General features: G+C 46.6%; 2 protein-coding genes and 1 long non-coding RNA gene across 6 annotated transcripts; 2 read left to right on the top strand and 1 right to left on the bottom strand.

Annotated features, from left to right (window-relative positions):
• The first annotated feature begins 11,937 nt into the window (after positions 1 to 11,937).
• On the top strand, positions 11,938 to 20,600 carry LOC142311440 (uncharacterized). The gene is made up of 2 exons (XR_012754269.1): positions 11,938 to 12,083; positions 19,196 to 20,600. It is a non-coding gene; the product is annotated as an uncharacterized LOC142311440 (long non-coding RNA).
• A 17,674-nt stretch (positions 20,601 to 38,274) lies between these two features.
• Positions 38,275 to 47,225, top strand: LOC142311439 (claudin-12-like). The gene is made up of 2 exons (XM_075349874.1): positions 38,275 to 38,650; positions 45,711 to 47,225. The coding sequence occupies exon 2, from the start codon at positions 45,729 to 45,731 to the stop codon at positions 46,461 to 46,463; it is 735 nt and encodes a 244-aa protein (XP_075205989.1). The 5' UTR covers positions 38,275 to 38,650; positions 45,711 to 45,728; the 3' UTR covers positions 46,464 to 47,225.
• Positions 47,226 to 55,676: 8,451 nt separating this feature from the next.
• LOC142311438 (glycogenin-1-like) lies at positions 55,677 to 69,684 on the bottom strand. Of its 4 annotated transcripts, none has more exons than XM_075349870.1 (10): positions 69,444 to 69,684; positions 66,228 to 66,301; positions 65,139 to 65,280; positions 64,568 to 64,742; positions 63,702 to 63,864; positions 63,360 to 63,486; positions 59,969 to 60,176; positions 59,693 to 59,785; positions 57,781 to 57,891; positions 55,677 to 55,969 (listed from the first exon to the last, which is right to left on the bottom strand). In XM_075349870.1, exons 2-10 carry the CDS (start codon positions 66,232 to 66,234, stop codon positions 55,808 to 55,810), a joined length of 1,188 nt encoding a protein of 395 aa, XP_075205985.1. In that variant the 5' UTR covers positions 66,235 to 66,301; positions 69,444 to 69,684; the 3' UTR covers positions 55,677 to 55,807. The 4 variants fall into 4 exon arrangements, with proteins under 4 accessions (XP_075205985.1, XP_075205986.1, XP_075205987.1 ...); XM_075349871.1 differs by having other exon boundaries at positions 69,519 to 69,684; XM_075349872.1 differs by lacking the exon at positions 69,444 to 69,684 and adding an exon at positions 68,822 to 69,405.
• Positions 69,685 to 122,158: the final 52,474 nt, after the last annotated feature.

Here is a 122,158-nt window from a genome sequence, read left to right as displayed (position 1 = left end):
GGCTGAGTAGAATAACCAATAATCTTCCCTCTCACCTACTAGTCTGTAGATTAGGAATCCATATCCTTGGTTGTGTGGGTTACTGGAAAAAGAACCTGTCAGGATGATTTTTACCAGTTATAGTGGTATGGCTGCACAGGTCCTAAAAAAACAATAAAAATTATACAGTACCTGTTTTGTAGTAATCCGATGAGTTAGTAATGAGAAATGGTACTTTGAAGCATATGAAAATTTGTCTAAAAGTGCAATGGGGTGTGTCAGAGTGCATTGACACGCCCAAAATGCACTTCAATGCTAATTTACGCATAGCTTAAAAGCTGGATTCCAAAGAGGGCACATCCTTTAAGAGTTAGAATTTAAAGCCCTTATAGTCTAAGGTGGGTTAAGAATTGATAAAATTATGATCCTTTAAGGGGTTGTGAACTGAATATGAGCTAAGCTGCAATTCTTGGCAGCAGCCACTAAACAGGGACAAAGCCGTGCTGTTCTGTTTCATACATTGTTTAGATCTGACCATCGCCAAAACTCATAACAGCTTATAATAACTGATAATTATCAGTGAGGGAGTCGGTATCAAACCCTACTGATGTGATATTGATGACCTATCACAATGACAGGTCATCTATATCAAAGTAGTGCAAGACACTTTAATGCTTTCCAGGACCACCAAATTAATACATGTTATGCACCATTGATATTTAGTCAACTAGTGTTAATGTCTCTAGTGGCTCAGGTGTAATGATGAGCCGACCCGTGGATGTTGGGGTTCTCTGGGTTCGGCCAGACTTTTTTAAAAAAAACGTCAGTTGGTGACCTGAATTTTAACCCGGATACCGAACCACATATACAGTGCTGGCCAAAAGTATTGGCACCCCTGCAATTCTGTCAGATAATACTCAGTTTCTTCTTCAAAATGATTGCAATCACAATTCGCCATGTTTGACTGTAGGGACCATGTTCTTTTCTTTGAATGCCTCTTTTTTTCCCTCTAAACTCTATGTTGATGGCTTTTCCCAAAAAGCTCTACTTTTGTCTCATCGGACCAGAGAACATTCTTCCAAAACGTTTTAGGCTTTCTCAGGTAAGTTTAGGCAAACTCCAGCCTGGCTTTTTTGTGTCTTGGGGTAAGAAGTGGGGTCTTCCTGGGTATCCTACCATACAGTCCCTTTTCATTCAGACTCCGACAGATAGTACGGGACACTGTTGTACCCTCGGACTGCAGGTCAGCTTGAACTTGTTTGGATGTTAGTCGAGGTTCTTTATCCACCATCTGCACAATCTTGCGTTGAAATCTCTCGTCAATTTTTCTTTTCCTTCCACCCTTCCACATCTAGGGAGGTTAGCCACAGTGCCATGGGCTTTAAACTTCTTGATGACACTGCGCACCGTAGACACAGGAACTTTCAGGTCTTTGGAGATGAACTTGTAGCCTTGAGATTGCTCATGCTATCTCACAATTTGGATTCTCAAGTCCTCAGACAGTTCTTTGGTCTTCTTTCTTTTCTCCATGCTCAATGTGGTGGACACAAGGACACAGGACAGAGATTGAGTCAACTTTAATCCATGTCAACTGGCTACAAGTGTGATTTAGTTATTGCCAAAACCTGTTAGGTGCCACAGGTAAGTTACAGGTAATTACACAAATTAGAGAAGTATCACATGACTTTTCAAACAGTTCCAATACTTTTGTCCACCCCCTTTTTTATGTGTGGTGTGGAATTATATCCAATTTGGCTTTATGACAATTTTGTTTTTTTTTCATTGAAGACAAATTAAATGACGATAATAATACCAAAGAATTTGTGATTGCAATCATTTTCAAGAAGAAACTGAGTATTATCTGACAGAATTGCAGGGGTGCCAATACTTTTGGCCAGCACTGTAAGTCAATGGAGACCCGAACTTGTGTCCTGTAAAATGCTGGTAGTAAGGTCGGTTTCACACATCCGGCTTTTCGCCGGTTTCCCGGATCCGGCACACGCCAGTACAACTGTATACAGTACAATGGCAGCAAGACAAGTGCCGGTCACATGCTGTCATGTGACCGAAGCATGTGACACGGAAGTTGCAGCGCTGACATTGTACTGTATACAGTGTACTGGCGTGCGCCGGATCCAGCAAACCGGCGAAAAGACGGATGTGTGAAACCGGCCTAAGGACTAGGGGGCTGCAAAAGGAAGCAATTGCCCAGCAAACACATGCGGATAGGGAATTAATTAAAAAAATAACCAGCGAGGGTAAAGCAGCAGGACTGTAACCCTCAGCTATCAGCTTTACGTGGTGCACCGGTCAATCACAGCCATGCTAGTACTCAGCATGGCTGTGATGGCTCCAGAAGTGCCCACAGTTGAAAATCTTATTGGTTTGCTGCACTGTAGCTTTTCAATAAACTATATTAACATACAAACAGTACCCGAATTCCGACACAGACATTTTTTTAAAAGTCTGTGTTTGACTCCGAGACACGGACATCCGGTGTTCGGTGCGAACCTCAAACTTTACAGTTTGGGTTCACTCATCCCTGCTCAGGGGTTAATCTACTACACATTATCCCTGGTAGTTGCGGTGATTTGTAGATTCATATGGCCTATTATAATTTAGGAACAATACTGATGGTTTAAGGGAGCATTTTAATACTCCTGGTAGTGTAAGGTACTTTAGGTGACATTTTACTGTCTCACTGGAGGGGTGTGGGTGTTCATTTTTTACAGATTTCAGCTCTGGAGCACTGACATTAGGGGCTGATGTTGCTTTCCCTGGTTATCTTGGTGTTCATTTTTCATCTATTTCAGCTCTGAAACACTAATATTAGGAGTTGATGTTGCTTTCCATGGTGGTCTTGGCTCGTTTTATAGTCAAACTGTACGGGATTCAGCAACTGTAAGAAAACATGTACACTGGGGAAAAAAAGTATTTGATACACTGCCATTTTGCAAGTTTTCCCACCTACAAAGAATGGAGAGGTCTGTAATTTTTATCATAGATACACTTCAACTGTGACAGACAGAATCCAAGTCCTCTCCCTCGATAATCACATTGTATGGTTTTTAAAGAATTAATTAGTATTTTATTGCATGAAATAAGCATTTGATACAATAGAAAAACAAAAATTAATATTTGGTACAGGAACCTTTCTTTGTAATTAGAGGTCAGACGTTTCCTGTAGTTCTTGACCAAGTTTGCACACACTGCAGCAGGGATTTTGCCCACTCATCCATACAGTTCTTGTCCAGATCTTTCAGGTTTCAGGGCTGTCGCTGGCCAACATTTAGTTTCAGGTCCCTCCAATGACTTTCTATTGGGTTCAGGTTTGGAGACTGGCTAGACCATGCCAGGAACTTACAGAGCCACTACTATTCCCACTTCTACAGAGCCCTGGCTGTGTGTTTCAGGTAATTATCATGCTGGCAGACCCAGCCACCACGACCCATCGTTAATGCTTTTACTGAGGGAAGGAGGTTGTTTGCCAAAATCTCGCAATACATGACCCCATCATCCTTCCTTTAATAAGGTGCAGTCATCCTGTCCCCTTTGCAGAAAAACACCCCCAAAGTATGATGTTTCCACTCCCATGCTTCACGGTTTGGACGGTGTTCTTGGGAATGTACTCATCATTCTTCTTCCTTCAAACACAGTAAGTGGAGTTGATACCTAAAAGTTCTATTCTGGTCTCATCTGATCACATTACCTTCTACTATGCCTGGATCATCCAGATGGTTATTGGTGAATTTAAAACGGGCCTGGATATGTGCTGGTGTGAGCAAGGGGACCTTGCGTGCCCTGCAGGGTTTAATTCATGATGGCTATTACTAACGTAATCTTTGAGACTGTGGTCCAAGCTCTATTTAGGTCATTGACTAGGTCCTCCCGTGTAGTTCTGAGCTGATTCCTGACCTTTCTCAGAATCATTCTTACCCTCAAGGTGAGATCTTGCATGGAGCCCTGGACCAAGTAAGATGAGTCATCTTGTGTTATTTCCATTTTCTAATACTTGCACCAAAAGTTGTTACCTTCTCTCCAAGCTGCTTGCCTATTGTCCAGTAGCCCATCCCAGCCTTGTGCAGGTCTACAATTTTGTCTCTAGTGTTCTTATGTACTATATGTTTAAATTTAAAGTACAATAAAAAATTATTGAAACCCTAGTGTCCTTAAACAGCTCTTTGGTCTTAGCCATGGTGGACACGTTGGAGTGTGATTGATTGTGTGGACAGGTGTCTTTTATACAGGTAACAAGTTCAAACAGGAGCAATTAATACAAGTAATGAGTGTAGAGTAGGAGGGCTTCTTAAAGAAAAAATAACAGGTCTTTGAGAGCCAGAATTATTGCTGGTTCATAGGGTATCTGTCACGCTTCCCGGGTCCTCACCCCCGCTCCCCGGCTCACCTGCCACGCTCCCCGCTCTCCAGCCACCGGATCCCGTCCGTCCCAGGGTCCCTGGACCCCGATCCCGGCGCCCGACAGCTTCCCTGGACCTGGCCGGCTCCCCTGCGTCCTCCTCGCAGCCTCCTTCCCTGGCTTCTGGCACTCGGGCGGCGCGCATGCGCATTAGGGCGCGCGCGCGGTCACTGACCCTTTCTTAAAGGGCCAGCGTCCATTAACAGGAAATGAGGTTGCACAGGTACAGGGTATATAGGGGGTCATTGTCCAAGGGGGCGGGGCCTGATCTTCGTGTTCCCTGAGCTAGGAGTCAGGTCTCCTGGTGTTTATGTGCCTATACTCACCTATCTCTCTTTGTAGAGCCGTACCTGCCGCGCCATCCAGTCTGCCGTGTCCTGAACCCCGCACGCTGTCCGTCTGCCAACTGACAGTCCGTACCATCTCGGATCCCTGCGGTGACCCGTCATCCCGCTCCAGAGGTTCCGGACCCCGCCTACTATCATCTCGGCTTCCGAACCTGAGCTACGTCACCAGTACCACCATCTGTGACTCCGTGGTCCCAGGGACTCCTCCGCTGCCCTCACTTGCACGGACTGTTCTGCCGCCCTTCAGTGCTTCAGCTGCCGGACTCCTTACCACCATCTTAGAGTCCGGTCCAGTGGATCCACCTCCTGGGTCTACCCGACCGCCCGGCCGTGACAGTAAGATCAGGCCATGGATCCCGCTGCAGCACTATTGGCCCTGCAAGAGGAACTCCAACGCCAGCGTGAAGTCCAGACCCGCATGCTGCAATTTATGACCTCCGTGGACACCCGCCTGTACACGTTACAAGCTTCCATGACGCCTGCGGCACCCAGGTCCTCCAATGGACAATCCACGGCTCCCGCACCAGTGGCAGCCTCGTCGGGTGCTTCCCAACTCCGGTTGGCTTCACCACCTCGTTATGCTGGAGATCCCAAGACCTGCAGGGGCTTCATTAACCAGTGTTCCCTTCATTTCACGCAGCTGCCACATCTGTTCGCCTCTGACCAAGCCAAGGTCGCCTTTATAATGTCTCACCTGGAGGGCGAGGCGCTGGCGTGGATGAACCCCTTGTGGGAAAAGGAGGACCCTATGACCAAGGATCTTCAAGAGTTCCTGCAGGCCTTTCGCAGCACTTTTGACGAGCCGGGACGCGCCTCTGCGTCCGCTTCATCCCTTCTCCGCTTGCGTCAAGGAACACTGACGGTGGGCCAATACGCCATTCGTTTCCGCACGTTGGCTTCAGAACTCAGCTGGAATAATGAGGCCCTAACAGCCGCCTTCTGGGAGGGTCTCTCAAGCCGCATCAAAGACGAGTTGGCGGGCCGTGACGTGCCCTCCACCCTAGATGCCCTGATTGCCCTAGCAACTCGAGTAGACATCCGTTTTCAGGAGCGCTCCAAAGAGCTGTCTCGGGAGAGACGTCCAGTCCGGCATCCCTCTCCTCCACAGAAGACCTCCGTACCTCAGTCTTCTACCGCTGGGATTCCCGTCCACGAGCCCATGCAGATTGACCGGATACGGCAGTCCGAACAACGACGAGCAGAGCGGCTCGCTAAGGGCCTCTGCTTTTACTGTGGTGAGGACACACACCTCCTCCGTTCCTGTCCGGAAAGGCCGGGAAACTCCAAAGCCTAGGGTTGGTAGGAGAGGCCACCCTAGGTGCTGGGACTCTCTCTGATCCGGTCACATGGACCGTGCAAGTGACAACGGGAGAGACGCGGTTCACGGCTGAGGCCTACCTCGATTCCGGGGCAGCAGGCAATTTCATCCAGCAAGCCACCGTGGACAAATACCAAGTGCCTGTTATTCCACTCAACAAGCCCCTGGTGATTGCCTCTGTAGATGGGAGACCCCTTTCTGACACCATCTCCTGGACCACCAGGCCGGTTGAACTGCGGATCGGTGCTCTTCACACCGAGACCATCGCCTTCTACGTCCTCCCTCACATGTCCCATCAGATCCTGCTGGGTCTTCCATGGTTACGGGCCCACGAACCATCAGTCAGCTGGGGTACAGGCGACATCACCCGCTGGGGTTCTTCGTGTCATGAGAGATGTCTAAAATCCACACAACCCATCCGACAACCTCTGGTTCCTGAGAACCTACCGGGGCTGCCCTCGGCCTATTGGACCTTTGCGGATGTCTTTGATAAAAAGGAATCCGAGGTACTGCCGCCACATCGTCCATACGATTGTGCCATCGACCTGCTCCCTGGAACAACGCCACCACGAGGACGGATATATCCTTTATCTCCAGCCGAAACAAGGGCTATGTCTGCTTACATCTCAGAGAGCCTGGCAAGGGGATTCATTCGGAGGTCCTCCTCTCCTGCTGGAGCAGGTTTCTTCTTTGTCAAGAAAAAAGAGGGCGATTTACGCCCCTGCATCGACTACCGGGGTCTGAATCAGATCACAGTCAAAAACAAGTACCCTCTGCCGCTCATCCCCGAATTGTTTGACCGACTTAGGGGGGCTCGTGTGTTCACCAAGCTGGACCTTCGGGGTGCTTACAATCTGGTGCGCATCCGCTCTGGTGACGAATGGAAGACCGCGTTCAATACGCGCGATGGACATTATGAGTACTGCGTGATGCCCTTCGGCCTGTGTAATGCTCCTGCCGTCTTCCAAGAACTGGTGAACGACGTGTTCCGAGACCTCCTCTACACCTGTGTGGTAGTATATCTAGATGACATCCTTGTCTTCTCTCCGGACCTCTCAACCCACAGAGAGCACGTACAGCTGGTTCTACGAAGATTGAGAGAGAATCGCCTGTACGCAAAGTATGAGAAGTGTGTCTTTGAGCAGTCTACACTCCCCTTTTTGGGGTACGTCATCTCTGAGACTGGACTGCAGATGGATCCCAAGAAGGTCTCCGCCATTCTCAACTGGCCTCCCCCTTCTGGACTGAAAGCAATCCAACGCTTCCTGGGATTCGCCAACTACTACCGCCAATTCATCCCTCACTTCTCTGCTCTGACTGCTCCACTTTCCGCTTTGACTAAGAAAGAGGCAAATCCAAAGGACTGGTCGCCTGCGGCCGACGCCGCGTTTGGCTCATTGAAGCGAGCTTTTGCTTCCTCTCCTGTACTCCACCGTCCGGAGTTAAACCGCCAGTTCACCTTGGAGGTGGATGCCTCCTCCTCAGGAGCCGGAGCAGTGCTCATGCAGAAATCCTCCTCCGGGAAGATGGTGACTTGCGGATTCTTCTCCAAGGGCTTCTCAGCGTCTGAACGCAACTACACCATCGGGGACCGAGAGCTCTTGGCAGTCAAACTGGCACTGGAGGAATGGCGCTACCTCCTGGAAGGTGCAGTGTATCCCGTGATAATTTACACTGACCACAAGAACTTGGAATACCTGCGGTCCGCTCAGCGACTGAACCCACGGCAAGCCAGGTGGTCTTTATTCTTTGCCAGGTTTGACTTTCAGCTTCACTTCCGACCCGCGGACAAGAATGTACGCGCTGATGCCTTGTCCAGGTCTTTCATGCCCATGGAGCAGGAGGAAGCGACTACCCAACCCATCATCTGTCCTAGCAACATCGTTCCGGTGGCCCCTGTCACTCTAGCCCAGATACCGCCCGGGAAGACCTATGTCTCTGAGACCGACAGGCAAAAAGTGTTACACTGGGGTCATGCATCAAAAACAGCCGGCCATGCAGGCCAGAAGAGAACATGGGGTGCGATTGTACGCCATTACTGGTGGCCATCCCTTCGCACGGACGTCGCTGCTTTTGTCTCTGCCTGCTCCTCCTGTGCCAGGAACAAGACGCCCAACCACTTGCCCCATGGCCGTCTTCTGCCTCTGCCGATACCCTCAGTCCCGTGGCAACACATAGCTATGGACTTTATTACGGACTTGCCATTATCCTCCGGGCACACAGTCATATGGGTCGTGGTTGATCGATTCTCCAAAATGGCCCACTTCGTTCCTATGGCCGGACTGCCCTCAGCTCAGGAACTCGCGGAAGCCTATATACATCACATCTTTCGCTTGCATGGCTTTCCATCCCACATCGTGTCCGACAGAGGAACCCAGTTCACCTCCCGCTTCTGGAGGGCTCTATGCAAACATCTGGGAGTGACTCTGGACTTTTCCTCTGCTTACCATCCTCAGTCTAATGGCCAAGTGGAGAGGGTCAATCAAATCTTGACCTCATACCTACGTCACTATGTCAACGCCCATCACGACGACTGGTCCTCGCTTCTGCCTTGGGCTGAATTCGCCCATAACCACCACGTCAGTGAGTCATCCTCCAAATCACCCTTCCATGTTGTTTACGGACTTCAGCCCGCCGTCCCGCTGCCTATATCCCCTTCATCGGATGTCCCGGCTGCTGATACTGCTGTCCGTGACTTTGCTACCATTTGGGACTCTGTCAAGGCGTCCCTTGGGCGCGCTTCCCAGCGGATGAAGAAACACGCTGACAAGAGACGTCTGGATCCTCCGTGTTTCTCTCCTGGTGACCTGGTCTGGCTTGCTTCCCAGTACATCCGATTGAAGATACCGTCCTACAAGCTGGGTCCTCGCTACATCGGGCCGTTTAAGGTCCTCCGCAAGATCAATGAGGTATCCTACAAGCTACAGCTCCCGGCCACGATGAGGATACCCAACTCATTCCACGTCTCCCTGCTCAAGCCGGTTGTCCTTGGTCCTTTCTCCGCTGCTGCCAGTCCGGCTCCTCCACCTATTGCCGATGATGACATCTATGCGGTAAGGGATATCGTGGCCATGAAGACCGTACGAGGTCGGCAGTTCTTCCTGGTGGACTGGGAGGGGTATGGTCCTGAGGATAGGTCTTGGGAGCCCAGGGAGAACGTGGGCACTCCTCTTATCCGTGCCTTCATGTCCCGGTTGCGGGGAGGGGGGCGTGGGGGGGGGGGGTACTGTCACGCTTCCCGGGTCCTCACCCCCGCTCCCCGGCTCACCTGCCACGCTCCCCGCTCTCCAGCCACCGGATCCCGTCCGTCCCAGGGTCCCTGGACCCCGATCCCGGCGCCCGACAGCTTCCCTGGACCTGGCCGGCTCCCCTGCGTCCTCCTCGCAGCCTCCTTCCCTGGCTTCTGGCACTCGGGCGGCGCGCATGCGCATTAGGGCGCGCGCGCGGTCACTGACCCTTTCTTAAAGGGCCAGCGTCCATTAACAGGAAATGAGGTTGCACAGGTACAGGGTATATAGGGGGTCATTGTCCAAGGGGGCGGGGCCTGATCTTCGTGTTCCCTGAGCTAGGAGTCAGGTCTCCTGGTGTTTATGTGCCTATACTCACCTATCTCTCTTTGTAGAGCCGTACCTGCCGCGCCATCCAGTCTGCCGTGTCCTGAACCCCGCACGCTGTCCGTCTGCCAACTGACAGTCCGTACCATCTCGGATCCCTGCGGTGACCCGTCATCCCGCTCCAGAGGTTCCGGACCCCGCCTACTATCATCTCGGCTTCCGAACCTGAGCTACGTCACCAGTACCACCATCTGTGACTCCGTGGTCCCAGGGACTCCTCCGCTGCCCTCACTTGCACGGACTGTTCTGCCGCCCTTCAGTGCTTCAGCTGCCGGACTCCTTACCACCATCTTAGAGTCCGGTCCAGTGGATCCACCTCCTGGGTCTACCCGACCGCCCGGCCGTGACAGTATCAAATACTTATTTCATGCAATAAAATGCAAATTAAGTATTTAAAATCATACAATGTTATTTTCTTGATTTTGGGGAGGGATTCTATCTGTCAAAGTCTACCTATGATAAAAATGACAGACCTCTCCATTCTTTGTAGGTGGGAAAACTTGCAAAATCGTCAGTACATCAAATGCTTATTTTTTTCCCACTGTAAAAAGTATGTCTGAAATGACATGGCAGCTCTACCCGAGGTCTTTTATTTTGTCTAGAGTAAAGGGGGCTTTACACGCTACGACATCGCTAATGCGAACTCGTTGGGGTCACGGAATTGGTGACGCACATCCGGCCACATTAGCGATGCCGTTGCGTGTGACACCGATGAGCAATTTTGCATCGTTGCAAAAACGTGCAAAATCGCTCATCGGTGACATGGGGGTCCATTCTCAAAAATCGTTACTGCAGCAGTAACGAGGTTGTTCCTCGTTCCTGCGGCAGCACACATCGCTATGTGTGACACAGCAGGAACGAGGTAGCTTTCCTTACCTGCCTCCCGGCCACTATGCGGAAGGGAGGAGGTGGGCGGGATGTTACGTCCCGCTAAGCTCCACCCCTCCGCTGCTATTGGGCGGCCGTTCAGTGACGTCGTTGTGACGCCGCACGGACTGCCCCCTTAGAAAGGAGGCGGTTCGCCGGTCACAGCGATGTCGCCGGGCAGGTAAGTATGTGTGACGGGTCTGGGCGATGTTGTGCGGCACGAGCAGCGATTTGCCCGTGTCGCACAACAGATGGGGGCGGGTACCCACGCTGGCGATATGGGACCAATCTCGCAGCGTGTAAAGCCCGCTTTACTCTTTAACATGAATAATGCAAAAACTTATATTTCTTCCATCCCAATCCTATCCACTAACTGATAAGAAATCTTGCCAACACTACTTGTCCTTTCCTGAATAGATACATGGCCAACTAAACACCAACCAGGTTAGGAAAGGTAGAACTAAAAAGTGCATCATGTCACCTCTCCGATTCTTGAGACCCCCAGTGCTCAGACCCTCAGTGCTCAGACCCTCAGGCTCAGACCTTCAGTGCTCAGACCCCAGTGCTCAGACCCCAATGCTCAGACCCTTAGCGCTCAGACTCCCAGCGCTCAGACTCCCAGCGCTCAGACTCCCAGCGCTCAGACTCCCAGCGCTCAGACCCCCAGTGCTGAGACCCCAAGTGCTCAGACCCCAGTGCTCAGAACCTCAGTTCTAAAACTAACAGTGCTCAGACCCCCAATGCTCAGAACCCAATGCTGAGACCCTCAGTGCTCAGACCCCCCAGTGGTCAAACTCGCAGTGCTCAGACTCCCAGTGCTGAGACCCTCAGTGATCAGACTCCCAAGTGCTCAGCAAGATATCCCCGCCTATCCCATAGATATGGGGAAACTTATTGTTTCTGGAATATCCCTTTAAGCCTACTTCATACTTGTTTTTTTGAAGGTTTTTTCATGTGAAAAAACAATGCCTACTGTCATTTTTTTCCAAGTAAATATTTATTACTTTGCTTATGGAGAAGCCTATGGGAAGCGCACAATACAAATGCTACACCCAGAGCATGCTGTGTTTGGGAAAAACCAACAAGGACCCAAAAAAAACAAAAGGGTGAAAACGTGTCAAGGAAAATGCAGCTTGTGGAGTTACATTTTCCTATTGTCTTTCAGGTATCTGCAGCATTTTTTTCCATGCCGCAGCACAAAGTAAACCCCAGACTGCAAACACGGAGCCGCAGCTGCTCTATCCGCCTGCATAGCACTGACGAGCTTTCACCACTAGGCGGCAGCAGCGATTTTACTAGTCAGCACTAAGCGCCTCTTGTCATGAACGTAAAGGAGGCGGCGCTCGCTGATTGGCTGCTCCGTATCACTAACCTTTCTTTCATTTCCTCAGACGCTTGGTAGTTGTAGTTTTCACCTCTGGTTTTAAGGAACGAAAAGACTACGCCTCCCAGAATGCTTTGCGTGACCAGCCTTCTAATTGGCAGTTTCAGTGCTTCTGCTCTGTAAGCGCATACACAAAAGGCTGGCTGCTGAGCGGCAGGTAGGACTGTCATCCTGGAGGTGGCTGTGGGGTAGGAGATGCCGGTGTGTGCAGCTGTCTTGTGTGGCCATTGTTCTCGCTGCTTCCTCCATGTCATGTCTGTCAGGAGCTGCTGCTGTTCCTGCGCTGAGTATACAGGACTCGGGTAATGGTCAGTGTGTAATTAAAATGTGGGTGATGGGCACAATGGGAAGTGGGGTGATATACTGCTATGGGCACTAAAGGGGTCATCTGAGACAGTCAGGTTTAAGTTTTGGGGGTACAATACTATTGACTGCTCTACAGCTCCTCCGTTTTCCCCTCTGCGGTGACATCTCGTCTATAGTGATGATCAGCCGACACGAACGTGACATCATATGGAGGAAAAGCCCCATCCAGTCTCCAATATCCCCTTGATAAATATTATATCTTGGGGAGCGCAGCTCTGGGGACGTGGGCGCGCAGCTCTGGGGACGTGGGCGCGCAGCTCTGGGGACGTGGGCGCGCAGCTCTGGGGACGTGGGCGCGCAGCTCTGGGCACGTGGGCGCGCAGCTCTGGGGACGTGGGCGCGCAGCTCTGGGGAAGGGCTAGGCTCTGGGGACGTGGGCGCGCAGCTCTGGGGAAGGGCTAGGCTCTGGGGACGTGGGCGCGCAGCTCTGGGGAAGGGCTAGGCTCTGGGGACGTGGAAGGGCTAGGCTCTGGGGACGTGGAAGGGCTAGGCTCTGGGGAAGGGCTAGGCTCTGGGGACGTGGAAGGGCTAGGCTCTGGGGAAGGGCTAGGCTCTGGGGACGTGGAAGGGCTAGGCTCTGGGGAAGGGCTAGGCTCTGGGGACGTGGAAGGGCTAGGCTCTGGGAAAGGGCTAGGCTCTGGGGACGTGGAATGGCTAGGCTCTGGGGAAGGGCTAGGCTCTGGGGACGTGGAATGGCTAGGCTCTGGGGAAGGGCTAGGCTCTGGGGACGTGGAATGGCTAGGCTCTGGGGAAGGGCTAGGCTCTGGGGACGTGGAAGGGCTAGGCTCTGGGGAAGGGCTAGGCTCTGGGGACGTGGAAGGGCTAGGCTCTGGGGAAGGGCTAGGCTCTGGGGACGTGGAAGGGCTAGGCTCTGGGGAAGGGCTAGGCTCTGGGGACGTGGAAGGGCTAGGCTCTGGGGAAGGGCTAGGCTCTGGGGACGTGGAAGGGCTAGGCTCTGGGGAAGGGCTAGGCTCTGGGGACGTGGAAGGGCTAGGCTCTGGGGAAGGGCTAGGCTCTGGGGACGTGGAAGGGCTAGGCTCTGGGGAAGGGCTAGGCTCTGGGGACGTGGAAGGGCTAGGCTCTGGGGACGTGGAAGGGCTAGGCTCTGGGGACGTGGAAGGGCTAGGCTCTGGGGAAGGGCTAGGCTCTGGGGACGGGGAAGGGCTAGGCTCTGGGGAAGGGCTAGGCTCTGGGGACGTGGAAGGGCTAGGCTCTGGGGAAGGGCTAGGCTCTGGGGACGTGGAAGGGCTAGGCTCTGGGGAAGGGCTAGGCTCTGGGGACGTGGAAGGGCTAGGCTCTGGGGAAGGGCTAGGCTCTGGGGACTGGGGCGCGCAGCGCTCTGGGGACTGGGGCGCGCAGCTCTGGGGAAGGGCTAGGCTCTGAAGACGGGGGCTCGCAGCTCTGGGGAAGGGCTAGGCTCTGAAGACGGGGGCTCGCAGCTCTGGGGAAGGGCTAGGCTCTGAAGACGGGGGCTCGCAGCTCTGGGGAAGGGCTAGGCTCTGAAGACGGGGGCTCGCAGCTCTGGGGAAGGGCTAGGCTCTGAGGACGGGGGCGCGCAGCTCTGGGGAAGGGCTAGGCTCTGAGGACGGGGGCGCGCAGCTCTGGGGAAGGGCTAGGCTCTGGGGAAGGGCTAGGCTCTGGGGACGGGGGCGCTCTGGGGACTGGGGACGGGGTCGCTCTGGGGACTGGGGCGCACAGCGCTCTGGGGACTGGGGCGCGCAGATCTTTGAACTCAATCAGAGATATTGTAGGTTTCCTCTTACTTTTGCTTGTTCTTCTTCAGGATTTTCCTGGGGTCTTTCATGCATTACTTATTTGGGGTATGTTCAATGTTACTTTTCCCTACCCATTACACTTAATTTGCCACTTCAATTTTTTTCAGGGACTAAGGCCTTGTGCGCACTTGGCGGATTTTCCCGCGGATTTGCTGCATGTTTCGCTGTAGAAAATGTTCATAACATCTCTGCAGTGATTCACCAGCAAATCCTATGGGAAAAGAAAATGCTGTGCATACTAGGCGTATTTTGACAGCTGCAGGTTTCCCGCAGCAAAAACAATTGCATGTCACTTCTTTTCCGCAGATAGCTGCGGGATGTCACTCCATTGACTGTAATGTAATCGTGAAATCCCGCAGGGAATAACGCAGGTAGCAAATTCTGTGCGGTTCATTGCATTTTTTGCGTTATTCCCTGCAGTATTTCGCGTTTTCGGGACATAATGTCCATCACTGCCCTGCGGTTTGCAGGGAAATAAAAACATCTAAAAAACAGTCAACGAACACCCCAATACATAGTTCCATGTTAGGAACCCAGCACCATGATACTGAATGAAATTCCACTAGTTGTACAAATCAATAATATTCACAGGCATAAATGCAGGACCTTTGTGCAAATTTTCACTGCAAACCCTATGCCATATAATACTCTAGAGAATTGTACACCATCTGGCACCACCATCAATAAATACAATATAATAAGTACAAAATACTAGAAAAAGAAGGGGATGAAGATAACCTTATAATGAGGAAATCAATACACCCAGTTCAATAGTTAAACCAGGTAAGTCACAGACTATCCAGAAAGTCATCACCAAGATGTATTACCCCCAGGGAAGTGATGTCATTATGACAGGAAGCGGAGCAGAGAGTAAGCACATCACACTCACTCAGACATATAGAATACACATAGAAATCAAACGTACATATAAAAAAACAAAAAAAAAAATGCGGGCTCTGCCGTACTTTTACCGTCCAGCCGAGGTAAACACACAGCTGCGGCCCGGTATTCTCAGGCTGGGGAGGGCCAGGGTTAATGCCCCCCCCTCCCGCAGCCGAGAATATCAGCCCGCAGCTGCCCCGGGGCTGTCGCATCCATTATGCGACAGTCCCGGAGTGTCTCCGGCTCTTCCAGATTGCCGTGATGCGGTGGCAATCCAGGTAATAACGAGTTAATGGCAGCGGATCGCTGCCACTAAGTGCAGGCTTAATCATGGCAGTGTCTGAGACAGCTTTCATGATTAACCCTTAAGTAAAGTGAATAAACGCGCACACACCGAAAAATCCTTTATTTTAAATAAAACACAAAAAAGCCCCCTCTTTCACCACTTTATTAACCCCTCCCAACACACAACTCCGGCGTAATCCACCGAGGTCCCACGACGCTTGCAGACTGCTGCAGCCGCGTCTGACACACTGTACTTTATCCAGCCTCGTAACGAGACTACAGAGGTAATTACAGGTCATGTCTTACGGGCGGTAATGTGAACACACTACCGCTCATGAGAACTGTCCTCACAGGGACGCTATCTATTGATTATCTATCTATCCCTCGATCTGTCTATCTATCCCTCGATCTGTCTATCTATCCCTCGATCTGTCTATCTATCCCTCGATCTGTCTATCTATCCCTCGATCTGTCTATCTATCCCTCGATCTGTCTATCTATCCCTCGATCTGTCTATCTATCCCTCGATCTGTCTATCTATCCCTCTCAGAAGGAAATTACCTTTTTTTTTTTTTATTTTTTTTTCTCAATGTGCTTTATTGCATTGAATGCATTAAAACACACGTACCAACGTGCGGAAAAAACGCAGAAAAACGCAACAAAACGCATGCGGATTTCGGTGCGTTTTTTGCATTTTTTTTTTTTTTTTTTATGCGGGTGCGGAAATCTTACAGAGCCTGCGGAATTTTCTTAAGAAAATTCCATTTTCTAGTGCGCACAGGGCCTAACTGTCCTAAAAAAAAAAGTTCAGTTTTTATCCTTGTTGCAGATCAAACTCCCTAATGCAAGTCGATGATCTTGAGGAAGTCACCTGTATTGTTTAATACAAAGAAGCTGACCTGTTTTTGACCATATCAGGATGCACAAGTGAACAGACACCAAAAATTGTTTCAGCTCCCGGAAAAAACACTGATCAGTTTTCATATGTGAGGGAAAAAAATGATGCATCAAACCGGCCTTATGCCGGCGTCACACGGAACGATCTATCATGGCGATTGCACGAGCGATCGCACCCGCCCCCGTCGTTTGTGCGCTCACGGGCAATTAGTTGCCCGTGGCGCACAAAGTCGTTAACCCCCTGTCACACGCACTTACCTCACGGACGACCTCGCTGTGGGCGGCGAACATCCTCTTCCTGAAGGGGGTGGACGTTCGGCGTCACACAGCGGCCGGCCAATATAAGTGGAGGGGCGGAGATGAGCGGGACGTAAACATCCCGCCCACCTTCTTCCTTCTGCATTGCCGGCGGGACGCAGGTAAGCTGTGTTCATCGTTTCCGGGGTGTCACACGGAGCGATGTGTGCTGCTCCAGGAACGATGAACAAGCAGCGCACAGAAGAAGAAACGACTTTTTGAAAATGAGTGACGTGTCAACGAGCAACGATAAGGTGAGTATTTTTGCTCGTTCACCGTCGCTCGTAGCTGTCACTCTACGACATCTCTAACGATGCTGAATGTGCGTCACGACGTGACCCCGCCGACATATTGCCCGATATATCGTACCGTGTGACGCCGGCATTAGTTGTAGCTTCTGGTAAAGTTGGGTGCTAACACAGTCCCTCTGAGCGTTCCCCAAAACCTGAATAACACATATGTCCGGTAATGCATCGGAGGGATATTTTTATCATATTTCTGGTTTGACCTTCCCCCTAAAATAGGTGACATCTTGCCGATTGCTGCTGATTAGTGATGAGCGGGAATTTATTATGCTCGGGTGCTCAGTATTAGTGATGAGCAGTTGGACGCTTGGATGGACTCGACTTGAGCACCCAAGTATAATGGAAATCAATGGGGAATGCAAGCATTTTTCTGCAAGATATTCTAAAAATGAATCGAGCCCATCGTTTTGAGTACCGAGCATGGGAGTGCTCACTCTTCACTACTGCTGATCAGTCTGCTCAGAGTCCCACCGCTCCTGAGAATGCAGCCTTAAGCGATGACCACACCGGCGTGCCATCACTTCATTATTGTCAGGATCAGTGGGGGTCCCAGCAGTGGCCCCTCCAGCGATCAGAAAGTTATTGCCTGTCCTATGGCAAGGTGATACATTCCTAAGATGGGTATAACCTTCTACTGCAGAACTAGGCACATTGGCCATTCAGAATATGGAGAAAGCTGAGTGGGGGCTGGTATTGGGCACCGAGCTTTACAAATATCTGAATTTATGCAAACCTATATCAATGCTCATTGAGCTCAATGACCGTCGATGATCTTCCGGTGTTGGTTCTCAGCACTCAGTATATGTGACATGTATGTCACACCCCAGTAGAGACCCTTATACATTGCAGCACAAAGTAGTCAGTTACTAGTCAAATCAGTAAAAAAGACTGACATATGGAATGGGTTTTCAATCAGCAACATGTCAATTGTTTCTGCAGTTTTCAACCTTTGAAATGAATCGGGTGAATGCTGTGACAAAATTTGTGTGTGGAATTTGCCACAGATTTGCATATCCACTATGTGCAGACCTCAGTTTAGGATGTATCCACACACTGCAGATTTATTACAAAAATTCATCCATTTAAAAATTAAACCCTGTCCTGTTGATCTGTAAGTCCATTTCTTTTCTTTTTTTTGTGCGCACTCTGAATAGGTGAGTTTTATTTGATGGATGGAAGAGACTAGTGCATCCAAAGAAAGCTAAGTGCATTGAAGGGGAATTACCTATACACACCTATAAAGGCTCAACTCCATATTACATTTATAGGAACAACTTATAGAACTTTTTATTAAAAAGTATTGTTAAAAATTCACCTCTTTTAAAAAATACAAATTGTGCACACAAACTACAAAGTGATTTACTTTTACCTACAGTCAACGTACATAGAAAATATATATCACCAAACCAAAAGAGGCTGCCTGTGGTAAGTCCTTTGAGGTGACAAACTCACAGTGGTAAGTGTCACGATACTAATGTCCACATTTAATAGATATGACATAAATCCATTATTATAAAATGGATAAAGCAGAGCAGACTGACCCATCCAGTAGATCCCAAAGAGTCATCATGATGGCAGCAATGCTCTGATGTCTCCTTTTGCCATCTTACAATGATTAAGGGGGTTTACCCTAAAAGGCACTACATTTGCCTGACCCTAGTACCCCCATAAGCTCTTTCCCTGACAAGGTCAGTCCACAGCTAACCCTATTGACTTGGTGACCTGAACTGTCCCTTACCATGCCTCCCAAAGATAGCAGTCAGACCAAAAATATGATCGAGTGAACGAGCCCTAACAGTGAGTTTAGCAGCGGCAATTACTGCTCTACTAACAACCTTGATGCAAGACCCCCTTAAATTGGTATTCCCAACTCTCAACATTTATAGCCTATGCACAGGATAAGACATTAAATTTGTGATAGATGTAGGCTCATGCCTCTACACGGACAGAGTAATGAACCTATTATAGGAATAAAAAAGGAGGGCACGGTGAAGAAATCCTTAATAAAGTGGAGCTGGTAAAGGATGACAGGGCATATGGATATATGCTTACCTTGGAGATTTGACAAACATATTGAAAATTGTATACCGATCAAGAGTAAGAATTTGTTAGAAGAAACAACAAGTCAGAAGACCTCTTGTTAATTAGCTCATATAAAAGGGCTTATAGTCTTCTCCAACAAATTGTTACACAAAATTGATTTTACGTTATATTTGTAAAATCTTGGTTCTTTTATAGAATATATATTCCCTGTTTTACATGTAGGAGTAACACCTATAAGGCTGTGTTCACATATGCATTAAAGATCCCCCTCTTTTAAAATAGTGCTCCATGTTAAAAGACAGGTCTTCTTAAATCATAGCTGCAAATCCAACACCATTGTGTGCACATAAGATGAAGTTTATCAGGCTATTTGTACAGTTGGCTGTTTCTTATCACCTTTTCTGTCTCCTATTTTTCAGTTTAAGGAATCTTTGCTGGATGACATTAGACTTCCATCCTCAGTGGTCATAAAAAAAATGGAAGCATCTGATTATGAGACCAAAAAGAACTGGGGGAAGTCCAAATCAAAGAAGATAAGAAGTTCATATAAAGTAACAAAATCCAATGGAACCACAAATCTTAAGACTGACAGTAAAAAGACAAGGGATCAGAAGGTAACACAAAATATCTCAAGTAAAACAAAAGAAACACAAGGTCGTCCATTATTAAAAAGTCAAAGAAATGGTAGGACAAAGCAATCGTCGGGGAAATCCAAAGTGAAAAATGAAGTAGATAATTTTGATTGTGATCTTCAAGACCAAGCCATTGAAAAAAACAAGCCGTACTCGTGCGCTATGTGTCAGAAGAGTTTTGCCCAGAAATCCAATTTGGTAACTCACTTCCGAGTCCACACTGGGTCCAGACCCTACATGTGTATGGAATGTGGCAAGAGCTTCAGCACTAGCTCCAACGCTGTGACCCATCAGCGGGTGCACACCGGAGAAAGACCTTACAGCTGTGGAGAGTGTGGGAAAAAATTCAGCATAAGCTCCAACTTGGTGACCCATCAAAGGGTTCATACAGGGGAAAGACCCTATGCATGTACTGACTGTGGAAAAAGCTTCACTCACCGCTCAAATCTGGTCATTCATCAGCGGGCACATTCAGGGGAGAAGCCTTATGCTTGCGCAACATGTGGAAAAACATTTAATCACAGCTCCCACCTTGTTGCCCATCAGCGAGTCCACATTTAGAAAAAAAATGATAGAGCATTGCTCTAGTTGATCTTCATGGTGGCCAACCTTTGTATCTTCGTCTTGCTACTGGACCTGGGACGAAAACCAAATAAGATATTATCTCTGTATGATAAACGCTCAAATAATGTGCCATGTGGCTTCACAACCCAATTTATACTCCTGGATAGGTGGCCGTTAAACCCTTTACAAGGATCTTATGATAATGGTGGTTCCTACATCTTAAAAGTAAAGGCAATAGGACCTATCTAAATATACTCGAATAGTCGTTTACGACCTATATATGTCTAGCCATTAGTTAAAGCAGCCACTTGACTTCCACACTTACTAGCCATGTCAGAAGATGTGAACATACCATGTTGTGGAAGCAGAATGGAGTTATAGCTGAAAAAGTGTAAAAATACATGTAGAATTTTTGTGAAATGTAGACAAAAGAATGATATACAGCTGGATCGGAGGATGGTTTTGATTTTTCTCTATAGGCCAAGGACTTAAAACATTTTGTGAACTTGATTGTATAGATGACAGCCCTTATTTGTAATCTGAATCATTTTCTAGCCAAGAAATGTGACTGTCACACTTTTTGACTCAATCATCATAATTAAATCAAGGTGTTACATCATAAGTACAAGCTAATTAATATTGAGTAGTATTTTCTCCGTCTTCTAGTGGTTACAAACACATAGAGTGGAGATGCCATCAAACAGAAAAATTGAGATTGAGCACCTGAATCCTTCAACATAATGAAAATTCTTCTTCGTGATATTCTAGTTAGAGATCCAGGGAGAATTAAATGCTAATGTTAGGACACACGTCTTAATCATTGAATTTAGGGTTTTCATTCAGTGCCGTCGCTGCAGGTGTATAAAGTCCAGCCCCTCGCATTGCAGTCTGCTTTTACTAAGGTTAATAAAAAATGGCTCCCTTATAGAAGCTAAATGAGTTTGAGCATGCCTCTGTAAAAGGATACCATCATTGTGACAAGTCAGTTTGTGAACTTTCTAAATATTCCACAATCAGCTGTGATTAGTACTATTGAAAAATTGAAGCGTTTAGTACCCACAGCAACTCAGCCGCAAGTTGGCAGGCCACCTAAAGTTATATAGCTTGTTTTCCAAGTCTGAAATTTTCCACTAACAGAATGACTGTTTAACCCAAGTACAGGTGTTCGATGCACCCTTGGCGTGGCCAAACAGTTTAATGCACCTTCCTACCTACTTGTTTTCTCTCTATCAAAACCCAACCTCCCCTCCTCTTTGATTGACACCTCTGGCTTTATAGAGCCAGAGAAGGGAGAAGATAGATGGAACACAAGTAGGTGGAAAGGTGAACTTTAATGTTTGGCCACACTAAAGGTGTACCAAACACCTGTGCTTGGTTTGAACAATTATTCTGTGCTGACAGAATTCCTTGAACATCTACATGAAAACTGCGCCAGCAGCTTCAATCCATACTTTTCCATGGCTGAGCATGTGCATGAAAGCTCTACATCACAAAGGACAATGCCCAGTAGCCAATGGGCTGAAGAAAAGTATTCTACCAGTGGACTGGTGCTGTGATAACGTTCTGTGGAGTCATGCTTCTCTAAGTTTGGCAAATGCCAGTAGAACTCTACAGTTAGCACAATACAGTCGGGCAGGTAAAGTTTGGTGAATGAGATATAATGTTGTGGGATTGTTTTTCTGGAGCTGGCTTAGGCCCCTTTTTTCCAGAGAAGGGCAATCCTAATGCTTCTGTGATGCCCTGGCCTTTCAGGTCGTCACAGGGTATTGTGCAATCTGCCCTTTTGCACAGTATCCACCTCCCCCTTGGTTACGGGTCCCTGACCTTTGGTATTGCTAAGAACAAGCTAATCAAAATCCTAGGAACACTCTGCACCACACCCACCAGACACACCAGTGGCTGACCTGAAGGGAATAGGGTCGCCCAATGGGGGGGTTGGTTAAGGGGAGGTCAGGAGTGTTGGGAGCAGAACAGTGTAGTGTTGGAGGTGGAAGTGAGAGGAGGTCAGGAGCTGGGCTCCTTAGTTTACTACGTGGCAGACGTTGGTCTGGACCTGGTAGGAGCTGGACCCCGGTCACAGAGGAATCGTGACAAGGGGCACGGACTGTCGAGGACGACAGCCGGCAGCCTTGTGCCATCACCAGGCAGGGGCCAGGGCACAACTGGGTACGTGGACCCTAGGTCGAGAAGGAGCTTCAAGCGTCTTGACAATTTACCCGACGGGGACGGAGCTTTCAAGATCCGTTCTCCACCCGCTCCAAAATCGGACTACTAGCGCCGTGAGGGGGATATGACTTTCCCAATACATAGCCCAGAAGATCCCAAGCGTGAACCCTGAGACCAAGCTCACCCAGTTAGCCATACTGGTGAGCGGGACCCGATAGTTCTGTGCTAGAGAGACTAGTTAGAAGTGAGGTGCCACGGAAAAGGCCACAGGCTAACAAGCAACACCAACGGGCACGGGATCCAGGCGTGCTCCCTCCCTGCTGCAGCGGTACTAAGAACTTTGGTTTTCCACGGTTGTCGGTGTCAGCGTTATTGGACTGAGTACTAAAGTGGTCCCTGACCGTCTCAGCGGCACCTCCCTGTCACCTACACCGAGTCCCGGGGCATCCCCCTACCCGTGGAGGGGTTAAACATCTGGCTGCCCACGCTATCGCCACCGGGTTCTCCCCATTGCAGCGGTGGTACTACACCTTATCATGCACCACGGATGGTGTCACAAATTGTCCATACAATCCCCTGTAAATACCCCCCCTTTAATTCCGAGTGGCCACGCGGCCCCGACCCCTCGGGTCCAGAGACCCCCTCAAGCCACCGCGGATCCGAGCAGCGGCGGCACGCTGCTGACGCGGGGGCGGCACACCTTAGCATACCATAGCATTTTGGATAATTCTATGCTTCCAGCTTTATGGGAACATTTGGGAAACAGCCTTTTCTATTTCATAGATTTAAGATTGAAAGAAGACACAAAACCATTGAGTTCAACATATACTGTAACTCCTCTAGAACAACTGCGCACCAGTACACAAAGCAAGGTCCATAAAGGCAAGGTTGGGTGAGCTTGATGTGGAAGAATTTAATGTGGAATGTGGAAGTCTTCAACCCCATCCATCCCTTTGGGATGGACTAGAACAGAGACTGAGAACCAGATTCTCTCATCCAATATCAGTATCTGACCTTCACAAATTCTCTTCTGGATAAATAAGCAGAAATTCTCACTGACACACTCCAATATCTTGTAGGAATCTTAAGAAAAGAGTGGAGGACGTTATAGCATATGCACAGTCTTTTTACATTCAAGTGCTTAGTAACCTATCCTAAAATAAAGTGACCGCATGGTCTAAGAAGCTTCTGTCAGTGTAAAACTGACAGGTATCCATTTCAATGCATGTGTATTGCACTGGATTATACCATTGTTCAGAATAATAAAAGTTAAAGTCCCACAGAGAGACTAAGTGAAAAAGAAAAAAATTGTAAAAATATTGTTTTATAAAAAATAATCACAAAAATTGAAAAAATATGATACCAATAAATACGTATATTTATGTAAAAAAAAAATAAAAATACTCATATTTGGTTTCGCCACTTCCAGAACGACCCGATGTACAGAACTGTGACAGTATTTAACCCCTTGAATGAGCACCATAAAAAAAGGCAAAAAAACTCCTTTGCTTTTTCATCATACCGCCAAAAAATATCTACTAGAACACGAAAATGTCACATGTAAGTAAAGATGGTATCACTGAAAATGTCATCTTGTCCTGCAAAAAATAAACCAGTATACAGCTCCTTTAGCCGAGTAATAAAAAAAAAAAGCTATAGTTCTCAGAATACAGCAATGCAAAAACATTTTTTTTCTATAAAATTGTTTTTATGGTTTAAAAGTGGCAAAACATAAAGAACAATATACCGTATTTTTCAGACCATAAGACGCACTTTTTTCCCCCCAAATGTTGGGGAAAAGTTGGGGGTGCGTCTTATGGTCTGACTGTGGCTGCGGGGAATGAGGTGCTGCGGTGGAGTGGGTCATCGGGGGCACGAGCAGGCTGTAGCAGCCTGCTGTGACCACGTGGACCCGCTCATTACATATGCACGCCCATCCTCCCGCCCATTTCTCAGCGCTGAAGCCGGCGCTAACAGGTGGGCGGGGGGACGAGCGGGGACGCGCGCATAGTACAGAGCCGGTCCGCATGATCACCCCTGGCAATTACAGCCTGGAGTGATCATGTGCGGCTGTATTCACTGCTCCCCGCGCGGTCATCATCAGCGCGGGGTGCAGTGAATCAGTGTACTCACCCGTCCCCGTGTGTGGAGACGTCCCACTGCAGCACGCGATGTCTTCCTGTCTGTGCCGGTCAGCTGATCTGTGCTGATCAGCTGATCGGCACAGACAGGAAGACATCGCGTGCTGCACACTGCAGAGAGGAAGATGGTCGGCTGCTGGGAGTGAGGAAAAGGTGAGTATAAATGTTTTTTTTTTTCTCTGTGCTATAGGATACAGGCCATATACCAGGATGGTATATGAGCACGATGGGGGCATCTAGCAGGATGGGGGGTATATTAACAGGATGGATGGGGGGTATATGAACAGGATGGCAGTATATGAGCAGGATGGATGGGGGAAAATGAACAGGATGGGAGTATATGAGCAGGATGGGGTATATGAACAGGATGGGGGTATATGAACAGGATGGGAGTATATGAACAGGATGGGGGTATATGAACAGGATGGGGGTATATGAACAGGATGGGGGTATATGAACAGGATGGGGGTATATGAACAGGATGGGAGTATATGAGTAGGATGGATGGGGGGGTATATGAACAGGATGGGGGTATATGAACAGGATGGGGGTATATGAGCAGGATGGATGGGGGAATATGAGCAGGATGGGATGGGGGTATATGAACAGGATGGGGGAATATGAGCAGGATGCTGGTATATAAGCAGGATGGGGGAATATGAGCAGGATGGAGGTATATGAGCAGGATGGGGGTTTATAGCAGGATCATATACAAGGCAGGAGGATCATTACCAGGATGGGGTGCCTTAGTAGAGAATTTGGGGACATTACCCCCATAACAGTGTCAGCAGTAGATCCTCGCCCCATTACAGTGTGTCATGACCACATTTTTTTGCTTAAAGTTTTATTTTCCTATTTTCCTCCTCTAAAACCAGGGTGCGTCTTATGGTCAGGTGCGTCTTATAGTCCGAAAAATACGGTAAATGTATCATTGTAATCATACTGACCCGAAGAATAAAGCTGTTTTACAACACAATGAATGGCGTAAAGAAAAACACACAAAAAAAATCCTGAATAGTTTTTTCTTGATTCTACCTCACAAAAAGCAGAATAGAAAGCTATATGCGATCATTCTGAGATGCTCGTAGGTGTCACACGAAACAACGTCGTAATCGATGCCGGATGTGCATCACGAAAACCGTGACCCCAACGACATCGCACGATAAATCGTCTCGTGTGACGCCCGCATTAAGCTCTGCTCACTTTTATCCTTTGCTCTACACTGAGCGCTTACATCAACTATTACATGTAAATATCTGAAAAACATGATTCAGACAAAACTTCCAATGGAAAATTCACTGTAATGAGGCAGAGGGAGTTATTTCGAACTACTGTCAGGCGTGTGGTCTGGCGGTGTCAATCATTTATGTGTCTTTTTAGGCATGCTCCTCTGGGAAATTAAATATGTAAAGTGCTTCTTCAGAGAGGAAGAGGACTTGAACTCTAGTGCCACCTATACGAAATAGTACTCATAAAAGTCAATATCAACCCTTTAACGATCCTTGCCATATGACTTGGGATATAAGAAAAAACAGAATCTCAATTTGCAGACAGTATTTCAGGGTATTGCCCCTCATCAGTGCAAAGTATGAGATCTAATTTGGCTAGGCGAGAGACTAAGGCCAGTTTCACACATCCTTCTTTTTGCCGGTTTCGCGGATCCGGCACGCTCCCATACAGTGAATACAGTACAATGACAGTGCAACAAGCGCCGGTCACGTGCTGTCATGTGACCGGCGCATGTGACCCGGAAGTTACAGCGCTGTCATTGTACTGTATTCACTGTACGGGAGCGTGCCGGATCCGCGAAACCGGCAAAAAGAAGGATGTGTGAAACTGGCCTAAGACTGGGATTTCAGGGGTAAGGTCTCTCTTTATAGAGAGTGAAATGCAGGTCTGGAATGTCAGTATGAGGAGACTTAAATGCCTTGCATGCTGCTCTGGGAAAATAAATATGCAAATTGTGCCTCTTCAGAGAGGAAGAGGACTTGAACTCTAGTGCCACCTATTGGAAGTAGCAATCCTAAAAGTCAATATCGAACCTTTAACAAGCCTTGCCATATGACTTAGGATATAAGCCAAACCAGAATCTAAATTTGCAGACACATTGTTTCGAGGTGTTGCCCTCTGTCAGTGGGGATGCATATGGAAATACTCTAATCTAAGTGCTCATCACAGAGCACAGGATAAATGTGAACTGATCCAAAATGTTCTGTACCCCAAATTTCCACCAATAGTCAACTCAACCCACAAAAAAAAAACCCCACTCAGGTTCATCATCTGTTAATGTAAATATAGTAAGCTTCCCCATTACTGTTAGCAAAAAGGCTTTTTATATTTTTTTACACCAAAATTGTGCTCAAAAGTCAAATAACGCTCCTTCCCTTCTGAGCCCTGCCGTGCACCAAAACAGTCGTTTTTCAACAGATATGGGGTATTGGTGTACTCATAAGAAATTGTATGGTGCATTTTCTTGTGTTATCCTTGTGAAAATACAATATTTAGGGCTAAAATATTTTTTTTGGGTGGGGAAAATGTGATGTATTCTTCTTATGGCTCAACATTATAAAATTCTCTGAAGCCCCTGTGGGTTCAGGTGCTCACCACACCTCTAGGTAAATTCCTTAAGGTGTGCAGTTTTTAAAATGGGGTCACTTGTTGGAGATTTCCAGCATTTAGACACATCAGGGGCTTTCTAAATGCAGCATGGTGTCCGCTAACGATTCAAAACAATTTTGCATTTCAAAAGTCAAATGGTGCTCCTTCCCTTCCAAGCCCTGCCGTGTGCCCAAACTATAATTTTCCACCACATATGTGGTATTAGCGTACTCGGGAGAAATTGCACAACAAATTGTGTGGTGTATTTTCTCCTGTTATCTTTGTAAAAATGCAAAATTTGTGGCTAAAACCTTTTTCTGGGAAAAATCTATTTTTTTTTCTAGGCTCAACATTGTAAAATTTTGTGAATCACCTGGGGTTTCAAGGTGTTCACAACACATCTAAATAAATTCATTGAGAAGTGTAGTTTCCAAAATGGGGTCACTGCTGGGGGGTTTCCACTATTTAAGCACATCAGGTAATCTCGAAAGGCAACATAGCATTTGCTATTGATTCAAGTTAATTTTGTGTTCCAAATATCAAATGGCGCACTTTCCCTTTCGAGGCCTGCAACCAAACAGTAGTTATCCATTACATATAGGGTATCGGTGTACTCAGGAGATATTACATAACAAATTGTATGGTGCATTTTCTCCTGTTACCCTTTTGAAAATGCAAAAAGTAACATTTTTGTGGGAAAAAGTAAAATTTACATTTTTTTCATCCTACATTGCTTTTAGTACCTGTGAAGTACCTGAAGTGTTAATAAACTTCTTAGATGTCGTTTTGATCAGTTGGAGTGGTGAAGTTTTTAGAACGGTGTCACATTTGGGTATTTTCTGTCACCTAGGCCTCTCAACGTTACTTCAAATGGAATTTAGTCCCTAAAACAAATTGGTATTGTAAAATTTTGATGGAAAATTGAGAAATTGCTGATAAATGTTTAACCCTCCTAACAAAAAAATGGTTTCAAAAATTGTGCTGATGTAAAGTAGCTATTTGGTAAGTGTTATTTATTAACTATTTTTTGTAATATAACTTTCTGGTTTAAGGGCATAAAAATTTAAAGTTTGAAAATTGCGAAAGTTTCAATATTTTCACCACATTTCTGAAATTTTCACAAATAAACGCATAAAATATCATTTTAAATTTACCACTATCCTGAAGTACAATCTAATATATAAAGCTGTGTGTATGTGTATGCGTGTATGTCCGCTAAAGGAATTTGCACCGTCGCATTTACAATCACAAAATTTTGCATAGCTGCCTCATGTGACTCAGGGAACGTCATAGACTATGTTTTGAAGGGAAAATTTAACCCAGCACTTTACAGTTATTCACCAAAAAACCTGCCTCCATTAAAGTCAATGCAGCTGGAAGCTACAGGTCAATAATAGAAGCTCTGATTAGTTGCTATAGGCAACGAAGGACATTCTTAGTATAAGAAGCTTATGTGTGAGGTAATAGGATTTTTGTGGAGAGACGAATAGAGAAAAAGAGAGATAGATTGAGACAGAGTCAGACTGAGACTGAGACAGGTAGACTGAGACTGACAGAAGCAGACTGTAAAAGAGACAGACACAGGCAGACAGGGAAAAAGACAGAAGTCAGATGGAACGAAACAGAGAGACAGACATGGAAAGAGGCAGACAGAGAGAAGCAGACAGGGAATGAAACTAACAGAAAGAGGCAGACAGAAAGGGAAAGAGACATACAGAAAGGGAAAGAGACATACAGATAGGGAAAGAGAGAGGGAGACAGGGAAAGAGACAGACAAGGAAAACGACAGACAGAACAAAGGCAGACGGGGAAAGAGACAGAAAAGGAAAGAGACAGAAAAGGAAAGAGACAGGGAAAGAGGCAGACAGGAAAAGAGGCAGACAGGGAAATAAACAGAAAGGGAAAGTGAAAGAGGCAGACAGAGTCAGACAGGAAAAGAGACAGAAAAGGAAAGAGTCAGACAGGCAGACAGGTAATGAGACCGGTAGATAGGGAAAGAGGCAAAAAGACATAGACAGACAAAGAAAAAGGCAGACAGACAAGAAAAAAACAGGGAAATCAACACACAGGGAAAGAGACAGACAGGGAAAGGGAAAAAGACAGAGGCAGACAGGAAAAGAGACAGAAATGAAAGTGAAAGGCAGACAGAGTCAGACAGGGAAAGAGACAAAGATAGACTTGGAAAGAGATAGAAGCAGACAGAAGGGAAAAGAGACAGGTAATGAGACAGGCAGACAGGGAAAGAGACAGACAAGGAAACAGGGATAGACCGGGAAAAAGACAGAAACAGAATGAAGGCAGACAGGGAAAGAGACAGAGAAAGAGGCAGACAGCGAAAGATATAGAGGCAGACAGGGAAAGAGGCAGAGATAGAGAGACATGGAAAGAGACACAAGAGAGGCACACGGAAAGAGACAGAAGGGAAAGAGGCAGAAGCAGATAGGGAAAGAGACAGACAGAACAGAGGCAGACAGGGAAAGAGACAGACATAAAGTGAAAGACAGACAGGGAAAGAGAGACAGACATGGAAAGAGACAGGCAGACAGGGAAAGAGACATACAGGGAAACAGACAGAAAGAGAGATGCAGTCAGGTAATGAGATAGGCAGATAGGGAAAGAGACAGACAGAAAGTGAAAGAGACAGTCAGACAGGGAAAGAAACAGAGATAGACAGACATGGAAAGAGACAGGCAGACAGGGAAAAAGACAGACAGAAAGGGAAAAAGGCAAAGAGACAGACAAGGAAAGAGGCAGATAGACAAACTAGAAAAAGACAGACAGGGAAAGAGACAGACAGAACAAAGGCAGACAAAGAGACAGAGAAAGAGGCAGAACGGGAAATACAGACAAGGAAAGAGACAGACAGGCAGACAGGGAAAAAGACAGACAGGGAGAGTGGGAGAAAGACAGAGACGCTTAGTTGCTATCCCGGACAACGCTGGATACTACAGCTAGTATGTCATAAAAATCTCAATCACCGGGATCCGTTGAAGCGCTCCAGAATTATAACCTCATAAAGTGACACTGGTCAGAATTGCAAAAATTGGTCAGATCAGGAGGGTGAAAACAGGCTGGGGGTGAAGAGGTTAAAAACTGTAAAAGGAACCAATATGTTTTTTTGAATCAAGGCAGAAGGCTATGGAGCTCATAAATACCTTTGATGATATTCTCTATTAGATTCTCTAATTTAAATATGATGAAGAGTCAGAAGTCATCTACAGTGCTGGCCAAAAGTATTGGCACCCCTGCAATTCTGTCAGATAATACTCAGTTTCTTCTTGAAAATGATTGCAATCACAAATTCTTTGGTATTATTATCTTCATCTAATTTGCCTTCAATGAAGAAAGAAAAAAAATTTATCATAAAGCCAAATTGGATATAATTCCACACCAAACATAAAAAAGGGGGTGGCCAAAAGTATTGGCACTGTTTGAAAAATCATGTGATGCTTCTCTAATTTGTGTAATTACCTGTAACTTACCTGTGGCACCTAACAGGTGTTGGCAATAACTAAATCACACTTGTAGCCAATTGACATGGATTAAAGTTGAATCAACCTCTGTCCTGTGTCCTTGTGTGTACCACATTGAGCATGGAGAAAAGAAAGAAGACCAAAGAATTGTCTGAGGACTTGAGAATCCAAATTGTGAGGAAGCATGAGCAATCTCAAGGCTACAAGCCCATCTCCAAAGACCTGAAAGTTCCTGTGTCTATGGTGCGCAGTGTCATCAAGAAGTTTAAAGCCCATGGCACTGCGGCTAACCTCCCTAGATGTGGAAGAAAAAGAAAAATTGATGAGAGATTTCAACGCAAGATTGTGCGGATGGTGGATAAAGAACCTCGACTAACATCCAAACAAGTTCAAGCTGCCCTGCAGTCCGAGGGTACAACAGTGTCAACCCGTACTATTCGTCGGCGTCTGAATGAAAAGGGACTGTATGGTAAGATACCCAGGAAGACCACACTACTTACCCCGAGACATAAAAAAGCCAGGCTGGAGTTTGCCAAAACTTACCTGAGAAAGCCTAAAACATTTTTGAAGAATGTTCTCTGGTCAAATGAGACAAAAGTAAAGATTTTTGGGAAAAACCATCAACATAGAGCTTACAGGAAAAAAAGAGGCATTCAAAGAAAAGAACACGGTCCCTACAGTCAAACATGGCAGAGGTTCCCTGATGTTTTGGGGTTGCTTTGCTGCCTGTGGCACTGGACTGCTTGACTGTGTACATGGCATTATGACGTCTGAAGACTACCAACACATTTTGCAGCATAATGTAGTGTGAGAAAGCTAGGTCTTCCTCATAGGTCATGGGTCTTCCAGCAGGACAATGACCCAAACCACACTTCAAAAAGCAGTAGAAAATGGTTTGATAGAAAGCACTGGAGACTACTAAAGTGGCCAGCAATGAGTCCAGACCTGAATCCCATAGAACACCTGTGGAGTACTCTCAAAATGGCAGTTTGGAGAAGGCACCCTTCAAATCTCAGGGACCTGGAGCAGTTTGCCAAAGAAGAATGGTCTAAAATTCCAGCAGAGCATTGTAAGAAACTAATTGATGGTTACCGGAAGCGGTTGTTCGCAGTTATTTTGGCTAATGGTTGTGCAACCGAGTATTAGGTTAAGGGTGCCAATACTTTTGTCTGGCCCATTTTTGGAGTTTTGTGTGAAATGATCAATGATTTGAATTTGTTTCATTCTCTTTTGTGTTTTTTCATGGCAAGCAAAATAAAGGAAGATAATAATACCAAAGAATTTGTGATTGCAATCATTTTCAAGAAGAAACTGAGTATTATCTGAAAGAATTGCAGGGGTGCCAATACTTTTGGCCAGCACTGTAGGTGGTGCTGCATTTAGGGCTAGTCATGGTCTCTGTGCTGTTTTTTACCTGTATTACTGATGAAAAGGGCCAATACAGGTCTATGCATCTGTCTAAACCACTTCCAGCACATGGATGGCACTGTGTACAGTGCGTGTGCTGTCTGTAATTAACATGCAGTAAAGCAGAGAAGCTTTGTTATTCGTGTATCCATATGTGAAAAACACTGTTCACACTCATACTAACCACGTGTAAAACACTGACATCTGAATGAAACCTTACTGTATGATTTTTTTTTTCTTTATTTGACCCTTGTTGGCTAAGGTGAATAGCTTTAAGCAACTCAATTTATGTTATTTTAATAAATATAAAGTGAAAAAATGAACTTTTTGAAATGGTAGAAAGTCATGGCTCCTCATTACCTTAGAATAACTGATGTGTTCCTACAATCTCCTGTGTAATCTGATTTCGGCCTTGCAAAAGATGTTGATGCATGCTGGGTGGTAAAGTTGTAGAGATTTGGTTAATGCATGCTGGGGGGTAAAGTTGTAGAGATTTGGTTAATGCATGCTGGGGGGTAACGTTGTAGAGATTTGGTTAATGCATGCTGGGGGGTAAAGTTGCAGAGATTTGGTTAATGCATGCCGGGGGGTAAAGATACAGGGATTATGTTAATGCATGCTGGGGGGTAACGTTGCAGAGATTTGGTTAATGCATGCCGGGGGGTAAAGATACAGGGATTATGTTAATGCATGCTGGGGGGTAAAGTTGCATAGATTTAATTAATGCATGCTGGGGGGGGTAAAGTTACAGAGATGTGGTTAATGCATGCTGGGGGGGTAAAGTTACAGAGATTTGGTTAATGCATGCTGGGTGGGGGGTAACGTTGCAGAGATTTGGTTAATGCATGCCTGGGGTAAAGATGCAGGGATTTCGTTAATGCATGCTGGGGGGTAAAGTTGCATAGATTTAATTAATGCATGCTGGGGGGTAAAGTTGCAGAGATGTAGTTAATGCATGCTGGGTGTTTAAGTTGCAGAGATTTGGTTAATGCATCCTGGGGGGTAAAGTTGCAGAGATTTGGTTAATGCATGCTGGGGGGTAAAGTTGTAGAGATTTGGTTACTGCATGCTGGGGGGTAAAGTTGCAGAGATTTGGTTATTGCATCCTGGGGGGTAAAGTTGCAGAGATGTAGTTAATGCATGCTGGGTGTTTAAGTTGCAGAGATTTGGTTAATGCATGCTGGGGGGTAAAGTTGCAGAGATGTAGTTAATGCATGCTGGGTGTTTAAGTTGCAGAGATTTGGTTACTGCATGCTGGGGGGTAAAGTTGCAGAGATTTGGTTATTGCATCCTGGGGGGTAAAGTTGCAGAGATTTGGTTAATGCATGCTGGGGGGTAAAGTTGTAGAGATTTGGTTACTGCATGCTGGGGGGTAAAGTTGCAGAGATTTGGTTAATGCATCCTGGGGGGTAAAGTTTCAGAGATTTGGTTAATGCATGCTGGGGGGTAAAGTTGCAGAGATTTGGTTAATGCATGCTGGGGGATAAAGTTTCAGAGATTTGGCAGGAGAGTTCATGCCCAAGATTTAATAGAATTGGGCCTGTGCACATTGTACATGAATTATATGATCACCTTAGTCACTGTATTGGATTGCCATGCTGGCTACTGTCTGAAAAAGCCTTTGTATTAATAAGATAATGTGCTGCTCTGGGGATCTCTACATTTTGCTGTTCAGTGATCGGCTGCAGCGGTCACGTGCACTTGATATACTGCACCCTAGTGGCAGAGGCATATGGTAGGCAATGCTTAATTTATTATTTTCACACATTTTCAGGACTTAGCAGTTTCATAATCAATTTACAGCTGGAAACACAAGACATCTTGTATTATGGGCAATTAACGTGGAATATTTAGCAGTATATTATACTATGAACAGTCCACAGTTTCTCTCTCGCAGTTGCGGGTCCTGACAGAACTTGCGGCATTGGCCACAGCCTTCCTTGCTATCTTGGCCCATGGGACGCTACTGGTAGAGGCTACAGTTACCTACACTGTCTTAGGCCAAATTATTTTCACCTCAGGCAGTTGCAGGGCTGTAGAGCTGGCATGGTCATATACTGCGGGACACTATACAGCGTAACACCTCACTTTTACCAAAGTGTTACAGTTTTGGTCAAGACATTTCTTTTTATTCACCGTGGAGTGGATCGTAACTAGAGCTGCTCGAACTGGCCAAAAAAAAAAAAAAAACGGGACCGGTGGATCACTGCTCAATTAAAAAAAAGTCTGATCTGCTCCGGAATCTGGTACCCATATAAAACAATGGGGACCAGAATCCGGAGATTAAAAACGTTGGTGGAAGGGATAGGGGGGGTAGGAGCATGCACGGCATACTCACCCAGGCGGTATCATGGCAGCAAACTCCTTCCGGGTCACACTTTTCCCTTCCAGAGCCGACAATTCAATAATCATTGTTTTGCCCGCCCACTGGCGCGTGTAATTGGTTGCACCCACCCTAAGTGTCAGCGTGTTAGCTAACTGCAACCAATCACAGGCGGCAGGACGGCTGGTGGGCGGGGAAAGCAGTGCAAGTGTCTGCATGTCAGTATGGTGAGCGTTAGTGATGGGCAGTCCGGCTCTTTTTAGTGATCCGGTTCTTATGGCTCCGTTCACCAAAGAGAGCCGGATCTTTCAGCTCATTCTCGGCTCCTTATTAAATATGTGTTCACCTGAGGTGAACACATATTTAAGATTACAGTAACATCGCCAAAGCCCCGCCCACCCGCGACTAAGCCCCACCCACTTGCAAGCGGCCAAATTAGATTGCTGAGTAGGCGTGGTTTAGACGTGGGTGGGCAGGGTTTTGACGGCGAAAAGAGCCATTTAGATATTTTAGTGGCTCACACTAGTGATCCGGCTCCTGTCGTTCACAGCAGGGAGCCGGATCTTTGTGTCGGATCGTTCGCGACCGACACATCACTAGTGAGCGTGCATGTAGACAGAAACACATCCAGCCTGCTCCTGTCAGGAGAGTGTGCGGCTGGCTGTGCCAGTGATGCGATATCAGACTCGTACAAGTCTGGCATGACAGCACCCGGCACGGCCTGTCATTCTCTGAACATGAGCGTGCATGTACCTAGAAACACATGCATGCTCCTGTCAGAAGTGTGCGCGGCTGTGTACAGTCCGGATCTGCTCAGCCCTAATCGTAACCACTTTGCTCTCCAAGTTCAGCAGTCCAGAGCAAGTCTCTGTACATTTGCTGTGGTGCCCAACAAGTCTAGCAAATTTCAGGTACACTAGTTACTATCAGGCCTGCTTTAGGGCCTCTCACTACATAAACAAAAGGCCTTAAAGGAAATCTGTCAGCAGGTTTTTCCTACCTCATCTGAGAGCAGCATGATGGAGAGATAGAGACCCTGATCCCAGCAACGTATCACTTAGATTCCTGTGTGCAGCCATTCTGACACAATCAGACTTTTTAGATTTAGCCATCTAGCAGAGCTGAGAGAACTGTCTTGCTCACACCAGGCTCTCTATAGACATTGTACATTGACAGTGAGGTGTCAATCAGAGAAGGGGGCGTAGTAGACTGGCATGCGCATGACTTTGTAGTCGAGTAATGAGAAATCCTGCTGCTTAGGGCTCATTCACATGACCGTTCCGTTTGTCCTGGTCAGTTCCTGTTTTTAAACAAACAGCAAATAAACAACAGATTGGACCTTGACAAGACAGTACTCCCTGAATTTTCTGTGTTAGTCACTGCAGCATGCTAGCGTTAGCTTACATAGCAAAAACTTGCTGACAGATATTAATATCATAAAATACAAACTTGGAAAAGGAGGCATGTACTCTGATTACCATAACACTATTATGAATGTAGTCCCAATGGTAGGTGCACGAAGAAAGACCAGGGCGGCACTCGCGATATCAAATAGTGGAAATTGCAGAACATAAGTGAAAGGCTGCACCCTTATATTTTTAATGGACCTCTTGCCTTTTAACCTTTTCTTAATAAATAGTTTTAATACACTGTGTGCAGAATTATTAGGCAAGTTGTATTTTAGAGGATTGTTTTTATTATTGATCAACAACTATGTTCTCAATCAACCCAAAAGACTCATAAATATCAAAGCTTAATATTTTTGGCAGTTGGAGTGGTTTTTTTTAGATTTGGCTATCTTAGGGGGATATCTGGTTTTGCAGGTAACTATTACTGTGCAGAATTATTAGGCAACTCAATAAAAACCAAATATATTCCCATCTCACTTGTTTATTTTCATCAGGTAAACCAATATAACAGCACAAAAGTTAGAAATAAACATTTCTGACAGGCAAAAACAAAACCCCCAAAAATTAGTGACCAATATAGCCACCTTTCTTTATGATGACACTCAGCAGCTGACCAACCATAGATTCTGTCATTGCTTGATCTGTTTACGATCAACATTGCGTGCAGCAGCCACCACAGCCTCCCAGACACTGTTCCAAGAGGTGTACTGTTTTCCCTCCCTGTAGATCTCACATTTTATGAGGGACCACATGTTCTCTATGGGGTTCAGATCAGGTGAACAAGGGGGCCATGTCATTATTTTTTCATCTTTTAGACCTTTACTGGCCAGCCACGCTGTGGAGTAGTTGGATGCATGTGATGGAGCATTGTCCTGCATGAAAAACATGTTTTTCTTGAACGATACCGACTTCTTCCTGTACCACTGCTTGAAGAAGTTATTTTCCAGAAACTGGCAGGAGGTCTGGGAGTTAAGCTTCTCTCCATCCTCAACCCGAAAAGGTCCCACAAGTTCATCTTTGATGATACCAGCCCATACCAGTACCACACCTCCACCTTGCAGGTGTTTGAGTTGGAGTGGAGCTCTCTGCCCTTTCTTTACTGATCCAGTCTCTGGCCCATCCATCTGGCCCATTAAGAGTCACTCTCATTTAATCAGTCCATAAAATCTTTGAAAAATCAGTCTTATGGTATTTCTTGGCCCAGTCTTGACGTTTTATCTTATGTGTCTTGTTCAAAGGTGGTTGTTTTTCAGCCTTCCTTACCTTGGCCATGTCCCTGAGTATGGCACAGCTTGTGCTTTTTGATACTCCAGTAACATTGCAGCTCTGAAATATGGCCAAACTGGTGGCAAATGGCATCTTGGCAGCTTCACGCTTGATTTTCCTCAATTCATGGGCAGTTATTTTGCGCCTTTTTTGCCCAACACGCTTCTTGCGACCCTGTTAGCTATTTGCCATGAAACGCTTGATTGTTCGGTGATCACGCTTCAAAAGTTTGGCAATTTCAAGACTGCTTTATCCCTCTGCAAGACATCTCACAATTTTGGACTTTTCAGAGCCCGTCAAATCTCTCTTCTGACCCATTTTGCCAAAGGAAAGGAAGTTGCCTAATAATTAAGCACACCTTATATAGGGTGTTGATGCCATTGCACCATACTCCTCCTCATTACAGAGATGCACATCACCTGATTTACTTAATTGGTAGTTGGCTCTCAAGCCTATACAGCTTGGAGTAGGACAACGTGTATAAAAAGTATCATATGATCAAAATACCGTACTCATTTGCCTAATAATTCTGCACACAGTATATATTTCCTATTTTTTTGGTGCTGTATTTGTTTTTTTACCAATGCTCTGTACTAAAATAAAAACATTTCATATCTTACACCCGTACTAGCGCTGTTCCCGAGATGTCAGTGTAGCGATTTCTGGCGGCTACGTAACAACTGCAGCAAATCAGTGACCGGCCGCAGTCTTTCAGTATTCCGTCAGAGCAAAAGTCGTTTGTTTTTTTAATACAGATTTTTCAGGCAGGAAAATCTGACACGGCAAAAACTGTAAGAACAATGAAATCACTATTATTTTCCTCTGCTTTTGACAGATTTTCTGTACAGGGATTATTATTATTATTATTATTAATAATAATAATAATAATAATAATAATAAAGAGTAGAGATGAGTGAATCGATTTTCAGTACTTTGCTACAAGAACCAGGTCAGTATTTTGTGGCCGCAGGATGGGAGTCTTGTGAATCGTCTCCAACCTGCCGGCATCCCCGTCTCCTCTATTGATTAGCTGGACTGGCATAATGTCATTGTTGCAGGATGATGCTCCCATGACATCACGGCAGGAAGACTAATCCAAAGAGGACTTGCAGGTGACCGCAGGTGGCTTCCAGGGCTGCTGTCCAGTGGCCACAGAGCACTGACCTGACTATTGGACCAAAGACCTGCAAATTTATTTGTTCATCTCTAAAAAAAAAACAAAAAAAACAAACCTTAAAATGCTCATTAATAAGTAGTGTTGTGAACCTTTGGTTTCTGACACAATGGGTATAAAGATACTTAAATATTTGACAACGTTGAAAGGATGTTAATCCAAATTGCAGAAATAAGTGTCCCCCTTCTGCTCCTCAACACAGGTAGGAGCAAGCAAATATCTACAGACAACGCTCCCATCAGTTTGCTGTGACGTCAGCGTCCCTCACTATTTCACATCTCTGCCAATCGTCTATGCAGCTATAAGGACCATCTTGAGCAGATGCTACAGCAGAGAGCATGCTGGGATATGCAGTCTCTGAGAATGTGATTGCATCTTGCAGGTTTTAGAGAGACTATCATCCCATCATGCTCCTGTGAGATGCTGGGCATGTGCAGTGTGACCTAGCGGAGCAGCTCTCCAGCCTGGACTGTGTGGGTGGCAGGTGACAATATATGAAATGATGTAGCAGCGTACAACACGCGTTGTCACATCTGGGTCTTGCAGCACTGCAGAGCTATTATTACACCGCAGCCCCCCCCAGAAGGCCAGTAATTGCATACAGGCATTGTGAGTGCTGGAGCACAGGCTGAAACCTACAATGTGGGCAACCTTAATCCTTGTGTGATGGGAACGTGTGTTCAGAGATGTGCATTGCCTGAAGGAACTGTATCCTGAGAAGGTGAGTCCTACACGTTACCAATGGCTTTTATTCTATGTCTTATATGCTCGTCTTCTACCATCTAAATATTCTGAATCTTCAAGGTTAGGGTCACGTTATGTTTCATATATTATATCATTCAAAATATCATATTATATCATTATGTATTGGATATTCATCATTCACTTTAGGTTTCAGAAGGTATAACCAAAAGTAACGTAATACCAATTACAAGAGTGAAGGCGGGAGACTAGGCTACTTAATTCTGCTTTATAGTTTTGTTTTTCCTTATGATAATGGATCTTCTACTAATTTCACAAAGCTGAGGCACAACCCCAAAGTAAGCAAGAGGAATCCGACTCAGCACACGGATCCAGTTAAGCTGCAGTCTGGAGCACGGAGTCCTCTATGCCAAGATGTACAGTACAGACTAAAAGTTTGGACACACCTTCTCATTCAAAGAATTTTCTTTATTTTCATGACTGAAAATTGTAGATTCACATTGAAGGCATCAAACCTATGAATTAACACATGTGGAATGAAATACTTAAAGGGGTTATCCGGCTTCTTTGACATTTTTTTTTTATTTCCCTATGGGGCTACATTGGGGCAGGTAAGTAGATAGGGAGCACTTACCTGCCCTGCTGTCAGCCCCTCTCCCCCGGCTCAGAGCGGTCATGTGACCGCTCCTGCCGCGATTTTGCTGCTTCCGGTCATTTCATGTCAACATGGGCAGGGCCATGTTGACATGCAAATGTGGAACAGCATGTCGCCTCCCTGCTGGGCTGTACAGTGCAAGGAGTCACCGCCCCCTTCCCTGCACCCTCCCACACATTCCCCTGCACCTCCAGTAACCTCCCACTGCACTGCTGTGGGGTCCGTGACCTGGAGGAGGGGCCTGGCGGCAGCTGCCGTGGTGTCAGCTCCAGCACCGGGCCCCCTGCTTAGGATCACACATTCAAATGTACCGGCATCACAGATCCCAGATCACAGATCACCGATGCCGGTACATTTGAAAGTGCTGATGAGAAGCAGCGCAGCGCAGCTTCTCATCACTGTCCCTCCGGCTGTCTGAGCTCTCTTCAGCACAGTGGTGACGTCAGAGCACAGACAGCGCGCGAACGTGCAGGAGCGGCGGGGACCGAGGACGGGTGAGTATGTATTCCTTACATGTGTTCCCGATGGGGATGGGGGGCGGGCGGTGCAAAGCCATATGTGTGCAGAGCCATATGTGTGCGTGTGCAGAGCCATATGTGTGCAGAGCCATATGTGTGCGTGTGCAGAGCCATATGTGTGCGGTACAGAGCCATATGTGTGCGGTGCAGAGCCATATGTGTGCGTGTGCGGTGCAGAGCCATATGTGTGCGTGTGCAGAGCCATATGTGTGCAGAGCCATGTGTGCAGTGCAGAACCATATGTGTGCGTGTGCGGTACAGAGCAATATGTGTGCGTGTGCAGTGCAGAGCCATATGTGTGCGGTACAGAGCCATATGTGTGCGTGTGCGGTACAGAGCCATATGTGTGCGTGTGCAGAGCCATATGTGTGCGTGTGCGGTACAGAGCCATATGTGTGCGTGTGCAGAGCCATATGTGTGTGTCTTCAGAGCCATGTGTGTGGTGCAGTGCCATATGTGTGCGTGTGCGGTACATAGCCATATGTGTGCGTGTGCGGTGCAGAGCCATATGTGTGCGTGTGCGGTACAGAGCCATATGTGTGCGTGTGCGGTGCAGAGCCATATGTGTGCGGTACAGAGCCATATGTGTGCGTGTGCGGTACAGAGCCATATGTGTGCGTGTGCGGTACAGAGCCATATGTGTGCGTGTGCGGTACAGAGCCATATGTGTGCGTGTGCGGTGCAGAGCCATATGTGTGCGGTACAGAGCCATATGTGTGCGGTACAGAGCCATATGTGTGCGTGTGCGGTACAGAGCCATATGTGTGCGCGTGCGGTGCAGAGCCATATGTGTGCGGTACAGAGCCATATGTGTGCGTGTGCGGTACATAGCCATATGTGTGCGGTGCAGAGCATACGTGTGCGGTGCAGAGCCATATATGTGTGTGTGCGGTGCAGAGCCCGATGTGGGGCTGTTATTTGCAATGCTGTAGTGATAACAGGTCAGGTGCTGGGGCAGAATATACTGACAGGGACTGTGTGTGCAGGGGGCGAGGCTGGACACTGAGGCTGGGCAGAATATACTGACAGGGAATGTGTGTACAGGGGGCGGGCAGGGGGCGGGGCTGGACACTGAGGCTGGGTGGTGCCAGCTCTGACTGAGGTTCAGCACAGGAAGTTATCATGTTTGCTGGAGCTGAATGTAAACAAGAAGCTGCAGAGAATAAAGGGTGAATTCAAGAGGAACAAAAGTTAGAAAACAAAAAATAACAATGTAGGTGTGATTTATATGACAATACAGCACAGATTAGCTTAACAAAAATTTTTGAGTTTATGTCAGACAACTCCTTTAACAAACAGTGTGAAACAACTGAAAATATGTCTTATATTCTAGGTTCTTCAAAGTAGTCACCTTTTGCTTTGATTACTGCTTTGCACACTCTTGGCATTCTCTTGATGAGCTTCAAGAGGTAGTCACCGGAAATGGTCTTCCAACAGTCTTGAAGGAGTTCCCAGAGATGCTTAGCACTTGTTGGCCCTTTTACCTTCACTCTGTGGTCCAGCTCACCCCAAACCATCTCGATTGGGTTCAGGTCTGGTGACTGTAGAGGCCAGGTCATCTGACGTAGCATCCCACCACTCTCCTTCTTAGTCAAACAGCCCATACACAGCCTGGAGGTGTGTTTGGGATCATTGTCCTGTTGAAAAATAAAGGATGGTCCAACTAAACGCAAACCGGATGGAATAGCATGTCGCTGCAAGATGTTGTGGTAGCCATGCTGGTTCAGTATGCCTTCAATTTTTAATAAATCTCCAACAGTGTCACCAGCAAAGCACCCCCACACCATCACACCTCTTCCTCCATGCTTCACGGTGGGAACCAGGCATGTAGAGTGCATCCGTTCACCTTTTCTGCGTCACACAAAGACACGGTGGTTGGATCCAAATATCTCAAATTTGGACTCATCAGACCAAAGCACAGATTTCCACTGGTCTAATATCTATTCCTTGTGTTCTTTAGCCCAAACAAGTCTCTTCTGCTTGTTGCCTGTCCTTAGCAGTGGTTTCCTTGCAGCTATTTTACCATGAAGGCCTGCTGCACAAAGTCTCCTCTTTACCATTGTTCTAGAGATGTGTCTCCTGCTAGAACGCTGTGTGGTATTGACCTGGTCTCTAATTTGAGCTGCTGTTAACGTGCGATTTCTGAGGCTGGTGACTCGGATAAACGTATCCTCCGCAGCAGAGGTGACTTGGTCTGGTGGTTTTGGCCACTGCACTTGGGGACACTTTCAAAGTTTTCCCAATTTTTTGGACTGACTGACCTTCATTTCTTAAAGTAATGATGGCCACTCGTTTTTCTTTACTTAGTTGCTTTGTTCTTGCCATAATACAAATTCTAACAGTCTATTCAGTAAGACTATTAGCTGTGTATCCACCAGACTTCTGCACAACACAACTGATAGTCCCAACCCCATTTATAAGGCAAGAAATCGCACTTATTAAACCTGACAGGGCACACCTGTGAAGTGAAAACCATTTCCGGTGACTACCTCTTGAAGCTCATCAAGAGAATGCCAAGAGTGTGCAAAGCAGTAATCAAAGCAAAAGGTGGCTACTTTGAAGAACATAGAATATAAGACATATCTTAAGTTGTTTAACACTAGAACTACTGAGGTAGTAATTTTGACTACTTTGCACTATGTATTTCTATATAGTTGTCACGAGTCTAGTAGTTCTAGTGTTAACACTCTTTTGTTAAGTATTTCATTCCAAATTTGTTAATTCATAGTGTTGATGCCTTCAATGTGAATCTACAATTTTCAGTCATGAAAATAAAGAAAACTCTTTGAATGAGAAGGTGTGTCCAAACTTTTGGTCTGTACTGTATATAGTGTAAAATGAGGATAATCCAGCTTCACGGGTTTACAGTCTTCTTTATTAGATTAGATTAAAATTTGTGAGATACATAGCCACTGTCTGCAGTAAATAGCATTCCACGCGTTTCAGATGTCACAGCTTCCTCAGCCATGCTATGACATCTGAAACACGTAGAATGCTATTTACTGCAGACACTGGTTATGTATCTCACTAATTTTAATCTAATCTAACAAAGAAAACTGCAAACCCATAAAGCTGGATTATCCTCTTACAACCCCAAAGTATCCACAATCTAAGGGTATTCACACATAATACCTTTTTCAGGTGGTCTACTCTGAAAAGTGCCTGAAAAAACTCCATATGCATCATTATGTAAAAACGACTTGTTCTGCGTATGTTGCTTTCTGAGCATCTTTTGACCGCTTCAGATTTCCACAGACTCCAAGTGGTTAAAAGAAGTGAGCCAATTCTATCCATTTCCGCTCTATACTGTATTATAGAAGTCAGTGGGTAGGTTCAAAAGATGCCGGATGTCTTTTTGAGCATTTTGGCAGCATATTTGCTTAAAAATCTTCAATATTGAATTTAGTAAAAAAAAACAAAACATCTAAAACATCCATGCAAAAGATGCCCCAAAAATTATGGAAAAAAACTCGACAAAAAAACCTCCACCGGCAATCAAAAATGAAGAAAAAAAAAAGCTCATGAAACAATTGAAAACAAAAACCCAATTATTCTTCCTCTTGAAACACTGTGTGTTTAATGTGTCTAAACAAAAGAGATGTGCACATTCTCTTAGGCCATGTGCGCACAGTGCGGATTTGCCGCAGATTTGCTGCAGAAAATTTGTCTAACATTTCTGCAATCAATCCCCAGCAAAACCCATGGGTATAAAAAAATGCTGTAGGCACACTGCTTTTTTTATACCTGTGGATTTAGCCGCGGAATTTCCGCTGCGGAATTAATGTGCATGTCACTTCTTTTCTGCAGGTCCCTGCGGTTTTACCATTAATTATTGGTAAAAACCCGCAGGGCAAAACCTGCGGAAAAATCGCAGAACTTCTGCAGCAAATCCGCAACAGCCCGCGGTAAAACCGCATGCGGATTTCTGCTGCGTGTGCGGGATTCTTGCAGAGATTTGGAATTTTCTTAAGAACATGGCCTAGGTAGGTTTCATACATTCTGATGTACGGACAGACTCTGGGTCTCCTGTGTTTAATCAGCAGCAGCTGCTGATGTGTAAGTTCATTTTAGTGGTTGTTTCTCATCTCATCAGGTGAGCACCGCCTGCACCTGTATCACCTTATTTTCACAGGATAGGTGAGAGGCTGTGATACATCCCAACATTTGTTTTATATTACTTTTTTTTTTTTTAATTAATGAAAATGGCCTACAACATCCAAAGGACATCCTATATTAAAGAGGTTATACAAGATAAAACACAAAATGGTTGCTTCCTTACAGACACAAAATTGACCATGGTTTATATCTGGTTTTGCAGACACGCTTCATTGATATAAATAGGGCTAAGTTTAAAGGGAACCTGTCAGGTCCAATATGCACCCAGAACCTATCCGTTCCTGTATATACTAGCATAGATAAATGGATCTTTAGAAAAAGTAATTCTAAAGATCTTTTTATTGTATGCTAATGAGCTCGGGGACTAGTACCAAGGGCGTTGCTTCCCTTGCTAGTCAGCCCCATTAGCATGTTAGTATGCCCCTGTGGGTGTGCTAATGCTAATGATTGCGCAGTGTCAGAGGATGATCTCACTCACCTCTCCGTTGTCATAGCCGCCCGATGCTGGATTTCAGCTCGGTGCGCATGACCCCGGACTATCAGTCATGCATACTATGAAGCCAGGTATACGTGTCCCGGCTTCAAACTGAAGTAGTGTGCATGACCAAAAGTACGAGATCATGCGCACTGAGCTGAAATCCAGCATCAAGCGGCAATGGCAGCGGAGAGGTGAGTGAGATCATCCTCTGACGCTGTGCGTTCATTAGCATGTTAGTACGCCCACAGGGATGTGCTAACATGCTAATGGGGCCGACTAGCAAGGGAAGCAACGCCCTTGGAACTAGTCCCCGCGCTCATAAATAACAGAAATACTTTTTCTAAAGATCCTTTATTATACTTATTATCTATACCACCAGATGCTGGGACAGTTAGGCAGGAATTAGCAATATGCGCCCAGAACTGCTTGTGGTTCTGGGTGCATATTGGACCTGACAGGTTCCCTTTAAAGCACTGGTCTGAAGGCCAAAGAAATTCTAATCTAGATCCTTATCTACTTAGTGCTATAATCTAAACTCATTTGTAATATGCTTGCATTAAAAATTCCCTACTGTTCCCTAACTACACTAACTGTTATTTTATTTCTCTCCTCCACTATCTGTGTAATGACACTTTGTTTGAGAATGCCAGTGCATTCTGAGATACTCAAACAAAGCGCCATCAGAGGGCAGAGGCTGTGGTCACTGACACAACCTCTGCCCCCTCCCTGAAATGAAGCAGGGGCAGCGAATGCCATGTTCCTGACTCCGCGCAGTGCCAATGTGCTCTGCTCTGTTGCCAGCTTCACAGAACGCACTGTCATTGTGCACATCGCACTATGAAAGCATGCAGAGGCAGAGCAGGGGCCAGACCAGCCCCTGAACTGGGCGTCACTGATGATAATTTGTTTCTGGGAGGGGTCAGAGGATGTGTCAGTGACCGCAGACTCTGCCCCTGATGACGCTTTGAGTATCCCAGGATCCGCTGGGATTCTCAATTAAGAGTCATTACACAGGAAGTAGGGGAAAAAAATACAATAATAGTTAGTGGAGTTCGGTAATCGTAGAGTAATTTTAATACAAGCATATTAGAAGTTAGCTACATTACAGCACTAAATATACAGAAATCTAGATTAAAATTCCTTTGTTCTTCGGACCACCCCTTTAATACCACAGAGAAATCCATGGATTTTTTTTCCTCGCCTTTTTTTAATGTTATCTCTATCTATGAAGAAAACACGTCCAATTTTGATATATAAAATACATATATTCGTGTTACAAAAGTTAATCAGAATTCTTTGCATTGTTTTACAGTCTTCATCCCTGCTGACAATGGGCTGTCAGGAGGTGCACGCAGTGACGTTATTCGCTTTTGTTTGTGGGACGGCCTCCATTTCTGGTCTCTTTGCCGCCACTCTTCTACCCCAGTGGAGGCTGATGAAGCTGTACACTTTTAACAGGAATGAGAAGAACCTGACGGTCAGCATAGGGCTGTGGGTGAAGTGCACTCGGCTGGAGTGGAGCAGGGAATGTATGATCTATGATACACAGTGGTATGCCAGCGTGGACCAGCTGGATATCCGTGTCCTGCAGTTTGCTCTTCCCTTTAGCATCCTGACAGGAGCTGCCGCCCTTATCCTGTGTCTGACAGGGATATGCAATACCACATTCAGCTCTACAGTTCCAAGTCTGAAGCTTGTGAAGTGTCTTGTCAACAGTGCCGGTTGCCATCTTGTGGCTGGCATGCTGTTTTGTTTAGCAGGTACCATGAGTATGACGCCATCCGCATGGGTCATATTTTACAACAGTATCCTAAACAGCAAATATGGCCCATATTTCACCTATGACATTGCGGTCTTTGTGGCCATTGGAAGTGCTGGGGGGATGTTCTTCACTGCAGGGTTATTGTTTGTGTGGTACTGTAACTGTAAATCCCTGACCTCCGCTTACTGGCAGCCCCTCTACTCCCATATCCCAAATATGCAGAATTACATCCCTCCCTCATATTCCTCTCAGTCCCACCTGTCAGCCATTGACATAGACTTTCCTGTCACCTACACGGTTTAGTTGTATATTGTCATTTGCGATATGAAAGATCTATTGCAGTCATGGTGCGCTATTGAGCGGCATACACTCCATATTGTATATCTATACACTGCAACCAAATCTTGGCTTCCAACATAGCTATATTACAACAGATCGAACGCCTTCAAGATTTTCACTCTTAAAAAATCTTACATCTGAAGTATTAATAAGCTGAAATCTCTGAAGTTCACCTTTCATTAAAGGGTTATCCCATAGTCGGTCTCATTTATCAAATTCCCTTCTGACTACTAAAGACAGACTGCCCTCGGCTAAACCTGCTATAAAGTTTCCAGCTACTTTCTTATCACTTTAAGGCAGCGCTTACATCAGCGGTATTTTGCCCCAAAACCGGATCCGGCACAAATGCGCTTCAGCTCAATTCATCTCCTATGGAATCGCGGCAACATGCGGTCACATGCGACCGCGAATGATGCACGCAACTGCATGTGACCGCATCTTGCCGTGACTCCACTGGAAATGAACTGAACCTCATCTGTGCCGGATCCGGTTTTGCGGCAAAATACCGCTGATGTGAGCACAGCCTAACCCCTTTACCCCCAGGTAATTTTTGTGCTTTTGTTTTTTTCCTTCCCTTTTTCCAAGACCAATCACAATTTTATTTTTTTGTTGATATTTTCGTCAGTATGAGGACTTACTTTTTGCTACCGAGTTGGTTAAAGACACCATTCATTTTACCTTGAACTAGAAAAAGGGAAAAAAAATTCCAAGCGCGGTGAAATTGCAGGGGTTTTTTTTTACTCATCATGTTCACTATATGGTAAAACTGACCTGGCACTATGATTCTCCAGGTCATAACAATTACGTAGATGTCAAACATGTATAGGGTTTTCTTTTTTATTTAAGTGGTGAAAATAATTCACAAATTTGTAAAAAAGATAAAATAAAAAAATGTTGCATTTATCACCAGTTTTCAAGATCTGTAACGTTCTCATTTTTCGTGATCTGGGGCTTTCTTTTTGCACCCTTGTTTGACATTTTTACTGATAACATTTTGGGGTAGATATGCTATTTTGATCGACCTTATTGCATTTTAGTGCAATGTTGTGGCTGCCCAAAAAATGTAATTGAGTTTTTTTTGTTGTTTTTTTTCGTTACGCTGTTTACTGATTGGATTAATTTATTTTGTATTTTGATAGATCGGCCATTTATGAACACAGCAATACCAAATATGTGTTTTTTATAATTTTATAATTCTTTTATTTTCAGTGGAGTAATTTTAGCTTTGTGGGGGTTCTCATTTTTTTATACTTTTTATCGTATTTACTGATGCTGCGATCATACAATTGCTTCTGCTACACAAAGTGCATCATCACTACTCTGTGTAGCTGAGATCACAGGAAGATCGTCATGGCAAACACAGGGCTCATCAGCTGACCCCTGCCTGTAATGACAACCCATTGGCGTCCTGCGATGACGTCATGGGCACACCAATGGGAGCGAAGAGTGATGTACTCCCTGTCGGCGCATGTTAAAGAGCTATGCCCATCTCCAAGACCCTATTCCAATATGTAGTAGGTATAATAATATTAGCCAATACCTTCAATTAGAAATGTAGTAGAGTTCTCCTGATATAGCAATGTTACTTACTTCGTGTGCAGGGCATTGCAGATTACATATCCATGGTTACAGCCACGAGCAACTAACCATCAATATATGAGTGGATGTAACCATAGATACCTAAGCTGCAATGCCCTGCACATGAGGTAAGAGACATCTAAATAGGAAAGGGTTCTTTACATTTAGAGCAGTCAGACTGTGGAATGCCCTACAGTAAGTAGTAATGGCAGACACTAACAACTTTTTTAAAAGGGCTGGATGATTTCTTCAGTACATATAACATTGTGGGTTATAGATAGTGATAAAAATGTATAATCGGTTGAGAAAGGTTGAACTTGATGGGCCTAGGTCTTTTTTAAACCTATGTAACTATGTAAAAATGAAGCACAGTGCGCATGAGAGCCTAAGGCTGTGTGCCCACGATGAGTTTTAGGTGAGTTTTTGACCTTGTGTATTTTTGATGCATCAAAAACGCAGGGTCTTACATTTCAAGGAAAATAGATGGGATTTATAGAAATCTCCTGCCCTCTGTGCTTCTTTGTTACTCAGTGTAAACTGACCTGCAGAGCGTGTTTCAAATCCACAGCAGGTCATCTTCTCTTGCAGATACACTGAGTTTCTGATGCAATTTTTTCTCATAGAATTGCATTAGAGGCAGAAAGTCTGCAGTCAAAAAACCGCACATGCGTTTTCGCCACAGATACGCATCGAAAAGGCATGTAATCCGCACGACGGTATCAATATTTTTAGGTTAGTTCTACCGTAAATGCTACACATGACTGTTACCTTGGAGGAAACTTTTAGTAACCAAAATCGATAGTCTCGCCATACAAATGTCTAGGTATAATAATATCTGCTGCAAAGATCTATAATGGATTGTATATACTCATGAAGAATATACAGTAGTTGGGCTGTGTAACCATCCTGCTCCCACAATGCGCTGCACTCATAACAGGAAGCCAACAGTATTCTGAATTCCAGTGACTCAATCATTAGACAACAAAAATCTAAGTATTAAACACTTTCTGAAATTTCATGTCAAAGTGAAGTGTAATCGTTAAATGTGGCAATTAATTATAATTTGATAATTGTATATTTTTAGATTGTTTTAAATGTAACTCTTCACAGGAGAAGCATCATCTATTACACAATGGATGCGCCATCGTTGTAGATGTGTAGATATGATGATAAGTGGCTTGTGTTGTTTTCTTTGTTGTATGAGGTGTTACCTGTAATAATGTTCCTCTTCAAATAAAGTTCTTTATGATGTGGCAGAAGCTCAGAGTGCTCCTCTACTCTCTACAATTACCAATCTGACTGTGCTGTAATCAGGTGTGAAAAATAAACTATTATAAGTCAAGATGGATAGCTCACCACAGTCAGCACACAACAATCAGCACTGTAAACCGTAAGCCCAGAAGAGCTCAATAACCTAAGAAAATCTGATTACTGTATATGATGATTCCTATTTCATAGTTGCATAGTTTTTAAGATTGAAGGTAGACTTTGGGTCAGCACACACGGCGAGTAATACAGAGCAAATGGAATGCGATAAAAAAAAAAATCGCATTCCACTCGGACCAATATTACTCTATGGGGCAGCTCCCATGAGCGATTATTTTCTCAGCCCTAATCGGACCGAGAAAACAGTTGCAGCATGCTACGGGTGCAATGCGACTCTGTTTCACTTGCACCCATTCAAGTCTATGGGGTGAGAGAAACATTACATTGCTCTCACGTTACAATGGTATAACGTGAGAGCAGTGTGATTCTCACATCAGCTGGCGACAGAGGAGAGAGGGAGATAAATCCCTCCTTCTCCTCTGCAGCGCTGGCCCTCCTCAACTGTGGTCTGATCGCACCTTTAAGTTCAATCCATAGCCTAACATGTTGATCCAGAGAAAGGAAAAACCCCATGGGGCAGACAGTAAGCTCCACATAAGGGAAAAAATTCCTTCCCAACTCCACATACAGCAATCAGACTAGTTCCCAATCACAGAATCTAGTGCACATAACCGGTAATATATTTTTCAAGAAAGGCATCCAGGCTTCTCTTGAATGTTAGTAATGACTCAACCATTACAACATCATGTAGCAGAGAGTTCCATAGTCTCACTGCTCTTACAGTAAAGAATCAGCATCTGTGACTATGATTAACCTTTTTTTTTTTTTTAGATGTAGAGGATGATCCCTTGCCCCCATCATCGGCCTAGGTGTAAAAAGATCATTGTACGGTCCCTTCATATATTTGCACATTGTAATAAGATTGCTCATAACCTTTCGATTTTCCAAACTGAAATACCCCAAGTTTAATAACCTGCCCTCATATTGCAGTCCACCCACTCCTTTAACACTTTCACCCCTGGCCACTAAAACACCTTAATGACTGGGCCATTTTTTGCAATTCTGAGCAATGTCACTTTGGCAGGTTATAACTTTGAAACGCTTCAAAGGATCCTGATGATTCTGATATTGTTTTTTCGTGACATATTGTACTTCATGAGAGTGGTAAATTTAGGCCGATATTTTTTGCATTTATCTGTGAAAATTTCGGAAATTTGGCAAAAAGTTTGCAATTTTCAAACTTTGACATCTCTTGGATTTATAGGCATAAAATTTCACACAAAATAGTTAATAAATAACATTTCCCACATGTCTACTTTACAGCAGCGCAATTTTCGAAACAAAGTTTTATTTTGTTAGGAAGTTAGAAGGGTTCAAAGTTTATCAGTAATTTCTAATTTTTCCAACAAAATTTACAAAACCATTTTTTTTTAGGGACCACATCACATTTGAAGTGACTTGAAGGGCCTATGTGACAGAAAATACCCAAAAGTGACACCATTCTAAAAACTGTACCCCTCAAACTGTTCAAAACCACATCTAAGAGGTTTATTAATCCGTTGGGTACTTCACAGTAACTAAAGCAATGTAGAAAGAAAAACTGGAAATTTTAATTTTTATTTTTTTTTTGAAAACACAAAAATGTTACTTTAGCCATAAAATTTTGAATTTTCACAAGGGTATCAGGAAAAAATGCACCATAAAATTTATTGTGTACACAGATACCTCATATGTGGTGGAAATCAATTGTTTGGGCATATGGCAGGGCTAGGAACGGAAGGAGCGTCATTCAAATTTCTGAAAGCAAAATTAGCTGGACTCATTAGTGGATGCCATGTCGGGTTTGGAGACCCCCTGATGTGCCTAAACAATAGAGCTGCCCGACAAGTGACCCCATTTTGGAAACTAGACCCTTTTTTTTCCACAAGGGTATCAGGAAAAAAGGCACCATAAAATTTATTGTGCAATTTCTCCTGAATACACAGATATCTCATGTGTGGTGGAAATCAACTGTTTGGGCACACGGCTGGGCTCAGAAGGGAAGGAGCGCCATTTAAATTTGTGAAAGCAAAAATTAGCTGGAATCATTAGCAGATGCCATGTTGAGTTTGGAGAGCCCCTAAGGTGCCTAAACAGTGGAAACTTCCCACAAGTGAACCCCAATTTGGAAACTAGACTCCCCCCAAGGAATTTATATAGATGTGTGCTGAGCACTTTGAGGTGCTTCAGTGAATTTTATAATGTTGCACCATGAAAATGAAAAAAAAAAATACATTTTTACCACAAAAATGTTCTTTTAGTCTCTCTTTTTTCATTTTGACAAGGGCAACAGGGTAAAATGTACCTCAAAAAGTGTTGGGAAATTTCTCCTGAGTATTCTGATATTCCATATGTGGAAGGAAACCACTGTTTAGGCGCACAGCAGGACTCAGAAGGCAAAACGCGCCATTTGATTTTTCAAACGCAAAATTGTCTGGAATTGTTAGCGGATGCCATATGGCATTTGAAGAGCCCCTGATGTGTCTAAATAGTGGAGCACATGTGACCTTGTGGGACATTGTGTAGGGGGAATGGGGCGTGTGTACAGAAAGAAAAAAAAAACCAAGTGTGTGTTGCTGTGAATCTATTTTCTTTGATTAGAGAGGAAAAAAAAAAACTAGAAAGAAAAATAATAGAAAGGAGATTCAATTTGGTAACATAACAAAGAAACATACTTGATAACAGAAAGTGGATGAGGAAAACGGGTTGGAAATCCGCGCCAAGGACTCAGAGAATTCAATGGAGATTTTATGCTTCTTTTATTGGCATGCACATGTCAACGCGTTTCAGGAGTCACAGCTCCCTTCGTCAGGACAGCAAGCATGGTAACACTTTCTGTTATCAGCCAAATTTGGGACTGCTGCCAGACTTGGATTCTTACATGCGTGCATAGTGGTTGTGACTGGCACAACCATTATAGGTGAGTGTAACACTTTCTTTCACCCTCCCATCACCTGGGTAAGACCCTATTGCGCTTTCTCTTCCACAGCCCTTTTATCTAAAGAAACATACTTAACAGACGGCAGTGGAAAAACAAAAAAGTCCTGACCAAAATGGAGCACGGATGCCAGTCTGTGTTATGCATCACAGATCAGCGCTCAGCGGCTTGCACGGCCGAATGGGGTGCAAAAAGCGATGTGGGATGACAAAAAGAAAAAAAAGTCCTGCCCAAAATTGAGCACAAATAGCAGCTGCAGGACGCACGGACGGGGGATGACAGACAAACAAAAAAATTATACTCACAGGACTAGGAAGATCAGTGACCAGAGGAACTCTGCAGCAGGCAGTTAGATGGACGACTGAAGCTTGGAGCCAGCGATGGTAGATGAGTTTAGACGGATTAAGACATCGGATGACCCGGCAGGAGGAACTGGACAGCGGCAGCAGCAAGCAAGGGGACGTCGGAGAGGGACAGGAGAAGCCGAGGAGGGGTGGTGGACAGAAGCCATGGGGAAGGGGGGGGGGGGGGGGAACTAAGAGATCGGAGGATGGGCAGTAAACATACAGGCAGTGCGGCGGAGATCTTGCAGCTCGGCGGAGTGGAACTACAAGTCCCAGCAGGGGCACGGTGCAGACTGGCTGGGGGAGGGCTTTCCAGGCCAAAACAAGCCTTGGGAAAGATGTCACTGCCAGATAACCCCCCCCCTCCCTCGCACGCTGATTGTGCTATGACGCGCAATCGCTCCAAATCGTGTGTCCCCCCCCCCCCAGCCGCCAAGAATTTCCACATGCATTAGATGTGACAGTCCCGGGACTGTACCCAGCTCATCCTGAATTGGCCTGGTGTGGTAGCAATCGGGGTAATAAGGGATTAATCATGGCAGGCGTCTGAGACACCCCCAATGATTAACCTGTAAGTAAACACATACACCCGAAAAAATACTTTATTTGGAATTAACAAAAAATCCCCTCTAACCATTTTATTAAAATCCACAAATACCCCTCCAGGTCCGACTAATCCAGAGAAATCCCGCGACGCTCTCAGCTCTGCCACATGAAGCCGACAGGAGCAGCAGTAGAACACCGCCACTCTCAGGTCCACGCAGCAACTGAAGGGAGGCGGTGTGTGCGGCGATGAAGGGAGTCTCTCTGCCTTAAAAAAAAAGAAAAAAAAAAGCCACACTGCCTTTTTTCCCCCTCAAAAACATTTTCTGCAGAATGAGAAAAAGAAAGTGCATGTCACTTTTCTGCAGGTATCTCTTTTTTTGCCATAAATAATTGTTAAAAAACCAACCTGTGAGAAAAAAAAAAAAAAAAAAAAAAAAAGTAAAAATGCATGCAGTTTTTGGTGTGTTTGCACTGATCTTTCAGACTCAAGAAATTTGAGAGAAAATCCTTTAGTGCAAACAGAGCCTTAAGTTGAGAAATAAAAGAGCATGTGCCCAACAGTGTTGTTTTGGTGCTGCTGTGTATAAAGTTCATTTTATGGGGTGCTTTTTCCAAGTGGATTCCCTTACTCAACTCCTTCATGGCTGGATTAGTACTGAACTATGAGCAAAGACTTGAATAACAGTCTACTTAGGCCCTGTGCGCACACCGTTTACCTGCGGTTTTGCGCAGAGATTTGAGAAATGTTTGTAATCTTTCTGCAGATATTTCCCAGCAAAACCTGCAGGTACCTGTGGTATTTCACTCCATTCACTAATGTAATCACGGAATACCGCAGGTAGCAAATGTGCGGTATAACCCCAGTATAGCCACGGTAATATTAATCACTGCCCTGCGTTTTTGCAGGAAAGTGATGTCATGACAGGTAGAGGAAGCGGAGCAGAGCAAACACAGATCACACTCCCTGGACGCCGCACGGAAGCACTTCCGTGTGACCTCCGTCAGGTGCCCGTACAGTCTGTCCTGCTGCAGCCCCGCAGCTGCCTGCACTGCAGTGTGTCAGTGTCTGCCTGCCCTGCAGTATCAGCAGCTTCTCACCCTGCAGTGCTGGCAACCGCAGGGTTGACGAGTGCTGCCGTCAGGAGGTTAGATGAGGTCATTACCTGCTGTGACGATCTCCTGCCCTAACGTCACTGCCTTCTATGCCCGTCTTGTGGGCGGCCCGAGACTGTCACGAGCTCTCGCGATGGTGAGAACGTGGTGGGCATAGAAGTCAGTGACAGTGGTGACGGCAGGAGATAGTCACTGTAGGTAATGATCTCATCCAACCTCCTGACAGCAGTGCTAGTCATCCCCTGCAGTGACCTGGGCTGACCTCATGATGTTAGCTCAGGTCACTGCACTACTCTCCCAGCCAATGGGGAACATTTTGTTCTTCATTGACTGGGACAGTGACTAAGGTATGGATCATCTGGATTTGATTATTTTCAATAAATTGGTGAAAGAGGGAATGTTTTGGGGAGGGTTTTCTCAAATAAACGTTTGTCGTCAATTTTTTTTCTTACTGACTGGGTTGGTGATGTCGGGTATCTGATAAACATGACATCACCAACCCCAGGGCATGATGCCAGGTGACATTACACATCTGGCATCAACCCCATATATTACCCCATTTGCCACCGCACCAGGGCAATGGGATGAGTTGGGGCAAAGCACCAGGATTGGCACGTCTAATGGATGCACCACTTTTGGGACAGCTGTGGACTGCTATTTTTAGGCTGGGGAGTGTCCAATAACAGTGGACCTCCCTAGTCTGAGAATCAGACCACAGCTGTCCGCTTTACCTTGGCTGGTGATCCAATAATTTGGAGGGGGGGGGGGGGGAACCCCATGTTTTTTTATTTTAAATTTATTTACATGCAAAATAAACAGTGGGGTGCCCTCTGTTATGGATTACCAGCCAAGGTAAATCTGCCAGCTGTAGTCTGCAGCACCCTAGCTGGCTACAAAAGATATGGGGGACCTCAGTCTTTTTTTAAATTATTTTTTTTGGCTAAATACAAAGGCAAAGCACCCTTTAGTGCCACATGAAAGTCACTAAAGGGTGCCAGCTTAGAATATATAGGGAGGTGGAACATTATATATGTCTTGCTCATCTATTATCTGTCTATTCATCTATCCATCTTTCCCTCTATCCATTATCTGTCTATCGATTATCTATATTTATTGCAGTTACAGCATAAAAAACTGCAGGGACCAACCTGCGAAAAAAAAAAAAAAAAAAGCGTTTTTTTTACTGCAGGTGCGATAATCTTCAACTCCCAGAAGTTTCTCAATAAATTTTCTTGAGAAATGTAACTTCTCCAGTGCACACATAGCCACACAGTTAAATAATAGAGACTTCACTCAATATTTTAGCCTAATTTAATTGGCAAAAAAAAGTCAGTCATGTAAGTAAATCAAAACATAATTCTGCCACTGCACAATAAATAATGAAACACATTATCAGCACCCTTGTAGAGCTAATGGAAGAGACATCACTGTAGAAAACGATCTAGCTTCTTCTGGATATTGTCAAAAGAATATTTGCCCATGTAGTCAATGTGGCCTTCTTCCCATTTCCTGCGTTCTTCCTCCGTTCGCTGTGCTTCTTCAGCTTCTTGGATGGATAATTCCGAAACAGACTTTGAAAGGTGAGCCTGAATAATAAAACCAATAATTAAATTAGACCACATTTCACACTGATCTTCCTTGACAGACTTTGCTTGTGATGGGATATTAACATGGGTCCATGTGTTCAGCCTTTTGGTATAAAAAAAAAAAAAAAAAAAAAATACAAAAGGGCATTCACAGATTTGTGTGCATTATCTTTCCCTTCAGTGAAGATAGCATTAGACTGGCGCTCCTCCTCTATGTGCGCACGTTGCGTAAATACATGCAGTTACGCTTTGCCGGCAGCTCCTGCTCTGTCTATGGCAGGAGCTGCAGGCAGAGCGCATGGAATCTGCTTCACTACGGACATTTCTGCAGCGATTTAAAGCGCACATGTGCTCTTCAGATCACTGCAGAAATTTCTGCAGTTAACTGTACGCAACGTGCGCACATAGCCTAACTTTTACAATGCAGTTATTCAAGACACTAGTTGAGTGTTTAAACTTCTAAAATTTGAAGGAAAAAAAAAAAAAAAAAAATTTATAAAAAAAAAAAGATTCACACCACTATGGGGTGCAGTTTGCATTCAATATTAGATCTATTTGGACAAGGGAACACAGGCCAATTATATAATATCCCTCTAGATCTTATAAATCCCTTTAATTTTCTACATCCTGAGTTTCATGTACATTTTGACAAGATTAGAAATTGCTATGACCAAAACCAAAAGTGTGAACACTTGTAGGCCCAGTGAGGATAATATTGCATCATTGACAATAATTGATGTAATACTGATTAAGAATACACTAATTCACTAGAAATAAATTAATAAATTATAATACAAAAAAAATTGATTACTTAAATTAAATGTTTTTCCTTAGAGGGGGTGTATACTTATGAACTAAATGCACGTATAAACAATCACCAGCTGCGTTGATCACGGTGACCAAATAGTGCCGATATATTTTAGTCAGTAGGCAAACAAATCTTAGACTTATCTTTTAAAAAATTAAATGCATTACAAAGTTTTAGTAGAAGAGGTCATTTGACTAGCATTTCTACATGTATACACCCCCTTAAAACCAGTATAAGTGTATGCAGCACTAATCAATAACACCAAAAATAAAACATTTATTCCATTAGCAGGTAGTGCTGATATGGAAATGTTGTGTATCGACTGATTATAGTAACAGGTCTCAATTTACACATTTGAGGGAGTTCTGCTTCATATAAACAATCTACAATACAAAGCAGACAGTGAAGAAGAGGACTGATACATCACTGCCCGTCTTCACAGTAACTTCAATCCAAACATTTCAGTGTGCCATTAGAGGAAATGACAGTGGTAGGTTATACAGTCACCTCCTCATTGACAGGGGGGGGTCTGACTACCAAGACCCATACCATTCCTTTATACATTTCCCCCCCACACACCAATACTACTGCCAACCAACGTTGCAATGCCAACTGTAACACTGCTCTTCTGAGGGGACGCGTTACAATTCGCACCACAGTTGACAGACAGCTGACATGCAGAAAACCAAAAAGGACCTCAGTCCCATTTTCAGGTTCAGGATTTCTGGGGGTCTCAGGTCAGAACCTTATTGCATACCATAACTTTACATAGGAGTGCCCATTTAGGGAGCAGAGTAATAAAGATGAATGTAGAAATATTTTATTCCCTGGTGTTATTACTGTTTGCAGTAAATTACAATGATGAAAGCAGCTGATTACATGAAAAGAAAAAGCTAAATCCTGAGACATTTTATTCAAATTTCTAGGCAATTCTGAAAGCAAAGGAAATGAAAAATGATCTATAGGAAGAGCGTAGAAGCAGATGGCGAGCCAATGGAAATACCATATGGAAGGATTCTTGAGTTACAGGCTCAGGGCTGAGCTGGGAGGGGAGAAGGTCTTGACCTTGAAGACTGTCATCAAGTGCACGCTGCTGAGAACTATTACTGGTTTGCTAGAAAGACAGCAGTTAGATACATAACCCTGTTCAAGAAAGTTATTACAATGTATTACAGACCAAAAAAAAAAAAAAAAAAAAAAAACCCTCAAATCTGTCTGAAAAATCCGTCTTGATGGCACAGTTCGGTGTCAAGTTACAACTTAGGGTGCCTTGGCCACAATCAGCGTTTGCAGACTTTTGGATGCAGCATATTTTCACTGCGTCCAAAATGCTGCCTTGTACAGTACAAGCATAGTGTATGGGATTAAAAGAAATCCTGTGTCCACTGCTTGTTTTTTTTTCCTGCAGCAAACACTGACCTGCAGTGTGGCTTTCTGAGCCACAGCATGTCAATTGTCGCAAGGGCCCTCCATAGGGAGAACACAAGCAAGAGACTGCAGCGCCCCGAGCCCTGATCGTGGGTACAAGCAGCTGCGGTCTCCTGGGGAGGAGACTCGTGGCCCCGCAGGTCAAGACTTGCTGCGTCCAGGACAGTGAGGCCCGATTGTGGGCACAGCCTTATTATGGTCTATACAGGGCTTTGGAGGAGAAAAGAGCACTCAGCACAGAGAAATAAGCAGATTGAACCAGCAGCTCAAGCAACCATTTTAGCTTACTCCAGTGCTGAATTCATAGCCACACATCTCAGTACTCCAATACAAGGTCTTTTCCATGCTGTTACTTTTCTGTGTACTACATAAGAGCAGGAATCCCTCTACTATGATGTCTGAAATACACACGGCAGCCAATCTCTGCCCTTTAGCTCAGAAAAACGAAAATATGTAGTCTAAATACAGGATTAAAGTTATCGTATATTTCGGATAACACTTTTCCTCCCAAAAATTTGGGAGGAAAGTGAAGGGTGCGTCTTATAATCTAAATATAGTTTACTGGGTGGGAGAGAGTTGGGTGGGGGGGGGGGGGGGGGAATAAGAGGCCAGGGGGAATACTGAGGCAGGTCTCTAGTGGCTGCTGCTGGGGCAGCTGTGTGGTGTCTGTGCGGGGTCTCGCAGTGACTTCGAATAATGCTGCCCGGAGTCAGTGTGTGCGCACAGATGGGGGCTCTCAGGTCAAGCTTATCTGCGCAGGCGCCACCTCCGGCTCATTGATCTCCCTGCAGCGGACATCAGGAAAATGGCGCCCGGAGGTTGCGCTTGCGTAGATGAGACCTCTGCTTGCCATTGGGCCTAGAGTTCAATCTGGACTACGGGCGCCATTTCTTTGAAGCCCTCACCACGCATAGCCGTGGTGGAAGCTGCCCCAGCACAGCAACCTGAGCCTCTGCTGCGGCCCCAGCACAGTCTACAGTTTCTGGGACACCCACCGCCCCTGCCTCCTATGACTCCTCCACGACCACTACTGCCCCATCTGGTAAGAGACTGGATTACAAGAATGACCCCATTCCTCCTCAAACCACCTTTCCTTTGAATTTGGATGCATCTTATAAAATCAAAAGTATGGTATAATGGCCAGAAAACACAGATACCAGAAAGCCCATGAGAAGGAGCGGCGCAGTTCATGGCAAGGCATTTCAGATAACCCCCTTTAATATTTTAAGAGGAATTTAGACATAGAAATTCCCTAATAAGTTTTGAGAGGAGAATTTGAACAGCAGGAGGCTGTAAGTTACACCCCCCCCCCTCCACATGATAGGTTCCCTTTAAGTTCAATATACTTGATCACTCCACCACTTTTTGGGAGTGTTAAAAAGCAAAGAATTTTATGTACATCATTAAACTTTTAGTACACCATCTGAATTCTGTATCATTCAGTACTAGTGCATCCAAACCAGTCATTGAGCAACAAAGATACTTACAGGGTTCTCAGGATCACAAGAATGAGTTTCCTTGGAGCAGCTAGATGACAGATTCTCATCTGTCATCGGAAGGTCCGTTCTTCCACATTGATGCTGGAGAAACAAACCACCACTTAGAAAAGTCTGACAGCTTTGAGATGGCATGTCTAAATTTGTAATGCATTGTGTATAAAAGTACACGTTCTAAAGATACTCTTGGGTGTGGTGGGGCAGGGAAGAAATACAAACCGAAAAAAAAAAAAAAAAAAAGAAAAAAAAGGGAAACAATTCAGTTACCTTATCTGTGGCGACAAACTCCTCTTGTTCTGTTAATAAGGGCAAAATGTCAGAACTGTAGATCTCCCACCAGTGGATAAGGAATAAAAGGTGCTGATCTCCTTGTAGCGCTTCCTCCTCTACAATCCATTTAGTTTGAGGGTTATATTTACAATTCCAAGGCTTTGGGGTACCTATAAAATGAACAACCTTCGCCTCTGACCCAAATCTGTAATAGAGAAGTGTGCAGATACTAGACTTCATTTCTTTATTACATACAATTAATACTTCATTATGATAATGAAGTGGCTTAGTATTGGGTAGATCCACCAAAACAGCTCTGATGCCTTTCTATCTGCACCAAGATTATAGCAACAGATCATTGAAGTCCTGCAAGTTGTGAGTTGCAGCCTCCATGGATCAGTTTCCCTTCTAGCACATCAAGGATGCTCATTTGCAGAGATCTGGAGGCCAAGTCCTCACCTTGACCTAAAGTTTCCTCGAACCATCCCTGAACAGTTTTCAGCATGGCAAATATTCTTGTGAAAAAAAAGGACACTATATTGCCATCATGAAGGAGTGTACCAAAATAGGTTGCTTCACACCACTAAGAAAAATAGTTACAGAAAAGTGGGATGATTGTTTCCCCTCACTCGTCATTTGTGTGCGGTCTGTATAATTCTTATTATAAGTGCACACAGTGTCGGGACCGAATGGAGGAGTAGGGGGAACCATGGGGTAAATTTAAAGACAGTATTGGGAGCATGAGGGTAGGATGAGTGCGGTTACAGTATAAGTGAGGGAGGATTGGTGCAGAAACTGTATGGGAGGTGGGGGGGATGAGTGCAGACTGTATGAAAAGTGAGGGGGGATGGGTGTGAACACAGTATAAAATGTGAGGGGAGGATGGGTGCAGACAGTATGGAAAGTGAAGGGGATGGGTGCAGACAGCATTGGGAGAGAGGGGGAGATGGGTGCAGACCATATAGGAAGTGAGGGGTGGGGGATGTGTGCAGACAGTATGAGCAGTGAGGAGGCATGGGTGCAGACAGTATGAGGAGAGGGGGGATTGGTGCAGACAGAAGGGGAATGATGCGGTCATAGTATGGGAAGCAAGGAGGTGATTACTACGGAAGTTGTTATATGACCGTATGGGATAAGAAAAAAAAAAAAAAAAAGGCACAGACTGGGTAGGGTGGAGGAGTGCAAGAGTGCTTAATATGCAAAAAGGGCAGTGTGGAGGGCACGTATCATAAGAGGGACTATGTGTCATGTTTTGTGCAGGGAACACAGTTAGGGTGAATTATTTATTCATGAGCGCAATGTGGGGCAGATATTCAGGTACATTATGACTTTCAGGCATAGTGTTGGGATGTGCTGCAGTGGAGAAGATTGAAGTGTGCAGAAACGAGCTGTGGGCATGAAAATTCATCATGGATGTAGAGTGGGTACAGAACACTTTTTTGTGATGTATTCCTGTACTGATAGGAGTTATATGGATGTATTTCTGTACCACTGGTGGCTCTATTGATGTATTCCTGTGCTGTTATAAATCCTGATCCTGCACATATGTAACAGTTCAGCACTTGTAAGATTACATTATCCAGGGCTGTTTTAAGTATTGTGCCATCTGCAAATTTAATGGTTACTATGTTTTTTTTTCAATGTTAGGAGGATTAAAGGGGTTGTCCCACATTTGTGATGTGTCTGCACTTACTCTATGTGACTACAGACATTCAAGTTCAGTGTGCACAGTGCACCCTGGCAGTAATATCTGGTGCCGATGGCAAGAGTGGGAGTTCACAAAACCACAAGTATGCAAATTTACATATACGTGGTCACGTGCTGGCTAGACATGCGTGGCCTTGATCACAAAGTAAATTGCGTGAGGCCAGACAAGTCTAGTCAGAATGTGACCAGAAGTATACAAATTGCATACTTTTGCTCATGACAGTCCACTCTTGCCACTAGGAAGGGAGAAACCTAAAAGTGTTCAGTGCAAGTGCTGTGAGAATGCAGAAGCCTACAGTTACCTCATCTCAAACCTGCACAAGCCATTATAAAATTAAGCCCTGTAGCATGCTCAATCCTAACAGCATTTAATATACTCACTGTCAGGATTAGTCTCTGCTTGCTGATTCCAGCTGTGATCACATGGCCACTGCACTCATGTGATATTCACACTAAGGGTACGCTCACACGAGCGTGAAAATCGGACGAGTGCAATGCGAGAAATTCTCGCATTGCACTCTGACCAATGTTAGCCAATGAGGTTGAGCTGTTGGTCAGCTTTTCTCGCATCCAGATTCTGGATGCGAGAAAAGCGGCAGCATGCTGCGATTGTCTGCGAGAGCCGTATCCCTCGCACCCATTCAAGTGAATGGATGCGAGAGATACATCGGACTGCACTCGGATGTTATCCCAGTGCAGTGCGATCTACGCACAGGCTGACAGTGGAGGAGATGGGAGGATTAACCCCTCCCTCTCCTCCGCAGCGCCTGCACTCAGCTTCACAGCTGTGACCCGATCGCAAGATCGGGTTACAGTCGCATGACACCCGACTCACGCTCGCAGCAGAGCCTGAGCCGGGGGACATTAGCATATCGCATCCGATGCTCTCGCATCGGATGCCATACGCTCGTGTGAGTCCAGCCTTATGGTCATGTGGCAATTAGCTTTTCTTCTTACTGCTCTTTTCATTGAAAAATTGAAAGAATTAGGAAATGCAGCTTGGCATCACATGACTCCAAGTATGAAAATTGCATATGAATGCTTGGTCACATGATGACTACTCAGACTGTGGGAGGGAGTGGAGTGCAGATTGGTGTTTTTCCAGTGTGGACAGTGGGACTGTGGAAGGTTTGAGGGTTGGAGGTGGGGCTGGAGCCTGGGCAGAGTCTCAAGGGGGCCTGAAAATTTTGCCAGTATGGGGCCCTGAAATTCCTAGTGGCGGCCCTGCATACTAAAATACACCACATGTAGAAAGGAGAAGCCATTTTTTTTCCATAAATAAAGCAGCCAGGTTTTCATGATCCTGTCCAAAGTCATGGCCTTCTCAGTCACTCATGTCAAGATCTTGAGAACCAATAGCAGTTCAAAACAGATTCTGCTTTTTTGGTTTTTAAACACACAACTGAACATTTGGCACCAATTTTATTACAGATTACACCGAAGCTTTACTTTTATAGAAAGGAGAATTGACCTGGAGAACAGGATCAGTTCACACGTTTATAAAGGTCATGGAACATTTGATATCTCTAGGCACCCCTAAATTCAGTACTGTGCAGATGTAGCAGCTGAATTTCTTAGGTAATTTAACAGGTCTGCCTGAAGATCTAACAAGAATATACTCCGCTCTCCTATACTTGCCGAAATGAACACTGTTACATTCTGCTGGATCATTGGTACTTACTGTTTAAATGCAGGTATATAAGTGTATATAGAACTTATGCTCAAGTTATAGATAAAAGGCAAATGTTTGCTGATGTCTGCTGTTGCCCAGTTGCTAAAGAAACTGTTAAGCAGGCCCTGGTCACCACCTGCAAGAAAAACAAACATAGGACATGTTACAACACTTTACATACAGGTATACCAAACATCATTGGTCAATGCAGAAGTGTGTGACATAGAAGCTAAGCTGGTTATCATCCAGTGATACCATAGTCAGACTAGGATATATCTCTACATTACATGCAAGTCATGTAAAGTGCCGTAATTCCTTGACTAGCATTGGATTAACTATAAAAGATAATACCATCAAAGCTGCCATTGTCTTCTGCATACTGTAGGAGACGTCCAAAAGTTTCAAGTGAAGGTCTAAAGACAAACACCCCACTATTAAAACAGTCAGGCCAACCGGAGTCTGGAGCTGCTGAAAATTCTTCCCGATCAAATAATTCATCGATCTTACGAAGAGCCTGTAACACAAAAATTCACCATAATGTCATCTGGACATGGGTAGTCTCACTAAACGACGTACCAGCGATTCCAACCACGATACGACCTGGTCAGGATCACTGGTACGTTGCTACAGGGTGGCTAGTGAGCTGTCAATCAGGCAGATCTTCCCAACGACGCAGCAACGATACGGCAGTCGCTGGGACCCTGTCACATAGCACAATTCAAATCTCGATTAGCAACCTAGGCGTGCATCTACATTGCCTTTTCTGCGCCCCCCTATGCTCTGATTGGTGGTCGTAACTGTTGTGACTGGGCGGTCTTTCCTTTAGAGAAGGCAACATAATAGCGCTTCCATCCTACAGTCCTATGCAGAATGGACTGTATTACGATCTGCTGCTACACGCGGTCTGGGACAAGTGAATTCAGCCCTCTGAAATGTACTGCAATCTACAAGCCAGAACAGATGGAAGCGGCCAATCTGAACACAGTAGCGATCACTAATCGGAACAGAGGGTGTGGAAAACAACGAAGACTCACGCCTACGTGAGTCGCGAATGAGGTCGTTGGGTAAGGTGTCAAGCACACCGATGCGTGCTGCCCTGCGGGTGCCCAACGACAAAAATGTGTTTTTTTTTTTTTTTGGTAAAAGATGAAGTGTGACATCTACGGCCAAACTTCATAGACAAAACTACCTAGAATTCCAGTAAATAGTGCACTTACGATTGTGTCTGCATCCATGTACACACACTTTGTATACTGGGTGAGGGTCCAACACTGAATTTTGGTGAAGGTTATTCCAAGTTCTGGACGTTTCAGTAAGGACAATCGCACCAAATCTGCGCTGTCGAGAGTGTCCACCTCCAAAACGTCATCAAAAACTTTACTGAGAATTGCCCTTAAAAACAGAAGTATACGGAAACTGAGCAGTGCTGTTTAGTATTAAAGGCTGGGGCACAGCTATATGGTATTATGCCTAGTGCAGGGCCACCAGGACCTTTTCTATTCTGGTCCCCCATGTCCTGCATTGGCCATGGCAGAGCATGTATCCTGCCCAGAGCTCCTTTAAAAGATAAGTCTGATTAGGGCAAGGCTAGAGCTATACCAAAATTTCTGAGATGTAGCAATGAAAGAAACTACTAGCAACCCACTCAAAGGAGCAACTTGGGAACTTAAGGGGGGGGGGGGGTGTTTAAGTCTGCAATTCATTCAAATTGAAAGTATTTATACACATTGTATTAAAAAAACAAAAAAAAAAAAAAACCCAAACACCTTCATGCGTGCCTTGTCTTACCTCATACGTCCGGAGACTTGAGATGTAATCATTACCACCAGCTTGCGGGATGTTTCATGATTCCTTAATGATTTCCCCAAAACCAAGGCACCTTGACAGTATATGTCATTTGTGCAAAGGGTCACAAATGCTTGGTCTGTAACTGGAAAATAAAAACAAATACCCTGTGGGTTACACATACTACTTTAAGACACCATACTGGTGGCCTTTAGTCTTAATAGTGAAATAAGCCCGAAGACTCCAGTGTTCAAAAGGAATGTGTCAGCAGGTTTTTGCCATTTGATCTGAAAGCAGCATAATGTAGGAGAAGAGGCTTAAATTCCAGAGATGTGTCACTTGCTGCGCTGCTTGCTGTGCTTTCAATATAAAATCAGTGTTTTATCAGCAGGAGATTATCACTGCAGGACTGGGTGTCATGTTAGCCAGTCCAGCCAATATGTGTAACCATGCCCCCACCACTGATTGGCAGCTTGCTGATCATGTACATTGTGCACATGAAGTTGCAAGTCAGGGTGTTAGCCAGGTTATATGTACAGTATACGTACACAGCTCAGCATTTATAGCACTGCTACATTTACAGCTGAAAAAGTGATTTTATCAACACATGCCTGGAATCAGGCTATTTGTCCCTACATCATGCAGCTCAAATAAAAAAAAAAAAAAATCTGTCATCAGGTTTTTGCTATGTTAACAAGCCCACTTGTCTCTGTTCAAGCCAATCCCCAAGGAGACCATTTCATGGTAGTTTTAGGTGCCGTCTTCTAAATGGAGAAAGTAATTAATACACTTGTGTGGTACAAGGTCAGGGGATTCCTTGGGTGGTCTTAGCGTATGCCATACTCTGCAAACGTAGAAGATAAAACAGTCCAGGAAATCAGATGTTGGTAGGATTTATTTGCTCTGATGGAACAGTTTGTTTTCCGTATATATGGTTCCTAGGCCAGTAAAATATGGCAGCTCACACCCACATCTAACTAATGACACGTGACTAGGGCCCAAAAGCTACACGTGTACAACCAGTCTGATCAAACATCCTCACTCCCCCAGACTCCCAGCACAATAACCTCCAGCTAAAAGCATGATACTTACCAGGCATGCTGAGGAGTCTACGAATCAGTGTCTGCAGAAATATATCCCGCCGGGCACCATACAGAGTCTAGCTTCTAAAATAAAAGAAGTGGTCATACTAGGGTTAATGAAGCATTAATTATTAATAGGATATTCTCAAAGTCACATGACCATTGTCAAACTTTCTATATTACATGAAATTCCTTTCTGTAAATCAGTAACAGACGGCGAGTGGTGATAGGAGGCTGGAAGCAGGGCGAGTACTGGGGCATTGCCTGTGACAAGTGGGATTTCAGGGGCTGTCCTGCCATGCTCGGTAGATATATCCATCATTCATAAGCAGCATGGGTATATGCAACCTTGAGGTCTGCAAACCTGTCCCTGCATTGCCTGTGTGCCATACACTTATTCTCCATAGAGGTTAACCACCTGAATGGTAACAGTGCTTAAAAATGGAACAAGCACTTAGTTTCTATAAGGGTACATCCATACATCTGTGTGAATTATCCACCACCTATCATAGTACCAAGTGAGGCGGGGAGATGAAATCACAGAATATAAGGAGGATCGGTGCAGGGGATTTAATATTCTGCATTTCCAGCAGAAACAGATGTGAAAGTGCAATTTCTCCCTGAAATTAGGCTGCATTAACAGAAAGTGAAGATCCTCCATCCAATAATATAAAGAAGCTGTTTTTATTCCACAACGAGTTTCCACGCTGGAGTGGCATCTTTCACAAGTGTGGCTTTTACACTTGAGAAATCAGTTTGCTGTGAAAAGAAAAAAAAAAAAACCCGCCTTTTGGATCAAGGATCTTCACTTCTGTTAGCGCAGTCCAGCAGCATGAAGTGTCCTTCTCAAAATCCTCCAGGAGGATGTCATCTCCAGCCATGGGGCAGTAGCAATCATTACTGAGCCTTCACAACTCCCTGAGGGGAGCACATTACCTACATATTATATCTTTATATAAAGGCATGGTTTGGTGTGATCTGTGTCCCTATAGTTTTTATCTAACCTATCCGATTAGGCAGTCATCTGTAGAGACTTCACCACCAGCTAGGACTAAAATAGTACAATGGCTGGGCCCTCACTGACCTATTTAACATCCCAATCTGGTGGTTGCACGTTTGAGCCCAGTCTTTCCTGTTGGCCACATCTCCATTCACTGTTCTTTGAACCCATAAAGGTTTAATGGAAGGCAGTGTAGGTATAAGGAGTTGAGTATTCCCTGTACCTGGATCCTGAAGCTCATGCATGTCCAAAGACCCTGTGGCCACAAAAGAAAACGCATGGAGCGCATGAGGGTCCAAAGACTCCATGGCCACAGAAGAAACCAACGCATGGAGCGCATGAGGGTCCAAAGACTCCATGGCCACAGAAGAAACCAACGCATGGAGCGCATGAGGGTCCAAAGACTCCATGGCCACAGAAGAAACCAACGCATGGAGCGCATGAGGGTCCAAAGACTCCATGGCCACAGAAGAAACCAACGCATGGAGCGCATGAGGGTCCAAAGACTCCATGGCCACAGAAGAAACCAACGCATGGAGCGCATGAGGGTCCAAAGACTCCATGGCCACAGAAGAAACCAACGCATGGAGCGCATGAGGGTCCAAAGACTCCATGGCCACAGAAGAAACCAACGCATGGAGCGCATGAGGGTCCAAAGACTCCATGGCCACAGAAGAAACCAACGCATGGAGCGCATGAGGGTCCAAAGACTCCATGGCCACATCGCAAACCAACGCATGGAGCTGATGAAGGTCCCAAGAATCTGTGGCCACAAATCACCACATGGAGCATATGATCAAGCTATGCTTCTGCTTTATAGGAAACAGCCTGAACTAATTAAAGATAAGAGAAATCCATGCCTGAAACAGATCAGTATATGGCCCTATTCAGCAGTTTGTGCCCAAAAAGTGACAAACTTGGAAAAGTGGCAACATTTTGGTGCAACTTGTAGGTGCCAAAATTTTGCAACATTTGGAGTCTTAACACCAGTGTCTTCCAGCTCTGCCAAACTAATTCATGGTAAGATTTGGCACTCCCGTCACCAGAAATCTCTCCAGGCCAATAGATTCAGATTTCTGGTATGGGGCACAAATGTGACACTTGTCAGAAGCTCTTCATGATAAGGGGACCGATAGACTCAATTCAGTGGAAAAAAAAAAACAAACAAACAAAAAACCACTTAGTCTTGGAGTTGGGACCTGTGCTTTTTGCGTTTAATAGAATCCATAAGGCCACGCTCACAGCGGTATTTTGCCGCAAAACTGGATCCGTCATAAATGAGTTTCAGTTCCATTCCTTTACAATGGAATTGCAGCAACGTGCAGCATACACAACCGCATGTCACCGCGATTCCATTGTAAATGAATGGAGCTGAAACTCCTTTATGACGAATCCAGTTTTGTGGCAATATACCACTGTGAGCACAGCCTTACCAAGATTGGCCTAGTTTAAAGAAGGCCCTCCACCAGATCAAGAAGAGTGGCCATATTTTTTGCTTTTATTTACAAACCCCAAGTAGTCAAATTCCTTTATTTTTTTATTTATTTATAGCCATCAAAAAGATATGTGCTTTCATATTTAGTGCTAATCTTTATGGTCGTTACCACAGGTATCTCTGGGTTGCTCCTCAATTATTCTTGAGAGTTGTGCCCCTTCATACGGAGTATTAATATTAGCACCCAGTAGGGGGACCCATATGGCAAACAAAAAAAAAACCCCATACATACAAAGTGTCACCTGTACCCCAAAATGGTATAAAACAATCTCAACTCACTGCAGTAGAAAACAAGTCCTCAAAGAAAAAAAAAAAAATAATAATAAATCCAAGTTACAAAACTCAAAAATGGGGACAATTTTTTTTTTTTTTACAAAATTCATAACTGTTAACCGCTAGAGTATAGGTTTGATATTAGTGTAATGAGCTAAAGAACCATGGGGGCCAAGGTGACTACCACACAATGAAGCATGTAAAAAAAAAAACAAAAAAAACAAAAAAAGCCCCCACAGAAAAATCAGCCCCTGTGGCTCCGGGCCCCACCAACAGAAAAATCAGCCCCTGTGGCTCCGGGCCCCAGCCTCGGCACAGTCACGTACTCGCTCCCCATGGGACACAGTCCCACAGCAGCACTCAGCCCCCCGCTATCAGGCTGTGCAGTGACGACCCCCAGATGCCGGTCTGTGAGGGGGGACATTACAGGGACACACGGCGCCATTATCCCCGGAGACCTGCTCGGTGGAGTCCTCCAGCTGCCCTTGTGGCCGGTACTCATGGAGGGCACGGGGAGGGCCGGTGACACTCGCCTTTCCCCGGTTCTCTGACGTCTCGGCGTGGAGCTGCAGGGAGGCGTGCGCTGTGCACAACTGGACAGGCTGGCCGACCCCTCCCGCTGCAGGGCGCTGTGTGTGGAGCCCTCTACCCTGCACCAGGGCTTCTTATAGGGCAGAGCTGGAGAGTTGGCTAAAGTGATCTTGCCCATGGCAACCAATCAGCTTTGACCTTTTATTCTTCAGAGGTACCGTACGTTACAGTAATGAAAGCTGCAATCTGATTGGTTGCTATGGGCAACTAGTGCACTTTTCTTTTGCATGTATGTATTTACATCAGTGGCAGAGCAGGATAGGCTGCTTTCACATCAGCGTTTTTTTGTTTTGTTTTTTGCCTGACTGCAAAAAAACGCATCTGACCGGATCCTTGACAAATGCTTTCTCGTTTCAATGCATTTTGAATGGAATCGCGGTAATCTGCCGCATGCGGCAAAAACCGGACCGAACGCAAGCCCCTGCGGCACAATACGGCACTAATGTAAGTCTATGCAAAAAAAACGCAACTGGCGTTACAAAAGCCGGTTGCGGTTTTTCTGCAGAACGCCGTATTGTGCCGCAGAGCAAAAATCCGGATGTGTGAAAGTAGCCTTTGCGTTTGCATGCGTCATACTAGATGCGTTGTGTTGCGTTTTTTCAGGCTGCTTTCACACATCCAGTTTTCACCGTCAGGCACAATCCGATGAATTGCAGATAAAATGGATCCGGCCCCGGAAGCGTTTTATTCCCCATTAGCGCTGGATTGTGGCGGATGGCCTTGCGTTGCATGTGGTGTCCGCCTGCCGGAAAGTATGCAGCATGGAACTTTTTTGTCTCCTGCAAAAAAACCGGACCACGCTGGATCCGGCGCCGTCCAGCATGTATAATGGAAGCCTATGGGCGCCAGATCCGTCGTCATCCGGCATATGATAGAATCCAACAGTTTTTTTGAACTGAGCATGCTCAGTATCACAAAGGATCCGTCAAAAAACGGAAGGAACGCATTGAAAAAACTGATGCGACGGTTCCGTTTTTTTGCCAGATCCGTCGCATCAGTTCATGGCAATGGCACAAAACTGATGTGTGAAAGTAGCCTAAACGCCGCTTTACACGCTGCAACATCGCTAGCATTTGCTGGTGATGTCTAGCGCGATTGCACCCGCCCCCGTCGTATGGCCGATATGTGGTGATCGCTGCCGTAGCGAACATTATCGCTACAGAAGCGTCACATGCACATACCTGCTCTGCGACGTCGCTGTGACCGACGAACCGCCTCCTTTCTTCGCAGGAACGACGAACAACATCGTACCTGCAGCAGCACCAATAATTGGGAAGATGGGGGCATGTCACCGATTAGCAATTTTGAACGTTTTTGCAACGATTCAAAATCGCTCATAGGTGTCACACGCAACCACATCGCTAACGCAACCGGATGTGCGTCACAAATTCCGTGACCACAACGCATGTAAAGCGGCCTTTAGGCTACTTTCACACATCAGTTTTTTCCATCAGGCACAATCCGGAAAAAAACGGATCCGGTGCCGGATCCGTTTTATCCCCATTGATTTGTATTAGCGCCGGATTGTGCCTGATGGCCTTGCGTTGCATCCAGCTTTTGCCAGATCCGTCGTAATTGGCTAATGCGGTGGCCGGGTGGAACGTGTCTTGTAACGTTTTTTGTCTCTGACCAAAAACTGCATCGCGCCGGCGCGATACGGCGTGATTTACAATTGAAGCCTATGGACGCCAAATCCGGCGTAATGCGGCAAAAAATGGATGCGGCCGCCGGATCCCTTTTTTTAAACTGAGCATGCTCCAATGTATTGCAAAAAAACAGATCCAGCAAAAAAAATGGACGAAACGGATGCAAAAACTGACGCGTCGTATCCGTTTTTTGACGGATCAGGTATGCCGGATGCATAAAAAAAAAGGATCAGGCGCATCAGTTTTTGCATATTCTGCGCCGGATCCGTTGCATCAGGCACACGCTGGATTGTGCCTGATGCCAAAAAACTGATGTGTGAAAGTAGCCTTAAAGCTACTTTCACACATCCGGATTGAGCCGTGCGGCTCAATCCGGCTGTGAATCCTATGCAACGGATGCGGTGAAAACACCGCATCCTTTGCATAAGTTTTTCCCATGCGGCCCGTCCGGTTTTTGCCGCTTGCGGCATGCTACTGAGCATGCGCAGTGGCAAAAACCGCATGCAGCGGCCTGATGCGGTTTTTGCCGCATTGCGCCGCATCCGGCCGCCATAGGCATGCATTGAAAAATGCACCGCATCGGCCGAATGCGGCGCGCTGTGTTTTTTTTTGCCGCACGAAAAAACGTGCCAGGCAACGTTCCATCCGGCCGCCGCATCGGCTAAATCTGCCGCATGTGGCAAAAACCGGATGGAACGCAAGGCCTTGCGGCACAATGCAGCACTAATTAAAGTCTATGCAGAAAAAACGCAACCGGCAGCATAAAAAACCGGTTGCGATTTTCCTGCAAAGTGCCGTATTGTGCCGCATAGCAGAAACCGGAGGTGTGAAAGCAGCCTAAGCTAGGTTCACATTTCCGTAAATTTGTATCAGTCACAATCCGTTTGGTGGATTCCGTTGTTCCCATAGACTTGTATGAGCGGTGGATTGTGACTGATGATGCTGCGTTGCATCCTCCGCCCGACTGATCAGTCGTCGAACGACTGACCGTCGGACGGCAGGAACGCAGCATGTAGCGTTTTTTGAGCAGCGGAATCCTTTTGATTCCGCTGCGCATGCTCTCTCTCGGCTGCCGAACGATCAGCTGATCACCCGGCGGCCGGCTGCTGTGAGCGATCAGCTGTTCACCCGGCAGGCGGCTGCTGTGAGCGATCAGCTGATCACCCGGCGGCCGGCTGCTGTGAGCGATCGGCTGATCACCCGGCGGCCGGCTGCTGTGAGCGATTCGCTGTTCACCCGGCGGCCGGATGCTGTGAGCGATCAAATGTCCACCCGGCGGCCGGATGCTGTGAGCGATCAGCTGATCACCTGGCGGCCGGCTAAGGAGAGCGACCAGCTGATCGCTCTCATTAGCCAGCCGCCGGGAGATCATCTGTTCGCTCTCAAAAGCCGGCGGCCGGGTGAACAGCTGATCGCTCACAGCATCCGGCCGCCGGGTGAACAGCTGATCGCTCACAGCATCCGGCTGCCGGGTGAACAGCAGATCGCTCACAGCAGCCGGCCGCCGGGTGATCAGCTGATCGCTCTCTCACGTTTTACAATGGAGTCCGACAATGAATTCTTATTCTTGTCATCCGTTGTACAACGCATCAGTCACAAGCTTCAAGCAACGCTTGTGACTGATCAAAAACAACGGAAATGTGAATCTAGCCTTACCGAGTTTCAAAAACGCTACTTGTTCCGTTTTTGACCTCGGTCAAAATACTGCATCTCACTAGATCTGATGCATTGCAGCGGTACCTGCAATGTAGTTCAATGGGCGCCGGATCCTGTTGTACCGGAAGTCGCCGGATCCTGATAGACAGGATCCTGTTGTCTGTACTGAGCATTTTTTCACGAATGTTTAGCATGTCCAGAAAGCAGCCTGGCATGGTCAGTACTGAAATCTCTCTGTCTGGCCAATTTCAGACATCCATGTTTTATCAGGTAGAAGCCATGTGCATGGTTATGGTCATACGTGTGACACGTACCGGAGAAAACACGGGTCTGTGAAATAAAAATGTTCTATATTCACCTGTATCCAGCGATGCTGTCTTCAGCTCTGCTGCCTCCCGCTCCTGATCACCACTCATTATACTCACTGAATATTCACTGCCCGGGGATCTGAAAGCAGGAGCATGGCAGGGACATCGCCGGGAGAGCACCGCGGGGACAGGTGAGTATACAGAAAGCTATGTGTGCGCAGTGAGGTCCAGGAGGTCATTGCAGTTCCCAATGAGTGTCAGAAGGGTGACTTCACGGGTTCATCAGAGTTCATTGGGAACTATGATGAGTCCCCGATGCTGGACCCATGATGCTCCGGCTTCCAGGTCCTCACTACACACACACACACACGAGCACATATGCACACATATGTATACACACATAGCAGACACTCATGGATACATCAAGCATATATACACACATAGCGCACAAGCACGTATACACTGAACACACACACACATATGTCTTCACACACACACACACACACACACACACACACACACACACACACACACTGCTGGATACTCACCTGTCCCCAGCGATGAGGTCCCCGGCACTGAAGTCCTCAGTGCTGCTCTTGCTTCCAGCTCTTCAGTGCAGTGAATATTCAGTGAGTATAATGAGTGGCGGTCAGGAGCGGGAGGCAGCAGACGGACGTCTGAAACCAGCCTATAGCTCTCCAGAAGACCAGGATCATGGATGGGTGAGAGGGAGTAATAAAGATGGAGTCCCTAAGTGTGTCTGTGTATTTATTTCTAATAAAGTATTTTTTTTCTGTGTGGTGTCTTTTTATTTAACCCTTTATTGGAGATTCTTAATGGTCAAACTTGGCCTGACATTAAGAATCTTGGGCTTTATACCAGCTGGTAAAAACAAAGCTGGTATTAACCCCTTATTACCCAGCGTGTCACCCGGCACCAGGGCCACTGGGAAGTGTTGGATACAGCGCCAGAAGATGGTGCTTCTATGAAAGCGCCATTTTCTGAGGTGGCTGCGGACTGCAATTCGCAGTGGAAGGGCCCATAAAGCTTGTGCACCCTGCGCTGTGGATTACAATCCCCAGCTGGCTAGTTGTCCATGGCAGGACACAAAAATTGGGCGAAGCCCTTGTCTTTTTTTTTATTATTTCATGAAATTCATGAAATAATTAAAAAAAGGGCCTCCCTGTATTTTTGGTTCCCAGCCGGGTACAAATAGGCAGCTGGGGGCAGCCCGTACCTGCCAGGCTGTACCTGACTAGCATACAAAAATAGGGCGAAGCCCAAGTAATTTTTTTGTTTTTTTAGTTTTTAGGCGAAAAACTTAAAAAAAAAAAAAAACCGCGGGCTTCCCTGGATTTTCCACTGCCAGTGAAGGTAACACCAAGCAGTGGGGGTTAGCAGCCAGTAGCTGCTTGGGTTACCCTTAGCAATAGAAAATGCTGCGGGAGCCCACAATTTTTTTTTTACCCCTAACCCTTAGGCTTAGGGTTATGTGTTTGGGGTTTTGTTTTTCTTTATTTTTTTCTTAATGAATTTAATAAAAAAAAAAATCGACATCGAGCACCCGAGCATTTTACTGCTCACTCATTCCTACTCTTGACCCCACACCCAGCAGATCAAGCAATCAGATGACTCCAGTGTCGGACGATTACTTGTTCTGTGTCACCTGCATCCATCGCAGCGCATGCGAGCTGTGAAGTTAGCTGAGTTCGGCCGCCACTGAAGTCGGCTGATCTGAACTTAGTTGAACTCGAGCCCTCACACTCTGCAATGGATGCAGTGGGACATAGAAGACACTGGAGTCAGATCAGCTGACTCCAGTGCCGACCGAACTCAGCTGACCTCACAGCCCGCACAAGCTGCGATGTATGCAGGGGGACACAGAACAGGTAATCGGCCAACACTGGAGTCCTTAGCTGATCTGAACTTAGCTGACTCCTGACCACACAGTCCGGACACGGTCACACGTGATCGGCAGCACGCAGTGACTGCTGTTAACCTGCATCCATCGCAGCGTGTGCGGGCTGTCAGATCAAGAGTTCAGTTGACTACCGATCAGCTGACTCCAGTTCCGCCGATAAATTCTGTGTCCAGCTGCAGACGGATCCGGTAAAATAATAATTGCGGTTGTATGCGTTGCACGTACAATCCGCAGGATGCAGTCAGATGCATTTTGCGTTTTTTTCGCCATCAGGCAAAAAATGCTGACGTGAAAGCAGGCTGAGGCCCCATTCACACGCACGTGTCTCGGGTACGTGTTAGGTCCGTTCCTGCACATACCGGAGACACGGGCACACGTAGACCCATTAAAATCAATGGGTCTGCGCACATGTGCGTGTTTTGCCATAGAACGTGTGTATGTGTGGAGCATACGTGTGTCTGTGTGCTCCACCCGTAGACATGTCCACGTTTTCTCTGGCATCACGGGTGTCACGCGGCCCGCATACGGACCACACAGATGTAGTGTGGATGCGGTCCCGTGTGACACGCGCCGGAGAAAACTCACGTGTCAGAGAAAAAAATAACAAAACTTTACTCACCTTCTCCAGCCCTGCAGTTTCTGCCGCTGCTGTCACTTGCTTCCGACCGCTGCTCATTATGCTCATTTAATATTCACTTCACTGCGGCCGGAAGCTGCAGCAGCAGCGGGGAGTTGGCAGGACTGGAGGCCGAAGATCAGCACTATGGACAGCGATGCCAGTGACAGGTGAGCAGAAAGTTCCCGTTCTCCATGTGTTATCACGGATAACACACGAACACACGTAGGGCCATAAACACGGCTCACGGAGGGGAAAACGCACCTTTGACATGTCCGTGAAACACGTGCGTGATTTTCACGGACCTGTGAAGGGGGCCTGAGAGATAGTTTGGGTAGTGGCCTATTTGTGGTAATGAGCACACTATGTCTGGCTCAGGGGGTGCACAGCGTGCATTGTGTAGTTTGGGTGGTAGGATTCCCCATTTTTGATAATGAGGACGCTATGTCTGGTTCGGGGTACTAGGTGTGCCTTGTACAGATTGGGGGGTAAGATCCTCTATTTGTAGTAATGAGGACACTATGTGTGGCTTAGGGGGTTATCGGCATCAGCGTGCCTTCTACAGATTGAGGGGTAGGATCCCCCCATTTGTGGTAATGAGGACATTATATCTGGCTCAGGGGGTGCTCGGCATGTCTTGTACAGATTGGGAGATAGGATATGTAGCGCCCTGGAAAACCAGGCAGTTGAACATGTAGGCCCCCGCATAACACCCATCCCACAAAAGGTTAAATCAGACGAAGAAACCCTAGTCACCCCCCTCAGGGAAGGACGGACACACCAGTGGGTGGGACCAGGCGGAAAGGGAACGCCCACCTAGGGGTCTGGAGAGCCCGGGGTGGGAAAACAGATGAGATAAGCCTGGAGTCTAGTTCAGAGTGGAGTGGAGGAGGCGAGCTCAGACAGTCAAGGCCTGAAGTTCAAGTCTGGAGGTGCCAGGGTCAGAGACCTGACACCTTGGCTAGGTTATCAAAGTACAAAAACTGGAGAAAACGGGTTTTTTGCCGCGCTAGGAAACCACGAGCATGAATATAATAAATTGTTCTTTTATTTAGATCATTCCAATGCGTTTCGGAGACTCATCTGACTCCTTCCTCAGGGAAAAGAATCAGATTCTTTACACTGAGGAAGGAGGCAGATGAGTCTCCGAAACATGTTGGAATGATCTAAATAAAAGAACAATTTATTATATTCATGCTCGTGGTTTCCTAGTGCGGCAAAAAACCCGTTTTTTTACTTTGATAATCTTGCTCTGTGACGGGGCCGCTGCTGAACCACCTAAGCGCTTATCCACATCTGCAAAGGGGTTGTGACTGGCACAACCACTCCAGGTGAGTGCATTGCTCTTTTACCTTTCGCCCTGTAAACCGGGTAAGACCCTATTGCGCCTTCTTCTCTCCCACTACAGCACCTTGGCTAGGTAGCAGATGATAGCCAGAGTCTGCAGGAGACAGGAAGACGGCAGCCGGAAATCCGAGGTGGACCGGGACAGGATTGGAGCCCGCCGGTACTGACACGGGAGAACCGACCCGGAAAAAGTGCACAGAGGGGGTACTTGGACCCTGAAGCCAGGACTGGCACTGACGGCCTAGCTAATTAACCAGTTGAGGGCAGGATTTTAGGTCCTGTCCCAACCTACAGTGCTGGCCAAAAGTATTGGCACGCCTGCAATTCTGTCAGATAATACTCAGTTTCTCCCTGAAAATTATTGCAATCTCAAATTCTTTGGTATTATTATCTTCATTTAATTTGTTTTCAATGTAAAAAAAAAAAAATATCTTAAAAAGCCAAATTGGATATAATTCCACACCAAACATAAGAAAGGGGGTGGACAAAAGTATTGGCACTGTTTGAAAAATCATGTGATGCTTCTCTAATTTGTGTAATTAACAGCCCCTGTAACTTACCTGTGGCACCTAACAGGTGTTGGCAATAACTAAATCACACTTGCAGCCAGCTGACATGGATTAAAGTTGACTCAACCTCTGACCTGTGTCCTTGTGTGTACCACATTGAGCATGGAGAAAAGAAAGAAGACCAAAGAACTGTCTGAGGACTTGAGAATCTAAATTGTGAAGAAGCATGAGCAATCTCAAGGCTACAAGTCCATCTCCTGTGTCTACGGTGCGCAGTGTCATCAAGAAGTGTAAAGCCCATGGCACTGTGGCTAACCTCCCTAGATGTGGAAGGAAAAGAAAAATTGACGAGAGATTTCAACGCAAGATTGTGCGGATGGTGGATAAAGAACCTCGACTAACATCCAAACAAGTTCAAGCTGCCCTGCAGTCCGAGGGTACAACAGTGTCAACCCGTACTATCCGTCGGCGTCTGAATGAAAAGGGACTGTATGGTAGGATACCCAGGAGGACCCCACTTCTTACCTCGAGACATAAAAAAGCCAGGCTGGAGTTTGCCAAAACTTACCTGAGAAAGCCTAAAACGTTTTAGAAGAAAGTTCTCTGGTCAGATGAGTCAAAAGTAGAGCTTTTTGGGAAAAGCCATCAACATAGAGTTTACAGGGAAAAAAAAGAGGCATTCAAAGAAAAGAACACGATCCCTACAGTCAAACATGGTGGAGGTTCCCTGATGTTTTGGGGTTGCTTTGCTGCCTCTAGCACTGGACTGCTTGACCGTGTGCATGACATTATGAAGTCTGAAGACTACCAACAAATTTTGCAGCATAATGTAGAGCCCAGTATGAGAAAGCTGGGTCTCCCTCAGAGGTCATGGGTCTTCCAGCAGGACAATGACCAAAAACACACTTCAAAAAGCACTAGAAAATGGTTTGAGAGAAAGCACTGGAGACTACTAAAGTGGCCAGCAATGAGTCCAGACCTGAATCCCATAGAAAACCTGTGGAGAGATCTCAAAATGGCAGTTTGGAGAGGGCACCCTTCAAATCTCAGGGACCTGGAGCAGTTTGCCAAAGAAGAATGGTTTAAAATTCCAGCAGAGCATTGTAAGAAACTCATTGATGGTTACCAGAAGCGGCTGTTCGCAGTTATTTTGACTAAAGGTTAAGCAACCAAGTATTAGGCTAAGGGTGCCAATACTTGTGTCTGGCCCATTTTTGGAGTTTTGTGTGAAATGATCAATGATTTGATTTTTGTTTCATTCTCTTTTCTGTTTTTTCATTGCAAGCAAAATAAATGACGATAATAATACCAAATAATTTGTGATTGCAATCATTTTCAAGAAGAAACTGAGTATTATCTGACAGAATTGCAGGGGTGCCAATACTTTTGGCCAGCACTGTAAGTCCAGAAAAGTAGACAACCACCCACAGAGAGGGATAGGGCAACTGCCAGGGCCCGTAGATCCCAAGGGTCAGCGTCAGACGGGCACGGCTCCCAACCAAAGGACCGGGAGCGGACTCCTGTGTTTCACACCGGGAAGTCCTACCTACAACACACTGAGTGCAGAGGAGAGAGACTTTGACTACCAACCCGGGTGTGGGATCAGATACACCCATCTGTGGCAGCCGGCCGCCATCCCCTTGGTTTACCACAGGACTTGTGTGCTTCATTCGACCGTAACATCTCCGGCCCAGCCAGGTGCGCCGGCCCCTGCAATCACCATCCTCAGCACAAAGACATTAAGCCCCGGGACATCCATCCCTACCCACGAAGGGGTTAACATCCAGCTGCCAGCCCAACGTCCCCGGGAGCCCCACAGCGGCAATAATGGTGCTACATCTCACCACACACCGTGGGTGGCGTCACAGACATCTTACAAACAATCCCGTACAAATACGTCCCCCTTTTATTCAGAGTGTCCGCGCGACCCCCGGGTCCGGAGGACCCCTCGAGCCGCACCGTAGATCCGGATCCAAGCAGCACCGGCTGCTGGCACGGGGGCGGCACAGATACCTCCATTTGTGGTAATGAGGACATTATGTCTGGCTCAGGCGGTGCTCGGCGTGCCTTGCATAGTTTGGGTGGTAGGATCTCCCCATTTTTGGTAATAAGGACACAATGTCTGACTCAGGGGGTGCTCGGCTTGCCTTATAAAGTTTGGGTGGTAGGATCCCCCCATTTGTGGTAATAAAGACACTATGTCTGACTTAGGGGGTGATTTGTGTGCCTTGAATAGTTTGGGTGGTAGGATCCCCACATTTGTAGTAATGAGGACAATATGTCTGGCTCAGGGGATGCTTGGCATGCCTTGTATAGTTTGGGTGGTAGGATCCCCCTATTTGTGGTAATGAGGACATGATATCTGGCTCAGCAGGTGCTCAGCGTGCCTTGTACAGCTTGGGGGGTAGAATCCCCCTATTTGTAGTAATGAGGACATTGTGTCTGGCTCAGGGGGTGCTTGGCGTGCCTTGTATAGTTTGCGTGGTAGGATCCCCACATTTGTGGTAATGAAGACATGATTTCTGGCTCAGGGGGTGCTCAGTGTGCTTTGTATCGTTTGGGTGGTAGGATCCCCACATTTGTAGTAATGAGGAGACTATGTCTGGCTCAGCGGGTGCTTGGCATGTCTTGTATAGATTAGGTGGTAGGATCCCCTTGTAGCACCCCTGAGGCTTCAGTCGCCACAGGGTACTGCACTTCACTTAAGGTGCGGTACTCATCCTGGATCCAGAGGAGGTCGGTACCGGTTCCACAAAACACAAACTCAAACATACCAATAGGTTGCCCTCCACTGGCTGCCACCCACTAGCGACAGGGAACCGGGGGAGGAGCAGCCACCAGGGAAGTTAGTAGCCAACACAACAGTTAAGGGTTGTCTATCAGGAGAGGAAGGGAGCAGATGGGTTTACCGGTGGCTCCGGTGGGACGCAGGAGTTAATACGGTCACCGAGGGGAGAGCTTAATTGCTCCCTTGGGACCGGCGCTGTGCAGGGTGCAGAATCTTAGCATGGAACATACTTCAAGTTGTATCACCAAAATCTGCAGGCCAGGGGGATTTTATGTCCCTCCGGCCACCACAGTTCCCAGAGCACAGTGCTACATAGGGTCTGGGTTCGCGATCTAAGTCAGGCCCCACCACAGACCCGCGGCACCTGCATAAGGGACAGGAATTCACTTTTCAAGAACTGGGGTCCCCAAGTAGCTTCACGCCACAGGGATCCACCTCTAGAGGCGCAAGGAGGAAGGGCCCATCGACTTCCGTACCGGTTCTGACCTCCCATGGTTCCAGGATCGTCTGGGGCCCATCACGGCAGTAACCGGTATCTCCCGGGTGAACTGGAACTGTGAGTAAAGAAACCTGAAAACCGTAGAGAGTGTGTCCGCCTGTCCTTGCCGGCACCCGGTGCTTTGGCGCCACCCATCACTACTCCCCTCAACCTGTGGCGTGACGCGCTCACGGGGTTGGGTTACTCGTCGCCGGCCCGCGGTGCTTCTCCTGGGATGCCGTGGTAGCCTCGCCCGATTCCGTGACCCCAGGTGTTAATAAAATGGCTGGGGATGGGGACGATGGGGGTAGTGGTTGTTCGTGATGCCACCTGTGGTGTGCGGCCAATATGAGCCTCCGCTGCGGGACTTCTCTGCTGGGGCGGATGACTACACAGCTCAGTTGGTTCAGCTCTCCCCAGGCAGAGCTGTGCCCCAGGGTGGATGATGGTGGTGGTAGTCTCTCAGACGCTGATAGCGCTGGGGGGGGGGGCGCGATGGCGTGGGCGCCGGCAGTAACGGAACGACACAAGCGGTGCAGTTCAACATCTCTTTACTCACTCATGCAGCCGTTGGAAAGTGCCATCCCTGCTGTGATGGGCTCTAGCCGATCTCGGATACTTCGCAGGTCGTGACCGGAGGTCCCTTATGTTAGTCTTTTTTCAATGGTCTCCCTCCACCCTAGCTCCTGGGCTGTGGAACGGGTCACGGGTGCCTGCTGCACTCCCCACAAACCCTGGGATTCCCCTTCTTTTCCTAAGAACCCAGGTCGAGTCTCCAGCTCCAGAACATGGGTCCCAAACTGTTCGTTGTCTGCTGCTCCTTCCAAGTGCGACCTCACACGGACACTGTCCGGTGCTGACTGCCTATTGTGTGTTGGATAGCTCCTAACTTCTCCTTGTGGAAACCCTGCCTCCCGGGTTCCTAGCTAGTGGGCATGAGGTCCCATACCCCGTGATGGCTATCCCAGCTCCTACTCTAGCCCGATCCCAGTGACAGAACCCCCATGGTATGTGTTGGGTGTGGTTGTGGTTGTTACTGGACATGACCTCCTCCGCATCCAAGATGAATACTGCACCTTAAGCGAGGTGCAGTACCCTGTGGCGCCTGAAGCCGCAGGGGCACCACATTTACCCTACGATATAGACCCACCCACCAGCGTCTGTGATTGGTTGCAGTCAGATAGCTGTCACTCAGCATGGTGGCGCGTCTGACTGCAACCAATCACAGACACCGGTGAGTGGGGGAAGCAGTGAATATGTATGAGCCTAATGAGCGGGTGCAGTGAATATGTATGAGCCTAATGAGTGGTCGGCTCGGGAAGAGCAAAGAGCTGCCGCGGGAGCAGTGTGACAGCCGCATCGGTGTTCGGTAAGTATGTAGCGCTTGGAGAGAGAGAGAGACAGAGCTGCCGCGGGAGCAGTGTGACAGCCGCACCGGTGTTCGGTAAGTATGTAGCGCTTGGAGAGAGAGAGAGACAGAGTGACAAAGAGAGAGAGAGACACCGACACCCCAAAATCACTCCAGCATTGATTGTGTCATTCTGGAACTAAGTTTGTGACCTGCATTTTTCCTGACAAAACAGCTGGTAAAACGTATGCAAAATGTAAACAATATATAACCATGCGTTTTCCCATTTGTTTTTCAACCCCTCAATGATTTCAATAGATGACAAAAATGCAAAAATGTTTCTTTTGTCACAAAATTTTGTCAAAAAAACTGCTGACAAACTGCAACGCGCGCATAGCAAATCTGACTTCTCATAGACTTTACTGGGAAGTTAAAAGTAAGAAAGTTTTGACAACAAAACTGCACCAAAAAACGCGACAAAAACTGTAGCGTGCGCATATGGCCTACAGAGGACCTTTCTCCAAATTTCTCCTGTTGGACTGCACAGATTAAATAATAGTGGCTACAGAGCAGAATAAAACTTTTTATACAGTGCCTGCGAAAGTATTCAACCTCTTGGCTTTTTACCTATTTTTTTACATTACAACCTGTGTTTAAATATGTTTGAATCCGATTTATGTGTGATGCATCAGCAGTAAATAGTCTAAAGGCCGCTTTAAATGCTAACGCAATGTCGTTGGGATCACGGAATTTGTGATGCCCATCCGGCCTTGTTAGCGATGTCGTTGCGTGTGACACGTACGAGCGACCGCTAACGAGCAAAATTACTCACCTTATCGTTACTCGTTGAGATGCTGTCCAGTTCACAAATATCGTTGCTGCTACAGGTACGATTTTGTTCGTCGTTCCTGCGGCAGCACACATCGCTATGTGTGACACCGCAGGAATGAGGAGCCTCACCTTACCTGCGGCCGCCGGCAATGAGGAAGGAAGGAGGTGGGCGGGATGTTACGTCCCGCTCATCTCTTCCCCTCCGCTTCTATTGGGCGGCCGCTTAGTGACGTCGCTGTGATGCCAAACGAACCGCCCCCTTAGAAAGGAGGCGGTTCTCCGGTCACAGAGACGTCGCTAGGCAGGTAAGTTGTGTGACGGATCCGAGCGATGTTGTGCGCCACGGGCAGCGATTTGCCCATGACGCACAACCGATGTGGGCGGGTACGCACGCTAGGGATCTTGCTAGCGAGATCGCAGCGTGTAAAGCGGCCTTAAGATAGGGAAGTGAAGTGATAAAAATATCAGCAAATATTACATTTTTGGATAAAATAAATAAAAATTGCCATGTGCATATATCAATCACTAGTCTACACAAAAAAAATCATCTGCAAAGGTAATATGTCTGTTCTATGGAGTTTGAAGTGCTGTTTCCAAAAATATGCTTAATTTTTCTCTATCATATAAAGTTTATGAGATAGAAGTATTTTTGTTATTACGCTACTTCTGCATTTTCAATGCATGCTGGGCCCCTCATGTGATATGCTCAAGTTCTTCAAATGGTCTTTGTGACTGGTTGAATATGAGGAAAGTGGCAATGCCATGTGCTGTTCCAATGATTTGGAGAGAACCCAAAAATCATAGTGATAACTGCTACTTTTGTTTTGTCAAACTGAAGGGCTTTTCTGCAAAGAACAAATATATGTTTAATTACCCTGAACTTGAATCTGCATTAGGCCAGTTCCACATGATGGTACTGTGCCAGTTCCTGTACCACCATTGTCTGGATTGGATGAAAATGAAGTAGAATATGGAGACTATGGAGCTGAAGCTGCTGGCGAAAACATGGACACCTGTAGTGTATGTACCTGATGGAGCAGCCAGAACGCTATACTCAACATGAATTAAATGATCTCATCAGAGACCTTTCATTGTCAAAAGATAAAGCTGAACTTCTTGCATATAGGTTGAAACAGAAGAATCTTCTTCATGATGATGTCAAAGTGTATTACCGAAACAGAAGTAACACTTTAACACAATTTTTCACATTTGACGGACCAATGGTGTACTGTAACAATGTAAATGGCCTCTTTGAAGAACTGAATCAAGAGTATTGTGTTGCAGATTGGCGATTGTTTATTGACTCCTCCCAGAGAAGTTTGAAAGCAGTGTTGCTTCACAATGTAAATATGAAACCATCAATCCCTATTGCTCACTCATGTCATCTAAAGGAAAGTTATGAAAATCTGTCAGTTGTTTTGGATGCCATACAATACAAGCATCATCAATGGAATATCTGTGGAGATTTGAAAGTGATTGGTGTGCTAATGGGAATGCAATGAAATTGTCACAAACCGAGCTGCGGCATCTTCTCGGATGCCTCCTGGGATGATTTCCCTGTATGCTCGGCCTCGTTCGGTTCACTTCCTTGAGTCTCAGGTACTGACCGAACATCTATGTATTTTCAGCCTAAGTCCTGGGTTGTGCCTTCTGAGTATGCTCAGCCTGATAGTCTCAATTCTGAGACTAAGTCAGTGGTTCAGGCTTCTGAGCATGCTCAGGCACTTAGTGCATCAGGTGTCCAAATGACGTGGCACAATCCTATTGGCCGTGGTGACATAACAGATGACGTGGCGCGATCCCATTGGCCTAGTGACATCACAGATGACGTGGCGCGATCCCATTGGCCTAGTGACATCACAGATGACGTGGCGCGATCCCATTGACCGTAGTGACATCACAGATGATGTGGAACTATCCCATTGGCCACAGTGACGTCATCAGTGACGTGGGGTCACATGGAAGACCGCTCATTGGTTATGGTTTGGGCGGGCCATAAGGATCTCCATGTTGTGGGCTGTCCTTAGGTTATATAAGCCTTTGCCACCCACATGGTTGCGCTCAGTCGTCTTCATATGTGGTGCAGCAAGCATTTACCACGTTAGTACAGGGCCAGGCGTCGAAGTCCTCTGGAACTGATACAGGGCTAGGAGGCAGGTGTAGGGCGAGGCGTCGAGATCACATCAGACCGGTTTAGGGTCAGTTGCCGGTTAGGCAGAGCTTCTGGGCTACGCTAGTACTGGGTTCACTGGTGGTTAGCTGGTGGAACTCCACAGTATTCTTTATAGGATCTAGTGACTTCATTGACTCCTCTACACACCCTTTGAGTCTTCTCCATTGTGGGATATGATTAGGGTCCACTAAATACACCCTATTTGTACTGTGTATGCCACATATATATATATATATATTTGCTTCTGTGAAGTAACAGAAGTGATAAGTCATAACCTGACGCTGTGAAATAACAGTGCTCAGTAGAGTTTATATTAGAACATCCGTGTGATCTGTAACATGAGATCTCGGGCCTTGGCGCCCAGTACAGTAACAGAGTTGCCATTACTATAGCTATACCTCATACTCCTCTGCAGGAACAGAGTTGCCATTACTATAGCTATACCCCATACTTCTCTGTGTTGTAATAGAGTTTGTGGTCTTACCTTTACTTTCTCCCTGTGGGTTCTTTAACTCAGGGGACTCTGATATTTAGTAGCATTTGCCTAGTTGCCGTTCAGGCACCTATCTACCAGCAGCAGCCATAACATCACTGCACGGTGGACCCTGACTTCTGATTGGCATATTTCTCCATCTATTAGTCTATCAGCTAGCCATACCGTAACAGAGGTGTCACAAAATATTGTTGATTCTTGTGTTTATCGGGACAGTAGAAATACAGTAGAGCATTATGTTCATCATGATTGGGGACAGAGAAACATCTGTGCTCCAGGTAGAGACAATGTTCAGCATAATCCTTCAGTTGCTCCAACAAAAATCTTTCTTCCTCCACTACATATAACGTTGGGGTTGATTAAAAACTTTGTGAAAGCCATGGCAAAGACAAATTCACAAGTGTTCCAGTACATTTCATAGAAATTCTCCAGCATTTCACCAGCAAAGCTGAAGGGAGGGGTATTTGTTGGTCCTCAGATCAGAGAACTTATGAGAGATGATGTGTTTGAAGGAACTCTACATGATAAGAATTGAGATCTTGGAAAAGCTTCAAGTGGATCTGTGCTGCCCCCGTGCCAGCAGCTAGGCTGCTCAGATCTGGATCCGCTGTGGCTCGAGGGGTCTCCGGACCCGGGAGTCGTGCGGCCACTCAGAAAAAGGGGAATATTTACAGGGTGATTAGTAAGTTCGTGACGCCACCCACGGTGCGTGGTAATGTGAAAGACCACTGCTGCCGTTGTGGAGCCCGGTGACGATGGTGTGGCAGCCTGATGTTTAACCCCTCCGTGGGTAGGAGGTTTGTGTCCCGGGGCCCGTTGACGGTGGGATGGTAGTTGGGTGCCGTTGGGGATAGGAACAGGGGTATTCAATGTACTCATTCAGTCCTGGAATAACTACACCGACAGCTTGTAAACCAGAATTCTGAGCACCACTGTAGCTTGTAGGGAGCATGCCTGGGTCCGTGCCCTTGGTGTTGCTCTTAGCCTGTGGCCCTGTCCTTGGCACCTTCGTCTCTGTTGGACCCGTGGGTATAAAACTCTTCGGGTCCCGCTCACTCGTATGGCTAACGGAGTGAGCTTGCTCTCAGGGTTCACGCGTAGGATTTCTATGGACTGTAGTGGGAAAGTCTTATCCCATTGGTGCGCTAGTACCCCACTTTTGGAGCGGGTTGGGGATGACACTTGACGTCTTCACCCCCATCGGGTAAATTACAGGAACGCGTGAAGCTACTTTCCGGCCTAGGGTCCACGTACCCTGTCGTGCCCTGGCCCCTGCCCGGTGATAGCTCAAGGCTGCCGGCTGCCCTCCTCAGCAGTCCGTGCTCCTTAACACTGTCCCCTGCGACCTGGATTCCAGCTCCTACCAGGCCCAGACCAACGTCTGCCACTTAGTACTCAGGAGCTCTCCTCCGTGACCTCTCCCTCTCGGAGAGTCACTTCACATCCTCTCCTCGCGCTCTCCACTGCTCAATTCCTCAAGCTCAACTGTCACTTTCCTCACTTTTCCCTCCTCACCAACCCCCATGTGGGCGGCCCTATTCCCTTCAGGCCCTTCAATGGTGTGGTAGGTTAAAGTGTGAAGTGTTCCTAGATTTTGATTGGCTAAGCTGTTAGCAACACCAAAGGACCAGGATCCGTAACCAAGGAGGGTGGATACTGTGCAGAAGGGCAGATGGCACAATACCCTGTGACGACCTGATAGGCCAGGGCGTCACAGATCTGTGAAAACATCTGAGGAAAAAAATAAATCTCCAGAATATGTTGAAGGTGTTGAGGAACTACTAAATGCATACCAGTGTCTTGGATGTCGCATGTCTCTGAAAATGCACTTTTTGCTTTCACATTTAGATTTCTTCACTCAAAATCTTGGGGATGTAAGTGATGAACAAGGCGAGCGGTTTCCCTAGGACATTAAAGCAATGGAACACCGCTACCAGGGTTTTTGGAATGACTCAATGATGGCAGATTACTGTTGGATGTTATATAGGGACAACCCTGAAAAATCGTATCAACAACAGTCCAATGTCAAGCACTTTTAATTTCTGCTCATATTTTGGTTTCTATTTTACATGTGAAATTATTTTGGTTCAATAAAAACTGTTTGGAAGATGAAGAATTTTTTTTTGACATGTAGATTACTGTTTTCTTAATGTCGCCAGTATATTTCCTATACCTTATAATAATAATGATGCTGCTCCATGGAAACTATACGTGCTACAGAAAAACTATATACATTTTTGAAATCAGGGCAAAAAGATGATTCAGAAAAGTACAAACTCACCTGCGATGATTACAAAAAATATTTTTTGAAGACCTGTGTTACCTTCATAAGTCACATGCTTAGGGCTCATTCAGATGACCATTTCCGTCTGTCCTGTTCAGTTCCTATTTTTTGGCGGACCTACTGACATGACCATCTTTTCAATGTCTTTTGTGAAGGATCAGATTGCACAGAGAAGCAGTTCCTACAAAAAAACACATTGGATGCTGTATGTCCGTTTCGTTATTATGGAACATGTCCTATTCTGTTCCGCAATAATGGACCGTGACTCAACACAAAGTCAATGAGTTCGCAAAATCACCAGAAACCACACGGAAGCACTTCCGTGTGACTTCCGTCTGGTGTCCCAGCAATCTGTCTCGCTCCCGCGCCAGCCCCGCAGCTGCTCGCACTGCAGTATGTCAGCATCTGCCTGCACTGCAGTGTGTCAGCATCTGCCCGCACTGCAGTGTGTCAGCATCTGCCCGCACTGCAGTGTGTGAGCAGATACCCGCACTGCAGTGTGTCAGCATCTGCCCGCACTGCAGTGTGTCAGCATCTGCCCGCACTGCAGTGTGTGAGCAGATACCCGCACTGTAGTGTCAGCATCTGCCAGCACTGTAGTATGTCAGCATCTGCCTGCACTGCAGTGTGTCAGCATCTGCCCGCACTGCAGTGTGTCAGCATCTGCCCGCACTGCAGTGTGTGAACAGATACCCGCACTATAGTGTGTCAGCATCTGCCAGCACTGTAGTATGTCAGCATCTGCCCGCACTGTAGTGTGTCAGCATGTGTCAGCAGCTGCGAGGATGATGAGCGCCGACATTAGGAGGCTAGCAAAGTTCATTACCTGCAGTAATGAAGTCCTGCACTCCTGATGTCAGCGCTCGTCACTGCCTTCCATGCCCGCCACTTTCTCACATCAAGTCTCGTGGGCGGCCCGAGACTGTGACTAGCGGTGACGTCAACAGGCTGTTCGCGATACTTCGCTTGTGAATGCGGCAGACAATGGATGTCATCACCCAGGTAATGTACCTAGCTAACCTATGAAGTCAGTGCTCGTCATCTCCTGTGGTGACCTGGGCTGACCTATTGATGTTAGTTCAGGTCACTGCACTGCTCTTCCAGCCAATGGGGAACAATCTGTTCTTCACTGACTGGGACAGGGAGTATGGATCATCGTGGGACCACTTTATTGGATTACGCTGGACCTGGATTTGTTTTTCAATATTTTTCAATTAATTAGTGAAAGAGGGAATGTGTTGGGGAGTGCTTTTTTCAAATAAAAATTTTTTGTCGTCAATTTTTTTTTATTATTGACTGGGTTAGTGATGTTGGGTATCTGATAGACGCCGTGACCACACGAAACCCCAGGCCTTGATGCCAGGTGACATTACACAGCTAGTATCAACCCCATATATTACCACGTTTGCCACCACACCAGGGCATTCGGGTTGAGCCGGGTAAAGTCCCAGGACTGTTGCATCTAATGGATGCGGCAATTCTGGCCGGTTGCTGGATGATATTTTTAGGCTGCGGGGCTCACAATAATGTGGGTCTCCCCAGCCTGAGAATACCAACCAGCGGCTGTGAGGCTTTATATTGGCTGGTATCAAAATTGAGAGGGATCGCACGCCGTTTTTTTAAATTATTTATTTATTGTACTGAACAATATAGACCCGCCCACCTGCGGCTGTGATTGGTTGCAGTCAGACAGCTGTCACTCAGTGTTGGGGCATGTCTGACTGCAACCAATCACAGACGCCGGTGAGCAGGGAAGCAGTGAATATGAAATGAGCCTAATGAGTGGCCGCCTTGGGAAGAACAAAGAGCTGCCGCGGAAGCATTGTGAGAGCTGTGCCGGTGATCGGTTAGTATGTAGAACTTGCTCCTACTCCTTTGCGCCAGATTCTGTTCCCCATAGACCTTGTATGGGGACCAGCAACTGGCCAGATACCCTGGACTGTATGTACCTCTCCATCTGTCTTTTTGTGGACCGCAAAAAAAACCGTAAGTCACATGGATGACACACGGACCATATACGGAATGGAACGGGACGGATGCAGTTGTCACAAGGGTGCCACATGGATGCATCCATGGCAAAACAGGACCGTTTTTTGCGGACCGCAAAAACGGAACGGTCATGTAAATGTAACCTTAGTGAAATGACATGTACCTGTGAGGAATCTACAGTAAGTGTCCCATGGTATATCTGTGGCACCCCAGGGTTGCCACAGTAACAACACAAAGGGTTAACTCCCCACACACAACACCAAGACCTCCTGGCCAGAAGGGGGAGACCAAGCTGCTTCCCTGTATATTCTGGTGGGGGGGGAGGAAATGGTCAGAAGTAGTTTCAGTTTGGAAGTTCAGTGCAGAGCACTGAGGAGAAAGGATCTGCAGGTTGGAGCTGGCTTGAGCTCACCTCAGGATCCACTGACCAATTCCAGGCCTAGCTGAGGGTCTGAGGAAAGGAGAAAGCGTACACAAAGGAACATTCCTGGGAGACAGAGCATTGCTGAGTTCATCCCAGTGGAGCACACAAAACGGATGCTGGATCCAAGACTGCAGGTTACATACTGCACAGTTACCACCAGAGAAGTGAAGATTCCAGATCTTTCACCTGTACCACAGACACAAGCAACAAGCGCAGAGTTCAGGAACATACAAGTAAGGACTCGAGTTGCCTGTCAGGTCGGTACCTAGGAGCAGAGCACAGCAGAGCCGGCTGCATAGTTCACGCAGCAGCAGGGCCACAGACACACAGTGCAGGCAAGGAAGCCAAAACGGCCCGGCTGGGCGGGAGAAACCCTGAACCCCTCACAGACTCCGTGGACAGTACTCTGCTGAATAACATCATCAGTAAAAGACAAAGAAACTGCAAAACCGTGAGTCTGCCTGTTTATTGTGCTCGTGTCCTGCACTCCCCCCATAGACTTACACACTGCCCCGGGGAAAAGGCTCTACCCGTGGGGAGCCGTCCCATCTCAAGCTGCCTTCCATCACCCCGGAGGTTCTGCAGCAGCGGTGGTCATCTCTGATCACATTCCACGGGTGGCGTCACGAACATAACCCCCCTTTTTATTGTGGAACCAGGGAGCACAGACCGGGTCACGACACCGTGATCCCCTTTCCAGAAGCGACCCCTTGGCCCGGTTCTGGGTATCCCCTTAACCCCTGGCGACACAACTTTGGCGTCACGAACAGGATGCGGACTGGACCCGGCTGCAACCCGGGTGACGTGCGCCTGTAAAGACTTATTGCATCGCATAAAAGACTTGCACTGTGAATTGTTGCAACAAAGAAAGGACTTTAAACTTTGCAAACATACCTGGAAAAATCCAAAAACATCATTGGTAAAATTTTCCAGGCGCCATCTTTAATCACGCCATTACCTGCTACGCGCGGGAAAACATCGCGCCTAAACTAAGACTCCGCCTACCGCTTGCAGAGGAGGTGCGCTCGGTGCTGCGACCCGAACGAAAACGCAGAAAAGTGTCCCAGGCTTGCTGTCAAGAAGACTGGTGAAATTAACTAAGGGGGCGCAAAGATGTCGCAGCAGGGAGATGCTGTTGTACCCGGCGGTGCAGCGGCACCTATCATGCCGTTCCTGATGCCGTACACCCCGGGTGCAGTGTGGCTGCCGCAGTACTCAGGTGAGCCCAACACACTTAATGACTTTATCGGAAAGCTAAAAATCTACTACAGCATGTATCCCCTGACAGAAGCTCAGCGTGTTGGTATGCTTATGGGACAGTTAACTGGCAATGCCCAGCGGGAGGCTACATCCTGGCCGGACGATGCAAAGGACACTGTAGAGCATATAATAGCTGGACTAAAAGCAGCTTTTGAATCCACTGCTGGCAGCCGGGCTAAAATGAGGTTCTTTGGATGCAAACAAAAACCTAGAGAGAGCGCAAGAGACTTTGCCTTAAACTTGCAGGAGGCGCTCAGAGCACTTAAAGTAGCAGAACCTGCCTTAGCCCCTGGAGCAGATAAGCTGCTGATAGACCAATTCCTGGATGGACTCTCATCCCCTTCCCACCGGGGACAACTGAGCATGATGGTGATCCAGGATCCAGGACTAACATTTGCCCAGCTAAAGGATAGAGCCATCCGCCTCCAGCAGGTGGAGGAGCCGCAGGATATAGACTCTGTTCAACACCTTACAGTGGCACCCCAGCAGCCAGTAGTGCCGGTGACATCGGCCATGTCAGCGGCTGCTGCTAACCACCTGGAGCCGATCACTAATGAGGCTCTACATCAAAAGCTTGAAGCCCTTACAGACACTGTTGCTTCCATGGCTAGAATCGTCCAGGAGCTGCGTGGATCCAAGTCTGCACCCAAGATTGAGCTGGCGACCAGCAAGGAGGATGTCCCATGGATGAGGCCTAGGAGATACCAAGCGACGAGAGGACGACCCAGCGACCGCTACCAGCCGGATGGACAGCCCATTTGCCGCCGTTGCAATGAGCCAGGTCACTTTGCCCGTGAATGTGCTTTAAATGGGGATCCCCTGGGGAGGCGGGCCGCTCCTCAGGAATGAACTCTCAAGGTCCTTCACCCTGGCACGACAAGTATGTGGGGGGACGTCCAGTCATCCCCATCGTGCTGGATGGCATTCCACTCAACGCCTTGCTGGACACTGGTTCCCAAATATCATCAATTCCGCATGTCCTTTATAAGAGGTACTGGGCTGATTCAGACGTTAGCAGTGGTCCATCTAATGTTGCATTGAATATATGGGCTAGCAATGGTGAATTAGTACCACAGGTTGGTTTCAGAGAAATGACCATTAAGATTGGGAGAGTAGAATTGCAGAATCAGGGTATTATCATTGTTGATGTTGACCGACGAGAACGTGAACCAACTATGCTGCTAGGAATGAATGTAATTGAAAATTGTTTTGCAGAGGTAATTACTGTCTTGCAGCAGATCGTCGAGACTGCCAAACCTGGGCAACAGAGACTCCTGCAGAAGGAAATTAAAGCCTTGATGCTGAAGCAGCAGGTAGAAATGTCAGGAGGTGAAATTGGCAGTGCAAGGGTAAGTGACCCAATACCTATTGTAATTCCTCCCAAAACTGAAATGCTGGTCTGGTGTAGAGCCGCAATAGGCATCAGAGGGCGAGACTATCAGGCCCTGGTAGAACCTGTGTACTCAGACAGTAGGCCCACTGTATTGACGGCCAGAGGAATAGTTGAGGTACACAGGGGGAGAGTGCCAATACGCCTTCTAAATTGTGGGGAAGATGAGGTCACCCTACCAAAGTATGCTACCATGGCTAAGCTATATACGGTTGATAACAACGCCATCACCACCGTTGAGCCCTTGAAGCCGTCAAATCAGGCGGAGGACAATGGCTCAGAGGGAAAGCTGGAGGATTGGTGCCAAAAGCTACATGTAGGTACCGATTCTACACCCTCCCATCAAAAGCATGGAGTATACAGGGTAGTGAATGAATATGAACAAATATTCAGCAAACACCCATTAGACTTTGGGCAGATCAAAGGGGTAGAGCACACTATACCCACAGGTAACCATCCACCCATAAAGGAGAGGTATAGACCAGTACCACCGGCTCACTACCAATGCGCCAAAGACATGCTCAAAGAAATGAAAGGAGCAGGGGTAATAAGAGACAGTTGTAGCCCCTGGGCAGCCCCACTAGTGCTAGTTAAGAAAAAAGATGGGACCATGAGGATGTGTGTAGACTACCGACAGATCAACCGCATTACACACAAGGATGCATACCCATTACCTAGGATAGAAGAGTCATTGGCTGCATTAAAATCCGCTACTTACTTTTCCACCCTAGATCTGACTAGTGGGTATTGGCAAGTTCCTGTGGCAGAGGCTGATAAGGAGAAGACAGCGTTCACCACGCCGATGGGCCTCTGTGAGTTCAATTGTATGCCGTTTGGACTCTGCAACGCGCCTGGTACCTTCCAGCGAATGATGGAGTGCTGCCTAGGACATAAGAACTTTGAAACTGTCCTCCTGTACCTGGATGACGTCATAGTCTACTCCAAGACCTATGAACAGCATCTACAAGACCTGGCGGAAGTGTTTGAAGCCTTATCCGGATACGGCATGAAAATCAAGCCATCCAAGTGTCACCTTCTAAAGCCAAGGGTACAGTACCTGGGACATGTCGTGAGCTCAGAAGGGGTAGCACCAGATCCTGAAAAAGTTACCGTGATCAGAGATTGGCCGAGACCCACCAGCGTGAAAGAGGTGAGGCAATTCCTGGGACTGGTAGGCTACTATAGAAGATTTATAAAAGGGTTCACGAAGCTAGCAGCTCCCCTACAAGACATCCTGGTAGGACAGTCAAAGAAGTCTGCAGCCCGAAATCCTCCTTTCCAGTGGAGTGATGAGAGGGAAGAGTCCTTTAAGAAGTTGAAGTGGGCACTGACAGGAGAAGAGATCCTGGCATATCCAGATTACCATCAACCCTTCATTTTGTACACGGATGCCAGCAACGTAGGACTGGGAGCAGTATTGTCTCAAAAGCAGGAAGGCAAGGAGAAAGTTATTGCCTTTGCAAGCAGGAAGCTCCGGCCTACAGAAAGAAACCCTGAGAATTACAGCTCCTTCAAGTTAGAACTACTGGCAGTAGTTTGGGCTGTAACAGAGCGTTTCAAACACTACCTGGCAGCTGCAGAATTTACCATCTTTACTGACAACAATCCGTTGACCCACCTGGACTCTGCAAAACTAGGTGCGCTGGAACAGCGATGGATAGCCCGACTGTCAAACTACAACTTTGTCATCAAGTACAGGGCAGGCCACAAGAACGGGAATGCAGATGCCTTATCCCGGATGCCACACTCGGGGGACGTGGAAGAGGAACCGGAGGGACTGGAAGAAATTGAGCTGCCGGCCTTTCGCCGTCCTAAGATTGGGCAGTATCAACCGAGCGTCTACCAAAAACAACAGCAGGCAACTCTCAACCCATTAGCACACCACGGATGGGCTGACACACAAGACAGCGATCCAGCTGTGAAGCTAGTGAAAGAACTGCTTACACAACAAGGTGCTTACCCTAATCAGAATGCCCCAGCTGAGACGCAACATCTCTGGAAGGAGAGAGGTAAATTGTTCCTGTACCAAGGGAAGCTCTGTAGAAGGCACACCAATCCAAAAACACATGAGTTGGTCTGGCAGATCATCGTGCCCAAGAGAAATGTCAAGATGGTTCTGGAAGCTTACCACAACGGTGCTGGTCATTTTGGTTGGAAAAAGTTGGAAGTGCTCTTAAGAGAAAGATTCTACTGGGTTGGCATGAGAAAATCAATTGAAGATTGGTGTAGAAAATGCGGACCGTGCAACCTCAGAAGAAAGGATCAACAGAACCAGAGAGCTCCACTCCAGTCCATAGTAACCAAGCAACCACTCGAGCTAGTCGCATTAGACCACGTCAAGTTGTCGCCAAGCCGGTCCGGCTATGTCTATGCCTTAACCATCGTGGACCATTACTCACGCTTCTTAGTGGTGGTACCCGTGAAAGACCTTACAGCTAGAACAGCAGCTAAAGCATTCCAGACTTACTTTTGCAGACCCCATGGTTACCCAGAACAAGTCCTTGCAGATCAAGGTCCAGCTTTTGAATCACAGATTTTCCAAGAATTCTGCAACATGTATGGCTGTAAAAAGATCCGCACAACAGCATACCATCCCCAAACAAATGGCTTATGTGAGAAGATGAACCATATTGTGATTGACCTGTTGAAGACCTTACCAGAGTCAGAAAGAAATCAATGGCCAGAGAAGTTGCCAGACCTAGTGGACTTGTACAATCATGTCCCGGTGAGTTCTACAAACTGCACCCCCGCTTACCTTATGCGTGCAAGGCCCGGTAAACTGCCAATTGATTTAGATATGGGAATTCTGAAGCCAGATGCGGAAGTTCAAGAATCCAATTGGGATACCCTACGTCAGCAGCAGTATCGCCAAGTACAAGAGTGCGTAGAGAAAAGTCTCCAACAAGCTAGGGGAAGACAGGAGAGAACCTTCAACCAGCATGCTCTAGCAACCCCATTGCAACCTGGTGACCAAGTTCTCAAGAGGAAACGGCGCACAAACAAATTGGATAATCAGTGGGAAACCACCCCATATACAGTCTTACCGTCCAGTATGGATAATCCCAAAGTGTGTCTCATCAGTAAGGATGAAGGAAGGACATCAGCTGTCGTGTCAAGAGATCAACTCAAACCGTGTCCTGAAACCCTGAAAACACCAGAAGTCACCTTACCCATACAGGTACAACCTGTCAAGAAGGAAGAAGATGTATTCCATACAGTCTTAGGAGATTTCCCAAAAACATGGCCAAATTACTATGGAGCAGTAGTAGTCCCAATGATCGCCTTCCCTCAAGTGGCGGAACCACAATCAGAACCCATACCACAAGAAGTCTCAAGACAAGAAGAACTGGAAGTCGAAACCGTAGAGGAAGAACAGATTCCTGGTCGCAGTGGGCTTGCCAGTCCTACAGTCAATCTCCCATCTTCACAAGTACCAGAAACACCAAATAGGTACACTTCCACTCACACCATTATGCTAAGTACACCCAGTACACCAGCAGTACGCAGATCACAGCGTAGTACTCAGGGTCAGATACCAGCAAGATATAAAGACTAATGTGGAATTGCATATAAAATGTACATATGTTATAATGTTTATATGAAAAACCGTAACAGTTTAGTGTACAGAAAAGGTGAGAGAAGAGTGGTGTAAGGTGGCAGCACGGAGAGTTACAACTTGATCACATTGTTGGTGGCCCGAGGGCCGTGAGGCCTACTGCACTTACGACCAGAGTAGAGACACCTTTTAAGAAGTGTTTGTTGATTGAAATGTTTATTTAATTGCAACGTTAAGACCAAAAGCCCAGTACCTACAGAGACTATACTGTATGAACACTTATATATTTTTGAACATTTTGGACTCTTTTTGAGCTTTAAGGTTTTTGTATTTTTTTCCTTTTGAGACTCTGTATATATACAATTGTTGTGATAACTTGTTTGTTTGTTTCACAGTCCCGGAGTACTGTTCTTCACTAAGGGGGAATGTGGCACCCCAGGGTTGCCACAGTAACAACACAAAGGGTTAACTCCCCACACACAACACCAAGACCTCCTGGCCAGAAGGGGGAGACCAAGCTGCTTCCCTGTATATTCTGGTGGGGGGGGAGGAAATGGTCAGAAGTAGTTTCAGTTTGGAAGTTCAGTGCAGAGCACTGAGGAGAAAGGATCTGCAGGTTGGAGCTGGCTTGAGCTCACCTCAGGATCCACTGACCAATTCCAGGCCTAGCTGAGGGTCTGAGGAAAGGAGAAAGCGTACACAGAGGAACATTCCTGGGAGACAGAGCATTGCTGAGTTCATCCCAGTGGAGCACACAAAACGGATGCTGGATCCAAGACTGCAGGTTACATACTGCACAGTTACCACCAGAGAAGTGAAGATTCCAGATCTTTCACCTGTACCACAGACACAAGCAACAAGCGCAGAGTTCAGGAACATACAAGTAAGGACTCGAGTTGCCTGTCAGGTCGGTACCTAGGAGCAGAGCACAGCAGAGCCGGCTGCATAGTTCACGCAGCAGCAGGGCCACAGACACACAGTGCAGGCAAGGAAGCCAAAACGGCCCGGCTGGGCGGGAGAAACCCTGAACCCCTCACAGACTCCGTGGACAGTACTCTGCTGAATAACATCATCAGTAAAAGACAAAGAAACTGCAAAACCGTGAGTCTGCCTGTTTATTGTGCTCGTGTCCTGCACTCCCCCCATAGACTTACACACTGCCCCGGGGAAAAGGCTCTACCCGTGGGGAGCCGTCCCATCTCAAGCTGCCTTCCATCACCCCGGAGGTTCTGCAGCAGCGGTGGTCATCTCTGATCACATTCCACGGGTGGCGTCACGAACATAACCCCCCTTTTTATTGTGGAACCAGGGAGCACAGACCGGGTCACGACACCGTGATCCCCTTTCCAGAAGCGACCCCTTGGCCCGGTTCTGGGTATCCCCTTAACCCCTGGCGACACATATCAGTATATAAACACCTTTTCTGAGAGATGACAGAGTCTGCAACACCATTAAAGGGAATCTGTCACCAGGTTTTTGCTACCTCATCTGAGAACAGCATAATGTGGAGACAGAAACCCTGATTCCAGTGATATATCACTCGCTCCATCCTTTTTTCTCCCCCCACGCCTGCGCTAAACATCTCAATGCAGCAGAGCACGGTGATGTCACCACTGTGCGACTGCTATGCTGACACATGCAGAGCACAGGTATGGCTGGTATTAAAATTGGGGAGACCACACGCCGTTTTTTTTTAATTATTTATTTCACTGCACAGTATAGACACGCCCACCGGCTGCTGTGATTGGGTGCAGTGAGACACCTGTCACTCAGCGTGGGGGCGTGTCTCACTGCAACCAATCATAGGCACCTGTGGGCGGGGAAAGCAGGGAATACGAGATTGTTTAATGAGCGGCCGGCTTTTTCAAAATAGTAAAAGCCGCTGGAGCAGTGTGAATGCCGTGCAGCGCTGCGCCGGGGATCGGTGAGTATGAGAGAGGAGGGGAAAATGACCGACAGACTATGAGAGAGGGACAGAGAATAGTGACGGACCGACATAGAGAGAATAGAGACCGAGAGGGAGAGACCGACTGACAGAGAATAGTAATTGACAGACATTGTGAGACATCACTCGTTTCCAGTGTTTTAGGAAACAGGCGAGAAATGTATTTAGAAAATCGGATGTCACTAGGATGGTGTGAGTGCCGTCCCGTGACATCCGATTATTTACACGCTCCCATAGACTTGCATTGGAGAGACTCGCAGTAGAAACTCGCAAAAAAGCAGCATGCTGTGATTTTTTTTCTCAGTCTGATTTGGAGTGAGAAAAAAATCGCAAAAGCGAGCTGAATCATTCACTAACATGTGTCCGATTCCAATGCGAGTTTTTCTCGCATTGCTCTACTGCGAGAAACTCGCAAGTGAGAAGCAGCCCTAAGGAGGAAATGTATGCAGGCACAGTATGAAAAGCGAGGGGGGGAATGTATGTGGACACAGTATGAACAGCGAGTTGGGATGGGTGCAGACACAGTATGAGGAGTAAGGAGGATGGTACAGAAACAATGTGGATTGGGAGGTAGCATAGGCGGGGACACAGTATAAATCAAAATAGAGAAAAAACAGGTCACCTGTTTGAATTAGCTCAGGGTGTGCATTAGGACCAAGGAATCATATGACCCAGCGTGGTTTGAAGAAATTTGAGGAAAGAAAATCCAGCTTCATAAAATTCTAAAATTTATTGAAAAAAGGTTAAAAAATCAAGTCCATAATGCAGGTAGAAGCATCGCATTTCAAGTGCAACACATGTTCTTTATCAAAGCTTGATAAAAAGAAAAAGGCTTATATATAAGAAAATGTATATATATTTAAGAAAAAGGTACCCGATATATACCTCAGAATGTCCATTGAAATCGCATGGAAAGATCATGTCACAAAAAACGCAAAATAGAAAAACACTTAACAAATATCGACAAAAGTGAAGTAAATTTATACATGCAAAAAAAATTTGGTTGAATATTTAAATAATCAATAGTGATACATAATTTCTTGCCGTCCATTCAATTCACTTAGATGGCAGGTATTCAGGCAGTATATCCAGAAAGCCTCTCGTGTGGGAAGCCTTCTCCTGAAATCTCCTCCCCTATGAGGAACATTCAATGATGAAAACTTTCAGTTTATTCTGTCGATGTTGTTGTACAAAATGTTGCGATGCATGCGAAATGTTGTGATGCATACAAAAAGAAGAAAAATATCAGTTAAATGTTCAGAGATGCGTACTTTCAATTTTCTCATAGCACATACATTTTATTACATTTCACACATGTAATAATGTGGAGACAGAAACCCTGATTCCAGTGATATATCACTTATTGACCTGTTTGCTGTCATTTTGATAAATGTTTCCTCTGCTGCAGATCTAGCAGTTGTACAGAGCTCATGAATATGCTGGACTACCTGGCAGAAGGACAAGTAGTCCTCTAATGATAATCTACTGCTGACTAATCAGTAATTTTATCAAAGCTACACTAAGGCTATGTGCACACGCTGCGTTTTTTTGACGCATTTTTGTGCGTTTTTGGCAGCTAAAACGCACAAAAATGCACCCGAGGCAAAAAAACGCGGCAAAAACGCATGCATTTTTACAGCGATTTGGTGCGTTTTTGGCTGCGTTTTGCTGCGTTTTTGATCTCTGCATTTTTCTGCGTTTTTCCAACGCATTGCATGGGGGGAAAACGCAGAAAAACGCAGGAAAGAATTGACATGTCCATTTTTTTTTTAAGCTCAAAAACGCAGCTTAAAAACAAAGATGTGTGCGGACAGCAAAAATGAAAACTCATAGACTTTGCTGGGGAAGCAAAGTCATGCAGTTTTGAGGCCAACAACGCACCCGAAAAACGTGCAAAAACGCCGCGAAAAACGGACTGTGTGAACTTACCCTAAACAACCCAGTAAGTGAAACACTGCTGGAATCAGGGTCTCTGATCCTACGTTACGCTGCTATCAGATTAGGTGGCAAAAACCTGGTGTGACAATTCCCTTTTTAAGGTCCTCTTACACTGGTGTAAATCGGACAAGTGCAATGTGAGTAACAAATCGCATTGCACTCAAACCATTGTTAGTCAATGAGCCAGAGCAGATGTTCGAGTTTTTCATCAACTCTAATTGGACTGAGGAAAAAAATCACAGTATGCTGCGATTGTACTTGTCTATTATTATTATTATTATTATTATTATTATTTATTATTATAACGCTATTTATTCCATGGCACTTTACATGTGACTATCAGACATGATTCGTCAATGCAAGTCAATGGGTGCAAGAAAAAAAACGGACACCACACGCATGTCCATTTGATCAGGGGCGTAACGACCATGGTCGCAGAGATCGCCACTGCGACTGGGCCCAGCAGAGTTAGGGGCCCAGCGCCCGCCCTGTAGAGAAGCAGCCGCCTCCTCAGTCTGAGAGAGGAGCTGCGCTGTAAGAGCAGCCCATGCTGCCATTATAGGGTCTGTGAGTAAGAGGAGTCCAGTACCAGTGGTGGCATCGGGACCCCTCGCCCACTGGTCCTCCTCACCCATCATCGCACACAGCAATGATGAAGAATGGAGTGGAGCGCTCGGCTCCATCCTTTTTTCTCCCCCCACGCCTGCGCTCAACATCTCAGTGCAGCAGAGCACGGTGATGTCACCACTGTGCGACTGCTATGCTGACACATGCAGAGCACAGGACGAGAGGACATTCTGATCGGAGCAGCAGGGGAAAGAGGAGACATGAGGACTTGTTTATTTTCTTTAATCAGTGAGTACACGGTGGCCAGAGGCCTATGGGAGTGCGTTAAACTGTATGGGGGCTGCATAATACAATATGGACTATGGGGCTGCATAATACAATATGGACTATGGGGCTGAATAATACAATATGGACTATGGGGCTGCATTATACAATATAGACTATCGGGCTGCATTATACAATATGGACTATGAGGCTGCATAATACAATATGTACTATGGGGTTGCATAATACAATATGGACTATGGGGCTGCATTATACAGTATGGACTAAGGGACTGCATAATACAGTATGGACTGTGGGGCTGCATAATTCAATATGGACTATGGGGCTGCATAATGCAATGTGGACTATGGGGCTACATAATGCAATGTGGACTATGGGGCTGCATAATGCAATATGGACTATGGGGCTGCATAATGTAATGTGGATTATGGGGCTGCATAATGTAATGTGAACTATGGGGCTGCATAATGCAATGTGGACTATGGGGCTGCATAATGCAATGTGGACTATGGAGCTGCATAATGCAATATGGACTATGGGGCTCCATAATGCAATATGGACTATGGGTTTGCATAATACAATATGGACTATGGGGCTGCATTATATTATATGGAGGACTAATGGAGTTACCTTACACATGGACTATTGGGGTGCATTATAATATATGGAGGACTATGTTGTGCAGTATAATATATGGAGGACTATAGGGACTATAGGGTGCAGTATAATATATTGAGAACTATGGGGTGAATTATAATACATGGAGGACTATGAAAGGTGCATTATAATAATTGGAGGGCTATGAGGGCTACCTTATACATGGAGGACTATGGGAAATGCATTATAATACATGGAGGACTATGGGGGTGCATTCTAATGTATGAAGGGTTATGTGTTACCCATTATACTAAAATGATTAATCTAGGATTTAGTGGCAGCTATGGGCTGCCATTAACTCCTTATTACCCCGATTTGCCAACGCACCAGGGCAAATCGGGAAGAGCCGGGTACAGTCCCAGAACTGTCGCATCTAATGTATGCGGCAATTCTGGGCGGCTGCTGACTGATATTGTTAGCCTGGGGGGCTCCCCATAACGTGGAGCTCCCCATCCTGAGAATACCAGCCTTCAGCCGTATTGGTTTAGCTGGCTGGTATTAAAATTGGGGAGACCACACGCCGTTTTTTTTTAATTATTTATTTCACTGCACAGTATAGACACGCCCACCGGCTGCTGTGATTGGGTGTAGTGAGACACCTGTCACTCAGCGTGGGGGCGTGTCTCACTGCAACCAATCATAGGCGCCTGTGGGCGGGGAAAGCAGGGAATACGAGATTGTTTAATGAGCGGCTGGCTTTTTCAAAATAGTAAAAGCCGCCGGAGCAGTGTGAATGCCGTGCAGCGCTGCGCCGGGGATCGGTGAGTCTGAGAGAGGAGGGGAAAATGACCGACAGACTGTGAGAGAGGGACAGAGAATAGTGACGGACCGACAGAGAGAGAATAGAGACCGAGAGGGAGAGACCGACTGACAGAGAATAGTAATTGACAGACATTGTGAGACATCACTCGTTTCCAGTGTTTTAGGAAACAGGCGAGAAATGTATTTAGAAAATCGGATGTCACTAGGATGGTGTGAGTGCCGTCCCGTGACATCCGATTATTTAAACGCTCCCATAGACTTGCATTGGAGAGACTCGCAGTAGAAACTCGCAAAAAAGCAGCATGCTGTGATTTTTTTTCTCAGTCTGATTTGGAGTGAGAAAAAAATCGCAAAAGCGAGCTGAATCATTCACTAACATGTGTCCGATTCCAATGTTTTTGCATTGCTCTACTGCGAGAAACTCGCAAGTGAGAAGCAGCCCTAAGGAGGAAATGTATGCAGGCACAGTATGAAAAGCGAGGGGGGGAATGTATGTGGACACAGTATGAACAGCGAGTTGGGATGGGTGCAGACACAGTATGAGGAGTAAGGAGGATGGTACAGAAACAATGTGGATTGGGAGGTAGCATAGGCGGGGACACAGTATAAATCAAAATAGAGAAAAAACAGGTCACCTGTTTGAATTAGCTCAGGGTGTGCATTAGGACCAAGGAATCATATGACCCAGCGTGGTTTGAAGAAATTTGAGGAAAGAAAATCCAGCTTCATAAAATTCTAAAATTTGTTGAAAAAAGGTTAAAAAATCAAGTCCATAATGCAGGTAGAAGCATCGCATTTCAAGTGCAACACATGTTCTTTGTCAAAGCTTGATAAAAAGAAAAAGGCTTATATATAAGAAAATGTATATATATTTAAGAAAAAGGTACCCGATATATACCTCAGAATGTCCATTGAAATCGCATGGAAAGATCATGTCACAAAAAACGCAAAATAGAAAAACACTTAACAAATATCGACAAAAGTGAAGTAAATGTATACATGCAAAAAAAATTTGGTTGAATATTTAAATAATCAATAGTGATACATAATTTCTTGCCGTCCATTCAATTCACTTAGATGGCAGGTATTCAGGCAGTATATCCAGAAAGCCTCTCGTGTGGGAAGCCTTCTCGTGAAATCTCCTCCCCTATGAGGAACATTCAATGATGAAAACTTTCAGTTTATTCCGTCGATGTTGTTGTACAAAATGTTGCGATGCATGCGAAATGTTGTGATGCATACAAAAAGAAGAAAAAATATCAGTTAAATGTTCAGAGATGTGTACTTTCAATTTTCTCATAGCACATACATTTTATTACATTTCACACATGTAATAATGTATACGACATGCAATTGCAATTGATGTACTGTTTCATTTTAAATTATTGAGAATGGTCATGATAATAAAAATCATGAAGTGGTGATGGGCGAACGACCAATGTTCGGGATCAGGAGACTCGCCCCAACGTTTTGTAAAGTTCATGTTCAGGGTCAGAGATAATGCGAACTTGCGTCCGAACCCCGAGCTTGGACTTTACAGTTATGGGATGGGGCGGGGGGGCTGTAAAATAAAGAATATAGTTAATAATAAACATTGTCATTATACTTACAGGTCCCACAACGAGTCCTGCAGACCCACTCAGCCGCTGTCTCCCGGCTGTTCTGCTTCCGTGTCCGATCAATTCACTTCTGAGGGGATTCACTGCACTGCTCATCACTCGGCAGTTTTCTGCTGTTTTCGGCTGTGTTCACTGTGATGTCAGGGTTCACCCAAGTCCATGGCTTAGCTATGGACTTAATTGAACTTTGACTGTTACTGTCAGTGTCAGCCTGCTTCTCGCTCTGTATAGACGCTTGTCTGTACCAAATGATGAAGCAGAGCTGACATTGCTCTCCCTGTGGACAATGTCGGCTAGTGATTTTTTTTATAATGAAGATGGAGTCTCTAAATGTTTTTTTTGTTTTATTTCTAATAAAAATATTTTTCTATGTGTTGTTTTTTTTACTGTTTACTAGAAATTCATGGTGCCCATGTCTAATTTGGCGTGACACCATGATTTTCGAACTTAGTACAAGCTGAGAAAACAAAGCTGGTATTAACCCCTTTATTACCCAGCTTGCCACCGCCATCAGGGCCGCTAGACGAGCTGGGTAAAGAGCCTAGAAATGACGCTTAGAAACAAAGTGCTATTTCCAGGGGCAGCTGCGAGCTCTGCTTGGGGCTTACCATGCTGAGAATCCCAGCCCCGAGCTGCCTGGTTTTACCTGACTGGTGGTCAAAATACGTTGGAAACCCATGCATTTTTTTTAAATTATTTTTTCAAATAATTAAAAAACAATTAATGGGCTTCCCTGTATTTTGATTGCCAGCCAAGGTAAAGTCAGTCATATGGGGGTGGCAGCCTGTAGCCATCCACTTTATCTGTGCTGAGAATCAAAAATACCGCTGTACGCTACGTCATTTTTTTAATTATTAATTTATTTTTACACTGCTATAAATGTGAGGGACCCAACAGCCAACCAGAGACGCTGTCATGCAGAATGGGCACCTGTGATTGGCTGTTGGAGTAACCTGGAATCTGCCCATACATTCTAGATGCTAGAATGTATGGGCCGGTTTCAGGTTACTCCAGCATCCACTCTGTGACAGCATCTATGATTGTCTGTTATTTTAACAGTAAAGTAAAACAACAATATAGAGGAAAAAAATATCTTTATTACCCCAAAAAACCCTTCTGACGCAGTCCAAAGGCAGGCGAGCATCTTCAGCTCTATTACATCTGTGCGAGGAGACAAACACAGCCCTGCCCACACAGACTCAGCTCTCAGCTGAGAGCTGTCAGAGACTTCACCCGAGAGCACAGATAAGGTCGGTCAGCTGTGCCTCTGGGTAAATTCCAATGAATACAGGACCTACCATGATGTGATAGCCATGTGACCAGTCTGGTTTGAATGTTGTTGTTACCTCGTGGGTTACAGGCCCTTCCGTGAATTCTTGCGGTGGCGTCAGCTGTGCCCTCGGGTAACCCCAACTCTGACGTCAGTGCTCTCACTGCCAACAAGCGCTCACTTTATGGCAGTGTTGCAGTGACGTCAGTCGAGGTTACCCGGGGGCACAGTTGACCGGCCTTAGTATGTTTACAATTTAACTACACAAGTTTTATTTAGCATTATGTAGATATGAGCTCAGAGAAATATATATCATCTTTTTCGTGAGAAATATTTTTTAATGTGTGAACTAACTATTCATTAGATCCGATCCGGAATCCCCCATATGTCTATGGGGAGCAGAATCCAGAGATTAAAAATGGTGGCAGAAAGGATAGAGGAATGGGAGCATGCGCTGTGGACTTACCAATGCTCCGGCATGCCTGTAAGGCTACTTTCACACATCCGGTTTGAGCCGTGCGGCTCAATCCGGCTGTGAAGCCTATGCAACGGATGCGGTGAAAACACCGCATCCTTTGCATAAGTTTTTTACATGCGGCCGGTCCGGTTTTTGCCGCTTGCGGCATGCTACTGAGCATGCGCAGTGGCAAAAACCGCATGCGGCGGCCGGATGCGGTTTTTGGCGCATCGTGCCGCATCCGGCATCCATAGGGATGCATTGGGAAAAGCGCCGCATCGGCCGGAAGCGGCGCGATGCGTTTTTTTTTTGCCGGAGCAAAAAACGTTGCAGGGAACGTTCCATCCGGCCGCCGCATCGGCTAAATCTGCCGCATGCGGCAAAAACCGGACCGAACGCAAGCCCATGCGGCACAATGCGGCACTAATTAAAGTCTATGCAGGAAAAACGCAACCGGCAGCAAAAAAAAACCGGTTGCGGTTTTCCTGCAAAGTGCCGGATTGTGCCACATTGCAAAAGCCGGAGGTGTGAAAGTAGCCTAAGCTGTTCCCAAGGCTCACATTCACTGCCTGGGCCTCAAATTCCAGTCAGACACACAGTCAGACATGCCCCCACCCTGAGTGGCAGCGTTTCAGCTGACTGCATCCAATCACAGGTGCCAGGACAGTCAGTGAGCGGGGAAAGCAGTGTAAAGGAGCCCATACACTCTAGCATCTACCGTGAGCCTAAAATGTATGAGCTCCATCCAGGTTAGTGGGCGTGACTGGCTTGGTTAGTGGGAGTGGTGATGTCATCTCTTATCCACCATAACCATGCAAGGAAGGGCCCCCCCTATCTGGAAGTCTTACCCCCAGACCTCCGCTTCTATTATAAACAACTCCATGCCCACGTGGAGTTAGAAAAAGAATGTTTATTCTGCCTGGAAATATCGGATGGCATTTTGAACACGCCCCTATCATGTGATAATGGGCGTGTTGAAATTATGTCATACCAGGAGGAAGCCCATACATTCCAGCATCTACCGTCAGTATTGTGGTATAAAAAAGTAAATAAAACAATTGGTGCAGGGTACCCCCGATATTCTGATACCCAATACAAATAAAGCCCATGGCTACAGTCCCAGCCCTGCTCTTATCTTGGCTGTGTGGTGCCCCTGAGGCTTCAGTCGCCACAAGGTACTCCAGCTCACTTAAGGTGTGGTTCTCATCCTGGGTCCAGAAGAGGTCAGTACCAGTTCCACAACACACAAACTCATGCATACAGCCAGGTTGCGATCCCCATTGGGGACTGGGCTTGGGTCAGGTCTTAAGGTAGTTACCAAAAATGGGGGGCTGCCACCCACTAGTGACAGGGAACAGGGGAGGAGCAACGACCAGGGGGAGTTACGAGCTGACACAGCAGTGAGGAGTTCTTCACGAGGAGAGGAGAGGAGTAGACGGGTTTTTCGGTAGCTCCTGTGGGACAGAGGAGAGAATACGGTCGCCGAGGGGAAAGTTTCAATGATCAGGACCAGCGCAGTGCAGGGTGCAGAGCCCTAGGGTGGAACAGACTTTACGTTGTATCACCAGAATCTGCAGGACAGGGGGATTGTATGTCCCTCTGGCCACCACAAGATCCCGGAGCACAGTGGCACATAGGGTCCGGAGTTGTGATGTAAGTCAGGCCCCACCACGAATCCGCGTCACCTGCTCCCGGGATGAGAGCTAAGACTACAAGAACCGGGGTCCCCAAGTAGCCTCAGGCCACAGGGATCCATCCTTAAAAGCGCAAGAAGAAAGGGCCCATAGGCTACCGTACCAGTTCTGACTTCCAAATGATCTGGGATCGGCTGGGGCCCATGACGGCAGAGACCGGTACCCTGAGGGCAGCACTTGAAGTGTAAGTAAAAAGACCTGGAACCGCAGCAGCTGACTCAGCCTCTTATTGCCGTTGCCCAGTGCTTTGGCGCCAACGGCCATTATAGTCCCTCATCATCCTCCCCGGGGCCTGTTCCATCCTTGCTGTGACACCAGCTCTGGAGGACATTACCCGCAGCGGCGGCTAATCCCTGGCCGCGTACCACAGGTGGCGTCACGAGACAACCAAAACTCTCAACCTCCATTATCCCATCATCATCCCAGCCTCCATTCTGTACATTTTATGTTGAGATGTATCTGCTACTTGATGTCTTTGCATCATTTATAAGCGTTGTTATCTGAGAGCTAGTCGATTTGTGGTGTCTTATGCTGGTAGCTATGAAGAACTTATCCTCTGCAGTAGAAGAAATTCTTGGTCTTCTTTTCCTGGGACAGTGCTCATATGAGATAGTTTCATCATAGTGATAGATAGTTTTCATGATTACACTTGAGGATACCCTCAAGGTTCTAGCAATTTTCCATACTGACTAACCTCCATTTCTTAAAATAATGATGGACTGGAATTTCTCTATACTTAGTTGGGTAAAACATACTTAAGGCCGCTTTACACGCTGTGACATCACTAGCATTTGCTGGCGATGTCGAGCGCGATAGCACCCGCCTCTGTCGTACGGCCGATATGTGGTGATCGCTGCCATAGCAAACATTATCGCTACGGCAACGTCACACGCACATACCTGCTCTGCGACGTCACAGTGACCGGCGAACCGCCTGCTTTCTAAAGGGGCGGTTCGTTCAGTGTCGTCCCAGTAGCGTCACTGAACCGCCGCCCAATAGAAAAGTAGGGGCGGAGATGAGCGGGACGTAACATTCCGCCCACCTCCCTCCTTCCGCATTGCCGGCGGCCGCAGGTAAGGTGAGGTTCCTCGTTCCTGCGGTGTCACACATAGCGGTGTGTGCTGCCGCAGGAACGACGAACAACATTGTACACGCAGCAGCAACGATAATTGAGAATAGGGGAGCATGTCTCCGATTAGCGATTTTGAACATTTTTGCGACGATTCAAAATCGCTCATAGGTGTCACACGCAACGACATCGCTAACACGGCCGGATGTGCGTCACAAATTCCGTGACCCCAACGAAATCTCTTTAGCGATGTCGTAGCGTGTAAATCGGCCTTAAGTTTGCAAAAACTTTCTGAAAGCTAGTGTTTACACAAATGACCTCTTGACGAGGCATACCTATTCATAGGAGACCATTCCAAGTGACTTGCTGATGGAACTGCTGGAAAGAATGCCAAAGGGATTAAACGCTGCCATCAGAGTAAAATGGGTGTACTTTGAGTAAACTAAGATTTAACAAATATTCTAGTTTGGTTTATGGATGTTTCTTTACTGCTTGTTTTCATTTTTATTCCTGTTTGATTTTGCTGCCCTTAGTCTGAATTTAAAATGTGTTCATTCCATTAAGACAAAAAACGATTGCATATACAGGTGTGTGTCCATACTGTTGACCAGTGCTGTGTGCCTATATAGAATACGGAAGAATGCCATTGGTCAGTGTTCAGTCACATGACCAGTGCCACCTGTGCAGCCAGGGCAATTTGAATGGTAGTGACAGTTGGATTTGACTAGCGACGGTAGAGATGTCTGCCAACCCTGCACAGAATGCGAATATGGAGGTGAATGAAGACAGAGGATGACGGAGTAAGAGAAAGAGGACGGATGTCATCTTATTCCCATCAGATGACGAAAAGAAGACATCCAAGAAGAGGAGCCAAGGGAGGAAGAAGAGAAAGATAACATCCAGATCAGCAGAGAAGACGACTTCCAATCTCAAGATGGATCAAATGGATGAAGAAAAGAGAAAATGTGCCAAGAAAAGACGACACAGCCTGAAGTATTCAGGTGAAAAAGAGCCATTGCACAAGAGAGCTAAAGATGTTCTGAATACAGAAAACCAGCAGAAGGACCAGAGTGACTCAGGTACACTATATATTTATACACACATATGGATTACACTATTTCCTAAGCCATGTGGTTTTCTTTACCTATGTTAGAACTATGTCCCATTATTTACATTCTTTAGTCAATATAGCCATGTTTTGTTGTGGACTGGGGTGAGCTTTATTTTAATAATGCCATTTTGGCTTATATATTCAGCCTGATTCATCAAGCAGGTTTTGACATTTTTAGGAGATAAAATGTAATTGTCATGAAAATTTTGCACAACTCTTAGGTTCTAATGGAAGGACAAAGATGGGTACACGGGGACATTGATAGGTGCCCAGATTAGCATTCTCCCCAATCCTCACTATTTTAGTAGAATGTGATGCCCTGGCAAAACCAGGTAGTCACAGCCCCTGCATAACACCTTCCCTCACTAGGAAACACACAGCCAACCTAGAAACCCTAGTCACCCCCCATTAGAGAAAGATAGACACACCAGTGGGCGTGACCAGGCAGTTGGGACATGCCCACCCAGGGGTCTAGACAGCCCGGGGCGGGAAAACAGGCGGATAAGCTTGGTAGTTCAGTTTGGAGAGGAGTGTGGGCTGGAGCTAAGTGTAGCTCCAGCAGAGAGAGTTCAAGTTGAACGGTGCCAGGGTAGGAGCCCTGGTGCCTTAGCTAGGTGGCAGACGGTGGTCTCCGTCAGCAGGAGACGGGAAGATGGCTCGGCAGAACCGAGGTGGAACGGGGAACCGACCCGGAAACCGTAGCACAAAGGGGGGTACTTGGACCCTGAAGCCAGAACCGGAAACACCGATTGAGGCCAGGACTAAAGGTCCTGTCCCACCCAAAGTCCCTCATAGAAGACAACAGCCCACCGATAGGGATAGGAGGTCACCACCAGGGCCCATAGATCCCACGGGCCAGCATCTGCGGGCATGGCTCCTTAGGCCACATCCAGCCGGGAGCGGACTCCTGAGTTTCAGACTAGGAAGTTCACCTTACACAAAACAGTGCAGAGGAAAAGGATAGAGACCACCAGCCGGGTGGGGGACCCGAATGCAAAAAGTCGCGGCACCGGCCACCAGCACCTTGGTTTACCAGAGACTTGTGTGGTTTATTAACTGTGAGTAAACAAACTCTCCCTGCGGTTGCTATACCCTACACAGAAACACCGGGCCCCGGGGCAACCATCCCTACCCACGGAGGGGTTAACAACTAGCTGCCACAACATCTCCCCCGGGTGGCCCACAACAGCAGCGGTGGTGTCCCACTTCACCACACACCGTGGGTGGCATCAGGAACGTAATACGGCCTAGCCCATATATCTACGTCCGCCCATTTATTCGGCGTGTCCGCAAGACCCCCGAGTCCGGAGACCCTTGAGCCACTACCCCAGCAGGCCCGGATCCGAGCAGCGTCGGCTGCTGGCACGGAAGCAGCACAAGTACAACTTTGCATATGTCAGGATACTGTAGCTGGTGGTACACAGTCAGGACCTGCACAATCAATAGGATAAAAAAGATTAAAAGAAAAATAAAAGGATGAATAGATCTGTCACATCTGAATCTTTGCATGTAGATCTCTATGGAGTAATGATATTTTTATAAATCTTGTGTAAAAAATACTTTACATCATTTGTACAATTGTGTAAAATAGTGTATCATGTCAAATCAATTAAAATGGCTCTTTTAAGCGAATCTGTTACCAGTTCAAAAGTGTCCAGTTTTTGGTCTTATTTTTATTCCCACTGCTCCCCTCAGTATTACACTTTTAGTTTTTTAATTTTACCATTCCAGAGAAATGGGCCTTTTTATTTAGTGCTAATTTTTATGCACACAGGGGCTTGGCACACAGGATTCTCTTGAGACTGCTTTACTGCCCTCTTGAAAAAGTCCATATAAATTACGGCTAAATAAAAAGGCTCACATCTCTGGAATGGAACCGTTTACCATATTTAAAAAAAAAAAAATACTGAGGAAAATAAAAGGAAAAAAACTGGTCACTTTTGATCTAACACTAAGTTCCCTTCAAAAGGTTAATCCCATTATGGCAATAATTTTCAAAGAGCACAATATCTGCATAACTATTGTTAATATACAGTACCAGCCCAACATAAAGATTCTTTCTTGTACTGTTGTGTCTTTATTTTATGTCTTTCTGCCCCTCTGTGCATTGACTTTCACAGAGCTGAATGTGTGGTGCTATTCATATCTTCTATACTCCATTTCTTAGTACCACCCCGCTTCTCCTCAGTGCTGCAGGTCTTTCTCTCTGATTTATGGATGTTTCCTGATAAAGAAAACTACATCTATCTCAGCTATCTGAGCAATTAGAGTTTTGTGTCTGGGGGATGTTTTATTAGACAGGGTCTTATGTGCACCTGTTTTTTATTGATTATACAAGGCCATTTTGCAAGAAAGCAGCTGATTCCAGTCAGATTTTCATCATAACATAGCTGAACTGTGTTACAACCCGGCCGTATAATTTTTTCATAGACAAGATCATTAGGTGCATTTGAGCATGCTCAAAAAACAACTTTAGAGGTACTGAATAGGTATGGGCGATCCCGAACTGTGAATATCGGGGATCGTACCGATCACAAAGTGATCGTGTACACGAGCCCGATCACGAGCTTTCCTGAGAAGCTCGTGTTATAGATCGGGTCCAGATCGGGTCCAGGGACTGAAAAAAAAGCACATTATTAAAAAACAATATGATCATACTTACAGGTCCCGCGACGCGTCCTGCAGACTCTGCCTCCTGGCCACTTCTGCTTCTGCCACTTCATCCGATCATTGCTGTTCCCCCCGGTAACCAGCACTGACTACTAAAGGATCTTCAATGACGTCATAGCTATGTGACCCAGTCATGTATGAATGCTGTATTACCTCATTGGCTACAGACTGGTCACATGACTATGACGTCTCGAAGATCCTGGTAAGTGAACTTTGACAGTCACTGTGCTAGTGTCGCATCGGCATCACCCGCTACAGCCGCTCACTCTCCTAACAGGAGCAGTCGGCGCTCGTGTCCGGAGAGTGTCAGTCCGTTCGGGGAGATAGCAATGCGAGACTGCACGAGTCACACGTAAGCCTGCATCTCACTCTGTATAGCTGCTGCTGTACAGAGTGATGTAGCAGAGTTGACATTGCTCATTGCTCTCTCTGCTTCTCACACTGTATAGACTGTCTGTACAGAGTGATGTAGCAGAGTTGACATTGCTCATTGCTCTCTCTGCTTCTCACACTGTATAGGCTGTCTTTAGAGAGTGATGTAGCAGATATGACATTGCTCTATCTGCTTCTCACACTGTATAGACTGACTGTACAGAGTGATGTAGCAGAGTTGACATTGCTCATTGCTCACTCTGCTTCTCACACTGTATAGACTGTCTGTACAGAGTGATGATGCAGAGTTGACATTACTCTCCATGTGGACTACGTCGGAATAAGGATTTTTTTTTATAATAAAGATGAAGTCTCTAAATGTTTTTTTTGTTTTATTTCTAATAAAAAAAATGTCTCTGTGTTGTGTTTTTCTTTTACTAGAAATTAATGGTGGCCATGTCTAATTTGGCTTGAAACCATGAATTTCAGGCTTAGTATCATCTGAGAATACAAAGCTGGTATTAACCCCTTTAATACCCAGCATGTCACCCGGCTCCAGGGCAGCTGATGAGCCAGGTAAAGCACCTGGAAATGGCGCTAAGAAACAATGCGCTTTTTCCAGATTCGGCTGCGGGCTGCCGAGAATCACAGCCCCCAGCTGCCTGGCTTTACCTGACTGGCGATCAAAATACTGCGGGAGCCCACACACTTTTTTTTATTATTTTTTAAATAAAAAAAAAATTAATAGGCTTCCCTGTATTTTGATTGCCAGCCAAGGTAAAGACAGGCAGATGGGGATGAGGGTGGCAGCTCGTAGCTGTCCGCTTTATCTGCGCTGAGAACCAAAAATACCGTGGAGCGATACGTCATTTTTTTAAATTATTTATTTTTATACAACTATATAATGTATGTGTGTTTGTATATATACAGGGTGGTCCAAAAGTAGATGGACAGTATGTGTAATAGGGTTATCAAACATGGTGTAAAGTGAAACTGGCTCAGTTGCCCTTAGCAACCAAACAGATTCCACTTTTCATTCTTCACAGACTCTTTGGAAAATGAAAGGTGGAATCTGATTGGTTGCTAAGGGCAACTGAGTCAGTTTCCCTTTACACCATGTTTGATAACCCTATTACACATACTGTCCACCTACTTTTGGACCACCCTGTATCTAATATATAAAGCTCACTGTATGTATGTATATATGTGTGTATGTATGTGTGTATGTATGTGTGTATGTCCGCTAAAGGAATTTGCACCGTCGCATTTACAATCTTGAAATTTTGCACAGACGCCCCATGTGACCCAGGGAACGTCATAGACTATGTTTTGACGGGAAAATGTAACCTTGAGCTTTACAGTTACTCTCAAAAATCCTGCCTCCATTAAACTGAATAGAGGTGGGAGCTGCAGGCTATTAATAGCAACTGTCAGTGGTTGCTATAGGAACAAAATATAAGAAGCTTATGTGTGAGGTAATATGATGTCGGTGGGGAGACGGATAGAGAGAAACAGAAAGAGACAGAAAGAGACACAGACAGAGACAGACGTGGAAAGAGACAGACAGAGACAGACGGGCAAAGAGAGACGGGCAAAGAGACAGACGGGCAAAGAGACAGACTGGCAAAGAGACAGACCTGGAAAGAGACAGACGAGGAAAGAGACAGACGCGGATAGAGACAGACGGGGAAAGAGACAGATGGGGAATGAGACAGACGAGGAAAGAGACAGACCTGGAAAGAGACAGAGGGGGAAAGAGACAGCCCTGGAAAGAGACAGCCGGGCAAAGAGACAGTCAGGCAAAGAGACAGCCAGGCAAAGAGACAGACGGGCAAAGACACAGACGGGCAAAGAGACAGATGGGCAAATAGACAGACCTGGAAAGAGACAGACGGGCAAAGAGACAGATGGGCAAAGAGACAGATGGGGAAAGAGACAGTCCTGGAAAGAGACAGCAGGGCAAAGAGACAGCCGGGCAAAGAGACAGACAGGCAAAGAGACAGACAGGCAAAGAGACAGCTCCTGGAAAGAGACAGCTCTGGAAAGAGACAGACGGGCAAAGAGACAGATGGGGAAAGAGACAGATGGGCAAAGAGACAGATGGGGAAAGAGATAGATGGGGAAAGTGACAGACCGAGAAAGAGACAGACCCTGAAACAGACAGATGGGGAAAAAGACAACCCTGGAAAGAGACAGCCCTGGAAAGAGACAGCTCTGGAAAGAGACAGCCGGGCAAAGAGACAGCCCTGGAAAGAGACAGAGGGGCAAAGAGACAGATGGGCAAAGAGACAGACAGGCAAAGAGACAGCCGGGCAAAGAGACAGACGGGCAAAGAGACAGACGGGCAAAGAGACAGACAGGCAAAGAGACAGACAGGCAAAGAGACAACCCTGGAAAGAGACAGACGGGCAAAGAGACAGACGGGGAAAGAGACAGATGGGCAAAGAGACAGACCTTGAAACAGACAGATGGGGAAAGAGACAACCCTGGAAAGAAACAGCCTTGGAAAGAGACAGACCTGGAAAGAGACAGCCAGGCAAAGAGACAGCCGGGCAAAGAGACAGCCCTGGAAAGAGACAGCCCTGGAAAGAGACAGGCGGGCAAAGAGACAGACAGGCAAAGAGACACAGGCAAAGAGACAGACCTGGAAAGAGACAGACCTGGAAAGAGACAGACCTGGAAAGAGACAGACCTGGAAAGAGACAAACAAAAACAGACGGGGAAAGAGACAGACATGGAAAGAGAGAGACAGACAGACACACACATAGAGACAGACACAGAGATAGAGAGAGACAGACAGACACAGAGATGGCGACAGATAGGGGTACTTTGCACACTACGACATCGCAGGTGCGATGTCGGTGGGGTCAAATTGAAAGTGACGCACATCCGGCATCGCAGGCGACATCGTAGTTTGTAAAGCCTAGATGATACGATTAACGAGCGCAAAAGCGTCGTAATCGTATCATGGGTGTAGCGTCGGCGTAATCCATAATTACGCTGACGCGATGGTCTGATGTTGTTCCTCGCTCCAGCAGCAGCACACATCGCTGTGTGTGAAGCCGCAGGAGCGAGGAACATCTCCTACCGGCGTCACCGCGGCTCCCGTACGATATGCGGAAGGGAGAAGGTGGGCGGGATGTTTACATCCCGCTCATCTCCGCCCCTCCGCTCCTATTGGCCGCCTGCCGTGTGACGTCGCAGTGACGCCGTACGACCCGCCCCCTTAATAAAGAGGCGGGTCGCCGGCCAGAGCGACGTCCCAGGACAGGTGAGTCCATGTGAAGCTGCCGTAGCGATAATGTTCGCTACGGCAGCTATCACAAGGATATCGCAGCTGCGACGGGGGCGGGGCCTATCGCGCTCGGCATTGTAGCATCGGCTTGCGATGACGCAGCGTGCAAAGTACCCCATAGACTGATACATATACAGAGACATAGACACAGACAGACAAAGAAAGGCACAGACAGAGAGACAGACAGACAGCGACACACAGACAGAGACTGGGAGAGAGACAGAGTGACAGTGACTATCCCGGGCAACGCCCCGGTAGTACAGCTAGTATATATATATATATATATATATATATATATATAGCTCTGGCCAAAATTAAGGAGCCACTGCAAAATTTTCAGTTTTTCTGATTTTTCTCTTTATTGGTATATTTTTGAGTAACATGTAAATTGTTCTTTTATTCTATAAACTAGTATAAAAGAACAATTTCATTGTACTCAAAAATGTAAAGAGAAATATCAGAAAAACTGAAAATTTTGAAGTGACCTTTTAATTTTTGCCAGAGCTGTGTATATATATATATATACTGTATATAAATATATGTACAGTACAGACCAAAAGTTTGGACATACCTTCTCATTCAAAGAGTTTTCTTTATTTTCATGACTCTGAAATTTGTAGATTCACATTGAAGTCATCAAAACTATGAATTAAAACATGTGCAATGAAATATCGTATTTTTCGCTTTATAAGACGCACCTGATTATAAGACGCACCCCCAAATTTGGTGAAGGAATAGAGAATTTTTTATTAAATGGGGTCCGTCTTATAATGCCAGTGTCTGTATAACAAATCATATAGGGTATATGTCCCTCATAGCCCCCCATCCTAAAATTAGCCCACTTAATCTGGATATGGTCACCTTATATTGAATATAGCCCCCTTGTGCTGGCACACGTCCCCCAGTGATGCCACAAGATCCCTATCGCTGGCACACGGCCCCTATGGCAGGCACATGGCCCCCTGTGGCTGGCACACGGCCCATTATTGCTGCACACGGCCCCCTATTGCTGCACACAGCCCCCTGTGGCTGGCACACGACCCCCTGTGGCTGCACACGGCCCCCTGTGGCTGGCACACGGCCCACTATTGCTGCACACGGCCCCCTGTGGCTGGCACACGGCCCCCTGTGGCTGGCACACGGCCCACTATTGCTGCACACGGCCCCCTGTGGCTGGCACATGGCCCACTATTGCTGCACACGGCCCCCTGTGGCTGGCACATGGCCCACTATTGCTGCACACGGCCCCCTGTGGCTGGCACACGGCCCACTATTGTTGCACACGGCCCCCTGTGGCTGGCACACGGCCCACTATTACTGCACATGGCCCCCTGTGGCTGGCACACGGCCCCCTGTGGCTGCACACGGCCCCCTGTGGCTGGCACACGGCCCACTATTGCTGCACACGGCCTCCTGTGGCTGGCACATGGCCCACTATTGCTGCACACGGCCCCCTATGGCTGGCACACGGCCCACTATTGCTGCATACGGCCCCCTGTGGCTGGCACACGGCCCACTATTGCTGCACATGGCCCCCTGTGGCTAGCACATGGCCCACTATTGCTGCAGACAGCCCCCTGTGGCTGGCACATGACCCACTATTGCTGCACATGGCCCCCTGTGGCTGGCACACGGCCCACTATTGCTGCACACGGCCCCCTGTGGCTGGCACATGGCCCACTATTGCTGCACACGGCCCCCTATGGCTGGCACACGGCCCACTATTGCTGCACACGGCCCCCTGTGGCTGGCACACGGCCCACTATTGCTGCACACGGCCCACTATTGCTGCACACGGCCCCCTGTGGCTGGCACACGGACCACTATTGCTGCACACGGCCCCCTGTGGCTGGCACACGGCCCACTGTAGCTGGCACACGGTCCACTATTGCTGCACACAGCCGACTATTGCTGCACACTGCCCCCTGTAGCTGGCACACGGTCCACTATTGCTGCACACAGTCCCCTGTGGCTGGCACACGGCCCACTATTGCTGCACACGGCCCCCTGTGGCTGGCACACATCACCCTGTGTTAGATATCGCCCCCACGCTGCTGCTTTTAGTAAAATAAAACACTCTTTCCTTACCTTCTCAGCGCTCTCCCTCCTCGTTTCTCCCTCCGTGCTTGTGAGCTCTGGGTTCCTCCACTTCCTGGTTCTCGACGCCGGTCATGTGATCAGCACAGCAGAGTGATATCATTTCTGCGTGCCTGATCACAGACAGCAGCAGCAGAGACACCGGGAGATCAGCGCTGGAGGAGGTGAGTAAAGAGTGTTTTAGTTTACTATGTGCATCAGCATGGGGGCCATATCTAACACAGGGGAGGCGTGTGACATCAAAGGCGAGCACATGCAGATATAATATTATATGAAAATTTTGAAGTGACCTTTTAATTTTTGCCAGAGGTGTATATATATATATATATATATATATATATATATATCTACTGTATATAAATATCTATCTATCTATCTATCTATCTATATATATATATATATATATATATGTACAGTACAGACCAAAAGTTTGGACATACCTTCTCATTCAAAGAGTTTTCTTTATTTTCATGACTCTGAAATTTGTAGATTCACATTGAAGGCATCAAAACTATGAATTAAAACATGTGCAATGAAATATCGTATTTTTCGCCTTATAAGACGCACCTGATTATAAGACGCACCCCCAATTTTGGTGAAGGAATAGAGAATTTTTTAATAAATGGGGTCCGTCTTATAATGCCAGTGTCTGTCTAACAAATCATATAGGGTATATGTCCCTCATAGCCCCCCATCCTAAAATTAGCCCACTAAATCTGAATATGGCCACCTTATATTGAATATAGCCCCGTTGTGCTGGCACACGTCCCCCAGTGATGCCACAAGATCCCTATCGCTGGCACACGGCCCCTATGGCTGGCACATGGCCCCCTGTGGCTGGCACATGGCCCACTATTGCTGCACATGGCCCCCTATTGCTGCACACGGCCCCCTGTGGCTGGTACACGGCCCTCTGTGGCTGCACACGGCCCCCTGTGGCTGGCACACGGCCCACTATTGCTGCACACGGCCCCCTATGGCTGGCACACGGCCCATTATTGCTGCACACGGCCCCCTATTGCTGCACACGGCCCCCTGTAGCTGGCACACGGCCCCCTGTAGCTGGCACATGGCCCACTATTGCTGCACACGGCCCCCTGTGGCTGGCACACGGCCCCCTGTGGCTGCACACGGCCCCCTGTGGCTGGCACACGGCCCCCTGTGGCTGGCACATGGCCCACTATTGCTGCACACGGCCCCCTATGGCTGGCACATGGCCCACTATTGCTGCACATGGCCCCCATTTTCTATTGCTATCTAAGGGTAATCCAAGCAGCTAGTTGCTGCTCACCCACACTCCTTGGTGTTACCTTCACTGGCAATGGAAAATGCAGGGAAGCCCTTTTTTATGTCAAAATATTAAAAACAAAAAATGACATGGGCTTTGCCATATTTTTGTATGTTAGCCAGGTACAGCAGGCAGGTATGGGCTGCCCTCAACTCCCAGCTTCCTATTTGTACCTGGTTGGGAACCAAAAATATAGGGAAGCCCTTTTTTAAATTATTTCATGAAATTCGCCCAATTTTTGTGTCCAGCCAGGTACAACTAGGCAGCTGGGGATTGGAATCCGCGGTATAGGGTGTCCCAAGCTTTCTGGACCCCCCGCTGCGAATTGCAGTCTGCAGCCGCCCCAAAAAATGGTGCTTTCATAGAAGCGCCATCTTCTGGCGCTGTACCAACCCTTCCAGCGGCCCTGGTGGGTAATAAGGGGTTAATACCAGCTTTGCTTTATCAGCTAGTATTAAGCCCGAGATTCTTAATGTCAGGCCAAGTTTGACCCGGCCATTAAGAATCTCCAATAAAGGGTTTAAAAAAAGACACCCCACAGAGAAAAAATGCTTTATTAGAAACAAATACACAGACACATTAGGGACTCCATCTTTAATACTCCCTCTCACCCCTCCATGATCCTGGTCTTCTGTCTTCTTCACCAATGCAGCTCTGCTATATCAGAATGCACGAGGGGAGAACACTTCTGCTCTCCGTGCAGTCTAATCACTCAATGAATGAGCAAAGGCTGCGGGTTGGTAAGCGGTGACGTCACCGCTGCCACCATTGCCATAGTAACCTAACAAGTCTCCGATCACGTAATTCCCGGTGCCGCTATTCACCGGCTGCATTACAGTGTGTGGCAGCTAATCCCTGCATGTGGGCTGACTCTGTAAAGAGTGCCAACATGCAGGGAGGGGGGAGCCTTGCATGTGCCCGAGCATCTCGCCGGTACATGGCGTTCACCGAGTATACCTAGAGTACTGAGATGCTCGAGCGAACATCGAGTACCGTCGAGCATGCTGATACTACAGACCTAGCATGACGTCATAGTCATGTGACCAGTTTGTAGCAAATGAGATAATACAACATTCACATGCTATGACGTCACGGAAGGTCCTTTGGTTGCAGGGCGGCACAGCGATGATCGTACTCGGAAGCAGAAGCGGCGGGAGACAGAGTCTGCAGGACGCATCTCGGGACCTGTAAGTATAATGACAATCTTTATTATTAATGATATTCTTTATTTTACAGCCCCCCACCCCATCCCATAACTGTGAAGTCCAAGATCGGTGATCGGATGCAAGACCATGTTATCTCAATCCCAATCTCGATCTTTACAAAATAACCATGCGAATCTCCCTGATCACGATCCATTTGTCATGCAGCCAGCCCCACCAGGGCCTCCATGTGTCATGCAGCCAGCCCCACCAGGGCCTACATGTGTCATGCAGCCAGCCGCACCAGGGAATCCATGTGTCATGCAGCCAGCCCCTCCAGGCCTCCATGTGTTATGTAGCCAGCCCCCAGGGCCTCCTCCATGTGTCATGCAGCCAGCCCCCCCAAGGCCTCCATGTGTCAGGCAGCCAGCCCCCCCAGGGCCTCCATGTGTCCTGCAGCCAGCCCCCCCACCAAGGCCTCCATGAGTCTTGCAGCCAGCCCCCCCAATGTCTCCATGTGTCCTACAGCCACCCCCCCAATACCCCCATGTGTCCTGCAGCCAACCCCTCCAGACCTCCATGTGTCATGCAGCCAGCCCCCCCAAGACCTCCATGTGTCATGCAGCCAGCCCCCCCAATGCCTCCATGTGTCATGCAGCCAGCCCCCCCCAAGGCCTCCATGTGTCCTGCAGCCAGCCCCCCCACCAAGGCCTCCATGAGTCCTGCAGACAGTCCCCCCAATGCCTCCATGTGTCCTGCAGCCAACCCCCCCACCAAGGCCTCCATGTGTCCTGCAGCCAGTCCCCCCAATGCCTCCATGTATCCTGCAGCCAGCCTCTCCGTGTACTCACTGATTTATAAAAAAAACAAGTACTCACCTCTCTTCTCCTTCCACCGCTGTTCTGTCCTCACCTCTACTTGTTTGACCACTGCTCGTCCTCATCTCTGTCCTCATTCCACCGTGGCTCCAGTCGGCGTCCTCCCGTCCTGAGCTCTGTGCTCTTACCACACACAGCAGTCGCACAGGAGTGACGTTACCGTGCAGTCACAGGCGAAGAATGATGATGCATAGAGCGGCGCCGGCCGCTATATGCAATATCATAGCAGCGTGCGACGATGGGGGCCCAGTGCCGCCGCCGCTGACACCAGGTTGGAGGGGCGGTGTCAGCAGCAGCGACCGGATCATATAGTGGCTGCGTGGTCTGCGGCAGGACAGCTCAGCTCCTCTCTCACAGAGAAGAGCTGGCTGCTGCTCTGCCGGGCGGCCGCGGGCCCCTAACTTCTCGGGCCCGGACGCAATGGCGACTGCTGCGATCATGGTAGTTGC

The sequence above is a fragment of the Anomaloglossus baeobatrachus genome, chromosome 5 (assembly GCF_048569485.1).
Source record: "Anomaloglossus baeobatrachus isolate aAnoBae1 chromosome 5, aAnoBae1.hap1, whole genome shotgun sequence".
Lineage (NCBI taxonomy): Eukaryota > Metazoa > Chordata > Amphibia > Anura > Aromobatidae > Anomaloglossus > Anomaloglossus baeobatrachus.
The sequence above is the reverse complement of the archived record's forward strand: the minus strand, read 5'-3'. Positions and strand labels throughout refer to the sequence as shown.

Bases quoted from the DNA above. Each gene is read 5' to 3' on its own strand.
- LOC142311439 (XM_075349874.1), top strand. From the start codon at position 45,729: ATGGGCTGTCAGGAGGTGCACGCAGTGACGTTATTCGCTTTTGTTTGT.
- LOC142311438 (XM_075349870.1), bottom strand. The intron at 64,743-65,138 runs GTAAGACAAGGC...TCTGTTTTTAAG, and splicing joins CAAGTCTCCGGACGTATGAG to GGCAATTCTCAGTAAAGTTT. The intron at 59,786-59,968 runs GTAACTGAATTG...TTGTTTCTCCAG, and splicing joins AGTTTGTCGCCACAGATAAG to CATCAATGTGGAAGAACGGA.